At 43.1% G+C, this 144179-nt stretch overlaps 3 protein-coding genes and 1 long non-coding RNA gene across 5 annotated transcripts; 3 read left to right on the forward strand and 1 right to left on the reverse strand.

The window, feature by feature from the left end:
• The first annotated feature begins 5723 nt into the window (after positions 1-5723).
• LOC121569581 lies at positions 5724-39672 on the forward strand. Of its 2 annotated transcripts, XM_041880682.2 has the most exons (26): positions 5725-6573; positions 6770-6802; positions 6914-7086; positions 7244-7289; positions 7384-7509; positions 7629-7733; positions 7933-8151; positions 8436-8573; positions 8765-8869; positions 8999-9124; positions 9248-9454; positions 9639-9779; positions 13329-13433; positions 13573-13661; positions 13832-14543; positions 14779-15416; positions 23265-23283; positions 28968-29949; positions 31679-31761; positions 31877-31976; positions 32075-32385; positions 34713-34742; positions 34908-35102; positions 35921-36020; positions 36450-36568; positions 37668-39672. In XM_041880682.2, exons 1-26 carry the CDS (start codon positions 6007-6009, stop codon positions 39639-39641), a joined length of 7443 nt encoding a protein of 2480 aa, XP_041736616.2. In that variant the 5' UTR covers positions 5725-6006; the 3' UTR covers positions 39642-39672. The 2 variants fall into 2 exon arrangements, with proteins under 2 accessions (XP_041736609.2, XP_041736616.2); XM_041880675.2 differs by lacking the exons at positions 23265-23283; positions 28968-29949; positions 31679-31761; ... (5 more) ...; positions 36450-36568; positions 37668-39672 and adding exons at positions 16993-17077; positions 18400-19341 and having other exon boundaries at positions 5724-6573; positions 14779-16620.
• Positions 39673-54406: 14734 nt separating this feature from the next.
• Positions 54407-103712, forward strand: LOC121569578 (serine/threonine-protein phosphatase 2A 56 kDa regulatory subunit delta isoform). The gene is made up of 17 exons (XM_041880662.2): positions 54407-54624; positions 56496-56579; positions 70584-70761; positions 92540-92739; positions 95566-95676; positions 95784-95876; positions 99069-99199; positions 99569-99628; positions 99713-99821; positions 99927-99980; positions 100093-100263; positions 100535-100662; positions 100991-101092; positions 101274-101346; positions 102812-102850; positions 102977-103093; positions 103535-103712. The coding sequence occupies exons 1-17, from the start codon at positions 54598-54600 to the stop codon at positions 103670-103672; spliced, it is 1815 nt and encodes a 604-aa protein (XP_041736596.1). The 5' UTR covers positions 54407-54597; the 3' UTR covers positions 103673-103712.
• A 4833-nt stretch (positions 103713-108545) lies between these two features.
• Positions 108546-110842, reverse strand: LOC121569568 (male-enhanced antigen 1). The gene is made up of 4 exons (XM_041880650.1): positions 110736-110842; positions 109781-110090; positions 109531-109633; positions 108546-109342 (listed from the first exon to the last, which is right to left on the reverse strand). The coding sequence occupies exons 2-4, from the start codon at positions 110060-110062 to the stop codon at positions 109179-109181; spliced, it is 549 nt and encodes a 182-aa protein (XP_041736584.1). The 5' UTR covers positions 110063-110090; positions 110736-110842; the 3' UTR covers positions 108546-109178.
• A 28708-nt stretch (positions 110843-139550) lies between these two features.
• On the forward strand, positions 139551-141514 carry LOC121582808. Its single transcript, XR_006003406.1, has 3 exons — positions 139551-139826; positions 140227-140337; positions 140578-141514. It is a non-coding gene; the product is annotated as an uncharacterized LOC121582808 (long non-coding RNA).
• Positions 141515-144179: the final 2665 nt, after the last annotated feature.

Raw genomic sequence — 144179 nt, forward strand, 5'->3', positions numbered from 1 at the left:
CATGCGCAACCATTGGGCAATACAGATGAGGTTAACTTCGATTGTTAACATGTATCAATATTTCGTCTGCAATATTGATTGAAAACGTAAATTTGCACAATGACCACTTCTCTTAAATACATCGTTGCAGTTGTTGGTTAGCTAGCTAGCAAATTTGAGCCATATTAGCATTGACATGAAATCAGTCAAAACACATAAGACATGGTAGCAATAAGATGAAACAAACTGAAATGAGCCATTTAGGATTCCCCACATGGCAGTTTCTTGTCATTCTTGCAAGCAATCTGGCCATCCAGAATCAAAACAGGCTAACTTCTGCCCCATGGAAGCGCACACATCGTTTTTGTGACGTTGACAGACAACCCCATCTATAGAAATGCATTTATTGTCTACATTCGTTTTTGCTACATGTATTCTATTAAAGACAACTTAAATCATAATTTTACATTATATTATGTGAGCTAAATATAAAAATGAAATATAAAAATATTTTCCTTAAAGTATAATTTTTGAGATGACTAATGTTACTGTCCTCACTACAACAAAATACTCAAATACATGTAATTTTGTCCTTGAAACATTTAATTGAAAAATGTAGAATTCCATTCATTCCTATGGAGGACCGCGCCAACTGGGCAGTGCCAATATCGCCGAATGGTGGCTTGAAAGCCTCTCAATAGCCCGGCACATTGGACGCGTAATAATACCCATGCAACCTAGCGGTAAAACCCGGTAGTGGTTCCAATCGTTTTTTCCCCATTCATTTTTGCGTCTGGGATTTTAGAACTACTTCATATAAGGTCTGTGTTTCGTGTAGCCTGATGTGACGTTTTGATAGCCATGTAATTCTCTCTCGGACAAAGAGAGTTTTCTCAATATATGTGCAATAACTCAATTCGCCTTTGCACTCCTAAACAACGCTATTTTTAAAAACTTGGTCAAAGGTTAAAGTCTAATTAACTTAGTCCACTCTGCTCGTAACAGATTCTAGTTTTGAGAACAGAAAACTGTATTGAGATCAAATGTTTAATCGATGAGTAAATTAGCAGAATATCGGCCAAAATCCATCTCATTCCATCTTCTCCCACTGCGGCACTTGGCTTCCTCTCGCTACCATATTTGGTAGTGAGTGGAAACCCCAACCAGATGCTTCACATGTATAAATCTGGTGAAATATCTGTCTCATTGTTCTATCTGTGCTACAGCGGTAGCTGACTACAAATTCCTGCAGGAAACTCCTAAATTTAATCTCTAACCGATACTGTCAGATATCGTTCACCAGCGCGATCAGAGACCTTTGTGCCCAATCCATGAATTTATTATAATAAATTTACATCCCCTTTCTCTGTTTTAGCTAGCCACTGACAACACTTTAGCTTGGTAGTTAGCAGTGCAATATATATATATATATATATATATATATATATTGTAATGGAGCAGGTCTCGAACCCTCAACCTTCTAGCCCGAAGTCCAGCGTGCCAAAAGCATGCTCGCGTGCCAGAGTCGATATCCGCGATTATAAACCCAGGGTCGTTACACAACTCCCTCCTTTCAAAGTGCGCGTCCTCGCGCTAACCTACAACTCAACGTTTTACAGGAACGCGCTCACCGGCCAAGCACACATACGTTCGTGGATGCAAGGTCCGATCACGTCTGACACCAATGTAATGGCAGGGAGCAGGTCTTGAACCCTCAACCTTCTAGCCCGAAGTCCAGCGAGCCATCGACTGTGCCCCAAATGCATGCTCGCGTGGCAGTCGATATCCTCGTTTAGGACTCTGCCACGCGAGCATGCATTTGTGGCACATAAAATAATTTTGTTTTGCCTAGATAATTGTTTGTACAGTATGTCGAATTTGGTGTCTATTTCAGACCTTATGGCGTTTTTCAAGGATGAGCATCAGAGCATAAAAAGGGGAGAAGACCACTAGAAGTCTGGCCATGTGGTGCAGCTATAGTGAGGGGCAATTTACCGGTTTGGTCAGGGCCAGCATGAGGGATAAAGTTTATCCTGTGTCAGTGAGTGTAGCTATTAAGTTGTTTTAACATCTAACAATACAATGTGTTCTATACAGCTGTCAACATTCTACAAGGAAAGAGCCACTTAATCAATGATATCATAATTAACCGGGTTTGGCTGGGTGTAGGCTGTCATTGTAAATAAGAATTTGTTCTTAACTGACTTGCCTAGTTAAATAAAGTATACCCTGGATACCAGACTTCTATGAGTGATAACTCAGTTCTAGAATGTTGTCATTGATGCAAATGAATCAAAAAATCTATTGACATTCAGAATTTACTTTTAGGCTTCCAGCCTGTACAGTATCTTAAATAATCCTCCTCCTCACCAAAACAACCTGAACCAGCACTTACACTTGCAGTGGTGGAGATCAAGTGTCCCTATGGTGCAAGGGACCTTACCATTGAAGAGGCAGTGAAGTCGAAAGGATTTCTATATCAAGGAGGGAGGGTCTTACAGCCTCCGTGAGGTCCAAGGGCAGCTCCACATCACTGGAAGGGACAGCTGCTTCTTTGTTGTGTGGACCACCAAAGCCTCCATCACCATCCCCATTCAGGGTGAAGACCTCTGGCAGACTCATATTGCTCCTCCTGTCAGTGCCTGTTTTCAGGGAAGCCAATGGTCCAACAATATTCCACATAGTTCATACACACACACTAGGCTTCCATAATAGGTTATATTACATTCAAGTTTTGCTCAAAGCAGACAACTAAAGTAATGTAGTTAACTTAATCATGGGCACATTGGGAATTTATATCTGTTTCAAATAATTTCTTACGCCCTGTACCTTACTTGCTGAAGGCCCCAGTCATCCCTGCCTGTACCTACAGTGCATTCGGAAAGTATTCAGACCCCTTCCCATTTTCCACATTTTAAATTGATTGGACATGATTCGGAAAGGCACACAACTGTCTACAGTCGTGGTCAAAAGTTTTGAGAATGACACAAATATTAATTTTCACAAAGTCTGCTGCCTCAGTTTTTATGATGGCAATTTGCATATACTCCAGAATGTTATGAAGAGTGATCAGATGAATTGCAATTAATTGCAAAGTCCCTCTTTGCCATGAAAATGAACTTAATCCCCCCCAAAACATTTCCACTGCATTTCAGCCCTGCCACAAAAGGACCAGCTGACATCATGTCAGTGATTCTCTCGTTAACACAGGTGAGAGTGTTGACGAGGACAAGGCTGGAGATCACTCTGTCATGCTGCTTGAGTTAGAATAACAGACTGGAAGTTTTAAAAGGAGGGTGGCGCTTGAAATCATTGTTCTTCCTCTGTTAATCATGGTTACCTGCACGGAAACACGTGCCGTCATCATTGCTTTGCACAAAAAGGGCTTCACAGGCAAGGATATGCGATAGTAAGATTGCACCTAAATCAACCATTTATCGGATCATCAAGAACTTCAAGGAGAGAGGTTCAATTGTTGTGAAGAAGGATTCAGGGCGCCCAAGAAAGTCCAGCAAGCGCCAGGACCGTCTCCTAAAGTTGATTCAGCTGCGGGATCGGGGCACCACCAGTGCAGAGCTTGCTCAGGAATGGCAGCAGGCAGGTGTGAGTGCATCTGCACGCACAGTGAGGCGAAGACTTTTGGAGGATGGCCTGGTGTCAAGAAGGGCAGCTAGGAAGCCACTTCTCTCCAGGAAAAACATCAGGGACAGACTGATATTCTGCAAAAGGTACAGGGATTGGACTGCTGAGGACTCGGGTAAAGTCATTTTCTCTGATGAATCCCCTTTCCGATTGTTTGGGGCATCTGGAAAAAAGCTTGTCCGGAGAAGACAAGGTGAGCGCTACCAACAGTAAAGCATCCTGAGTAAAGCACCAGTAAAGTACATGCCAACAGTAAAGCATCCTGAGACCATTCATGTGTGGGGTTGCTTCTCAGCCAAGGGAGTGGGCTAACTCACAATTTGGCCTAAGAACACTTTCATGAATAAAGAATGGTACCAACATATCCTCCGAGAGCAAATTCTCCCAACCATCCAAGAACAGTTTGGTGACGAACAATGCCTTTTCCAGCATGATGGAGCCCCTTGCCATAAGGCAAAAGTGATAACTAAATGGCTCGGGGAACAAAACATCAACATTTTGGGTCCATGGCCAGGAAACTCCCCAGACCTTAATCCCATTGAGAATTTGTGGTCAATCTTCAAGAGGCGGGTGGACAAACAAAACCCCACAAATTCTGACAAACTCCAACCATTGATTATGCAAGAATGGGCTGCCATCAGTCAGGATGTGGCCCAGAAGTTAATTGACAGCATGCCAGGGCGGATTGCAGAGTTCTTGAAAAAGAAAGGTCAACACTGCAAATATTGACTCTTTGCATAAATTTAATGTAATTGTCAATAAAAGCCTTTGACACTTATGGAATGCTTGTAATTATACTTCAGTATACCATAGTAACATCTGACAAAAATATCTAAAAACACTGAAGCAGCAAACTTTGTGAAGACCAATACTTGTGTCATTCTCAAAACTTTTGATCACGACTGTATATAAAGGTCTCACAGTTGACAGTGCATGTCAGAGCAAAACCAAGCTATGAGGTTGACGGAATTGTCCGTAGAGCTTCGAGACAGGATTGTGTCAAGGCACAGATCTAGGGAAAGGTACCAAAAAATGTCTGCAGTGTTTAAGGTCCCCAAGAACACAGTGGCCTCTATCATTCTTAAATGCAAGAAGTTTGGAGCCACCAAGACTCTTCCTAGAGCTGGCCGCCCGGCCAAACTGAGCAATCGGGGGAGAAGGGCTTTGGTCAGGGAGGTGACCAAGAACCCGATTGTCACTCTGACAGAGCTCCAGAGTTCCTCTGTGGATTGGGAGAACCTTCCAGAAGGACAACCATCTCTGCAGCACTCCACCAATCAGGCCTTTATGGTAGAGTGGCCAGACGGAAGCCACTCCTCAGTAAAAGGCACATGACAGCCCGCTTGGAGTTTGCCAAAAGGCACCTAAAAGACTCTCATACCATGAGAAACAAGATTCTCTGGTCTGATGAAACCAAGATTGAACTCTTTGGCCTGAATGCCAAGCGTCACGTCTGGAGGAAACCTGGCACCATCCCTATGGTGAAGCATGGTGGTGGCAGCATCATGCTGTGGGGATGTTTTTCAGCAGCAGGGACTGGAAGACTAGTCAGGATATAGGGAAAGATGAACGGAGCAAAATACAGAGAGATCCTTGATGAAAACCTGCTCCAGAGTGCTCAGGACCTCAGACTGTAATTTCACCACCTGTGCTGTTGGTGGCGGTATTCGACCTTTCTGAGCTCGAGTGTCAGCGTCTGTGTCCTGAAAAGGTATCTGCTATATGAGCTATTATTAAGGTCGTAATTTCAGCATAGACTGCTATAGAATAGTTCTGTGCAGTTGCAGTGAGGGGGGGAAATATTTGTTTGGTCAGGGCATGGGCGTTGTGACTAGTTACCGCAAACACAAAGTCAAAATTGGCTATATTGTAAACATTTATGAAAACAAACATTTGCTTTTTGGTCTTAATTTTAAGGTTAATGTTTGGCATAAGGTTAGCAGTGTGGTTAACGTTAGGGGTAATCGGGTGTTTAAGTAGATACATTGTATAAATAGGCGGGGTTTATGACTTTGTGGTTGTGGTAACTAGTGATTCATCTGATTTGGTCAATTTATTTTACACTATATGGATTTGGCGCTATCTACACCGGAAATACGTCATGTCTCCACAGCCACAATATCCGCAACAAGTTCGCTAGTGTGAGGTTATGTAGCTAGCTATATAGCTATCCCGCTACCGTGAGTTTCGATATAACGTTAACCGAAGAGTTACCTATTAAACCACAAACTTGCAAAAGTGAATACGTGCACCTCCATATATAGTATATCAGCGATATGTACCTAGCTAGTATGGTAATCTAGCCAGAATTTCGCGTCCCCTTTGAAGAGTTCTTGCTGCTTACGTTAGCTTGCGAGCTAGCTAGCTTTAATAAAAATTTTCGAGATGGGACGAGGAGGTGGTCGGAAGCGTGGAAAAGGCAATGGACCTCCTCCATTTGACATGGGACCAAGGCGGCCTCATCCATTTGACATGGGCCCAGGACCAGGTTGGTGTGGGCCGTCTGGACCTTTTGGTCCTTTTCACGGTGGCCCCGGTCCACATCCTAACTTTATGGGAGATCCAATGATGCAAGGCCCCATGCCACCTGATTATCACGGATATGGGCCAGGCTACGGGCCAATGGGTCCAGGTGGCCCCATGGATGGATACGGACCAATGGGGCCAGGTGGCCCCATGGATGGATACGGGCCAATGGGTCCAGGTGGCCCTATGGATGGATGTTTCGATGGGCCGCCGATGGATGGACCAGGATTCGGGTATGGTCCAGGTATGCCTGGACCATATGATCCGATGATGGGCAATGTACCAGGACCAATGCCCCCAGTTATGCCGCCCCCAGTTATGCCCCCCCCAGTTATGCCCCCCCCTGGTATTCCTCCCCCAGGTATGCCGCCCATGGTGCCGCCTCTGGTGGACAACCCTGGCTTTCCTCCACCCTGGCAAAGCGAGGTAATGTTAGCTAGACAACTTGTAGTGCTTTCTGCATATTGCAAATTCTCAATGTTAAACTTGTAAATAAAACTATCTTGGTGTTATAATAACATGACATGGTTTGAATGGGCAATCAAGAACAATTAGTTTGTTCTTCATGAATAACATCTTTTAAATAAAAAATAATCCCTAACATCAAGTCTGCCTCCTTCAGGCAAACCCTTATGCTGTCCCTCCTCCGTCGTGGGTAAGTGCTACTGTGTCTGTTCTGTCCTGTCATCTCTATGATACAATTTCAATGAAATTGTGCTGCTGACCCTCAACATTTCACTGGCTCCTTTTCTCTTCCTGACAACAGCCCGTCCCGACAACAGCCCCCGTTCCGACTGAGACGACTGTAGTGCCTGATGTGTGGGGACTCTGCCGGGGCTCCGAGGTCCCTCAGCCTGATCCCCCCCAGACTGATGAACAGAAGACCAAAGTGTCCAAGAAGGAAAAAAAATCGTCAGGGAAGAAGAGCTACAATGACAAGTAATGGTCATTATGTCAACAAATTAGGTGTCATCATCACTGTGCGATTAGTGTTTGATTGCATACAGTAGTTGGATCTTCCATACGTTAGATTAGTTGTTCAGGAAGTTCTGCTTATACGCGTATACTTTTTCCTCTCAACACTTATAACTCATAGGCCTCCTCCACCTGGAAGATCCAAGGGGGTCATCTCATTCATCGGGGTAAGTCCAAATGCTGAGAATCCTGCTTGAATGGATGGTTCTTCATCTCCGCTAGTAAACATTGCATTCTCAAATTGTGCTCTCCCCTCCACAGCCAACTTATGGCTACATCGAAAGAGATGATCTCAAAAAATATTCCTTCACTTTTGATGCTTTTCTGGGAGTCCCCAAGAACATGATACCTGGGGTCAGGGTGCATTTTACAGCCTACAAGGAGAAGGTGGGTCACTTTAGAAACATTTTGCTAGATATTGTTTAAAGGACAACATTTGGAGGAGTTTGAGCCATTGGTTTTCATTGTATTTGTATTTTTTATACTTCCTTGTATTGTAAACCCAGGCAGGGGAATGTGCGACCGATGTATCTGTACCTCCAGGGGGGACTGAGGAGATTGACTCCACCATTATCGAAGGTTTTGTCTGCAATGCTATCCCGGAGCAGCAGGTGAGGGAACTCTGTAGCACACAGAAAAAATGTATTAATTCATGAGTTTATGAACATTTCCATCACTGCCTCAACAAGATGTTTGTTGTTTATTGTAAGTTTATTTGATTCTATGCTTGGCTTGTTATGACTAATACATGGCATCTCATTTAAAAATGTCCCAGTTAGGTATTAACTGAATGTATGTGCCCCCACACAGCCTGGTGCAAAGCAGAAACCTGGCCAAATTGAGGCTAACATCGATGGCAAGACAAGAGCGCTGCTTTACTCAGAGAAGGACTGCACCATCACCCTGTTGCAAGGGGACCATGTGACGTTCAACTTGTTAACCGACATAGTTTCCCAAAACATTAGAGCCACTAATATTCGGCCAAAGACACCACAGACTTTTAAGATTACTGGAGAGAAGAGGGAGGTGGTAAGTCTGAGTGGCTATTTCTTACATTTTCATATTGGTAAAACATGTGTACATAAACTCTGGTCCTGGAGAGCTGCACGCCTTTTATCCAGCCTAGTATGACTGCACCCGGGTCAAATAATAATCTATTCAAGATCTTCAATTGAGACCACAATTATTTAAATCAAGTGTGTTGGAGCTGGGCTGGAACAAACTACTGCACACATAGTGGCCCAGTGGGACCAGAGTTGGCCATCCCTACTGTAGCTAGCTGTTGATATCTTTTTTTGTGTGCTCTTAACCAGGGTGTGATAATGAGCGTAAAGGGTGGCACTGGCACCATCATGGCAGCGAACCAGAACAACCTGCCCTTTGAGACCACAGAGAACATGAGTCTAACTGAGTTCACTGTTATGGATGAGGTGGACTTTACAGTCGTCACAGTGAGTATACTGTGTCTTTCCCATCCACATAATTGTTGTTTGTTGACACTGAATTATGATCAGTTTGTACCTTGGTGTGATGTTAGGACCCTCTACATGTGCAGGTTTTGATCCTAAGTATAGCAATGTTTAAATTATTTGTCGATTGACTGATACATTTTACATTAACATGATGTCATTGTTTTCATTAGATCAAAGCGAAGGAGAAGGCCATCAGAGTAAGGAAGCTGAAGTGCTTGGTGACACTGGAAGATACCATGGAGAAGAAGATTGAAGACACTGCAGGAAAAGACAAGGTGGGGCACAGTTCAGTGCAAAATCTGATAGGTGCCAGGTGGTGGAAAATCTCTTAACTGTCATTCACAGAGTTGAGTACTCTCATCTGCGACATACCCAATCATGTCCTTATTACTGTCTCTCTCCAGTGGAAGCCAGTGGCCCCAGTGGAGGAGGTGCTGCCCCAGAGGACTGTGGTGTTTGAGGACGTTAGCACTGCGCAACATGCAGGAACGGTCATTAAGGCTGTCCTCAAGGTCTCCGACAAGAAGCAGGTAAGGGGTATTACTAAAAGATTGAAAGTACAGATCAGACAGTATTATTATGTGTTCTTGTTGGAAAGCGTTTGGGTTGTCAAATCATGGATTTTAGAATGTGTTATCTCCTTTTCCTTCCAGGAGCAGGGCCTTTTGGAGGCGTCGGTGGGTGGCACACAGAAGCAGTTATCGTTTGAAGCAGCTGACATTCTGACTGAAGCCACCATGTTTGACGGAGACAAGGTTCACTTTAACATCTCCACCAACCGTGAGACCAAGGAGGAGCGTGCCATCAACGTGGAGATTCTCTCTGAGACGTTTGAGGAGTCAACAGAGCAACGCAGAACTGTAAGATCACTTTTAGCATGTGGTACATGATGCCTTTAAGTCTGAGGCTGGCTAGGTTTTTCCACTTGAAGGTTTTTCCACACTTGAGAAGGATGGGATGTTTTATGTAATGGTCTTTTTTTAAATAAAAAAATGCCTTAATGGATTTGCACAGTGTGTCTAAGTGAAGTGTTTTCCCTTCTAGGGTGTGGTGGTGCAAGCTGGGGAGCTGTCTGGGACCATTAAGTGCCATCAGAGCCCCCAGCTGCTCTTCTTCCGTCTGACTGAGGTCATGGAGGAGAAGAAACTGGACATCTCAGAGAAGGTGGAGTTCAGTGTCATTCCGGTAAGTTTCCCAGGAGCTGTGATCCGATTTACACGGGGAAATTAATATCTATTGGTATACTGTACATGCAACTACCTATTTTAGAGAAACCTAATTATTTTGACCAGTTCTTTCCAACTTGAGGAACACGCAGTTACATTTCCATATAACCCACCCTGATGCTCTCATATGGATCGATTTAACTACTGTCCTCCACTGAGTCTGATTCACATGATTATTTTGGGAAGAAAGACAAAGAAGTTAAAGTCCCAGTGCAGTCAATTATGTTTTCTTGTGTTTTGTATCATACTTGTACAACAGCTGATGAAACTAGCACTGTAAAAGTATGAAAAAATGTGATCCGATACTTTCTGGTTGAAAATACAATCACCACAGGACCTTCTAATCATCAGGTTTTGCAATGGTGGCAATATGTTAATAGACCAATAACAAAGAGAGTTCAAACCCTCTCTGCAAATAATGGTTCGTTTTCAGGTTACATATCCCTCCCTTTAGGCCTCTCTACTCTGGTGGATTGATCCCCGCGCCACAATCAAATCAAATTTTATTGGTCACATGCGCCGAATACAACAGGTGCAGACATTACAGTGAAATGCTTACTTACAGCCCTTAACCAACAGTGCATTTATTTTTAACAAAAAAAGTCAAAATAAAACAACAACAAAAAAAGTGTTGAGAAAAAAAGAGCAGAAATAAAATAACAGTAGGGAGGCTATATATACAGGGGGGTACCGGTGCAGAGTCAATGTGGGGGGTCACCGGCTAGTTGAGATAGTTGAAGTAATATGTACACGTGGGTAAAGTTAAAGTGACTATGCATAAATAATTAACAGAGTAGCAGCAGCGTAAAAAGGATGGGGTGGGGGGGCAGTGCAAATAGTCTGGGTAGCCATGATTAGCTGTTCAGGAGTCTTATGGCTTGGGGGTAGAAGCTGTTGAGAAGTCTTTTGGACCTAGACTTGGCACTCCGGTACCGCTTGCCGTGCGGTAGCAGGGAGAACAGTCTATGACTAGGGTGGCTGGAGTCTTTGACAATTTTGAGGGCCTTCCTCTGACACTGCCTGGTATAGAGGTCCTGGATGGCAGGAAGCTTGGCCCCAGTGATGTACTGGGCCGTACGCACTACCCTCTGTAGTGCCTTGCGGTCGGAGGCCAAGCAGTTGCCATACCAGGCGGTGATGCAACCAGTCAGGATGCTCTCGATGGTGCAGCTGTAGAATTTTTTGAGGATCTGAGGACCCATGCCAAATCTTTTCAGTCTCCTGAGGGGGAATAGGCTTTGTCGTGCCCTCTTCACGACTGTCTTGGTGTTTTTGGACCATGATAGTTCGTTGGTGATGTGGACACCAAGGAACTTGAAGCTTTCAACCTGTTCCACTACAGCCCCGTCGATGAGAATGGGGGCGTGCTCAGTCCTCTTTTTTTTCCTGTAGTTCACAATCATCTCCTTTGTCTTGGTCACGTTGAGGGAGAGGTTGTTGTCCTGGCACCACACGGCCAGGTCTCTGACCTCCTCCCTATAGGCTGTCTCATCGTTGTCGGTGATCAGGCCTACCACTGTTGTGTCGTCGGCAAACTTAATGATGGTGTTGGAGTCGTGCCTGGCCATGCAGTCATGGGTGAACAGAGAGTACAGGAGGGGGACTGAGCACGCACCCCTGAGGGGGCCCCCGTGTTGAGGATCAGTGTGGCAGATGTGTTGTTACCTACCCTTACCACCTGGGGGCGGCCCGTCAGGAAGTCCAGGATCCAGTTGCAGAGGGAGGTGTTTAGTCCCAGGATCCTTAGCTTAGTGATGAGCTTAGAGGGCACTATGGTGTTGAATGCTGAGCTGTAGTCAATGAATAGCATTCTCACGTAGGTGTTCCTCTTGTCCAGGTGGGAAAGGGCAGTGTGGAGTGCAATAGAGATTGCATCATCTGTGGATCTGTTGGGGTGGTATGCAAATTGGAGTGGGTCTAGGGTTTCTGGGATAATGCTGTTGATGTGAGCCATGACCAGCCTTTCAAAGCACTTCATGGCTACAGACGTCAGTGCTACGGGTCGGTAGTCATTTAGGCAGGTTATCTTAGAGTCCTTGGGCACGGGGACTATGGTGGTCTGCTTGAAACATGTTGGTATTACAGACTCAGTCAGGGACATGTTGAAAATGTCAGTGAAGACACTTGCCAGTTGGTCAGCACATGCTCGGAGTACACGTCCTGGTAATCCGTCTGGCCCTGCGGCCTTGTGAATGTTGACCTGCTTAAAAGTCTTACTCACATCGGCTACGGAGAGCGTGATCACATAGTCATCCGGAACAGCTGGTGCTCTCATGCATGCTTCAGTGTTGCTTGCCTCGAAGCGAGCATAGAAGTGGTTTAGCTGGTAGGCTTGTGTCACTGGGCAGCTCGCGGCTGTGCTTCCCTTTGTAGTCTGTAATAGTTTTCAAGCCCTGCCACATCCGACGAGCGTCAGAGCCAGTGTAGTACGATTCAATCTTAGCCCTGTATTGACTCTTTGCCTGTTTGATGGTTCGTCGGAGGGCATAGCGGGATTTCTTATAAGCGTCCGGGTTAGAGTCCCGTTCCTTGAAAGCAGCAGCTCTACCCTTTAGCTCAGTGCGGATGTTTCCTGTAATCCATGGCTTCTGGTTGGGGTATGTACGTACGGTCACTGTGGGGACGACATCATCGATGCACTTATTGATGAAGCCAGTGACTGATGTGGTGTACTCCTCAATGCTGTCTGAAGAATCCCGGAACATGTTCCAGTCTGTGCTAGCAAAACAGTCCTGTAGCTTAGCATCTGAGTCATCTGACCACTTTTTTATTAACCGAGTCACTGGTGCTTCCTGCTTTAGTTTTTGCTTATAAGCAGGAATCAGGAGGATAGAGTTATGGTCAGATTTGCCAAATGGAGGGCGAGGGGAGCTTTGTATGCGTCTCTGTGTGTGGAGTAAAGGTGGTCTAGAGTTTTTTTTTCCTCTGGTTGCACATTTAACATGCTGGTAGAAATTAGGTAGAACGGATTTAAGTTTCCCTGCATTAAAGTCCCCGGCCACTAGGAGCGCTGCATCTGGATGAGTGTTTTCCTGTTGATTTATGGCCTTGTACAACTCATTCAGTGCAATCTTAATGCCAGCATTGGTTTGTGGTGGTTAATAGACAGCTATGAAAAATATAGATGAAAACTCTCTTGGTAAATAGTGTGGTCTACAGCTTATCATAAGATACTCTACCTCAGGCGAGCAAAACCTTGAGACGTCCTTAGTATTTGATTTTGTGCACCAGCTGTTGTTTACAAATATACACAGACCGCCACCCCTTGTCTTACTGTGGTTAATGCAGCGCTTTGGTGCCCTTACCCACTCCCCTCAGACCAGACAGTCTTTGCAAAGATCTTGCTTGAGAATTAGTTTTTTTGCTAAAAAGCTATTTTTGTTGCGTTTTGACAATTTTAACGGAAAACTGTTACAATAAGTTTCTTAGCTAATTGTTACCCAGAATTGATTTTGAGATAAAAAAAAAAAAAAACAGCTGCACTGGGCATTTAACCATTTTCTCTTAGCTTGAAACAGCTGAAGGAGGCAACCAAGCGATCAGGATCAAACGCTTTATCGACAGTGTCTTCACCCGTGTGCCCAAGCTAGGGGGCGTGGCAGCAAAAGAAAAGGTTGGTTTATGATGGAACAAAGGCCTGTGACTTTGGTCAATGATGTTAGTCCTTGGGGATGTCATATTGACATAGGGGATATACATATGTTGCTGTCTATGTTGTATTACATTGTCTATTCCCTATTATTGTCTTTCAGAAGAAGATGACCATCAAACTGATGAGAGACCCAAAAGTGCTCATCAAGGGCGCAGGTGTCAAAGTAGAGCACAGAGATGCTGATCCTACGTGAGTTTGATTGTGATTAGTAGTAGTCTTGGTTCCATCATGAAGTCAAGGTAAAGTATCATTGTGTGATGATTTTGGATATCATTTGTTAGCACAGCCACAAGTACCCTGAAATCTAAACATTTAACAGATGTGCTCGAAGTCATTTCCCTCATTCTTTTGTGCCCCAGCAACGACAAACCTGCCTCGGAGGAGTCGGACAAGATGAAAGCAGTCGTAAAAACTCTGCGGTCAAAAACTGCTGGCTCTGGATCTGGTGGCAAGGACTCCGACAGCAGCCGGCGGAGATATGGGCGCAGTGGCAGAAGCCGAAGCAGGAGCCCCAGCCTAGACCAGTTTGGCCGGGTGAAGAAAAGGCTGAGCACGAGCAGGGAGCGCAGAGAGCGGGGTGGTAGCAGCAGGTACAGGAGCAGTCGCAGCAGGAGTCGGAGCAGGGAGAGGAGCAGCCGTGGGAGCAGGAGACGAAGCCACAGTCTGGAGAGAAAAGATTCCAAACACAGGAGCAGCAGCAAAGAGAGGACATCTTCGAAAAGGAGCCACAGCAAGGAGCGAGATGGAAGCAGTCAGAGGAGCTCCAAGAACGGTTCAAGCTCAGGAAGTAAACCTCCAGATAGAATGAACGATGAGCTAGAAAGAAAGAAGAGGGAACTAGAGGAGCTCAATGAGTTGATATACCGCAAGAGAGCCATGGTCGCCATGGAGCAACATGGTGGAGTTCCCCATTTCCTGCCAGAAGGGAAGCCTATGGAGAAGACCTGCTTTGACTACAATCATGGAATGCCAGAGCTTCCTCCACAACCTAAACCACCCACTGACATCAAACCCAAGTCCATTCTGAAGAAGCGCCCGGACCATGTCACAGGGCCACTTTTCCCAATTCAGGTCAGTTGTCATTTTTAAACTTCTCTTTCATTTAGAGAATCATTTGTTCTCCCAGGAATTTTAAGAGCTGGTTATATTCCATGGGGTGCTGGTGCTTTATATCGTTTTCATATATCAGTATAAGAAACATATTACAGTCAAATCATTTTGTCAGTATTATTGTGATCAGTACAACATGAGATACATTTTTCGTTTGTATGAAATGGTGGGCAATTATTTTGTTTCTTCTCTGCAGACTGAACCCCCTAAAGCTCAACCTCTTGATCAAAGGCTTGTGGAACAATACGGTTATGACGTTGAGACGGCCTATAAACCACACTCTGCCCAACCACCCTTCACCCAAACATCCGGTCAGAAGTCCTATTATGAAGGTTCAGCTGGGCATCCTGCTCCTGACCTATCTGCCAAGTATGATCCATATGAGCAGACTTCTAGAGAGCACCCATCACAACCTTCTCCAGTTCGCCAAACACCTCTTGACCCTCATTCTTCAAATCGACCTCCTCCCAGCCGAGAGTCTCAGGAAAAGAACCCTAACTTGAACACCCAGCTCGCCCGTTTCCTCAACATCCTCAACAAAGGTGTGGATGCCGGTCTGCTCTCCACTGTGGTCAAGGAGTCTCGAGAGGAGATTGCTGGTATTCAGGAGGATAGTTCCATACCTCAAAAGTGTTATCGTGGGTCGCGTGACCGTGGGGATGAAGATCAGTACAGAGGAAGAGAGGAGGAGCCAGAGCGCTCAAACAGGGGCTTCGCCAGGGAGCGAGTGAAGACCTCAGACACTAAAGATGACCCCAGAAACGAAGACCGGCTGCTACCTCACGAGAGAGCAATCCAGGACGGTAGTGGCTTTTCCGGAATTCTAGGAATGACGTCCCACACCCAGTTCCTGAGAGAACCTGAACGTGTGGAAGAAGAGGATGACTTCCTCTATGGGGGTAAAGCAGCAGCAGCAGTTGAGGAGGAGCGCTATGAAAAACCTGGGCGGTCAGACAGATCCAGGGATGACGGGAGGTCCAGCCCAGCCAGAGCCCCAGTGGAGGAGACCAGGAAGCAGGAGAGTCAGGACAAGACACAGCACTTCGACAAGATCAAGAGCCTGCTCCAGGCCATCGGCCTGAACCTGGACACCTCAGAGGTCACCAAGCTGGCAGACAGGACCCAGGAGCGCCTCTACGGGACAAAGTCATCCAAACACTCATCAGATTCCTCTGAGAGAGAGACAAAGCACTCATCTAGGCGGGGAGATCGGCATCGGCGCCGCAACACCGACTCATCTGATTCCGAACGCCTCCGGTCAGCCTCGCCCTCCAGGTCTTCCCAGCGGGAGGTGTACCTCAGCCCCCAAGACACCTCAGAATATGGAGGGTTCCTTGACCCGGAAGAGGAGGCTGCCTTGGAGAAGGCAAGGCAGATGCAGAGCCTCACCAAGAAAGTGAGCGTCTCGCCCCCCACCACCCCCTCCTCACATCCTGGCACCTCCTATTCCACCACACAGTGGAACTGCCCTGAGAAGACACAGCCCATCACTCCTAAGGGTTGGCCTAGCAAGGGGTCTAGTACCAACTATCTCTCATCACTGCCGCCCGGTCCCATAGGTCTCCCCCCACAGATTTCCCCTGTCCCATCCTTGACAAACACACCTCAGATTCCAGCTGGTCAACAAGCAGCCGGGGTGTATACTTATACTTCGCCTGTGGGACAATCCCCTGGCCTACCCACGGCCTTGCCCTCCACTTATTATGGGCAGCCTGGTGCCCCTATGATACCGTTTGCAAAGACTCAGCTCACACAACAAGTGAATATATTGAATCAGGTGACTGTATCGAATCCCACAATGGATGTCTTGAGTCAAATCCTCCAAGTCACCAGCCAGTCCAGATGCCTCAAGGTGATTGAAACAGTCAGAATTGGGTCCAGTGCACAGCAGGATTCGCCAAGACAAAATATCACCATACCTCTCCAGATCAACACACAAAGCCCTGATGCTGCACAGCTCTCTCCTCCCCCTCAATCACCAGAGACTCCGGGTCCACCAGTGACAGAAGACGATATCAAGGCCAAACAGAAGAAAAGGGTATGTTTTATGTTTTTGTTCATTCCATGTGTAGAAATTAGCAAAAGTTTTACCTGTCATACAGTTTGTGTATGATCTACAAGCCAGCAACCCGCCTTCAGTCCTTGGTGTTGTTTACATTTGAATTGCCGTATAGGCCATTTTAGCGCTTTTTGGGTAGTTGTGTGAAATTGTACATTCCTGATAGTGCACTTGGGAAAAGTGCAGTGTGTGTACACCAATTTTTGTAGTCCCAATTATATTCTATTAAATTGCTTCTGATAACTTAATGTTCTGGATTTAGTGCATACTGGCAAGTCAGTCCCAAGCTGCTGCATTTAGGAGTAGACTGTATTTACAGTGTGTGTGTGTCATTTTTTCACTGTTTTGTAGCTGGAGCAGTTTAACCTGCGGATGAGACAGAAGAATCAGCAGAGAATGAACGATACTCGTGACAGTAGGAAGAAGAACGCAACAGGTAACCCTTAGTGAGGTTGAAGTGTAGAGTGATGTCCAGCCACACATTGTAGCCTAGGTTAAGATTAGGTGAGACCAGAACTAGTCAAGAGCTATAGCCAACTTCATTGATACTGGGCACTAAACACAAATGAAAGTACAGGATGAGATGATACCATAGGTGTCAAGAGCCAGCTATGGAGGGAACACGGATAGGTTCGAGGCTTCACTTAGACAGGTTTAGTGTAGGTTTTACTTGCTCTTATTCCAGCCATAGTTAATCAGTTTTCAGTGATATCTTCGATAGCTTTAGCTATTATATTTCCTAGATGTAGCTATTCCGTTTTTTATTCTTGTGTTAGGGCTAGGTTTTTAGTGTTCCTATATATTTGCTATGAAAGGCCTGCCCTTGTAACAATTTATCAGCTTGGCACTTTTCTTGAATTGTGTAATGCAAGTACGTCCTAGTATGAAAATGAGTGCCCATGCTTGGTTTATGCTCATAAAGAAGCATTTAAAAATATATGTTTATTTGTTGTCCAAGATTCATAAGTGCTTTTGCTCAGATAAACTAATACTAACAGAAATAATAGACAGGCATATACTCCCATGTTCCTTCACTCTGGACAGGAGTTGCTCTAAAGACAGATATTAATGTTAGCTAGCATTAACATGTAATGTTTTCTCCAACAGCTAAAGGTAAGTATTTTAGCAGAGTTTGCATCAATAGGTCTTAAGCTGTTGAATAGCGTTATTGTTTGTGTAGTACAGAAATGGGGATCGGGTAAGCTGTAGGAAGTCCGTATTAGTATTAGGACTTTTTGGCAATGTTAGAATTACTATACGTTTCTTGATTAGGGGAGTGGGTATTCCAATCTCTACTGCTAGGGAGAAACTTTTACTTCAATGGGGGACTTGTTTTCACTCCAAAGCAGGGATAAATAATGTGACTGCTGTCAATCTTACTACTAGCTAGGGCCTGCATAATGAGGGTGTGGTCTGGTAGTACTATGTGAAGAAGAGTAAGCTAGGTCAGACTGCAGGTGGTTTCATTTGCTATTGCTTTAGTGTATAAAGTATATTTTAGTGTCAAATATTTTATATTTCTCATACCTCAGTTCATTAGGATAATTTTGTTATAGTACTAGACTACGTCAACTAACTGCAGGAGGACATAGACTTGAGTGTCCGCTCCATCAGTTCAGAGCCAAAGGTGGAAGATAAACAGCCAACCAGCAGCCTGCAGAGTCCCCAGAGCTGGAGCGCGTCAGTTACGTCAACCTAGCAGAGCCCCTGTGATGCTAACCCACACATGTACCCTGTGTTATTGTTGCGTTTTTACAGGAAAAGTTCCCAAAGTTACCTTTGCAAACACAGAGCCTAGGAACGTGTGGATCTGTGGCCACTCGCTTATATTTTGGGCAGAGATGAGGGCCAAGTCGCCCGAGATTGGCATGCAGCTGGGCATGGACCCCAGCAGTGTGCGGGTGTGGTGGAAGGGCACACAGGGCATGACGTGGGCCCAGCTGCTGCCCCAGCTAGACCAGCTGAAGATCAAGTGGCCCAGCCCAGATGTGGTCATCCTGCACCTGGGTGGGAATGATCTGGGCACCCACAACCCTGAGGCCCTTCTGGCATCTGTGAAGAAGGACCTGACCTCCATGAGGAGCATTTTCCCACAATGCCTGTTGGTCTGGTCTGACATCTTGCCCCGGATTTTCTGGAGGCACACAGAGGACAGCGACGCAGTGGACAATGTTAGGGCTGCCATCAACAGAAGAGTTCACACCATCATCGCTGAGCTAGGTGGCACTGCTCTGACCCATGACAACATCATGTGTGACTCAGACTCAGGCCTGTACAGGCCAGATGGTGTTCATCTGTCTGGTAAAGGTATTGATACTTTCAACTTGAACTTGCAGGACTTTTTGGAGAAGTGGGAGACCGAGGCAAGCAATGGTCCTGAGATGAGTTAAGAAATGCCCAATGAATTTGTTTTTTATTGGGGGTGATTTTATTTTCATTTCTCTGTTGTAATAGTTACCTTACTGTGCTGGAGCGCTGGATACCAACCTACGGGTTGATTTAGATGTAATGTTACTTCATTGCAAATAATACATTCTGTTATGGTAGTATCCACTTTGATTCAATGCTGTATGTAATCTTTTCTTTTTAAGTTTTAGCAAACTGATGATTAGCATGTTCTGTTTATCCATAAAATGCTAGGCTTTTACTTGTATTAATTTTGTTGGACAGAAACAAATAAACTAGATAATTGGAAAATATCATCATGTGCTTGGCATTTCATTCTGCTCTGAATCCTCTGAGATATGAACATCCTGATTGAATGCCTCTTCTAACTGGGTTGTGCCTGTAAATTATGGCGGTAAAAGTGTGCAAAAAGGATACCAGGGAAGGTCTTTAGTTAAGTGGAAATTCTAACATTGTCTCTTTCTTGTCAGAACATACAGTGCCTTCGGAAAGTATTCAGACCCCTTGACATTTTCCATATTTTGTTACGTTACAGCCTTATTCTAAAATTGATTAAATTAAAAAAATCCTCAGCAATCTACACACAATAACCCAAAATGATATAGCGTGAACAGGTTTTTAGAAATGTTTGCAAATGTATTTATAAAAAAAAAAATGGTTTATTTACATAAGTATTCAGACCCTTTGCTATGAGACTCGAAATTGAGCTCAGGTGCATCCTGTTTCCATTGATCATCCTTGAGATGTTTCTACAACTTGATTGGAGTCCACCTGTGGTATATTCAATTGATTGGACATGATTTGGAAATGCACACACCTGTCTATATAAGGTCCCACAGTTGACAGTGTATGTCAGAGCTAACACCAAGCCATGAGGTCGAAGGAATTGTCCGTAGAGCTCCGAGACAGGATTGTGTCGAGGCACAGATCTGGGGAAGGGTACCAAAACATTTCTGCAGCATTGAAGGTCCCCAAGAACACAGTGGCCTCCATTATTCTTAAATGGAAGAAGATTGGAGCCACCAAGACTCTTCCTAGAGCTGGCCAACCGGCTATACTGAGCAATTGGGGGAGAAGGGCCTTGGTCAGGGAGGTGACCAAGAACCAGATGGTCTCCAGAGTTCCTCTGTGGAGATGGGAGAACCTTCCAGAAGGACAACCATCTCTGCAGCACTCCACCAATCAGGCCTTAATGGTAGAGTGGCCAGACGGAAGCCACTCCTCAGTAAAAGGCACATGACAGCCCGCTTGGAGTTTGCCAAAAGGCACCTAAAGACTCAGACCATGAGAAAAAATATTCTCTGGTCTGATGAAACCAAGATTGAACTCTTTGGCCTGAATGCCAAGCGTCATGTCTGGAGGAAACCTGGAACCATCCCTACGGTGAAGCATGGTGGTGGCAGCATCATGCTGTGGGGATGTCTTTCAGCGGCAGGGACTGGGAGACTAGTCAGGATCGAGGGAAAGATGAACGGAGCAAAGTACAGTGATAATTGATGAAAACCTGCTCCAGTGCGCTCAGGACCTCAGACCGGGGCGAAGGTTCACCTTCCAACAGGACTACGACCCTAAGCACACAGCCAAGACAACGCAGGAGTGGCTTCGGGACAAGTCTCTGAATGTCCTTGAGTGGCCCAGCCAGAGCCCGGACTTGAACCCGATCAAACATCTCTGGAGAGACCTGAAAATAGCTGTGCAGCAACGCTCCCCATCCAACCTGACAGAGCTTGAGAGGATCTGCAGAGAAGAATGGGAGAAACTCCCCAAATACAGGCGTGCCAAGCTTGTAGCATCATACCCAAGAAGACTCAAGGCTGTAATCGCTGCCAAAGGTGCTTTAACAAAGTCCTGAGTAAAGGGTCTGAATACTTATGTTAATGTGATATTTCTGTTTTTTATTTTTAATAAATTAACAAACATTTCTAAAATCCTGTTTTTCCTTTGTCATTAAGGGGTAGTGTGTGTGTGTGTAGATGAGTAAAACAATTTTTGAATATGTTTTACAATAAGGCTGTGACCTAACAAAATGAGGAAAAAGTCAAGGGGTCTGAATACTTTCCAAAGTTAATTGCAGAAGAAGAAGAAGAAGATGACTTTATTGTCCAAAGTACACAAACATCCAACGGAAATTCTACAGGTATACAAGAGGTAACTTTTGTTTGTACACTGTTGCTAGAGCTTTTCTAGTGTAGTAGTTAGCTAGCAAATTGGCCACTCCGGGGTTCTCTTATGTATTAGTATAACTTTTTTTTTCTGTAACTTCATGTTGTCCTTTTTTTTTTACTGTATCCAAGCTGTAAGGTTGCCTGTGGCTGACCAGCGCCAAGCTTTTTCCCTCCTAGGAGTCTCTTTACCTTTACCCTTTTTCAAGGATGATCTCAGGACTAGGTTTTGAACATCCAACATCGCAAAGGTGACAAGTTCAGCTGAATTAGATTTTAAAAAGAGCACATTTTATTTGTTTCACCTTTTGGAAATGATACAGCATTCAATAACAAAGATCTGTGCAATCAAGTGTTAATGTACAGTGTAGTACCCTATTCCAGATGTACTTTTCTGTAATGTGTTTTTGTATTATTTGGATCAAAATAATACACCGTGAGGTGTGCATGTTGTGACATCTGTTGACATTGTGTGATTGTTGTTGAGATAAACATGTAGTGCGCAGCGCGTCAAGATTGATGAAAATGCATCCTAAAGATTATTTTCAAAGCTGTAAAAATAAATCTGGGTAAGTTTTTTTGGTGGATAGTCTGAAAGAATGTTTCTTAAAAATAAATGTACACCTCTGTCATAAGGCTTGTTACTAGACTTACTGCTATTCTCATCATTTCACTCCTGAAAGATAATCTTTCTATGGTGTGACAATAAACACCAGACTATTATGAAGATACGACTTGTGTCTTTAATTTTACATTAGATTGACAGGCTACTCGAACCTATACCATATTGGTACTACTTCGACCCAAACATACAGTACATTTTCAGTGTAGCCTGGCTAATACATGGAAAGTCTACACCCCCTTCAATATTTAAAAACATTTTGCTGCCTTAAAATTCAATCAAAAAAGGGATTCAATTTGATTATTTCCCCCCTACAGATCTACACAATCTACAAATGTAAGAAAATATTTGTAAAAATACTGATATCATAATTGGATAGGTCTCCACCCACCTTAGTTAATACTTGGCTGCCAAAGGTGCTTCCACCATTACAGCTGTGAATCATTTGGAATAAGATTCTACCAACATTGCACAACTCTTAGGGCAACGTACAGTATAGCCATTGTTTTTTTGTCAAACTCACAAATTTAGTTGGGAATCATTGATGGACAGCGATATTCAAAAAAGCTATTTTGTGGGGAAAAACTATTTCTGATTGGCTGGGCCTGGCTCTCCAGTGGTGCACCCATCCATGGCTGCACCCCTGCCCAGTCATGTGAAATCCATAGATTAGGGCCTAATTAATTTATTTCAATTAACTGATTTCCTTATATGAACTGTAACTCAGTAAAATCTTTGAAATTGTTGCATGTTGCGTTTATATATTTGCTCAGTACATATATACATATAGACTACCAGTCTATAGTTTGGACACACCTACTCATTTTTCTTTATTTTTACTATTTTCTATATTGTAGAATAATAGTGAAGACATCAAAACTATGAAATAACACATGGAATCATGTAGTAACCAAAAAAGTGTTAAACAAATCCAAAAATATTTGAGATTTTTCAAATTGCCACCCTTTGCCTTGATGACAGCTTTGCACACACTTGGCATTCTCTCAACCAGCTTTATGAGGTAGTCACCTGGAATGCATTTCAATTAACAGGTGTGCCTTCTTAAAAGTTAATTAGTGGAATTTCTTTCCTTCTTAATGCGTTTGAGCCAATCAGTGCTGTGACAAGGTAGTGGGGGTATACAGAAGATAGCCCTATTTGGTAAAATACCAAGTCCATATTATGGCAAGAACAGCTCAAATAAGCAAAGAGAAATGACAGTCCATCATTACTTTAAGACATGAAGGTCAGTCAATACGGAACATTCAGCAGTCGCAAAAACCATCAAGCACTATGATGAAACTGTCTCTCATGAGGACCGCCACAGGAATGGAAGACCCAGAGTTACCTCTGCTGCAGAGGATAAGTTCATTAGAGTTACCAACCTCAGAAATTGCAGCTCAAATAAATGCTTCACAGAGTTCAAATAACAGACACATCTCAACATCAACTGTTCAGAGGCGACTGTGTGAATCAGGCTTTCATGGTCGAATTGCTGCAAAGAAACCACTACTAAAGGACACCAATAAGAAGAAGAGACCTGCTTGGGCCAAGAAACTTGTCCTTTGGTCTAGAGTCCAAATTTGAGATTTTTGGTTCCAACTGCTGTGTATTTGTGAGACGCGGTGTGGGTGAACGGATGATCTCCACGTGTGTATTTCCCACCGTAAAGTATGGAGGAGGAGGTGTTATGTTGTGGGGGTGCTTTGCTGGTGACACTGTGATTTATTTAGAATTCAAGGCACACTTAACCAGCATGGCTACCACAGCATTCTGCAGCGATACGCCATCCCATCTGGTTTGGGCTTAGTGGGACTATCATTTGTTTTTCAACAGGACAATGACCCAACACACCTCCAGGCTGTGTAAGGGCTATTTGACCAAGAAGGAGAATGATGGAGTGCTGCATCAGATGACCTGGCCTCCACAATCCCCCGACCTCAACCAAATTGAGGTTTGGGATGAGTTGGACTGCAGAGTGAAGGAAAAGCAGCCAACAAGAGCTCAGCATATGTGGGAACTCCTTCAAGACTGTTGTAAAAGCATTCCAGGTGACGCTGGTTGAGAGAATACCAAGAGTGTGCAAAGCTGTCATCAAGGCAAAGGGTGGCTATTTGAAGAATCTCAAATATAAAATATATTTTGATTTGTTTAACACTTTTTTGTTTACTACATGATTCCATATGTGTTGTTTCATAGTGTTGATGTCTTCACTATTATTCTACAATGTAGAAAATAGTAAAAATTAAGAAAAACCCTTGAATGCGTTGGTGTGTCCAAACTTTTGACTGGTAGTGTATATATCTTAATTTGGAAAATGTTCTATAACTTTCTTTAACTTAAAAAATGTGGAGTAGGTTGTGTAGATAGATCTGTAGGAAAAATAAATCTAATCAATTTTTAGATTTAATTGTTAGGCAGCAAAAATGTTTTTTAAAAAGTTCAAGGGGGTGTAGACTTTCTATAGGCGCTGTACTCAAATTAATTACCATTTAAATGAACATGACTAAAGCTGCTCGTCTGAATTCAACTATTAGACAAAAGTAAATGGTTTTGATGATTACACAAATAGAAGACATCTCAAACCCAGTGCTTTCACATTAAACAGAAATATTACCCCTTTTCAGACAAAAACAGAAACCTCTTGCTTGCGCTTGTATCAATTGGTCAGGGTTTACATCAGACGCGTATTATTCAGACCAATGCAATGAAGTGTAGAGATATTGAGATGGATTTGGGGGCGGGCCTGTTATTTTAAGGGCTATGGTTGGAATAAGTATGGATATTTTTATTTTCTTAGTTGTACGGGATTAGGTAGGAGGGGCAGGCGTGAGGCTGTCTAGAGGAAGTGAGCAGTACAAGAGCTAGATGTTGATCTGAACTCTTTGCGAAAGTCAGAAGATTGGTAAGCTTGCTGATGGGCGTGAAGGGGGAGAGCCTCGTAAATGGCGTCCCTTGAGAAAGCAAGAAACAGATGTATGTCAGGAGAAGTGCAGTATTATCATAAGGAAACGTATACTTGGATGACGGAGGAGGAATGGAGGGAAAAAGAGAGGCAGAGGAGGTCTAAGAGAGAGAGGGAGGAAGATTGTGAGCTTGAGTCTGTAAAAAATGGCGGGAAAAAGGGAGAAGGTTTGTTAAAGAAGAATGGTAGGAAATGTAAGCAAAGTGAGCTGAAGACAGGAGGAGAAATGGAAGTGATTGAGGGTGAAGTATCGGAGGTAGTAGGTGTGGTGAAGTACTCGGAGCCCGAGGCTTGCACAGAGGGTCAGGATAAAGATGAGTCTGTCTGTGACAGTAGGAGTGAAGTTTTTGGAAAAAGTGGACCCTTGCCTTTTGGCTGATCCATTTGTGGTTTCAGGATGGGTGAAAAAAGCGCTGGGTATAGTGGAATCGGTGAGGGTAACCAGAAGTGGTCTAGTGATAATTGTTTGTGTTTCTGTTGGTCAGAGGGAGAAGGCGCTCAGAGTTAAACAAATGGGGGAAAGAATTGTGAATTGTTTAGCTCTCAAGAAAAGGGCGCCATTGAAAGGAGTGATTACTGGGGTAGCAGTAAATGTAAAAGTTGACCAACTGAAGGGGAAGGTTCCCGGTGTTTGTGATGCTCGTCGTTTGGTGCGACGCAAACAGGGTGGCGAGAGTGGGGAAACAGAAGAGTCATTGTCTGTTCTTTTGAGTTTTGAAGTTGTCTTTGCCTGATAAAGTGAAGTTAGGATATATAAGTTATCCTGTACGAGCTTATGTGCCAAATACCTTACGATGTTACAGGTGTCAAACTTATGGGCATGTGGCAGCAGTGTGTAGGAGGGAGGTTCCAAGGTGTGAGAAGTGTATGAGACAAAGGAATGTGTATCATTGGGGATAGTAGTGGTATGTGCTAATTGTAGGGGTGCCCATGGGGCTGGGGATCAGAAATGTCCCATACGAGAGAGGCAGGTTGAGGTTTCCAGGGTAAGAGTAGTGAAAAAGTTGTCATATGCTGAGGCAGTAGAGGAAGATGGGTCAAGGGGGAGGAGTGGTGAGAGTAGTAGATATATACCAGTACAGAGGGATTTATTATTTTACCTTTATTTAACTAGGCAAATCAGTTAAGAACAGATTCTTATTTATAATGACGGCCTACAACGGCCAAACTCGGACGACGCTGGGCCAATTGTGCGCCGCCCTATGGGACTCCCAATAACGGCCGGTTGTGATACAGCCTGGAATCGAACCAGGGGGTCTGTAGTGACGCCTCAAGCATTGAGATGCAGTGCCTTAGACCGCTGTGCCACTCGGGAGCCCATAGGCCAACAAGTGATATATGTTACTAATAATAATATGCCATTTAGCAGACGCTTTTATCCAAAGCGACTTACAGTCATGCGTGCATAAATGTTTTGTGTATGGGTGGTCCCGGGGATCGAACCCACTACCTTGGCGTTACAAGCGCCGTGCTCTACCAGCTGAGCTACAGAGGACCACACATGTTAAAGTTAGATTGGATTTTTAGCATTTATAGCAATGGTTATTAATTGTACTGCAGGGATGGAACGTAAGTCGAAGAAAATTGAGGTTGTGGTGGCAGCTGCAGAGAGGTATTTGGGTGTGCGAGACTTGACATCAGAAGAGTTACAGGGAGTGTTAAGTGGTGATGTCCCATCATTTCAGGTTGAGGGCATGAAGTAGGAATGAATATATTTAAAGAGTGGAGTAGGGTGGTGGTAATTATTAATAATATTAATAATTTGTGAGTGTAGTGTTAGAGTATTTCTTTATTTTATATTTCTTTATTTTATATTTCAAGCAAAATACAAGGGAGTTGTACTCCAGTCTAGTAGGTGGCGGTAATGCAACAAATTTGATGCCAACCGCCGTTAAACCTCATCGAAGAAGAAGGATTTGGTAGGATGATTTATAGTATGTAAACCTTGATCGACCACACACTTCAGCACAGTAGGTGGCGGCATGCATCTTTCACGTTTGTTTGCGGACCGCCAGTATACCAAAGAAGAAGGTCCAAGCAGGCCGGAAATCACAACACCGTGAGCGCAGAGTTGGTCAAATGCAAATAGCTACATGGTAGCTTGAATTTGTTATCACCAACTGCAGACAGTAGTAAGTAATAGAAAAAGTAAATGTGCATAAAATCAGTGCGGTAGTAAGTGGCTGTAATTGATAGGAGAAAGGCCAATTTAACAGTAAAATATGTATCGTGGTGGGCCTCTTTCACCTCGAGGAGGGTACCCGCAGCCGTGCGAGGGCCGTGGTCCTACGCCTGGCCGGCCTTATCCTGGGCCACCGTTTAGAGAAGAAAGAGGCAGGCCCAGACCTCCGTTTCAGGGTTACCATGACGGGCCTCCTCCAGACCCGTACAGGCGTTCTCCACCTCTCAGGAGGTATCCTTCTCCCGGTTCAGTAAGTCACAGAGGTTCAGGCGGTGAATACTGGGGCAGCGGCCCTCTCCCAAGAGAAGTAAGTGCAATAATTATGTGCAGGATACTATCTACCTGACTGGTCTGCCACTTGTTAATTACATTGGTAAATGTACCTATCAAAAACAATTCGTGCATGTTATGTTGTCTTTTTGAATAGCGCATTGGTTAGCTTGCTAACTAGGCTAGTTATCATAACTATTTGTCACTGTTTATTGTTAACCAGCTACAATTGCAGGTGCAATTATTGTTTACAGCGTTACTGGAAGTTACTCCCCTCCCTTGCACTGGCTCGTATTTCCTTTTTACTAGAGCAATGCATTAATTGCACAAAATGCTGTGTCAAATAACTTAAAAGTCCTGTCAAAAACAATTTAGTGGGATGAAACTGATTACATTGACATTTTAGTCATTTAGCAGACGCTCTTGTCCAGAGCGACTTACAGTTAGTGAGTGCATACATTTTCATACTTTTTTCATACTGCCCCCAGTTAAGGAATTTGACTACAAATCTGATTCTGTCAATAGAGATCTCAATCTCCCCGTGGTGGCATCCCCACAGACCATAGTCTGGTAATCACTGTGGGCAATGAATTGACTGGACCACCTGGGGCAGGGCTACCCTCAAGAGACTACCCTCCTTACCCGCCAAAGAGGTCCAGTTATGATGGCCCTGACGACTGTGGCCCCAGGAGGCAGAGTCCCAGCAGAGGGAGATGCCGTCCTCGTAGTCGCAGCCCGGGAATCAGGGGGCGGCGCAAGAGCCGTCCTCGTAGTCGCAGCCCTGAAATGGGGGGAGGGTGCAAAAGCCGTGCCCGGAGTCGCAGCCCTGCAATGGGGGGACGGAGTAAAAGCCGTGCCCGAAGTCGCAGCCCTGCAATGGGGGGACAGAGTAAAAGCTGTGCTCGAAGCCGCAGCCCTGAAATGGGGGGACAGAGTAAAAGCCGGGCCCGAAGCCCTGAAATGGGGGGACGGAGTAAAAGCCGGGCCCGAAGCCGTAGCACTGAAATGGGGGGACGGAGCAAGAGCCGTCCGCCAAGCAGGTCCCGAAGCAGGAGCGGGAGTCGTGGCCAAAGCTATGGACGGGCCCGCAGTATGAGCAGAGCAAAGCGTGTTGGTCCACACAAGAGCAGGAGCCGCAGTGTCAGTACTAGCAGCACCAGCAGTAGCAGTAGCAGGAGCAGCAGGGGAGGCAGTAATAAGATAAAGAAGATGAGCAGGTTCAAGGCGCTTGAGTTGGCCCGTCGCCACAAAGAGATGGAAGACATGAACATGCCCACAAAGTCCATCCTGAAGAGGCACATGGACTCGGAGACTGACTCCCCCTCATTTGTGCAGGTAGGGGACATATGCCATTTTATTACTGTGTTAAATTAATTATGTAGCTTATAGCTGTGTAGGGTATTACCCATCTTCATACTCACTCTAACCCTGACATCCCACAATGACCTTTTTTCTTTTATCCAAATGATTGTCATTATTAATTTGTTCATCATATATTATTATTTGGTTTTTGTTTTGCAGAACAGTGATTCTCCAAGAGTTATCCCTGCTGGTGAGGCTGAGGCAGAGCGACTCCTCTCAGCTATGAAAGGCATGGACCCTAACATGTTGGCCACCATGCTGGGAGAACTGAGAGATGACCCACACATGGCCCAGGGCAGGCTTGACCCCAGTGGGATTGCAGGGATCCTTGGCTTGTTGGGAGGTGCATCTACACAGCAGGAGAAGAAAAGGAAGAAGGTACCAGACATTGACGATGAGGAAAAATTCCTTTATGGTGATGAAGATGATCTAGAGAGGGGCAGGGCTCCGGCTCCAGAAGAAGCTCCCTGTCAGCACAGTCTGTCAGAGCTCTATGGTGATATTATGAGTGAGCCGGCACGCTATGGCGCCTCACCGCACCTAGAGGGCCATCCTGGTATTGTCGATCAGAGAAACTCTTGTCAGCAACAGGTGGACATGAGGTATCAGCGTCAAAGCAGGTCCTCTGCCACCCCTGACTATAATATCAAGGTTGAAGAGCCTAATGAATTCCCACTAGGAACAGGACCAGTGGAAGGGAAGGAGAAGCAAGACGTGGAGGAGTACGAGAAGATCCAGGACCTCCTCAAAACCATTGGGCTGGATCTGGGGGTGATGGAGATCAGCAAGATGGCTGCCAGGACTCAGGAGCGTCTGCATGGAAAGAGGCCCCCTCCGAAAACCCCCTCACCTTGTCCTGGGAGGAGGCGGGGTCACCGTGACTCTTCAGGAAGCTCAGACAGGAGCAGGGGTAAGAGCGACAGTGGGAGTAGCTCCAGTAATGGGAGCAGTTGTAGCAGGAGCCTGAGCAGCAGCCTTGAAAACAGCAGGAGACGGAAGAAGTCACCCCCATCTGACAGGCGCAGCACCCATGGGACGTCTCGAGGCGGCAGAGAGGTGAAGACTGAAACTACTCCAGTGACACCCACCCACCCTTCTATCTCGATGCCTGCCTACGCCCAAGCCCAGGGACATGGTCCGGTACCTCCCAACTATCCACCTCCTGGCTATGGGCAGTATGGGAACTGGCCTTACATGCCCCAACAGTGGCCGGTGTACCCACCTCCATCTATGGGCATGCCGCCTCAATCTCCCATTGAAGATTTTCCGAAAGCCCCGTTTGACAGACCATACCTTAAAGTCATCCAGCCAGAGTTGCACCAGGGGGGTGGAAGAAAGGGTGAGAACAAACTGATGGCATTGTGAATAAGTGGATGTTTAATTACTTGTTAATTCCTCTTCAATAAATACTTTTTGTTAGTGATTAATGAAACTGCAGCACATACAGTGATTTCGGAAAGTATTCAGACCCCTTCCCTTTTCCCACATTTTGTTACGTTACAGCCTTATTCTAAAATATCCTCATCATTCTACACACAATACACCATAATGACAAAGCGAAAACAGGTGTTTAGAAATTTTTGCAAATTTATATATATATAAAAAAAAAAAATGATACCTTATTTACGTAAGTATTCAGAACCTTTGCTATGAGACTCGAAATTGAGCTCCGGTGCATCCTGTTTCCATTGATCATCCTTGAGATGTTTCTACAACTTCATTGGAGACCACCTGTGGTAAATTCAATTGATTGGACATGATTTGGAAAGGCGCACACCTGTCTATATAAGGTCCCACAGTTGACAGTGCATGTCAGAGCAAACACCAAGCCATGAGGTTGAAGTAATTGTCCGTAGAGCTCCAAGACAGGATTGTGTCGAGGCACAGATCTGGGGAAGGGTACCAAAACATTTATGCAGCATTGAAGGTCCCCAAGAACACAGAGGCCTCCATCATTCTTAAATGGAAGAAGTTTGGAACCACCAAGACATCCTAGAGCTGGCCGCCCGGCCAAACTGGGCAATCGAGGGAGAAGGGCCTTGGTCAGGGAGGTGACCAAGAACCTGATGGTCACTCTGACAGAGCTCCAGAGTTCCTCTGTGGAGATGGGAGAACCTTCCAGAAGGACAACCATCTCCGCAGCATTCCACCAATCAGGACTTTATGGTAGAGTGGCCAGACGGAAGCCACTCCTCAGTAAAAGGCACATGAGAGCCCGCTTGGAGTTTGCCAAAAGACACTTAAAGGACCCTCAGACCATGAGAAACAAGATTCTCTGGTCTGATGAAACCAAGATTGAACTCTTTGGCCTGAATATCAAGCGTCACGTCTGGAGGAAACCTGGCACCATCCCTACGGTAAAGCATGGTGGCGGCAGCATCATGCTGTGGGGATGTTTTTCAGCGGCAGGGACTAGTAAGGATTGAGGGAAAGATGAACGTAGCAAAGTACAGAGAGATCCTTGATGAAAACCTGCTCCAGAGCGCTCAGGACCTCAGACTGTGGCAACGACCCTAAGCACACAGCCAAGACAACACAGGAGTGGCTTCGGGACAAGTCTCTGAATGTCCTTGAGTGGCCCAGCCAGAGCCCAGACTTGAACCTGATCGAACATCTCTGGAGAGACCTGAAAATAGCTATGCAGCGACGCTCCCCATCTAACCTGAAAGCGCTTGAGAGGATCTGCAGAGAATAATGGGAGAAACTCCCCAAATACAGGTGTGCCAAGCTTGTAGCGTCATACCCAAGAAGACTCGAGGCTGTAATCGCTGCCAAAGGTGCTTCAAAGTACTGAGTAAAGGGTCTGAATACTTATGTAAATGTGATATTTCAGTTTTAAAATGTTTATACATTTTCAAAATTCTAAAACCCTGTTTTTGCTTTGTCATTATGGGGTATTTTGTGTCGATTTGATGAGGGGGAAAAAAGCTATTTAATCAATTTCAGAATAAGGCTGTAACGTAACAATATTGAACAAGTCAAGGGGTCTGAATACTTTCCAAATGCACTGTATGCATTAGTTTTAATGATGTAACTCCTGTCTAATTTTGTACATTGTTCCTTTATAGCATCGTCAAAGATGGCCCCTCAGGATAATGGCAAGGACAGGAGGGTTTTAGAAGAGAGAAATAATGAAAGCCAAAAACAAAAGGTGGCATATTCAGCTATCCACTTAAATTCGATTGAAGCCTATTGTCATTTGATGCTGTTTTGGCTTGTGTTCTTTCCATACACTAGTTCTCTAATGATTCTCCTGCATTATGTAGGTCCTTGAAGAACGTGAAAAACTGAGAAGAGACCGAGAGATCCGCATGAAGAAGAAAGATTATCTCATGAAGGAACTGGAGAGATTGCGAAAACAGCAAGGTACTTCAATCATCTCATTGCTTTCGCTATATATTTTTTATTTTTTATTTTGTCAATTTTCAACAGTTGGATAAAAAAATGTATTGTTGTCGTTGTAGGGGAGCTGCTGCGCAAAAAGCGGCGTGAAAAAGATGGCCATAAGGACCCATTACTGTCAGACATCAGTCGGCTCCAGGAAGAAGTCATGTCTCAGATTGCTGTGCTCCGCAACGAGCACGAGGTAGCAGAGAAGAAACGATCCGAGCTTGACAAAGTGGCTCTAATTCTCGGTCTACAACCAACTGACAAGCCCCGGCGAGAGGGTAGGGCTTCTGGGGACCTTGAGCAACCACCACCTCCAGACAAGGAGAAGAATCAGGAGCGCGCTCGCAGCCGAGAGAAATCACCTGGGGTCCAGGCCTCTGCTAAGGTAGAATTCCATAAGCTGCTCCAGGCACAAGCCAGAGAGCTGAAGTACTAGTAAAACCTTGAACCTTACAAAAACGTGTACATTATTGCTGCAGAAACGTAATTATTCTGCAGAAATTGACGGTTAAACTTTGCTTTATTTTAGGGTATGAGTCTAAATGACTTCCTGAATAACTATTCAAAAGGTCTGGTTTTGCTTTAAATGTCTACTTGCCCTTGTCTGATCCATTAAATACCAGTAAGCAGTAATTACACTACATGACCAAAAGTATGTGGACACCACTCTCGTCGAACATCTTATTCCAAAATCATTGGCATTAATATAGGGTTGGTCCCCCTTTTGCTGCTATAACAGCCTCCACTCTTCTGGGATGGCTTTCCACTAGATGTTGGAACATTGCTGCGGGGACTTGCTTCCATTCAGCCACAAGAGCATTAGTGAGGTCGAGCACTGATGTTGGTGGATTAGGCCTGGCTCGCAGTCGGCATTCCAATTCATCCCAAATGTGTTCGATGGGGTTGAGGTCAGGGCTCTGTGCAGGCCAGTTAAGTTCTTCCACACCGATCTCGACAAACCATTTCTGTATGGACCTCGCTTTGTGCACGGGGCCGTTGTCATGCTGAAACAGATGGTGAAGCATGATTCATCACTCCAGAGAACGAGTTTCCACTGCTCTAGAGTCCAATTGCGTCGAGCTTTACCCCACTCCAGCCGACGCTTGGCATTGCGCATGGTGATCTTAGGCTTGTGTGCGGCTGCTCGGCCATGGAAACCCATTTCATGAAGCTCCTGACGAACAGTTATTGTGCTGACGTTGCTTCCAGAGGCAGTTTGGAACTCGGTAGTGAGTGTTGCAAACGAGGACAGATGATTTTTACGCGGTTCAGCACTCGGCGGTCCAGTTCTGTGAGCTTGTGTGGCCTACCACTTCGCGGGTGAGCCGTTGTTGCTCCTAGACGTTTCCACTTCACAATAGCAGCACTTACGGTTGACCGTGGCAGCTCTAGCAGGGCAGAAATTTGATGAACTGACTTGTTAGAAAGGTGGCATCCTATGATGGTGCCACGTTGAATGTCACTGAGCTCTTCAGTAAGGCCATTCTACTGTCAATGTTTGTCTATGGAGATTGCATGGCGGTGTGCTCGATTTTATACACCTGTCAGCAATGGGTGTGGCTAAAATAGCCGAATCCACTAATTTGAAGGGGTGTCCACATACTTTTGTGTGTATATATAGTGTGCTTTGAGTACCTGGCATTCAGCCTTCTGCTTATACATAATATATGGGGTTAAACAATGTGTGGTGCACAAACTGCTCCGGCTTACCTGGACGAACCGTGTGCTATGTCATCTGTTGGTGTTGTCCAAGAGGCATAGTTTGACTCCTCGATTTAAAAGTTCCCTCTTTGTATGCCAATGTCTGACCCAACTAATCTCATAACTGGTCTACAAATGCATGCATGTTTACAAATGAATGTGTTTTATACCTGCAACCTATGTGGAAACCTGTTCAGTTACATATGGCAAAAAGCTTAGGGGTACATCTTTTATGTCTCATCCTACAATTTACAATATTTTTCAGAGCGCACAGTATTTGTTGTTTATGAAAGAACACAACCATGTCAAGCTTTTTCTCTGAATGAGTTTCTGGAGATTCCAAACTCAGGTAAGATGTTTGTGTTAGAAGCTTGGATTTAGGGTGTTTACATTCATAAATTGAAAGATGAACATCTTTTTCCCCAGTTGTTTGTAATTTAACTGTCATTTCATGAGAACATTTTCACCATCAATATGTAGGCTAGCTAGGAGATCAGCGATTAGTTGGGATGAATACTTTGCATACATAGAGGGATCCCAATTATGTGGACTATTTTAATCATTTCCACTGGCTCAAATTCTTTCAAATTTTTGTTTAAAAAAAAGAAAATGTTAATAGGGTGATGGTTTCTCTAATTTGTTTTTTAAAACTTAAATATGGGTATTCAATTAAAATAATTGAAGTTATTGAATATGGAAAATATGTACCATTTGAAGACGACAATACACAAAAGTCAAATGGATCTCATTGGAAACTCAACTCTGAATTGTAGCTGTTTTGTTGCGAGAAGTAAATCTCCTGAAATATCATAATTTATGTTTACACTCCACTCATGGTCTGTGAACAGCACTCATTTCTCACAACTTTTTTGCTCTACTCACAGATCAGTATTTAAAATGTAATTTTGACCATTAATTGGTGGAGATAAGCATACAGGAATATGACAATACGAGTCAAATATTAGCCTTAAAAACAGGATTCTCTGATATAATCCAAGTAACTCCCTCAAGGCTGGAACACAGATCGCCTATGTCGTCAAGGTAAGAGTTTTTGAAACTTCAATGTTTGGGGATCATCGTAAAATTGTCTCTTCTTTATCGAACATCGATTTTGTCTTTTAATACCGTCTTTCAGTATTTTTCGCCTGCTTTCTCTAGGCTTATTTAGCTATTTTGCTGACTTGTGCAACTTCTGTTCTTCATTAGGCAGCAGCATTGTCCTTAAGAGCCTCTCCTATAAAACCGAAGAAGAAAGCCCCCGCCAGTGCCCAGCCTCCCGAGACTTCAGCAGACCTGTTTGAATACTATGACGCTGGGAACCACTGGTGCAAAAGCTGCAATGCCACTTGTGGTTCCATGTTCGATTTTTTCACACACTTGCACAGCAAATCGCATCGAAAGGTTTGTGTACCATTTGTAGAATGTTCCAATAAGACTCCAGCTGCAGCAATTCCGCACTCCGGAGTCCTGCTGTGGAACCAGTCACATACCGTACAGACTACATAGAACAACCAAACCATCCTTGCTAGGCTACGCAATAAACAAACTTGTTAGCTAGACAGTGTTGCTTAATGTAGAAGTCTTAATAATACATTTTGCGATTGAGTGGTCAGGTAGCTGTGCTGTTCATGCCGTTACCAGCACAACTGGAGCTCAAGATAATCAATCAGATTGCATGGCCGGAGCTAATGTTTTATAATGCATTATTAGCTAGCATTGTGTCATTTGGTTTGGGAAAGGAATGATCATCCAATTCAACACTTGAGTTGATCCTGTCTAGCTAGCCAGATAGTTGAGTTTACATTTAACTTGATAATTAAATTGCTATCTATTAAACACTTGGATGGACTCATCTCTTTACAGGCCCTGTTAGCTATGAAGTCCGCTAGCTAGATAGTTAGCTACCTTGAAAGGGAATGCAGCAGACTCCTGAATGTGATGTGGAAAGCCTATTGGCTGTTCTCTGCAAGGATCTCTTGAGCATTGTGCTGAGGACTTATTGGCTGCAGCTGGACCCTTCTTGGATATTCAGTCATACTCAGTGAATTGAAGAGCTTTTGTTTATTATCATGAAAATGCGTTCTCCTGTTCTTGGTCTTTGTCCCCCATCACTGGTCAAATGTCCTTTACCTTTCCAACGTGGCATTTCTTCATTTGAACTGTCCCTTGTATTTTTACAGCAAATGGTTATGCATTCTTTTTTCATTGGCACTGTGCAGACTCAGGATCCTTACAATCGACCGTGGGCTTCAAGTTCCTCCAACAATGAGATGAATAAGATGTACTCATCAGGAGAGAAAATGACTAAACCTGCTAAAGGTACAAACTTAGATTTCTGTTTTATATATTTCCCTTTTTTTAAATATTTGTAATGTGCTGTTAAACGTTGTTAGCAATCTTTTACTTTTAGGCTCTTTGTGCTGGATCACTGCCACAGTTTGCAGTCACTGAATACAAAACTATGCATAAGAAGTAAGAAATAAAAATTGATTTCTATATGCAATGTAAAGGGAGTCATATTTTGGGCAACTGTTAGTCAATTACCAATGTCTATATACCAAAGTTGATGTTATATGTCTATGTTTACTGAATGTACTTCTTATACTCTCCAAGGAATGGAACTACATTTTATAACAATCTACTTTGATAACAGGTTCTTCCATGGAGAGCACAGTAAAGGTAATAATCAATGATTGTTCCCTGTGACCATCAGGTATTTTAATAAACTTCTATCTTTTTCTCTCATAGGATCTGAGTTTTTGGTACCTGTGAGGGGATATTATTGCCAGCTGTGCGAGGAGTTTTACGGGGATGCAATTTGTGCTGAAGATCATGCCACGAGTCATACTCACAATGAGAAATACAAGGTAGGCCATTACTAGTTAGGAGTAGGGCATTATTTCACTAGGACTACATTAAGGATGTTTTCACATTTGAAATGTCTAAACCTAGTTCGGTTTCCTGGCGCGTTTGTGAATTCTACAAATGTTTTACTTTCACAGGACTTGAAAATAACTGTTTCAGGGTGAGATACATTCAACATGACGTTAGTACTAAGATAGCTTGTTTACAACGGGCAAAAAGTTCCACGTGACTCGTGCTGCTGTGTCACAATACCTGGTACTGTTGTCCGGGATCTTGGACCTGCTACTCACGCAGGTCCATGATTTGTTTCAGCCAGGGTTTGTTTGTGTTTCACACATGCTTTATAGCAAGGATCAGGGTACCAAACGCTCTAGGATCCTGATCATACAAGGGATATGTGAAAGCGACCTAAAGCTTTGTTTGGGAAATGCTGTCATGCAATTTCCTCAAGTTATGTCGTTAGCACTACTACTGAATTTGTTATAGCTTTGTGCACACAGTAGTCTTTGTCTACTTTGCAGACCTATGATCAAATAGTATCTGAAATATTTCAAATGTGCTTGATTGAGCTTGCCTGGTGCAATGGAAACCATAAAATAGTCCCACAAATCTTGTTCATTTGGCACTCCAGGCAGGCTCAAGCAAACACCCAATGTATTTCTAATTCTATTTGAACCCTGGTCTGCTACTTTGGGTAGCTTAAAGACATAGTTCACCTAAATTATTAAATGTTATGTTTTCCTCAAGTAGAGGCTGTAATACAAGTTTTAAGTATGTTCACCTAGCCATTGTCACCATCCTAAAGTCTCAAGTTCAATGACTTGTTTTGAATTTATTAGATGATTTGGGCATGAAATTTAAAACATGCTGATATTGATTTACGTTGGGTTTTGGTTAGAAAATGTTAATGTTAGTGTTTGGTATCGGTGGTTAGGTAAACACTCATTGTGGATTGCACTCTGTCCTTGTGATAAACTGCCTACCAGGTAAGAACACTTGTTTTTGTAATTTGGATGTACTGTCCCTTTAAGTCTAATTTTAGGGGCAGTTTTTTTAAATGTCACTTTAATGACTTACATATGTGTTTGGTCCTTCTGCCAGAAACAAATGTATGAGTATCCACTCTACGAACAGAGAAGGAACCTGGATCGTCAGGCTGGACTCACGTTGGAAGTTGGTGACAAAAAGCACTCTGAGCTCAAACGCAAACACGAAGAGGAAGAATCCAAAAAGAGCAAAGAGAAGGAGGAAGGGAAACATAAACGCAGCAAAAAGGACAAGGAAAAGGACAAGGAGAAGTTCAAACACAAAGAGGACGAGGGGAAGGCTAAGCACAGCAAAAAGGAGGAGAAGTACAAATATAACAAGAGGGAGGAGGAGGAGGTGGAGAGGGCCAAGTACAGCAAAAAGGAGGAAGATGAGAGATCTTTGTACAACAAGAGAGAGGAGGAGGAGAGATATAAACATAGCAAGGAGGGGGGAGATTGGCCCAAGTACAATAAGAAGGATGAAGAGAGATACAAGCATAGCAAGGAGGAGGAGAGGTTAAAAAATCGCAGGGAGGAGGAAGAGAGGCCAAGGTCGATCAGGGTAGAGGAGAGACCCAAGTTTAGTTGGAGGGATAATGAGGAGGAGGAAGACCGGTCCAGATATGGTAAGGGGAAAGAGCCCAACCCCAAATATAGCAAGGAAGAGGAGGAGAGGTGTAGATCAGAGAGGGAGGAAGGGAAACCTAAGAATGAAAAGGAGGAAAGACAATCAAGAAAAGACAAGGGTGAGCGTCAAAGGGAAGAGGAGAAGTCAGGATATAGAAAGCAGTCTGAGCCTGAGAAACCCAGTGAGCCTCCCAAAGTGTTCTGTGGGCCTAATCCAGCATTGAGAGCAAAGCTGCGCAAGAAAAGTGAGGAAACAGCCAAAGTGGAGCCAAAGGCTCCATCTGCTTTTGGGAAGTTCAGCTGGAAGAAAAAACTAGAAAATGACCTTGCAAAGGAGGCAGAGAGAGTGGCTGCTGAGTTCCTGAAGGAAGATGAGGCAGATGCTGAAGAGGATGATGACCCGGATGCGTTTTCAAAGTCTGTGGCCGCAGCCAAGAGCATTGCTATCAAGCTGTCAGGGAAGACAGTCATCCCCCCAGCTAACACATGGGTACCCTTCAACTCTGGAAAAATATGCCCAAACCTTCCTGCTCCCTCCATAGTCTTGAGAAAGTCCTCCGGACTTGGGCCCTGGGTCTATGCTAAACCGGCCCCTCTCAACACCTTAGTCTCTATCAGACCTGCCAGTGGAGTGACACCTCTGCCTGTCATACAGAACCAGCCTACAAAGGACCTTGTACTGGAAGCAGACATAATTTCCAAGGCGTTCTGTGGTGAGGAAGTGGATTTTAAAGCAGATGGCACCGGGAATCCAGATCCCAATTTTACACCAGACAAAAACAAAGCTTCCACAATGGAGTTGGTTAGTCAAGCCCCCACATCCACTCCTTCAGCAGTGATGCCCGAGTTCAAGACTCCCCTGCCTCCACCGCCTGTCCTGACCATGATGACCATGGAGTCTGATGTATCTGCACCAGGAGTTCCTGAGAGTGAGCAGAATGTCCCTGTGATGGTCACACCCCCTCCTTTCATGCAGAGACCCCCAAGTGAGGTGATGAAGAAATCCGAGAAACCGAAGTCTAGCCTAGCTGCCGCAAAAGCCCAAGATTTATTTGACATATTTTATAGCAGCAGTAGCACAGCCAGTACCACATCCACCACCAGCACTGCCATGTCCACTAAAGCAGTCGTAGAGTCCAAAGCTGCACAGAATGACTCAAAGAACAGCGAAGCCTTGGAGGCTACGGCCCCACAAACAGAGCAAACCCAACCTGAGCTCCCAGCTCTTGACAACAGTAACACCATTGAAACTGACACAAAGGAGTCAATAGAGACTTATACTGGGTCTGACCCACAGCCCAAGGAAGATGCACCTGAGAATGCCCACATACAATTGGATAACCCATCAGATACCCTGGGTATCTCAACAGAGACCCTGGATCTCCCAACAGAAGTGCTGGGCCTAGATCTGTTTGATTAAAATTTTGATTAACAGATCCAACTAGACACCCGGGGGGTTTAAGGTAGTTGATGGGATTAGGGTGTACATTAGAGGGGAACAAGTAGTAACCAACACATCCCTCTGATTAGGAAACTAAGCCCTGTTGCCTTGGGCAGGTTGATGTTTATTGTCATGAATCTTGCCCTGGAGGCAGAACTGAGTGATTTCTGCTAGATGGGCCAACTGCAAAGTCATAATTGGCTATATCGTAAAAATGTATGAAAACAAAAATGTAAGGTTAGGGTTAGCAGTGTGGTTAAGGTTAAGGTTAGGTTTAGATTTTATGACTTTGTGGCTGTGCCACTTAGTGACCACTGCAGATTTGCCTCCAGTACATGAATCATCCCAATAAATGCCAACCTGCTTAACTTAGTGGCCTTGGCAGGCAGCTCGAATTTGAATGGATAAGGGAGTGAAACTTCCACTGAAAGAATTGAGACTTTCTTAAGTGATGAATCTTCAGACATTTTGAAGCTTGTGCTGCAGTTCTGCAAGCCTTTTGTGTTGAATTATATCTTCATTCATCAAAACTTTTCTTTACTTAAGGTAATGTACAGTACCATGCTTATTGATTACTATGGTTTGTTGTACATCCATGTTCAGACTCTTAAGCAATTTGTTATTTTCTCTTTAAATGATTGAAAGGTATTTTAATACAGGTACAAGGGAAACAGTTAGAAGAAAACAGAATTTGGTAAGGTAGAGCAGCATGGACCAAAATATCTGAACAATATTTTATTTGTCAACTGCGCCATGTAATATCTGTCACTCTTTACAGCACCCTCCAGAAAAGAAGATGTGGATATAGATACTCATGAACATAACCTTGGAATTGTTGCTCCTTTTTTACTTTCAATTGGTTCACTGACTGTACTATGTGCAATGCTATTCTGTGTTAGTGAATATATAATCAAACTGGTTGTCCTTTAACTGTTGTTGCTAAAGTAGAATTCTAATAAATGTCAGTGACCACAACATTTTCTCTTATTTCTCAGACCTTGTAGTCGGACCTTGTAACCATAAAGCATCACTATGGTATGCCCCTTGCAGTCAAAAGGAATTCTGAAGAAAAAGCTCACTATGAGTGGCTGCAACGGGCAACTCTGAAATGAGCAGGACAATGTGCCTTCGGAAAGTATTTGGACCCCTTGACTTTTTCCACATTTTGTTACGTTAGTCTTAGTTTAAAATGGATAAAAATCCTCATCAATCTACACACAATACCCCATAATGACAAAGCAAAAACAGGTTATTAGAAAAATACAAGTAATGGAATACCACATTTACATAAGTATTCAGACCCTTTACTCAGTACTTTGTTGAAGCACCTTTGGCAGCGATTACAGCATTGAGTCTTCTTGGGTATGACGCTACAAGCTTGGCACACCTGTATTTGGGGAGTTTCTTCCATTCTTCTCTGCAGATCCTCTCAAGCTCTGTCAGGTTGGATGGGGAGCGTTGCTGCACAGCTATTTTCAGGTCCCTCCAGAGATGTTCGATCGGGTTCAAGTCAGGGTTCTGGCTGGGCCACTCAAGGACATTCAGAGACTTGTCCCGAAGCCACTCCTGCGTTGTCTTGACTGTGTGCTTAGGGTCGTCGTCCTGTTGGAAGATGAACCTCTGGAGCAGGTTTTCATCAACAATCTCTCTGTACTTTGCTCCGTTCATCTTTCCCTCGATCCTGACTTGTCTCCCAGTCCCTGCTACTGAAAAACATCCCCACAGCATGATGCTACCACCACCATGCTTCACCATAGGGATGGTGCCAGGTTTCCTCCAGATGTGATGCTTGGCATTCAGGCCAAAGAGTTCAGTCTTGGTTTCATCAGACCAGAGAATCTTGTTTCTCATGGTCTGAGAGTCTTTAGGTGCCTTTGGGCAAACTCCAAGCGGGCTGTCTTGTGCCTTTTACATTTACATTTTAGTCATTTAGCAGACGCTCTTATCCAGAGCGACTTACAGTTAGTGAATATATATATTTTTTTTTATACTGGCCCCCCGTGGGAATCGAACCCACAACCCTGGCGTCGCAAACGCCATGCTCTATCAACTGGGCTACATCCCTGCCGGCCATTCCCTCCCCTACCCTGGACGACGCTGGGCCAATTGTGCGCCGCCCATGAGTCTCCCGGTCGCGGCCGGCTGCGACAGAGCCTGGATTCGAACCAGTTAGCACTGTGATGCAGTGCCTTAGACCACTGCGCCACTCAGGAGACTTTACTGAGGAGTGGCTTCAGTCTGGCCATTCTACCATAAAGGCCTGATTGGTGGAGTGCTGCGGAGATGGTTGTCCTTCTGGAAGGTTCTCCCATCTTCACAGAGGAACTCTGGAGCTCTGTCAGAGTGACCATCGGGTTCTTGGTCACCTCCCTGACCAAGGCCCTTCTCCCCCGATTGCTCAGTTTGGCCGGGCAGCCAGCTCTAGGAATAGTCTTGGTTGTTCCAAACTAATTCCATTTAAGAATGATGGAGGTCACTGTGTTCTTGGGAACCTTCAATGCTGCAGACATTTTTTGGTACCCTTCCCGAGATCTGTGCCTCGACAATCCTGTCTCAGAGCTCTACGGACAATTCCTTCGACCTCATGGCAAACATTTCAAAAAACCTGTTTTCGCTCTGTCATTATGGGTTATTGTGTGTAGATTGCTGAGGAAATTGTTTTATTGAATCAATTTAAGAATAAGGCTGTAACGTAACAAAATGTGGAAAAATTCAAGGGGTCTGAATACTTCGCGATGGCACTGTAAATTAATGACGCACGTCATTGTGTGTCCAATTAGGCTGACCTGACAGTGATTTTTATTTTAAGTTTATTTTAAGTTTTTTTCATTCTTTTTTTTCTGCATAACCTAATATAAGTAGTATAACAAAGGTGAGGGCAGCATAGTTATGCTATATGCTACTATAAGAATTATATAATTCTGAGAGCAAGTGACTGGACTTGAGATCAAATGTCTGGCAAAAACCATCTCTGAAGTTTCTACTTAATGTAATTTTCAACAAAGCCTGCTGGGACATCAGTCTTCACTTCAGAAAAGGTAAGGCCACTTGCATCAAAACAATGAAGATTTTCCTGTAAATGTGCTGTGGAAGGTGGATAGAATTTAAGGCAATACAATCTATACATAAGGTGAATTGATGTACTTGCTATGCTAATCCAGGGACAGAATATCATATGATATTGTTCTGTCTCAATACAGTCTACAATGTCACTGAATAATTATTCAGCTGTACTGAAATGCCCATTTCTATTCATTTATTACACTGACTGGTTAATACTCTATCGCCAATGATACCATATGTGAATTCTTGCTCATTGTCCAATCTTCGGAGCATGGTCTCAAATGTTTGGTTTATTTACGTGTATGTATTGTTTTAAACCTTGCACAAACCAATGTAATTTACTTTGCCAAATAAAATATTTTGAAGGTAAACCCATTGTCATATTGATTATGTCACTGATCAATGCCAATAACATGCTTACCATCTTTTTACAAATTAGGCACATTTTGACATCCTTTCCCATGTACATAGATGTGATTCCTCTTCAGTCCTGAAGGAAGTATGGAACATGTCCAGTAGGTGGTGTTGGTCAGGTGCATTGACACAACAGAACCTGAGACCACACAGCCTTTTACCAGTAGATTGTCTAACAAGTAAAAGTACATTGTAAGTGGTTACATAAATTGTGGCTATAGTTTTGTAGGCTGTACAGTACTGTAAACCTTGTTTGAGAGCCTTATTTCCAGTAGTGTGCTGCACAGATATGCACAAATTGCCAACATGCATGCCAAACATTTCTCATATACAGTATGGGATTACTTTGGTAAACCCAAAATCTTCCTATAGACCCAATATTGTTTAGAATAAAGGTATTGGATAATCATATCTTTAATTCTCCATTTCAGAACAACATAATATTCTAGAGATTATGAACTGAAGCTAGTATGGATCATTTTCCGTTGCAGAGCTGCCTGCATACAGTATATATACTCAGAATCCATGATAGTTTATTGAAGATTGTTAATGTTTCTTATGACACCCTAATGCACATTATTTCTAAAACATTTGGTGAATTTGTTAATGGCTGACTAAATAGTTGAAATATGTCTAATTTGACTATAGTTGTATGATGTGTTTCACATTGTCAGTAAGTAAAGTGTGTTGTGTTCAATAGAACACTTTAAAGCATCCAGCTTTTCTCAGTAGGGCTATTTTGATTCAGAATATGACATTCAAACTATTTTATTTTACAGAATAACAGATTTGTCTTGGATGAAGTGCTTTTATCATGACAGACTTGAGGGTGGCTAAATTCCCCTTGAATACATTGGAGTATCTCAGCTCAAATGGCGTCCAATGCTTCACAAAGTCTGAGTATTTGTATGTCATGAACAACAAATCTTCAATAAATTGTCATGATGGATGTTGCATTTTCCAAGTACAGTGCCTTCTGAAAGTATTCATACCGTTTGACTCATTCCACATTTTGTTGTGTTACAGCCTGAATTCAAAATGGATTAAATAGATGATTTTCTCATCCATTTACACACAATACCCCATAATGACAAAGTGATATTTTTTTGTTGAAATGTTTGCACATTTATTTGAAGTGAAATACAGAAATAACCATTTAAATAAGTATTCATACCCCCAAGTCAATACTTTGTAGAAGCACCTTTGGCAGCGATTACAGCTGTGAGTCTTTCTGGGTAAGTCTCTAAGAGCTTTCCACACCTGGATTGTGCAGCATTTGTTCATTATTCTTTTCAAAATTCTTCAAGCTCTGCCATATTGGTTGTTGATCATTGTTAGACAACCATTTTCAGGTCTTACCATAGATTTTCAAGTAGATTTAAGTCAAAACTGTAACTTGGCCACTCAGGAACATTCACTTTCTTCTTGGTAAGCAACTCCAGTGTATATTTGGCCTTGTGTCAGTGGCGACCAGTCATTATTATTTTTTGTTGTTGCCTGTTTTGCATATTATTTTGGCAATAATACGTGTCACATATCAGTTTGCAAACAATGTAATTTTCTTTATAATCATTGAGTTTATAAAGCCGCATTCAAACATGGTCTCTTTTTTGCTTTCTTGAGTAAGGCAGCTCCAAAATGAAGGTGTTTCAGCCTAGCTCAGTGCTTTCTGTGGTGGTGGGCCAGTCAGCGGAAAATACAGAGCGTAGGGGTTGGTAATGTTCTCTAGTTGCTCCGTGATTGGCTCAGTGTTCGGTCACTCATGGGGACACTATGTCACCGCAAAATCTAAGAGGAGAGCTCGAATATTCAAGCCCCTTGGGTGCTGCCATAGAGTTACATTAGAAGTGCCCATCCAAGAAGGCTCAAGGTCATTGGCCACAGATAAAATGACGTGTTATATCTACTGTAGCTTTGATTGGACAGATCATGTCAACATCATACTTTCAAAATCTTAGCTAGCAGTCATCATCATGAATCAAGTCGGCAATCTACTGGCAAATCCTTTTCAATCCTTGTCATATGAAGAGAAATTATGAAGAGAAATTATAGATAAAACGTATCGGTGCTCATCGGCCATTGGACATAAACATTACACAACAAGTTGGAAATCGCAAATTCAACAATGAGTGGTTTGAAGGGGATCAGTGGCTAAGCATTGCAAAGCAGTGGAGTGGCTGTGTGGTCCAAGTCTGGGTTTAAGGGACTCTTTTCCAAGCTTAGAAGGATAAACATTCAACATTGGCCATGCTGTCAATCCAGCATGACTTCTTACGCGTTCAAAACAACTGGAATCTCGGAACTGGGATATCTCAGACTTCAGTGAGTTCAAAACAACTGGGAACTTGGAAAAAAAACGAGCTCCGACTGGGAAAATAAGTTTTGAACGGTCATCCAACTCAGAATTCCAAGTCGGGAACTCTGGCCGCTTTCTTGAGCTCCGACCTGAAGACCACTGACGTCATGATTCAACCTTGTTTTTTTCAGAGGTCCCAGTTGTCTTGATAGCACCATAAATCCAGAGAATGCCAGACTTTGATGACAAAGTTTGATGACAAAATTTGCCCACGAAGGACCGCCGCGCCACCTTCCTGTTCAAGTGAGCACAACAAGGTGAGTCCAAAAATGTATTGTATGCTGCTGCATAAATGATGTAATATGCCAGGGAGATATGTATACTGTAGCTAAGAAAGTAATACTAAGTGTTAGTTATGTAGTAAGCTGTCAGTAGCCAATGTGCCTCACCCTAATAATTTGGTCCCTTTTCCCCTTAAAACTTAGCCTAACTGTTCTGACTTGGTAGTGCACATGTAGCCTATAGCCTGTTTTGGAGAAATGTAATCATCAAATATTGTGAGATTTCATTGTCTGCTTATACAGTACCAGTCAAAAGTTTGGACACACCTACTCATTCAAGGGCTTTTCTTTATTTTTTACTATTTTCTACATTGTAGAATAATAGTGAAGACATCAAAACTATGAAATAACACATATGGAAAATGATGCCCCCACCGACCATTGTTCTCTTTATCCACCACAGTCCTGTATGTTTGCTCCCAAGTTGTGCTAAATTGCTCAGCAAATCTGATAACATACAGTCGAGGGCTCACAAAGACAAATAGGGGTTGGCTGTCAGTGTCAACCCGCTGCCCTCTCCAAACTTGATCATGACATTGCAGTGAGAGGGCATGTCACTCTCTGCAGTGACACGTGCGTGGAAAACCAGGCTGTAAAATGGTGTCCTAGAATTTTGTGTTTATACTGTACTTCCTCCTCCTAACAATATTTCCCTTTTCTCTCAAATTTTCCAGGGTTTCGGACCGAGCGAGCTTGTGAGAAAGAAGATTTGAGTTTTTTTTTGTGTGCCATCGTACCCATCCTCCCTCACCCCCTCCTCTCTCCCTGCCCCGTACATATTCACCCGTATCTCCACTCCCCCAACGGGGGAAACCTACTCGGCACCTCTTCGCCCTGTGCTGAACCAGGAAGGGACTAGGCCCACCCTCAGAGCCCACAGAGGTGACCAACAAGCTCCCACAGAGAGCAGTCCAGCCCAGTCAAGTCTCTAAAGGTCACTGTGCCAGGATGACAGTGTTGCCCTCTTACATCGCTGCGGTGGGAGTCTGCATCCTACTGGTGATCAGAGATGAAGGTATTCAAAGTAAGACTAGCTCCTCTGTTATTGTAGTCCTCTGTTGTTGTCCCACTGCACCCACCTCACACAACTCTCTGTCTGTACCTCCCACTTTCGTAGTTGGATAGACACTCTAATACAGGGCTATTCAACTATATTCTTAAAGGGGCCAGATGTAAAAATAATAAATAATAAATAATTCTTAAAGGGGCCAATAATAAAAATAAAAAAATAATTTTAATTGCTGGGGGCCAGACATTTTCCACATACAGTGGGGGAAAAAGTATTTAGTCAGCCACCAATTGTGCAAGTTCTCCCACTTAAAAAGATGAGAGAGGCCTGTAATTTTCATCATAGGTACACGTCAACTATGACAGACAAAATGAGAAAAAAAATTCCAGAAAATCACATTGTAGGATTTTTAATGAATTTATTTGCAAATTATGGTGGAAAATAAGTATTTGGTCAATAACAAAAGTTTCTCAATACTTTATTATATACCCTTTGTTGGCAATGACACAGGTCAAACGTTTACTGTAAGTCTTCACAAGGTTTTCACACACTGTTGCTGGTATTTTGGCCCATTCCTCCATGCAGATCTCCTCTAGAGCAGTGATGTTTTGGGGCTGTCGCTGGGCAACACAGACTTTCAACTCCCTCCAAAGATTTTCTATGGGGTTGAGATCTGGAGACTGGCTAGGCCACTCCAGGACCTTGAAATGCTTCTTACGAAGCCACTCCTTCGTTGCCCGGGCGGTGTGTTTGGGATCATTGTCATGCTGAAAGACCCAGCCATGTTTCATCTTCAATGCCCTTGCTGATGGAAGGAGGTTTTCACTCAAAATCTCACGATACATGGCCCCATTCATTCTTTCCTTTACACGGATCAGTCGTCCTGGTCCCTTTGCAGAAAAACAGCCCCAAAGCATGATGTTTCCACCCCCATGATTCACAGTAGGTATGGTGTTCTTTGGATGCAACTCAGCATTCTTTGTCCTCCAAACACGACGAGTTGAGTTTTTACCAAAAAGTTCTATTTTGGTTTCATCTGACCATATGACATTCTCCCAATCCTCTTCTGGATCATCCAAATGCACTCTAGCAAACTTCAGACGGGCCTGGACATGTACTGGCTTGAGCAGGGGGACATGTCTGGCACTGCAGGATTTGAGTCCCTGGCGGCGTAGTGTGTTACTGATGGTAGGCTTTGTTACTTTGGTCCCAGCTCTCTGCAGGTCATTCACTAGGTCCCCCCGTGTGGTTCTGGGATTTTTGCTCACCGTTCTTGTGATCATTTTGACCCCACAGGGTGAGATCTTGCGTGGAGCCCCAGATCGAGGGAGATTATCAGTGGTCTTGTATGTCTTCCATTTCCTAATAATTGCTCCCACAGTTGATTTCTTCAAACCAAGCTGCTTACCTATTGCAGATTCAGTCTTCCCAGCCTGGTGCAGGTCTACAATTTTGTTTCTGGTGTCCTTTGACAGCTCTTTGGTCTTGGCCATAGTGGAGTTTGGAGTGTGACTGTTTGAGGTTGTAGACAGGTGTCTTTTATACTGATAACAATTTCAAACAGGTGCCATTAATACGGGTAACGAGTGGAGGACAGAGGAGCCTCTTAAAGAAGAAGTTACAGGTCTGTGAGAGCCAGAAATCTTGCTTGTTTGTAGGTGACCAAATAATTATTTTCCACCATAATTTGCAAATAAATTCATTAAAAATCCTACAATGTGATTTTCTGGATTTTTTTTCTCTCAATTTGTCTGTCATAGTTGACGTGTACCTATGATGAAAATTACAGGCCTCTCTCATCTTTTTAAGTGGGAGAACTTGCACGATTGGTGGCTGACTAAATACTTTTTTTCCCCACTGTACGATTATTCATCAGAAGAACTGTATGAAAAAAGATACGCACACACACACACACCCACCCGTAAAGCCCTTTTCTTAAAATGAAATGTTGCTAAAAGTAATTATGAAAGAAGTGGAGGGCACTCAACCAACGTGAGTCGAGGTGCAACCAAAAAATGTGAAACTATTAAATTCAAAACAACAGCTTCTTAAAAGTAATTGGGTCATTTTAAAATCATCTGAAAACTAAGCATCTCAATAAATAATGCAAAGATACAGCACCAGTCAAAAGTTTGGACACACCTACTCATTCAAGGGTTTTTCTATATTTTTACTATTTTTTACCTTGTAGAATAATAGTGAAGACATCAAAACTATGGAATTATTTAGTAACCAAAAAAGTGTTAAACAAATCAAAATATATTTGAAATTTGAGATTCTTCAAATAGCCACCCTTTGCCTTGATGACAGCTTTGCACACTCTTGGCATTCTCTCAACCAGCTTCACCTGGAATGCTTTTCCCACAGTCTTGAAGGAGTTCCCACATATGCTGAGCACTTGTTGGCTGATTTTCCTACACTCCCAAACCACCTAAATTGGGTTGAGGTTGGGGGATTGTGGAGGCCAGGTCATCTGATGCAGCACTCCATCACTCTCCTTCTTGGTAAAATAGCCCTTACATAGCCTGGAGGTGTGTTGGGTCATTGTCCTGTTGAAAAACAAATGATAGTCCCACTAAGCCCAAACCAGATGGGATGGCGTACCGCTGCAGAATGCTGTGATAGCCACGCTGGTTAAGTGTGCCTTGAATTCTAAATCAATCACAGACAGTGTCACCAGCAAAGCACCCCCACACCATCACATCGCCTCCTCCATGCTTTACGTTGGTAAATACACATGCGGAGATCATCCGTTCACCCACACTGCTTCTCACAAAGACACAGTGGTTGGAACCAAAAATCTCCAATTTGGACCCATACCAAAGGACAGATTTCCACCGGTCTAATGTCCATTGCTTGTGTTTCTTGGCCCAAGCAAGTCTCTTCTTCTTATTGGTGTCCTTCAATAGTGGTTTCTTTGCAGCAATTCAACCATGAAGGCCTGATTCACACAGTCTATTCTGAACAGTTGATGTTGAGATGTGTCTGTTACTTGAACTCTGTGAAGCATTTATTTGGGCTGCAATTTCTGAGGTTGGTAACTCTAATGAACTTATCCTCTGCAGCAGAGGTAACTCTGGGTCTTCCATTCCTGTGGCTGTCCTCATGAGAGACAGTTTCATCATAGCGCTTGATGGTTTTTGCGACTGCGCTTGAAGAAACTTTCAAAGTTCTTGAAATGTTCCGTATTGACTGACCTTCATGTCTTTAAGTAATGATGGACTGTCATTTCTCTTTGCTTATTTGAGCTGTTCTTGCCATAATATGGACTTGGTCTTTTACCAAATAGGGCTATCTTCTGTATACCCCCCCCCCTACCTTGTCACAACACATCTAATTGGCTCAAACGCATTAAGAAGGAAAGAAATTCCACAAATTAACTTTTAAGAATGCACACCTGTTAATTGAAATGCATTCCAGGTGACTACCTCATGAAGCTGGTTGAGAGAATGCCAAAAGTAAGCACACTGCTAATCAGAGGATGCTAATCTCTGAAACCTCTCAAAAAGCCAGACCAAAATAATACAGTTTGCTAGGGTAGCTACAAGTCAAGTAGTACTTGAAGTAGGCTACCCACCCCTCACCCATAGACACAAACAAACATTATCAAGAACGCCTAGCTTCAACATCTAAGTTAGCTAGCTAGTTAACTAGCAAGCTAGATTGTTGGTTTATTAAAGCCAAAGAAAGCTAAAATTGTTCATGCATTTAAATTAATAGACAATTAGACGGCTAATGTAGCCATCTAGAGAGGCTAATGTTACTAAGTAGCTAACCATGAGCAAGCAAGCTAGATAACATGTATTGTGTGAATTTAAAACTTGCCCACAGAATTGTCCATTTAAACAAATTTAGCCTATTTATTCAATACTTAATTTAGCCAACATTAGATAGTTAATCAAGAGATTCTTATCTTTGCCTTAACTCGGCAGTCTTGTCCAGATCTACATGACCCTGGTGAGTGACGTGACGCTTGAGACAGGCATATGTAGTTCTGTATGATAGCCACATTAGCAGCTAATTAGCATTTCATTTTGGACGGGTTAAATACAGGCGACTATATTGATAGAAGTCACCTTGTCCGAAAGAAATTTACACGGTTATCTGAACATCACGCCAGGGTAAATCTCCATAAAACACAGCCCTTATTTGAAGTGTTTCTAAAATCCCCTATGGGAAAAATGAATGGAGGAAAAATGATTGGAACCATTTCCGTGTTTGACCTCTAGGTTTTATGGGTATTATGACTCATACTGTGGTACCACTGAGGTATAATAAGAACGAAGTTTACGTATGTAACCACGGTTATGTGAGCTATTGGATCATTCCAATATTGTATCCTTCCACTCGGCAGTAAACATTCTGAGTAAGAATTTAAGAGGTAGCGCCTCGGCTGACCCCCTCAAATAGCTGCCACCGCACTACTCCCACCTTGTGTCCTTTTCGAGGCGCCGTAGATCACTGACCAGAGGATTGGAGTGATCCAATAGCTCACATAACCGTGGTTACATACGTAACCTTCATTGTGTAGCACTATTTTGGATCACTCCAATATGGTATCACAATACCAGATTAATCTGTGAACTAGGCATGGCCAGACAAGAGCAAAATCCTGTAGCTCAGGGCAGTCATGGTTGCTGTGTCCCTCCATCCCCCTCCAGGGAAGTGGAGGCAATACCCAACACGGCCGTCCCAATCTGGTTGGCGTCAGCAACATTGACTTGATAGTACCTAGCAAAAGTGCTAGACAACGCCCAACTGGCCGAGGTGCAAATGTTATCAAGGGGAACTCCTCAGAGCAGGGCCCACGATGTAGCCACTCCTCTAGTAGAATGCGCCACTACAGCAGACGGCAGAGGCCGGCCGGCCGGCCAGCTGATATGCTGCAGTAATAGTGTCCACAATGCAATGTGAGAGTCTCTGTTCGATAGGCTCTTCCCCAGAACACTCTGACCATAATACATGAACAGCTGATCCGACTGTCGTATTGTCGTGTAACGTAAGTGTCCAGTGCCCTCACCGGGCATAGCACACTTGGGGGAAAACCTAGATCACTCGCAGCCGTGGGAGGTGCGGATGCGGACAAATGTAAGGGCCGGTTCACATGCCTGTCAGACAGGACCTTCGGCAAGAAAGAGCGTTTAGGCCGGAGGGTAACACTCCCCTTGTCTACACCCATTCGGAAACATTCAGCGCTCACTGAAAGAGCATGAAGTTCACTAACTCTTAGTGGAGGTAATGGCCAACAGGAATGCCACCTTTATGGATAGGTGCTTCAAAGATGCTAACCCCAGGGGCTTGAAGGGAGGCCTAGCAAGTGCTGACAGCACCACGTCAAGGTCCCAGTTTGGCACCGAACGGGCCTGCTCTGGATGCAGACGTCTAACTCCCTTCATAAACTTGGAGAGCAATGGGTGGCCATCATCATGGCACGCCTGAAATTGCGGCCAAATACACTCTCAAAGTAGATGCCGCTCTGCCCGCATCAAGTGATGATTGTAAAAAGTGTAAAACCGTTTGTACATCACACGACTCGGGGGCAACATTATGACCCCCACACCAAGTACAGAATATGCCCCACCGCATTTGATATGACGCATTGGTGGAGGAAGCCCTGGCGTTCTGTAACGTGTTTCACCACATTGTCCTGAATGCCAAGACTTGCCCATTAACGCCTCTCAGGGGCCAAGCCCAAAGCTGGAGGCGGCGTGGATCCGGATGCCACGTGGATATCAGCCTGACGCCAAATATCAGCCTGACAAGAAACACAGTTGCAGACAGGATTTCCGATCTTTCAGTGGATTTGGACAGCCAGTTGAAGCAAAAAGTAAAGTCATTTATTGCGTTTTCGGTTGCAATTGATGAAAGCACGGACATTACAGATGTTGCACAACTGGCCATTTTCATCCGCGGAGTTGATGACACATTGACCGTCACCGAGGAGTTCGTGGAGTTGGTGCCGATGACAGATACAACGACAGCAGCTGATATTTTTACCGCACTCGTCGGGCGCGCTGGACAGGGTCGGAGTGGACTGGTCCCGCGCTGTCAGCCTGGCTACAGATGGTGCGCCCTCAATGATCGGGGAAAAAAGCAGGCGTTGTGACAAAGTTCCGAGAGAAAGTGCAATCTGCAAATGGAGGACGTGATTTTTTGACTTTTCACTGTATTTTGCACCAGGAGGCTTTGTGTTGCAAGTCATTAAAGATGGATAACGTCATGAAGGTGGTCATCCAAACTGTTAATTTCATCCGATCCAGAAGCCTGAATCACCGTCAGTTTGACAGCCTTCTCAGAGAGAAAGACCACATCTATGGCCTGCCATACCACACTGAGGTAAGATGGTTAAGCCGAGGTGCTGTGCTGAGGCGTTTCTTTGATTTACGAGAAGAAATTGAACAGTTCATGGAAGAAAAGGGCAAACCAGTGTTAGAATTTCATTCCGCAGAATGGATGCAGGACCTTGCATTTATGGTGGATGTTACAGAGCACCTGAATAACTTGAACAAACAGCTGCAAGGGCGCAACAAAGTTGTCACGTAGTATTATGACAGCATACGTTCTTTCAAGTTGAAGCTGTCATTGTGGGAGACGCAACTTGCCGGTGGTGATGCAGCTCACTTCCCCTGTCTGAAAAATGTGTGCGCGACCCAACATGTGGCAGACATGAAGCGGTTCAAAGATAAAATAACGGGACTGTTACGGGAGTTTGAGCAACGTTTTCAGATTTATGTTTATGTTTTTATGTTGATGTGCTATTGTTTTTAATTGATTTTATTTGTATATTTAACCTATTCTTGACTCTGTGGTTCTTGCACTTGTTTGGGGAACAGGATTTCATTATTTTTATCTACATTTCTGCCTGAGAAATGACACCCTGATATAGTTCTGTGATCTGTGAAACAGTTCTGTTAATCACTGAGGCATTGTGTGTTTGTGTGTTCTTTTTCTTTAGAATTTTCAAATAAACTTGACGTGTTTTATGATTAATAGTGATGTTGTGCTTGTACTATTTTGGACACACTGTCCTCAGGCTCCAGCTTTATGTTGTATGTTGATCGTATTAAAACAAAGAAAACAATCTGAAGTTGTTGTTTTTAAGTTATATATACCATGATTTTTCCGGTCCGGCCCACTTGGGAATAGATTTTCCTCCATGTGGCCCCTGAGCTAAAATGAGTTTGACACCCCTGCCCTAGCGAGTATACTTCTGCGCTTATACACCCTAACAAGAGCTCTTACCAAACGAATCCTCTCTGAAATGTGCCGAGACGAGGTGGGAGTAGTGCGGCGGCAGCTATTTAAGGGGGTCAGCCGCAGCACTACACAGGTACACGGGACTAATCTGAAATTCTTACTCGAAATGTATCCTGCCGAGTGGAAGGATAACATATTGGAATTATCCAATATAGTGCTACATAACGTGTGGTACTAGGCATTAATTCAATTTTCCCTTTTTTGTATCACCAAGTATAATGGATTGTACAGCAGGTGGCGGCATGCACCTCTTACTTTTGTTTGCGGTCTGCCATAATACTGAAGAAGAAGAGATTCATTCATGAATTGTTGCTAGGGGAAAGGTGCATCATTTCAGCACCTCCACCGTAGACGAGGCGTGCAATCCGCCCATCCTGTAACCACCCAATGAAATAATTACAGTGGCCCGTCACTAGGCAGTATAACGTGTGGCTGGCCAATGATGTTTTTGTTGGCCTAGAAGGGCGCAGGGAGCTGAAGGTAACCGAGTGGCAGCGATCGAGTCCGGGGGAAATCTGTCACGGAGTCACCGTGAAAAACACTAACAGCCACAAAATGCCGAATAAAACTAAAAAGGAAAAGGTAACGTACTGATCGCAACATAATGGTAACAATCCAAATATTGTTGCCAAATATTCAGAGGAAGCAGACCGTATCTCGTGATTGTATTCTAATACGCCAATGTTGTATTATTATCGTAAGGCCTAGCAGAGCAGATGCATTTCCAGACTATGCAAAGGCATCAGCAGCCAACAACATAAATATGTGATCTTATCATTGTTTACATTACCCTGTATATTACATTCTTAGAAAATTGATTTAATGGATTTGATAACGATAGACTAGCCCATTTAAATATACGGTAAATGTTATTAAACGTTAACGTTATACCGTCTTCACGAAGCTGTCTGCCGCCTGAGGGGATTTTGCCGATGCTGCCCATATGCTCTGTCTAAACGCAAATGCGCGATACAGTTAAAATACAAAAGAGACACAGTTTTTAGAAAAGTTGCACCCAACTGTATTTTGAGAAGCACAGGAAATGTGGAATGTCCCAATGGAATTGTGAGCGCAAGGTGAGAGGATGTCATAGCTGAGGCGGTGTGAAAAAAAACAGCTGCAACTTTGCTAAACTCCACACAATATATGTATCTTTTGTATTTTAAAGATTCGTTCTCGCTTATATGAATGTTAAATTCCAAAGGTTTCCCTAACCGTATCGGAAGTGAGGTGTAATTTAAATTTAGACAAAGTGTTGGGATTGTAGTTCACAGATTGTAAAACAGATATGTGATAACTATGTTAGGTTAGTTTATAGAAAACGCCGCAATAGATGTTTCAACTAACCTGCTCTTGGCGATACTGTATTGGTTCTCGATTCGGGGGGAAATGTATGTTATAAATGTCTGTGTCCAGTTGCAGGTGGTTCTGCAAAAACCAGACACAACTCAAAGATATGAAATCCATGTTTTGTACGGCGCGAGGAGGTTCCTTGCCATTTTAGCTACCGCACATTTAGGATTTTCCAGCATCTTTGCAGGAACTAGTCTTTCTATGAGAAGCGGCCACATGTAGATGACAGTGCATCACACAGTGTGACCAAAACAAAGATCTACAAGAGGCATTACTCACTCGATACAAAACATGGATTTAATACCTTTGAGGTTTGTCTGGTTTTTGTAGAACCACCTGCAACTGGACACTGACATTTTATAAGATACCTTTTTCCCGAATCGAGAACGAAGACTATCGCCAAGAGCATGTACATTGAAACATCTATGGCAGCTTTGTGTATAAACTAACCTGTAACGACCAGTAATGCAAACATAGTTATCACATATCTGGCATACAATATGTAGCTATTCATGAGGGAGCCAGCTGTGATCAGTAGCCTACCATCAGCTGACAACCCAAGGAGGGCCGGCTGTAAACTGGGTATACCCCACTTGGATTCTCGAGAGCTACCGATATACTAGCCAATACAGCAACAATTCGTTTAAACTTTTAAATTATTTATATTCTCAAATCTGTTTCTGTCGTAAAATAATGTTTATTTTTAGTGATGAATGTGTTGTCAGACTCTTGTCACAATATGTCAAATAGCTTGCTACAATGTTTTAATATCGGCTTGTGCTTAATCGTTGCCTGACCAGACTGTAATTGCTGTGTTTTTCCACTAAGGGGGCATTCAAGTCTAGTTCCTTACAGTCTGTCTTACATATGCGACAGTCATGGCCACAAGAATGCATTCTAACAGTTTTGTTTTAAGGTAGCGCAATTACGGTAATTGTAGCCACCCTACCAACGGGGCCTGTTTAACCACGGAAATTAAATCTCTGTGCTGTGTACAATAACTCCATAGAACAGAGGATGTGAGTTGTGTATGGTCCCACATCAATTGTGTTCTTCTTTGTAAATACAGTAAGATAACTATGGCTTGTTGTCATTCACAGGAACCAACCAAATCTGCCAAAAGCAGCGCAAAAAACAGTAATGCCACTAGTGGGAAAGACACAGGAACTGAAAATGCAGATGAGGTAAGATATTATTTGATTAACATCCAAATGGTTCTTTGACAGTATTTATTTTTTCATTTGTAGCCTGCAGTTTATTTGTTAAGATGAATTTATCAAAGATTTGTTTATCTGTCAACTTATAATTAGGGTTTATTTTGAGGTATTATAAACGGTCTATTGCATCAGGGGCCTATGCATGCACCCAAGGTAATTTTATTTGACACGCTATTTCCTGTTTCTTAATCTTGTTTCTTGTCTTCAATGCTACATAGATAATATTGCATCAGTGTCAATATTTTTCCTTGGTCTTGGTTAGGCCAACATAACGGAGAGGAGCTAAACATAATGTTAGGCCTTTGCATAATGGCACATGGCCGATGTCTGTTCTGCCATATATAGCTGCTAGTTGAGTTCACAGTTGAGTTCCTTGGGATTATTGTTAAGGGGGACCATTTTATTATGGTGCTTCTGTTGGATCCAGACTCCAGCTCTTTTATCAGGAAGGGAGCGACTGTCCTCTGTGTACAGACATCGCTGTATGCAGCTGAGCTCTTTGCATAGACCGCCATAGAGGCAGTAACTTCTCCCTCGTTTACGGCCAAATAAAGTGTCCTTCTATCAAAGTAGAATTAGAACTGCATATTTAAAATAGTGTTTTTTGACAAATCTAAATAAATCTTATTTTGTTGTGGTTAGCCAACACGTTCTGAGATGGAAAAACTGTGCAGAAGAGGCCGTGCAAGTTCAGGTATCTCAGAATATAATTGATCTGACTGTTTATATCTGATTTGGTATAGCCATATCAATAAGATCATTAATCTTTGTAGATGAGAAACACTGACCGGTTTGCCTCTGATAAGTGTTTCAAATGGCCTTGCACTCAGTGTGCAACCGATTGCTGTTGTGACAGCAGGTTTCTAGGATATAGTGCTCACAGATAACTCCTAGATAAAAATGTAGGCACATACCTTATGGCCACCTGGCTCCCAACAGAAACAAATGTAGCTGTTATAGTTTCAACTAGATACAGTGGCTTCGGAAAGTATTCAGACCCCTTTACTTTTTCCACATTTTGTTACATTACAGCCTTTTTCTAAAATTGATTACATTTTTTTTTACCTTCATCAATCTACACTCAATACCCATAATGACAAAGCAAAAACAGGTTTTTAGAAATGTTTGCAAATAATACCGGAAATATCACATTTACATAAGTATTCAGACCCTTGACTGAGTACTTTGTTGAAGCACCTTTGGCAGCGATTACGGCCTCCAGTCTTCTTGGGTATGACGCTACAAGCTTGGCACACCTGTATTTGGGGAGTTTCTCCCATTCTTCTCTGCAGATCCCCTCAAGCTCTGTCAGGTTGGATGGGGAGCTTTGCTGCACAGCTATTCTCAGTTCTCTCCAGAGATGTTCGATCGAGTTCAAGTCCGGGCTCTGGCTGGGCCACTCAAGGACATTCAGAGACTTGTCCCGAAGCCACTCCTGCGTTGTCTTGGCTGTGTGCTTATGGTTGTTGTCCTGTTGGAAGGTGAACCTTCGCCCCAGTCTGAGGTCCTGAGCGCTCTGGAGCAGGTTTTCATCAAGGATCTCTCTGTACTTTGCTCTGTTCATCTTTCCCTCGATCCTGACTAGTCTCCCAGTCCCTGCCGCTGAAAAACATCCCCACAACATGATGCTGCTGCCACCACCATGCTTCACCGTAGGGATGGTGCCAGGTTTCCACCAGATGTGACGCTTGGCATTCAGGCCAAAGAGTTCAATCTTGGTTTCATCAGACCAGAGAATCTTGTTTCTCATGGTCTGAGAGTCTTTATGTACCTTTTGGCAAACTCCAAGCGGGCTGTCGTGTGCCTTTTACTGAGGAATGGCTTCCGTCTGGCCACTCTACCATAAAGGCCTGATTGGTGGAGTGCTGCAGAGATGGTTGTCCTTCTTGACATTTCTCCCATCTCCACAGAGGAACTCTGGAGCTCTGTCAGAGTGACCATCGGGTTCTTGGTCACCTCCCTGACCAAGGCCCTTCTCCACCGATTGTTCAGTTGGGCTGGGCGGCCAGCTCTAGGAAGAGGCCACTGTGTTCTTGGGGACCTTCAATGCTGCAGACATTTTTTGGTACCCTTCCCCAGATCTGTGACTCGACACAATCCTGTCTCTGAGCTTTTCTTCGACCTCATTGCTTGTTATATAGACAGGTGTGTGCCTTTCCAAATCATGTCCAATCAATTGAATTTACCACAGGTGTACTCAAATCTAGTTGAAGAAGCCTCTCAAGGATGATCAATTTAAACAGGATGCACCTGAGCTCAATTTCAAGTCTCATAGCAAAGGGTCTGAATACTAATGTAAATAAGGTATTTCTGTTTTTATTTTTAATACATTTGCTAACATTTTTTTAACTGTTTTCGCTTTGTCATTATGGGGTATTGTGTGTAGATTGCTGAGGATTTTTATTTATTTAATCCATTTTAGAATAAGGCTGTAACATAACAAAATGTGGGAAAAGTCAAGGGGTCTGAATAATTTCTGAAGGCACTGTATATTCCTTTGATCTTGCAGTGTTTTAAAAAATCATTCTTTCTCAGTGCAGCACTAACACACCATATAATTTCAATCACTTTCTGACCGCACCTCTTTTGATCTGAATTAAAACTTCTGTACATGTTTGCCCGTGGTAGAACTGGTCAGAAAGTGACCTGAATGACAAAACATTCAGGACATAGAGGTGCTCAAATTTGACCCATTTTGCATACCGCACCCTACCATGAGATCAGGGTTTCCGTTATGAAAATGTGGCACAGGACATTTGACTGGCAGCATTTTAATTTACCGGACATTTGAAAAATGTACCGGACCCATATGCATTGGGTGCGTAACCTGATTAGGCCGTCCACCCACGCCGCTCAGAATGACAGAAATCACATTTAGATTATTGTAATTAATCTTAACAGAACATGCAAATTGAGAATGCAATGACGTGTGTCCTTACCATGCACTTTGAAGATGTTAGAATAACTGTCCACATTACATTTTCCTCAGCCAACAAGACGAGTAACGAACAGCATAATCACTAACCTATGCGTAGGCGACGCGTGAGTTTCAAGTTTGGGGAAGCAAATATTCACCATAAAAATGCACCTTTATAATAAAACATTCCATGCATCATCGGATTTGCAGACTTATTTAAGTTAGCCTACTATTCCTAATGTGATGAGTAGATTGGATAGTCATCATTTAGGCTAATAATATAACTCAATCGCCAAAAAGACTGTTCATGGCTGAGCGCGTATAGCGAAGAGGCCTGGGCTGTTGGCTATATCCGATACGTTTCTTCTTTCTTTGCACAGGAAAAACATATTTCATGCAATTCTACTACACTATTTGACTGGAGACATTAGCATAATCTTTTTTAATAAGACAAATTACAGGGTAGCCTACTCTGCTGACACTGACAACAGATCAATAAAAACAATGCTGTCCATATAATAGGCCTACGAGTAGGGGAGACACAAATAGAATATGACGTCCATCTAAACTGGAGGAAGAGATTATTGTCCAAAAACAAACTTTTAAATGACACTGACCCAACAATGATAAAGAGTGAATATGCACACTGCGCACTCACCGGGGATATGGCCGATACTCTCCGCTGGTGCCAGTAAGATAGGTTATAGGCCCAATTTAAGTTGAGAACTTTGATAACTAAAAGACAGCTTAGTATTTTCATTGTCTTCTCTTTACAACAACAGCCATTTGCTTTCCAAACTATGTTTTCCTGCGATTTAATTGAGAAATATTGCGATATGCCTGACTGGGCCTAGCCCATGGGCCTATATGTTTTGATAAGGTTTGTATCACAACTAAAGTTGCCAAATAACTTCTTAAAATGAAGCACATTAATCCGCTTTACAACAGGTGTAGAGCCTAACTGGCATTCATACGCAGCGCGTGAGTTTCAAGTTTGGGGAACATAATTTTCACCATAAAAATGCACCTTTTTATAATAAAAGCATTACATGCATAATCGCATTAGCGGTCACTTTTGAGAATGATTTTTTCCTGCTAATGGAACATTCGCGCTTATACAGTGGCTTGCGAAAGTATTCACCCACCTTGGCATTTTTCCTATTTTGTTGCCTTACAACCTGGAATTAAAATTGATTTTTTTGGGGGTTTGTATCATTTGATTTACACAACATGCCTACCACTTTGAAGATGCAAAATATCTTTCTCCCCTCTCTCTCCAGATGACATCCTGCGACTAGTGAGGTCTGGCCGACACGACAACCTGCCTGCTCGACCCCATCCCCTCCTCCCTTCTCCAGATCATCTCTGGAGACCTTCTCCCATTCCCCACTTCCCTCAGCTGCATCCCCTCTGACTTCAAAATGGCCAGTGTTGCTTCCCTCCTCAAGAAACCAACATTCGACTCATCTGACTTCAAAAACTATAGATCTGTTTTTCTTTTCTTTCCAAAACACTTGAGCGTGCTGTCTCTGATCAACTTTCTCATTATCTCTCTCAGAACGAACTTCATGACCCTAACCAGTCAGGCTTCAAGACGGGTCACTCAACCAAGATTGCTCTTCTGTATGTCACGGAGACTCTCCGCACTGCCAAAGCTGACTCTCTCTCCTCTGTTCTCATCCTCCTAGATCTATCAGCTGCCTTCGACACCGTGAACCATCAGATCCTCCTCTCCACCCTCTCAGGGCTGGGCATCTCAGGCTCTGCACACTCTTGGATTGCATCCTACCTGGCAGGCCGCTCCTACCAGGTGACGTGGAGAGGATATATGTCTGCTCCAAGTACTCTCACTGCAGGTGTCCTCCAGGGCTCGCTTCTAGGCCCTCTCCACTTCTCTCTATACACCAAGTCACTCGGCTCGTCATTTCCTCACATGGTCTCTCCTATCATTGCTATGCGGATGACACTCAACTACTTTTCTCCTTCCCCTCTTCTGACACCCAGGTGGCGACACGCATCTCTGCGTGCCTGGCAGATATCTCAACTTGGATGTTGGCCCACCACCTCAAGCTCAACCTCGACAATATGGAACTGCTCTTCCTCCCGGGGAAGGCCTGCCCGCTCAAAGACCTCTCCATCACGGTTGACAACTCCACAGTGTCGCCCTGCCAGAGTGAAAATAACCTTGGCGTGACCCTGGACAAACAGGGGCGTTCTCTGCAAACATCAAAGCAGTGACCCGCTCCTGCAGGTTCATGCTCTACCCATTCAGCGTTGTTCACACCCTCTTAAGCCCCACCCATCTCTTTGAGGATTCACAGTGTAGTAAACAACCAAAGATTTCAAGACTAAAAGTGGTGAAAGTAGTAGTAAAAATACACTTTATATAGTCCTTGGCCTATATCCTAATCTGACTTTGGTGCAGGTCATGTTGTTCTTCACATTACTGTCTCTGGTAAACACACACTATATCAAATAAAATCTAAGTTTATTTGTCACATGCACAGGATACAGAAGGTGTAAACGGTACAGTGAAATATTTACTTGCATAGTGGAGTCTTTTGTTTAAACATGTAGCTAACTAACAATGAACCCTAATCCCAACTCTAATGCCGTGTTCAAAACAACTGGGAACTCGGAAAAGAAACTAGCTCCAACTGGGAAAAATCACTTTGAACTGTCATCCAACCTCGTATTTTTCAGAGTTTTTCAGTTCTTCATGATATCTATTTTTAAAAGCCGCGATAGACAGGATTATCCACACATACTGAGCAGCTCACGTTATAGACAGAAGCATGCTACAATGCAGACCTATCTGAAATTCATCTGTCAGCATGTCCAGCCCATCCATTATCTCAGCCAATCATGGCTAGCGGGAAGGTTCCTGTATTTTCCGTGGCTAAACCAACTAGGCTCGTAATTTTAACAATTGTATTCGTAATTACAGATGGCATACACGTTTGTTATTAAGGCACATGAAAGTTCACATGTTCCAGAAGGCATTTCTGCCAAAAAACGCATTTTGATAAATAAATAAAATGTTCAAATGCCTCTCCTGTGAAACGGCTCACATATATACTTCCATTAATTCTTTCAACTGGTACTGGGGGACGTTCAGATGAGTGTTCGTGAGTGTCTCACCTTTACACGGGGGCCCCGTGTAGCTCAGTTGGTAGAGCATGGCGCTTGCAACGCCAGGGTTGTGGGTTCGTTTCCCACGGGGGGCCAGTATGAAAATGTATGCACTCACTAACTGTAAGTCGCTCTGGATAAGAGCGTCTGCTAAATGACTAAAATGTAAATGTACACAGAGGGGTCATATTAGTGTGTAGCCCAAACTGTTCAGATGCTACAGACAGAAGTTGGCAGATCGGCTGTACCGACTTCAGACGAGTCACAAGACGCTTGTGGGAAAAACGGAGAACACCATCGTGTTCGTGAGAGTCTCGTCTTTCCATAGAGGGGTCATAATCGCTACAAAATCCTTTGTGAGAAGACTGATTTTCGGGATGTCTCATGATCTGACAAACACTGCTCTAGCTCTGTCACCTTTCACCGCAGATGCGGAAGTGTTTCATAGGCGCATGCGGTGGATTGAGACGCATCCAATGCAAAAAAACATATCTCTAGCTTAAATTGACAGATTTTTATGGGGATTTTTGTAATGCTAATTAGATTTCCGTGGGGGTGCGGACATCGATCTTAGGGGGTTAAGGCAAGGGGAAGCTAATGATCCTCTGTGGCCAAATCATGCTTTGGTAGCCTATTTTGAATGATTTAATTTATGTATCGACAGTAGTAGGCTAATTAGCTTAGCTACCCCTAACCTTATGGACACGCCGCCTATATCAATCTACTAATATGTAGAAACTTTCAGGTTTCAAACAATGAAGTAGCTAGGCCTATATGTTTTCAAAATGCATACTGCCTCCAGCTCATTGCAAAGTGGTGTGTAACGCGCTGATGATGCCTGCCTTCCGTTGCCTATGCATTTGAATGGTGAATGGGAAGCGCACTTCAATTACCAGTTGAGAAATAAAAATAGTAGCTCTTTTTAATTGTGGCCCAAAAACTATTTTTAACACACGATTGCATTTAGAATTGTTGTGCAATGATTGGGCTTAGAAAAGCTCTGTCTGACAGATTTTCTGCTCAAATGCTCTGTATCTGTATAATGTGCACGTGTGATAAATAAGATGCATAACGAATATGCACACGCTCCAATTTAATTCCACTAAATTATGCAAATTACCCATGGACCGAAAAGCATGGCCGGTCAAATGTATTTACATCAACTGGTATTTCCATCAATGAATAGACTAAAAAGCATTATACTGAACAAAAATATAAACGCATCATGCAACAATTTGAAAGATTTTACTGAGTTACAGTTCATATAAGGAAATCAGTCAATTGAAATAAATTCATTTGGCCCTAATCTATGGATTTCACATGACTGTGCAGGGGCGCAGCCATGGGTTGGCCTGGTGGGCCTGGGAGGGTATAGGCCCACCCACTTGGGAACCAGGCCCAGCCAATCAGAATGAGTTTTTCCCCACAAAAGGGCTCTATTACAGATTCTCTAAAATGACGTTGGAGGCGGCTTATTGTAGAGAAATGTAACATTAAATTTTCTGGAAACAGCGCTGGTGCAGTCAGCATGCCAATTGCATGCTCCCTCAACTTCAACATCTGTGGCATTGTGTTGCATGACAAAACTGCACATTTTAGTGGCCTTTTGTCCCCAGCACAAGGTGCACCTGTGTAATGATCATGCTGTTTAATCAGCTTCTTGAGATGCCACACCTGTCAGGTGGATGGATTATCTTGGCAAAGGAGAAATGCTCACTAACAGGGATGTAAACAAATTTGTGCACAACATTTGAGAGAATTTAACTTTTTGTGCATATGGAACATTTCTGGGATCTTTTATTTCAGCTCATGAAACATTGGAGCAGCACTTTACATGTTGCGTTTTATATTTTTGTTCAGTGTGTTTTGCAATGGGATATTTTTTTCTTCTCCCAGACGATTGTCCAGTACCAATTTTATTATGGCCAAAAGCTGGCTATTACCGGCTAAATGAAACACTGCATGAGACGTCCATGTCATCATTACTGAAAAATATAAAACGGTTGAGTTTGATATAATTTAACGCTTACAAACAGCGTTGTCAAACTATTTGATAATCTATTAAAACATTTATTTTTAAGTTAATTGCCTTTATCTTAACACGCGTAAACTCTGTTTTTTTTCATGTTCATATGTTGTATCTTAGACCCCATTTTACATCTGAGGTGTTTGTTTGTGTTGTGCTTGCCATCGGTTGAGACAGCATACTCTTGAATACAGGGTGGGTCTCATGTTTTGGCTGATCAATGTACTAAAATGTGAATACACTTGAAATTTCAACTTTCAAATGGTACCACAAAGATGGTTGGAGGTCCACACATCAGAGAATGTTGATTTGAGTGGGAATATACGTGCATTCGGAAAGTATTCAGACCCCTTGACTTTTTCCACGTTTTGTTACGTTACAGCCTTATTCTAAAATGGGTTAAATAAATACAAATCCTCATCAATCTACACACAATACCCCATAATGACAAAGCCAAAACAGGTTTTTAGAAATTGTAGCAAATTTATAACAAAGAAAAAACTGAAATACCTTATTACATAAGTATTCAGACCCTTTGCTTGGAGACTTGAAATTGAGCTCAGTTGCATCCTGTTTCCATTGATCATCCTTGAGATGTTTCTACAAATTGATTGGAGACCACCTGTGGTTAATTCAATTGATTGGACATGATTTGGAAAGGCACACACCTGTCTATATAAGGTCCCACAGTTGACAGTGCATGTCAGAGTAAAAACCAAACCATGAGGTCGACGGAAATGTCTGAAGAACTCCGAGATAGGATTGTGTCGAGGCACAGATCTGGGGAAGGGTACCAAAAAATGTCTGCAGCATTGAAAGTCCCCAAGAACACAGTGGCCTCCATCATTCTTAAATGGAAGAAGTTTAGAGCCACCAAGACTCTCGAGGGAGAAGGGCCTTGGCCAGGGAGGTGAACAAGAACCCAATGGTCACTCTGACAGAGCTCCAGAGTTCCTCTGTGGAGATGGGAGGACCTTCCAGAAGAACAACCATCTCTGCAGCACTCCACCAATCAGGCCTTTATGGTAGTGGCCAGACGGAAGCCACTCCTCAGTAAAAGGCACATGACAGCCCGCTTTGAGTTTGCCAAAGGGCACCTAAAGGACTTTGAACATGAGAAACAAGATTATCTGGTCTGATGAAACCAAGATTGAACTCTTTGGCCTGAATGCCAAGCTTCACGTCTGGAGGAAACCTGGCACCATTGTTACGGTGAAGCATGGTGGTGGCAGCATCATGCTGTGGGGATGTTTTTCAGAGTCAGGGACTGGGAGACTAGTCAGGATCGAGGGAAATATGAATGGAGCAAAGTACAGAAAGATCCTTGACGAAAACCTGCTCCAGAACGCTCAGGACCTCAGACGGGGGCGAAGGTTCACCTTCCAACAGGACAACGGCCCTAAGCACACAGCCAAAACAACGCAGGAGTGGCTTCGGGACAAGTCTCTGTATGTCCTTGAGTGGCCCAGCCAGAGCCTGGACTTGAACCCAATCGTACATCTCTGGAGAGACCTGAAAATAGCTGTGCAGCGATGCTCCCCAAAGAACCTGACAGAGCTTTAGAGGATCTGCAGAGAAGAATGGGAGAAACTCCCCAAACGCAGGTGTGCCAAGCTTGTAGCGTCATACCCAAGAAGACTCAATGCTGTAATCGCTTTCAAAGGTGCTTCAACAAAATACTGAGTAAAGGGTCTGAATACTTATGTAAATGTGATATTTCAGTGTTTTATTTTTAGTAAATGTGCAAAGATTTCTAAAAACCTGTTTTTGCTTTGTCATTATGGGGTATTGTGTGTAGATTGATGAGGAAAAAAAGTATTTAATCCATTTTAGAATAAGGCTGTAACGTAACAAAGTGTAAAAAGTAAAAAGGTCTGAATACTTTCCGAATAAACTGTACATTTCTATAAATTAAATTGTCAATCTTCCGTAGGAAACCTATTAAAATCATAGAAATATAGATAATAGAATATACATTCCCATTCAAGTTGACATTTGGCAGTATTTGGAAGTTAAAGATCCCATTTAAATGTAAATGGTGTACTAGTTAAATTGCATGGGCCTGAAGGGATAGGTCCATTGAATTCTATTTGTTTGATTGAAATGACACCCACCCTGTATTCAAGAGTACGCTGTGACTCAACCGATGACGGGCACAACACAAACACTACAGATTATGTAAAATAGGATCTAAGCTACAACATTTGTGAAAATGTGGACGTGTTTTTAGATAGTTGATGTTAAAGCTTAAAAAATGGCATTGTTTAATTTAAAGAATGTTTTCAAGAAATCATAGAATAGTTTGATAAACCTGTTTTGTAAGCTTTCAAATTATATCAAACTCAACCATTTTATCTTTTTCAGTGATGAAGACATGGGTGTCTCATGGTGGGGTGGGGTATGCAAAATGGGTCAACTTTGAGCACTTCTTATCTCCTGAATGTTATGTCATTGAGTTCCTCAGTCACTTTCTGACCACTTCCCATGGGCAAACATGTATGAAAGGTTTTGTTCCAATCAAAAGGGGTGCAGTCAGAAAGTGATTGCAATCATATGGAACGACCCACACCTGATTGAACTAATCAACTGCCTGATTCAACTAATCCAGGGCTTAGTGATTAGTTGATAAGTTGTCATGTGTTAGTGCTCGGTTAGAAGAAAAATGTGAGCACAAACTTGGGTCCGCAGGAAAAGGTTGAAAAACACGGATGTATAGTGTAAGCAAGGACTGTATGTGTTGTATCACCATGTCCTGCAACTCTACACCTCATTAACATTGGCTAGACACGATACCCTCCATTAGTTGCTGTGGTTTGTTAACCTCTCGCATAAGCATTAGCGTGCGTACCTTAACAAACGATAGCGTTTGCGCTCTCAAAACATCCCTCAGTCCAGAGAGCGGTATTGATGACAGAAAACACAGGGCGCTTAGGGTTTGACGTTGCCTGGTGTGAAAGGCTATTGATTGGGTCTATTTTGAGACCGGCTCAGTCATGCAAACCCGCCTATTCAGGCCATCTCTCCCATGCCTTGGGCAAGTGCCAACCTGTGTCTGATTGGTATGGTCCATAACAAACACCATCACTACCCAGATTTTCAAAAACATGCCCATGCACTGCATCCAGACTTTGCATTCTCAAACATATACTGTATGCAATGATAAAGGCTGGGACTACAGTTTAGAAAGCAACCTTTTTCCATTTCCTTTCCGTATGGATCATTGATCTTGATAGGTGAATGCCATAGTGAAAACGTATCCAGTAGCTCCACCTGTCAAAAGGTAATGCGAGTAAGGAGCTGAGGAAAGGATGCCATGTTGGAGTATTGGAAGACAGACCCAGTGCTTATACCATTATCGTTGTATTTGCTATTTAGAATTTCTCTCTACATATCTATCTGGTCATGATAGCGATAAATCAATGATGGCAAGATAAAATCAATAGATGTAGGCCTAAATGAAACACAGTTGTAATTGAAAATGATAAATCAGGCTTAATTGCCATACTTTATGATCTTTGCAGGCCAATATATAACAGGTATTGCTCAGTTGGATAGGTATTTTACACTGTCTGAGGATGAATATGAAGAACTCCCCTTCGAGGGTGGTGTTATTATTCACTTCTGGATTGATCCGTTCCCATGGTCTCGTAAGAAGGGGGAAGCCGTTTCAGAAGCTAATCAATCGTACAGATCCTGTTACTTTACTTCAATGAGAGTATTGCAGTTGCTTGAGTAACGTTACCTGCACCTTTTTACAGTACTTTAACTTTTTTATTTATACCCAGACCTTTCGAATGGAGTGCCATTTGACAAAACTTTGAGACCCCTTTTACCTTCAACTTGCTGATGTTACTCCTGAATGGTGGCCAGTGTTACTCATGCATAATCAAGTACAAATAAAGTACAAAGATGTGGCTGTCTACTTGATTCTGGACCTTAGTCAGTCAGCATGGACCACATGAGAGCAGTAAACCTATTTACAAGAGCACCTGCATATCCAATGACAAGCTTATTCAAGAACAATGATATGCAAATAGAGAATTTGAGGTTAGCATAGAAATTCCCAAGACACATTATCAGGGCCTAAAATCAATTCCCAAGACGCATTATCAGGGCCTAAAATTAACACCTGCCACCAGCCAGATGCGGGTTGATTTTGGTATTGTCGGGTAAGATGTCTATTTCACCAGCCACGTTGGCGGGTGGTCAGGGCTCCACAGTGTGAGTATATCACAAGCATTTGTTAATAAAAACAGTCAAGTATGATCACATTTTATAGTAAAATAAATGCTGCAGTAGCTGTTTTCAAAGTATTTCTGCCATTTAGTTTCATAACTGGTAAATTAATCGCACAAAGTCATTGAACAAAAATCCTATATAGCCTATTCCACCTCCAAGTGCAACACTCCCTGGCTGCGTGCTGTGCGCACGTGAAGAGCTGAGTGAAAGATAAATTTTTAGAAGTGCTGCGCAGAGGCATAAAAATGGGTCTAATTTACTTTAAACGAAAGTACTGAAGTGAGACTTTGTCCTTGTGTTTCTTGGCATTGTTTTGTTCACAAGCTAGGTTGTTTTTCTATGTTTGAGTTTCAACTGCTAGGGAAGAGAAGACAATGCTTCTACTAGTCAGACTCAAACATGTCTCGAGTGTGATGTTTTGGTTAAAAGACTCAGGTCACAAAAAATGAAATTAAACAATATACCACGTTACTTCTTACTAGTAATACATTTATTGTTTTAGAAACATTACAAAGCATGCTCATACTTTTTTTCTGTGTGATTTGTTTGTGTAATTTCAGCGGGAAACAAAGATTTGGGCTGGTAAATGTTTGTATCTACCTGCCACAGTGGCTGGTAGACCAAAAAGTAAATGTTATGCCCTGGGCATTATAGAGGGGAAAATAATAGTGATGTAAAAATAAAATAAAACGAATCCTTTCTTCTGGCCTGTGATTCCACACATGTACAGTTGAGGGATCTTAATTTGATCACTCTGTTGTCGCTGAGAAATTTCCAGGAATTGCACAAATTCACTGAACCTGCACTAAGACACAGTATTGCACTGTTTATGAAGCCTAATTTTGGCCAACTAATAGCCTAACCACAGATAAAGCATCATTTCATTGTCGGAAGTCTGAATGGACTAAACGTTCTGTTGCTGCAGGATTATTTTATTGTGACAATAATGGTCAAATTAAGATCCTACATCTGTAAGTTCAAGACAATCCTCGAGGAGGACCACAGTTATGTCAGGGGAGTTCCTGCAGTGCCCTTGAGGTTTGTGATGAACTTCTATTCATTGAATCATGGACATGAAGAAAGCATTACAAATTTGATTTCACAAAATCTGGACATCATTGACTATAATGTATTCCCTCTAATCTGTAATGTCCCAGAGGAAAGCTGTTGAGAAAAGGTTTACCTCTTGGACATGGAATTGTAGCGTTTGACAGAATAAAAGCCCTCCCATGAGTCTTATTTGACACTAGTTAATCACTCTCTCATTCCCAACAGCATGACCAGTTGTAATAAGTTTGAGTCGTCTCTGTGTGCTCGCTTTAGAACTCCAGGATAATGGCATCATTAGACAAAGCCAGTCAGTCTCTGTGGAGTCATTTACTGTTCTCTGCATGGTGACTGTAATATGGGCAAGCAGCTAGTGAGAAACACTACCAGATTGAATGGGTTTTTATCTACTAGATTGAGCTTCTGTGATAGTAAATGTCACTCCCAAGAAATGGCAGTGATGTTTACTCAAGGTTTCAGGAGGACAATATTATGCATTTAGTTAGCATAAACCTCCATCTTGCATTTCATTTTCAGTTGTTTAAACTTTTCCAAGCCTCACCATACTTCATCAAGCTCATTGTGATTTTTGTGTGTGTCTTGTCCACAGGCGGCGCAGCAGCAGACTGCCAGCAAGCGTCCCAGCAACAGCACCCCACCACCCACTCAGCTCAACAAGATCAAGTACTCTAGCGGTCCCCAGATCGTCAAGAAGGAGCGTCGCCAGAGTTCGTCACGATTCAACCTTGCCAAGAACCGCGAGCTGCAGAAGCTTCCTGCCCTCAAAGGTATCACCAACTAACCCTCTAGCTTCTCTGGCTGCATCCTGATTTTCCGCCATTCTCCTCAGTTGTGCTGTTCCCTTTACAGATTTAAAAGCATTGGCTTGCTCTAAACATTGGATGGAAGAGGTTTCCACCATTTTTAAATTCATGATGGGTACTAGTGCAAGCTTGGGGAGAAGGGTGGAGAATTTGGACGCAATCACTGTGTCCTATTCATAGACACCCACATACAGTGAGGGAAAAAAGTTTTTGATCCCCTGCTGATTTTGTACGTTTGCCCACTGACAAAGAAATTATCAGTCTATAATTTTAATGGTAGGTTTATTTGAACAGTGAGAGACACAATAACAACAAAAAAATCCAGAAAAACACATGTCAAAAATGTTATAAATTGATTTGCATTTTAAATAAGTATTTGACCCCCTCTCAATCAGAAAGATTTCTGGCTCCCAGGTGTCTTTTTATACAGGTAACGAGCTGAGATTAGGAGCACACTCTTAAAGGGAGTGCTCCTAATCTCAGCTTGTTACCTGTATAAAAGACACCTGTCCACAGAATCAATCAATCAATCAGATTCCAAACTCTCCACCATGGCCAAGACCTCTCCAAGGATGTCAGGGACAAGATTGTAGACCTACACGAGGCTGGAATGGGCTACAAGACCATCGCCAAGCAGCTTGGTGAGAAGGTGACAACAGTTGGTGCGATTATTCGCAAATGGAAGAAACACAAAATAACTGTCAATCTCCCTCGGCCTGGGTCTCCATGCAAGATCTCACATCGTGGAGTTGCAATGATCATGAGAACGGTGAGGAATCAGCCCAGAACTACACGGGAGGATCTTGTCAATGATCTCAAGGCAGCTGGGACCATAGTCACCAAGAAAACAATTGGTAACACACTACGCCGTGAAGGACTGAAATCCTGCAGCGCCCGCAAGGTCCCCCTGCTCAAGAAAGCACATATACAGGCCCGTCTGAAGTTTGCCAATGAACATCTGAATGATTCAGAGGAGAACTGGGTGAAAGTGTTGTGGTCAGATGAGACCAAAATGGAGCTCTTTGGCATCAACTCAACTCGCTGTGTTTGGAGGAGGAGGAACGCTGCCTATGACCCCAAGAACACCATCCCCACCGTCAAACATGGAGGTGGAAACATTATGCTTTGGGGGTGTTTTTCTGCTAAGGGGACAGGACAACTTCACCGCATCAAAGGGACGATGGACGGGGCCATGTACCGTCAAATCTTGTGTGAGAACCTCCTTCCCTCAGCCAGGGCATTAAAAATGGGTCGTGGATGGGTATTCCAGCATGTAAATGACCCAAAACACACGGCCAAGGCAACAAAGAAGTGGCTCAAGAAGAAGCACATTAAGGTCCTGGAGTGGCCTAGCCAGTCTCCAGACCTTAATCCCATAGAAAATCTGTGGAGGGAGCTGAAGGTTTGAGTTGCCAAACGTCAGCCTCGAAACCTTAATGACTTGGAGAAGATCTGCAAAGAGGAGTGGGACATTTACATTTACGTCATTTAGCAGACGCTCTTATCCAGAGCGACTTACAAATAGGTGCATTCACCTTATAGCCAGTGGGATAACCACTTTACAATGTTATATATATATATATATTTTTTTTTATTGGGGGGGGTTGGAGTAAAGGGGGGGGTAGAAGGATTACTTTATCCTATCCCAGGTATTCCTTAAAGAGGTGGGGTTTCAAATGTCTCCGGAAGGTGGTGAGTGACTCCGCTGTCCTGGCGTCGTGAGGGAGCTTGTTCCACCATTGGGGTGCCAGAGCAGCGAACAGTTTTGACTGGGCTGAGCGGGAACTATGCTTCCGCAGGGTTAGGGGAGCCAGCAGGCCAGAGGTGGATGAACGCAGTGCCCTCGTTTGGGTGTAGGGACTGATCAGAGCCTGATTCAGCAGGGAGGAGAATGTGGCAAAGAGCTTCCTAGGGTTAGAGGCGGATGCTTGGAATTTAGAGTGGTAGAAGGTGGCCTTAGCAGCAGAAACAGATGAAGAAAATGTAGAGAGGAGGGAGTGAAAAGATGCCAGGTCCGCAGGGAGTCTAGTTTTCTTCCATTTCCGCTCAGCTGCCCGGAGCTCTGTTCTGTGAGCTCGCAATGAGTCATCAAGCCACGGAGCTGGAGGGGAGGACCGAGCCGGCCGGGAGGATAGGGGACATAGAGAGTCAAAGGATGCAGAAAGGGAGGAGAGGAGGGTTGAGAAAGCAGAATCAGGAGATTGGAGGGAGAAGGATTGAGCAGAGGGAAGAGATGATAGGATGGAAGAGGAGAGAGTAGCGGGAGAGAGAGAGCGAAGGTTGCGACGGCGCATTACCATCTGTGTAGGGGCAGAGTGAGTAGTGTTGGAGGAGAGGGAGAGAGAAAAGGATACAAAGTAGTGGTCGGAGACTTGGAGGGGAGTTGCAGTGAGATTAGTAGAAGAACAGCATCTAGTAAAGATGAGGTCAAGCGTATTGCCTGCCTTGTGAGTAGGGGGGACGGTGAGAGGGTGAGGTCAAAAGAGGAGAGGAGTGGAAAGAAGGAGGCAGAGAGAAATGAGTCAAATGTAGACGTAGGGAGGTTGAAATCCCCCAGAACTGTGAGGGGTGAGCCATCCTCAGGAAAGGAACTTATCAAGGCGTCAAGCTCATTGATGAACTCTCCAAGGGGACCTGGAGGGCGATAGATGACAAGGATATTAAGCTTAAATGGGCTAGTGACTGTGACGGCATGGAATTCAAATGAGGAGATAGACAGATGGGTCAGGGGAAAAATTTAGAATGTCCACTTGGGAGAGATGAGGATTCCTGTGCCACCACCCCGCTGACCAGATGCTCTCGGGGTATGCGAGAACACATGGTCAGACGAGGAGAGAGCAGCAGGAGTAGCAGTGTTTTCAGTGGTAATCCATGTTTCCGTCAGCGCCAAGAAGTCGAGGGACTGGAGGGTAGCATAGGCTGAGATGAACTCTGCCTTGTTGGCAGCAGAACGGCAGTTCCAGAGGCTGCCTGAGACCTGGAACTCCACGTGGGTCGTGCGTGCAGGGACCACCAGGTTAGAGAGGCAGCAGCCACGCGGTGTGAGGCGTTTGTGTAGCCTGTGCGGAGAGGAGAGAACAGGGATAGGCAGAGGCATAGTTGACAGGCTGCAGCAGATGGCTACTATAATGCAGAGGAGATCGGAATAAAATTAACTAAACATCTGGGAAAGGAGAGAGCGGGGCCTCCCTCACCACAGCTCCCAAATATAACTCTCCCAACTTCCACCTCAGAAACTATAATTGTTGTAAACTACAGCGGTTCAATGTTTTCTACGAATAGACTAACTTAGTTTATTCAGCTAGCTAACTAGGTGCAGTATTATTCCATGAAAAACGTCCGGGCACCTCGTCATAAGACACCACAGCCAGCTAGCATGCCGGTCTCCAACAACACGGTTTAGCGCCAATACTCAGCCACAACAACCACCAGTGTATCAACACGCAAGCAGATCGTTCGTGTCCGTGTCTAACGTTGTGGGTTAGTCCCGACAGCTTGAGCGAGTCCGTCGTCAACTTATTCAGCCAGTTAGTTAGCTAGAATAGTTAGCAAACTAGCTAGCCATTGCTTTCAGACAAAGAAGAACCCCTCCTTTCACGGCACGAACACACAGAGAGAGCCAAACTAACGTTAACTAGTCACCCATGTCCCGAATTCCTTGAGCGACTCGGGCTATCAATATGTAAAAAAAAAAAAAAAAACACAAGTGTAGGTTATGACTTACCCCTAGCAGCTACTGTTAGCTAGCCAAGTGCAAAGCTAGCCACTGAATTGACTCAGCCAGTTCGCGTCTGTTCACACGGTCGTTCCAGCTATTGTTTACTAGTAGCTATCCAGGTAGCAACAAGCTAGCTAAATTTCAAGCACAGTAGCCACTTGCTACCTAACGTTAACGGTTCAGACAATGAGGTTAGAAAACAGCTGAATGGTAGGCAATTATTGTATGTAATTATTGTAGGCAGCCAGCTGGCGTAATTACAGGCACTCTCAGGCGTGAAACAACTATACCGTTGCTAATAGCTACTCGCCAGCTAGTCCAGGTGGTGAGTTAGCTAGCTAGCTAGCTAGCTTCGTGCTACACCCGGCACCGCCGAATACAATACTAACCTACAATAATTACATACAATAATTACATACAACAACCCACGATACCTACCTACAATACCTAACTACAATCTAAATACATAGTTTAAGCCTTACTCGACAAAGCCCAAGCTATGTATAAAGCCAAACTTACCCGACGCCAAGCTTTTTCCCAAGCATTACTTGAGATTATTATCAAGTTATTGTAGGTAGTTATAGCCAACTTTACCAGCTAGCAATGACCTTTATGAATTATGAAGCCTTTAATGTAAATTTATTTGATTACATAAATGCATCAAAATGCAAAAAAAGTGATGTTAGCTGATGAAGATTACCTTATAGAACAAAACGTGTAAGATCTCCTAAGCCTGTATTTACCACATAACTTATTTTTCAGATTTTATCCAAAACCCCTAAAAAACAGCACTCATTTTCCCATAGGCTTTGTTCAACGAACCATGGCGAGATGTGTGCAAACCTGGTGGCCAACTACAAGAAACGTCTGACCTCTGTGATTGCCAACAAGGGTTTTGCCACCAAGTACTACATCATGTTTTGCAGAGGGGTCAAATACTTATTTCCCTCATTAAAATGCAAATCAATTTATAAAATTTTTGACATGCGCTTTTCTGGATTTTTTTGTTGTTATTCTGTCTCTCACTGTTCAAATAAACCTACCATTAAAATTATAGACTGATAATTTCTTTGTCAGTGGGCAAACGTACAAAATCAGCAGGGGATCAAATACTTACTCCATCCAAACCTTAGTGTTCCACCTATGGTGGCTTTGATGATCAGGGAGGTACACATAAGCAATGTGATCATTTAGCATCTCTATTAATACACTGCTCAAAAAAATAAAGGGAACACTTAAACAACACATCCTAGATCTGAATGAATTAAATCATCTTATTAAATACTTTTTTCTTTACATAGTTGAATGTGCTGACAACAAAATCACACACAAATTATCAATGGAAATCAAATGTATCAACCCATGGAGGTCTGGATTTGGAGTCACCCTCAAAATTAAAGTGGAAAACCACACTACAGGCTGATCCAACTTTGATGTAATGTCCTTAAAACAAGTCAAAATGAGGCTCAGTAGTGTGTGTGGCCTCCACGTGCCTGTATGACCTCCCTACAATGCCTGGGCATGCTCCTGATGAGGTGGCGGATGGTCTCCTGAGGGATCTCCTCCCAGACCTGGACTAAAGCATCCGCCAACTCCTGGACAGTCTGTGGTGCAACGTGGCTTTGGTGGATGGAGCGAGACATGATGTCCCAGATGTGCTCAATTGGATTCAGGTCTGGGGAACGGGCGGGCCAGTCCATAGCATCAATGCCTTCCTCTTGCAGGAACTGCTGACACACTCCAGCCACATGAGGTCTAGCATTGTCTTGCATTAGGAGGAACCCAGGGCCAACCGCACCAGCATATGGTCTCACAAGGGGTCTGAGGATCTCATCTCGGTAGCTAATGGCAGTCAGGCTACCTCTGGCGAGCACATGGAGGGCTGTGCGGCCCCCCAAAGAAATGCCACCCCACACCATGACTGACCCACCGTCAAACCGGTCATGCTGGAGGATGTTGCAGGCAGCAGAACGTTCTCCACGGCGTCTCCAGACTCTGTCACGTCTGTCACGTGCTCAGTGTGAACCTGCTTTCATCTGTGAAGAGCACAGGGCGCCAGTGGCGAATTTGCCAATCTTGCTGTTCTCTGGCAAATGCCAAACGTCCTGCACGGTGTTGGGCTGTAAGCACAACCCCCACCTGTGGACGTCGGGCCCTCATACCACCCTCATGGAGTCTTTTTCTGACCGTTTGAGCAGACACATGCACATTTGTGGCCTGCTGGAGGTCATTTTGCAGGGCTCTGGCAGTGCTCCTCCTGCTCCTCCTTGCACAAAGGCGGAGGTAGCGGTCCTGCTGCTGTGTTGATGCCCTCCTACGGCCTCCTCCACGTCTCCTGATGTACTGGCCTGTCTCCTGGTAGCGCCTCCATGCTCTGGACACTACGCTGACAGACACAGCAAACCTTCTTGCCACAGCTCGCATTGATGTGCCATCCTGGATGAGCTGCACTACCTGAGCCACTTGTGTGGGTTGTAGACTCCGTCTCATGCTACCACTAGAGTGAAAGCACCGCCAGCATTCAAAAGTGACCAAAACATCAGCCAGGAAGCATAGGAACTGAGAAGTGGTCTGTGGTCACCACCTGCAGAACCACTTCTTTATTGGGGGTGTCTTGCTAATTGCCTATAATTTCCACCTGTTGTCTATTCCATTTGCACAACAGCATGTGAAATGTATTGTCAATCAGTGTTGCTTCCTAAGTGGACAGTTTGATTTCACAGAAGTGTGATTGACTTGGAGTTACATTGTGTTGTTTAAGTGTTCCCTTTATTTTTTTGAGCAGTGTACTTACTGGCAATAGCTTTTATCTGCATATTTTCGTCAGATCCCTAGCACTTGCATCAGTCATGGAGTATGATGATGTACATGGATGTAGGCCCTTTCATCCCAGTACCTCAGAAGGCAGGACTGCATGTCTTGTCTTCCCTCGAATTAATCACACGGATAGTGCCTTCAGAAAGTATTAAAATACCTTACCTTTGTCCACATTTTGTTGTGTGTCACTGGCTTACACACAATACCCCACAATACCCCATAATGTAATTATCTTTTTAGACATTTTTACAAATTAATAAAAAATATAAAGCTGAAATGTCTTGAGTCAATAAGTATTCAACCCCTTTTTTATGGCAAGCCTAAATAAGTTAAGGAGTAAAAATGTGCTTAACAAGTCACATAATAAGTTGCATGGACTCACTCTGTGTGCAATATAGTTTTTAACATGAATTTTGAATGACTACCTCATCTCTGTACCCCACACATACAATTATCTGTAAGGTTTCTCAGTCGAGCAGATTCAACCACAAAGACCAGGGAGGTTTTCCAATGCCTCTCAAATAAGGGCACCTATTGGTAGATGGGTCAAAAAAATAATTCTGACATTGAATATCCCTTTGAGCATGGTGAAGTTATTAATTACACTTTGGGTGGTGTGTCAATGTACCAAGTCACTACAAAGATACAAGCGTCCTTCCTAACTCAGTTGCCGGAGAGGAAGGAAACCGCTCAGGGATTTCACCATGAGGACAATGGTGACTTTAAAACAGTTAGAGTTTAATGGCCGTGATAGGAGAGAACTGAGGATGGATCAACAACATTGTAGTTACTCAACAATACTAACCTAATTAACAGAGGGAAAAGAAGGAATCCTGTGCATCCTGTTTGCAATAAGGCACTAAAGTAAAACTGCAAATAAATTGACAAAGAAATTAACTTTATGTCCTGAAGCGTTATGTTTGGGGAAAACACAACACATCACTGTGTACCACTCTTCATATTTTCAAGCATGTTGGTGGTTGCATCATGTTATGGTTCTGCTTGTCATTGGCAAGGACTAGGGAGGTTTTAGGATAAAAATGAACTGATTAGAGCTAAGCACTAGAGGAAAACCTGGCTCAGTCTGCTTTCCAACAGATGCTGAGAGACAAATTCACCTTTCAGTAGGACAATAACCTAAAACACAAGAGCAAATATACACTGGAGTTGCTTACCAAGATAACATTGAATGTTCCTGAGTGGCCTAGTTACAGATTTAAATTAAATCTGCTTGAAAAAATCTATGTCAAGACTTGAAAATGGCTGTCTAGCCATTCAAGCTGAAAGAGCTTGAAGAATCTTAAAAAGAAGAATGTGCAAATATTGTACAATCCATGTGTGCAAAGCTCTTAGAGACTTACCCAGAAAGACTCACAGCTGTAATCACTGCCAATTGTAATTCTAACATGTATTGACTCAGGGGTGTGAAGACATATGTAAATTAGATATTTATATATTTCATTTTCAATCAATTTACAAATATTTCTAAAAACATGTTTTCACTTGTCATTATGGGGTATTGTGTGTAGATGGGTGAGTTTTTGTTGTTGTTGTTGATTTCATCCATTTTGAATTCTGACTAACACAACAAAATGTGGATTAAGTCAAGGGGTATGAATACTTTCTGAAGCCTATTTTCACCAGAATGTTCATGAAATGCTAGGTTCTTGTGCAAGAAGTTGGTTATTATTGGAAAACAATGGGATTCGAGGCTCAGAAATGCCTTTTCACTCGTATGACTCATCAGGTATGATATTGATGAAATTAAAATGGATGCCTTATTGCCTTTATGTTAAGCGTGGTTACTTATTACAGGCCAAGTCCAAGGAGCTGGCACATAAGCTACTGTAATACCCAGGTTCTCAATGACCACATCCCTTTCCTTCTGTCATTCTTGTGTTTTTTGCTCAGTCTCTTTCGCTCTGCCTCTCCCTCCTCTTGTGGCTCTGGGCTCTCCTCTCATTGAGTCTCCCCTCGTCTGGCCAGACAGAGAGGCAGAGCAGCTGGATCACATGACAGATTGCAGGCATTCATTGGATAGGACCGGGACGATGCCAGTATCGCGATACTCGTTAGTATCGTGGCAAGGAAACAAAACACAAAGCAGATTTAACTTCTTTAGGAAAACAGCCCTGATGTTGGAAACAAACATCATTATGCAGCCATCCAGGGTCACATTTATTTATTTTCCAAGATATAGCACACACTTTGTTTTACATACAGCAGGTTTTTAAAGGACCAAAGAGTTTGGTCTGCCTCGTGTTCTCATTTTTGCCATCGAAAAAACATTGCGAGACTGGTATCGTCACAGCCCTATAATTGGATCAGCAGTGAAAGTGTCTGTCTGCACTAAGTGGGACAGTGAAACCTCGCCATAACACACCATGCAGACTAGGGTTGAGTATTTTCCCAGTATTTTACAGATGTTCCATCCTGAGAATAAATCACTTTTCTCCCGGGTAACCCGGTATTTCTCGCCAAAAGCAGAAGTGTCATTCAAAAGCATTATAAACCAGATAAATATGTCTGGATTTGATTAGAGCTTTGATCAACATGAAAATTCTAACCTGATGCTACTTGAGCCTGATGAGCCATATATTATATATATATATTTATGAGCTCTACAATAACAACATTTAATGAGCCCAAGCCCAAAAAAGCCTAAATGATTGTGCCATTATCCAAAACATATACAGTATGATATAGGCTACTGCACATTACGCACGACAGAAAAACATAAAAGCCCATAGATGTAGCTAGCTATACGCTCTCTTGGGTATATAAATTAAACTAGCTCCAGTAGGCTAATCTTTTTGAGTGTGAACTTTATTACTGTACTGTATTGTATTATACTGTATTATATGGACTGGAATTACGCACATCGTTCAAACCATGATAAAGCAGAACAGAACATGCGATTCTGGTGCAGCACATGCAGCCTACTAAATTACAAGTATAGGCTAGCGAATTAGATTTTAATTTTGAAATATAATAGGGCCTATTTGTATAATTAGTAGGTTGACGCATATAAATCTTTCATAATATTTCCCCTTATGGTATTAGCCTACCTCCTCTTTCTCTCTATTGTTGTTTCATTCCTTCCTCGCTTTCAACAGTTAAATGAATTTTAAGGAGTGGCCAGCGGAGGACAGGTGCTTGCATATTGCGCAAGAGACAGAGGCTATAAGTTAGAAGCTTTATTATGCATAACCCATAATTAATTAGCTAAATATAAGGCTAATACTGCATTAAATGTATTACCCGAAAGAGGTAGGCTAGGATATATACATATATATTAGGGCTATATATCAATCTAGAACAGGATTATCTATTTTGGATGCAATTGGAATGGAGTTGATGGAGAGAGAGAAGGACTGCGATAGAGTGCTCGCACGTGCACAGATTTAAAGCAACGATATTCGATTGATAGGCTGTTTTAAAACTCTGTAGCTGCAATAAAAAAATTCATCTTTACAATAAAAAGATAAGGTGACCCCCGAAAGCCAGATGGAGATGGGTAAATTAGACACGCATTCGGTCTTTATGTTACTGTAGCATAGGCTATGTTGCAGCAAATGTAGGTCTACCTGTCACGAAAAACGTGATGAGATGATCGGTCTACATGCATTGTGAACTGCGTTCCGTACTGAGACTGTCTGTCCCAACCCTGAGTGTAGATTCATCATACAGAGGCCATAGAGAAGCCAGATTTGGACATCGCATATCATTTAACAATTCCATTTCACACAATGCTATTCATATAAATAATTTATTATAATTTACCGGTTTCTCGCAGTTATTTATCCCGGGAAAAGGGAGTGGTTTTGGGCGGTAAATCTCTGTAACTGGGTTTCCCGCCATTCAACCCTAATGCAGGCAGACTAGGCAGGGCCTCCTCCTCACGCTCACATTCACTCTCACGCTTCAACTCAGGCTTTTTGACAAATACCTGAGGGTTTACATATTTTGGTGAATTATGATTTTAGTTCAAGATAAATGCCACAGCAATTGAATTTGATATGAAAATGATTTGTTAACCAGCATATAGAATAAGTGCATAGGCTATAGAAAAAACCCACGGTTTCTCGCTGTGTCTCTTTTTAGAAAACAAAAACATACTAAAATGCAAAATTGTGGTATGTAGAAGATCAGGGATGGGCAACTTTAATGGGATTTGGGGGCCAAAAAACATCTGAACTCATCATGAGGGGCCGCATTTCCACTAATTCGACCTTGATTACTACAAGTTTAGATAGCTGGCTTCTATGAAAAATGTATGCACTCACTAACTGTAAGTCGCTCTGGATAAGAGCGTCTGCTAAATGACTAAAATGTAAATGTGAATGCTAGACTAATTTACCAATCTAAAATAATTTAGCTGACATAGGCCAATGGAGTGACTATCAGTGATTGCAAAACCACATTTAGAAATTGCACCTTGTGTGTTTTTTTTATTTTTATGTATTATTATGATTTAATTTTTTATCCCTGTAGTAGATGCTTGTTTCTCAGTCTAAGATTTGTTGTTCGGATGTGGCTGCAGCCCTTTCCCTGTTCCATACACACTCTGCAGTCAACATCCGTCACACGCTTCTGCCGCCGGGCCTGTGATGAATTCACTTATAGCTGTAGTCAAAGAAATGGTGATAATGCATGTACAGTAGATACTTTATTGCTGTAGTATTAGTATGTGCTGCTTTAGCCCTTCATAAGCTCTATTGATTTTCTTTATTGATCACAAACATCTGCTTTACACTGCAATGTTATGACAGTAATCTCACAGAGAAAGGTCAGTGTTTGTCTGCTGTTCCTCGCCAGGGCGATTCAGCCATGGGTTTTGTGTTGGGACTATTTTTCCCAACAGACAGACAGTGATATTGTCCAGTGGCTCTGCGCTGCTGTATGTGTCAGTCTAGTGCCTGAGGCTGTGTTAAACACGTCCCTACAGACACTCCCTCTCTCTATCCCCCTCTGCTCGGCGGCAGGTAGCTTAGTGGTTAAGAGCGTTGTGCCAGTAACCGGAAGGTCGCTGGTTCTAATCCCCGAGCCGACTAGGTGAAAAATCTGTCGATGTGCTCTTGAGCAAGGCACTTAACCCTAATTGCTCCTGTAATTCGCTCTGGATAAGAGCGTCTGCTAAATGACTTAAATGTAAATGTAATGCTCGTGATCAGCACATTCTGTTGAGCGTCTTGGGTATGTGACCCATCGACCTCAGCAGCAGCTCGCTTTTTCTGGGAATGTTAAAATTGGAATATCCTGGGAAGTGATATAGGATAAGACGGATTATAATTGCTAATATTTTATATGTTTAAGGGAAGAGTAGATCGCTGCTTCCCATGGCATGGATATTCAAGTCTACAGTTGTATTTCAAAGATCAAAGAGGATTTGAAGCTTGGACGCAAATGCCTGCAGAGAATAAATGATACGGTCCTATTGGTTGTTTTAGCTAGCCACTTAGAGTGAATCATACGTTTGAGAGCATTCTGTGAAAGAATAGGGATTGAACTAGGATAACTTATGATAGAGTAACTGATCCATACTGCTGATCTCTCAGAGCACCTGAGATCTCAGCCCATATAGATCAGAGGTCACATCGGTGTGTTACGCTACATTCCTCCCCAGAGCTTGTGTGTGTATGTGTGTGTGTAGCAGAGGTGGGACAAAGTCATTGTTATGCAAGTCACAAGTAAGTCTCAAGTCTTTGCCCTCGAGTCCCGAGTCAAGTCGAGTCAAAGATGAGGCAAGTCCCAAGTCGAGTCAAAAGTCAAAGCCATCAAGTCTCAAGTCGAGTCCAAAGTCCTACATTTTAGTTTCGAGTCATTTCAAGTCCTCTTAGCAAGCCTTTGCAAGTCATTACAAGTCCTCGTAGCAAGTCTTCTCGAGTCATAAGGCGCAAGTCCAAGTCAAGTCACGAGTCATTGATGTTAAAGTCCAAGTCGAGTTGCAAGTCTTTGTACATTTTGTCGAGTCGAGTCTGAAGTCATCAAATTCATGACTCGAGTCTGACTCGAGTCCAAGTCACATGACTCGAGTCCACACCTCTGGTGTGTAGTACTTTGTGTTAGAGCTGAGCGATATGGGCAAAAAGTCATTTGTGATACATTTAACTATTTTGTTGGATAACAATAAATACAACGCAAAAAAAGTATGCTATTTCATCTAACATATCCAGGGAATGCATGATTGATATTTTGATGTGCAACCTGTCAAAATAGGATCCAGAATGATCATATTTATTTTTGGCTCTTCAGAGAATTTGCTGACATCTTTGTGCATATTGGCCTATAGGCTATATTATTCACCACCTGAGGAAATGGGAACTATCATCTACAGGGTAAAAATGTAATTTATGTGATGTGTATATAGGGCAATAGAGTATAATATTAGTTTTTCTAATTCAAGAATTATTGACAATAAATATTTGTAATCATATGAAATGTTATTGTATGTGTTCATTACCTGAATGTATTTTATAGCCTATAGCACAGTTCCCCCCCAAGTTTTCTGAGGCCAAAAAAATTAATGTATTTAAAATTGTTGGACATAAAAAAACTGGAAAAACACCAGGAAATCAGCTCCAAGTGATTTTAATTGAAGAAATCTGTTAAAGTATTCCCACGCATAATAGAGAGACACTTGTGATCGTATACAAATGTAAGCAAGGTTTGAAATGATTACGTTTTAGTCAAACATTATATCTGTTTGGGCTTCTTGTTGTCAATTTGAAGTCTACAAATTATTTATAATTATGTTCCGGCCCCCCGACCATCCTCTCAAGAAAGAATCGTCCTGCGGCTGAATCTAGTTGATTATCACTGGCCTATAGGCTATAACAAAATATTCATACAAATATAAATAGGCCTATCATAGACTAGGCCTTTACTTTGAAGAAAGAGGGAAAATCATTCAAGTTAGGCCTGTCAAATGAATGAAAAAAGTAAATTTCAATCTGGCCATAGATTATAGCCTATCGTATAATCTACAGAATATAATCTACAGAATATAATCTACAGAATAAAAATGTTATTTAAAATGCGCAATTAGTAGTATCAAGACATTATAGAGCAAGCTTAACGAAATTCAAGGCCAGTAGGCCTATACAGTCAATTCACTCACTGCATCCTCCTTCGATTGCCTCATCCGGCTGCCTGGAAAAGCCCCAACCTTGGAGTCAATTGACCACATCATTGTGGAGGTCCTGATCTGCACGAAGTGTGTGCGTGCCACTGGCAATGCATTTTGCAGGATATGCGGGCTGTTCTTGGTAGCGCATGATAACTTCAAACACATTCCGTCTTGGTGTTGTCTGTTGGCTTACTTCAGGCAGTAGGCTTCCGGTCAAATATAAGTTATGAATCGCAAATCACCATACAGCTGACACAGTTCAATGTCATCACTCATTTTGACTTCAATTTGGTTGTCCAAAATATGCTGAACAAAAATATAATCACAACATGCAACAATTTCAACGATTTTACTGAGTTACGTGGATAAGAAAACCAGTCAGTATCTTGTGTGACCACCATTTGCCTTTTGCAGAGCGACACATCTCCTTAGCATAGAGTTGATCAGGCTGTTGATTGTGGCCTGTGGAATGTTGTCCCACTCCTCTTCAATGGCTGTTGTCCCACTCCTCTTCAATGGCTGTGCAAAGTTGCTGGATATTGGCGGGAACTGGAGCACATTGTCGTACACGTCGATCCAGAGCAAACATGCTCAATGGGTGACATGTCTGGTGAGTATGCAGGCCATGGAAGAACTGGGACATGTTAAGCTTCCAGGAATTCTGAACAGATCCTTGCGACATGGGGCCGTGCATTATCATGCTGAAACATGAGGTGATGGCGGTGGAAGAAAGGCACGACAATGGGCCTCAGGATCTCGTCACGGTATCTCTGTGCATTCAAATTGCCATTGATAAAATGCAATTGTGTTCATTGTCCGTTGCTTATGCCTGCCCATACCATAACCCCACCGCTACCATGGGGAACTCTGTTCACAATGTTGACATCAGCAAACCGCTCGCCCACACGACGCCATACACATATAGGTGCATTTGGAAAGTATTCCGACCCCTTTACTGTTTCCACATATTGTTACGTTACAGCCTTATTCTAAAATTGATTAAATTGTTTTTCCCCCCTCATTGATCTACACACAATACTCCATAATGACAAAGCATGAAACAGGTTTTGTTACTTTGTTCAGTACTTTGTTGAAGCATCTTTGGCAGCGATTACAGCCTTAAGTCTTCTTGGGTATGACATTACAAGCTTGGCACACCTGTATTTGGGGAGTTCTCCCATTCTTCTCTGCAGATCCTCTCAAGCTCTATCAGGTGGACGGGGAGCGTCGCTGCACAGCTATTTTCAGGTCTCTCCAGAGAAGTTCGATCGGGTTCAAGTCCAGGCTCTGGCTGGGCCACTCAAGGACATTCAGAGACTTGTTCCGAAGCAACTCCTGCGTTGTCTTGGCTGTGTGCTTAGGGTTGTTTTCCTGTTGGAAGGTGAACCTTCGCCCCAGACTGAGGTCCTGAGTGCTCTGGAGCAGGTTTTCATCAAGGATCTCTCTGTACTTTGCTCCTTTCATCTTTCCCTCGATCCTGACTAGTCTCCCAGTCCCTGCCGCTAATGAACATCCCCACAAATGCATGATGCTGCCACCACCATGCTTCACCGTAGGGATGGTGCCAGGTTTCCTCCAGACGTGACGCTTGGAATTCAGGCCAAAGAGTTCAATCTTGGTTACATCAGACCAGGTAATCTTGTTTCTCATGGTCTGAGAGTCCTTTAGGAGCCTTTTGGCAAACTCCAAGCGGGCTGTCATGTGCCTTTTACTGAGGAGTGGCTTCCGTCTGGCCACTCTACCATAAAGTCCTGATTGGTGGAGTGCTGCAGAGATTGTTGCCCTTCTGGAAGGTTCTCCCATCTCCACAGAGGAACTCTGGAGCTCTTGCAGAGTGACCATCAGGTTCTTGGTCACCTCCCTGACCAAGGCCCTTCTCCCCCGATTGCTCAGTTTGGCCTGGCGGCCAGCTCTAGGAAGAGTCTCTGTGTTCCAAACTTCTTCCATTTAAGAATGATGGAGGCCACTGTGTTCTTCGGGACCTTCAATGCTGCAGAAATTATTTGGTACCCTTCCCCAGATCTATGCCTCGACACAATCCTGTCTTGGCGCTCTATGGACAATGCCTTCGACCTCATGGCTTGGTTTTTGCTCTGACATGGACTGTCAACTGTGGGACCTTATATAGACAATGTAAATGTAAATGTAAATGTGTGTGCCTTTCCAAATCATGTCCAATCAATTGAATTTACCACAGGTGGACTCCAATCAAGTTGTAGAAACATTTTAAGGATGATCAGTGGAAACAGGATGCACCTGAGCTCAATTGCGTCTCATAGCAAAGGGTCTGAATACTTTTGTAAATAAGGTATTTGTTTTTTTAATACTTTTGCAAACATTTCGAAAAACCTGTTTTCGCTTTGTCATGATGGGGTATTGTGTGTGTAGATTGATGAGGGGGAAAAAAGAATACTTTCCGAATGCACTGTCTCACAGGAGAAAGCATCGGAGTGAGCGAAACAGCGAAGGGTCCTGGCGCACCAAAAAAAAGTGTCAAGTGAAGCAAGCTTGGATTTGGCATCACTCCTATCAAATCCCATTGAGAGCATACGTCATTGACAGGAAAACTTGAATTGTTGCATCTCGTTGTGTTGTCGTCAGGTAGCTAAAATTGGTCCTTTCCTAAATTAGCCATGGATGGAGATAGGGATTTGGACTTGTGGTTTTACTTAATTCTCTGTAATTCTCTGTACTGGTCAATGATTATAACGGCAATTCTGATCCAACCATTAATTCATACATTGTTGTGCCCCTGGCCTGAGAGGATGGAAGTTCCATATGTAACTAGATAAAGTTTCCCATGAATGGAAGTTAGGCTAGCGAGCAAGCATTTTAGCCAGGTAGCCTAGGACAACAAAAAATAACAGCGATAGATCGTTTCATCAACATTAAAGAGAGGAGGGTGGCATTGGCATTTCTCTACAAGTAGGCTGAGTCAACATGTTTTTTTACTTGTCAAATAATTGTATTTGTCACATGCGCCGAACACAACCGGTGTAGACCTTACCGTGAAATGCTTACTTACAAGCCCTTAACTCTATTTCTTGAACTGCATTGTTGGTTAAGAAAATATTTACTTAAAAAACTAAAGTAAAAAATAAAAGTAACACAATAAAATAACAATAATGTGGCTATATACAGGGGGTACCGATACCGAGTCAATGTGCGGGGGTAAAGGTTAGTCGAGGTAATTTGTACATGTAGGTAGGTGTAAAGTGACTATGAATAGATAATAAACAGTGAGTAGCAGCAGTGTAGCGGGGGGTCAATGAAAATAGTCTGGGTGGCCATTTGATTAATTGTTCAGCAGTATTATGGCTTGGGAGTAGAAGCTGTTAAGGAGCCTTTTGGACCTAGACTTAGCGCTCCGGTACTGCTTTCCGTGCGCTAGCAGAGAGAACAGTCTATGACTTGGGTGACTGGAGTCTTTGACAATTTTTTGGGCCTTCCTCTGACACCACCTAGTATATACTGTAGGTCCTGGATGGCAGGAAGCTTGGCCCAGTGATGTACTACCCTCTGTAGCGCCTTGTGGTCGGATGCTGAGCAGTTGCCATACCAGGCGGTGATGCAACTGGTCAGTATGCTCTCGATGGTGCAGCTGTATAACTTTTTGATGATCTGGGGACCCATGCCACATCTTTTCAGTCTCCTGAGGGGGTGTCTTGGTGTATTTGGACCATGATAGTTTGTTGGTGATGTGGACACCATGGACGTTGTCAGTAGTTGTGGTCTAACCTATTGCAACCTCTACAACCACTGTGATTATTATTTGACCCTGCTGGTCGTCTATGAATGATTGAACATCTTGGAGAAAAATCTGGCCTTGATGGCCATGTACTGTTATAATCTCCACCCGGCACAGCCGGAAGGGGACTGGCCACCCCTCAGAGCCTGGTTCCTCTCTAGGTTTATTCCTAGGTTTCTGCCTTCCTAGGGAGTTTTTCCTAGCCACCGTGCTTCTACATCTGCATTGCTTGCTGTTTGAGGTTTTAGGCTGGGTTTCTGTATAGCACTTTGACATCTGCTGTTGTAAAAAGGGCTTTAGAAATCAAATTTGATTGATTGATTGATTGATTGAAGGAACTTGAAACTCTGGACCCGCTCCACTACAGCCCCGTCGATGTGAATCGGTGTGTGTTCGGCCCTCCTTTTCCTGTAGTCCACGATCAGCTCCTTTGTCTTGCTCACGTTGAGGGAGTTGTTGTTTTCCTGGCCCCACACTGCCAGGTCTCTGACCTCCTCCCTATAGGCTGTCTCATCGTTGTCGGTGATCAGGCCTACCACTGTTGTGTCGTCGGCAAACTTAATGATGGTGTTGGAGTCGTGCTTGGCCACGCAGTAGTGGGTGAACAGAGAGTACAGGAGGGGACTGAGTACGCACTCCTGTTGAGGATCAGCGTGGCAGATGTGTTGTTGCCTACCCTTACCACCTGGGGGCGGCCCGTCAGGAAGTCCAGGGTTCAGGATCCAGTTGCAGAGGGAGGTGTTTAGTCCCAGGGTCCTTAGCTTAGTGATGAGCTTTGTGGGCACTATGGTGTTGAACGCTGAGCTGTAGTCAATGAATAGCATTCTCACATAGGTGTTCCTTTTGTCCAGGTGGGAAAGGGCAGTGTGAAGTGCGATTGAGATTGCGTCATCTGTGGATCTGTTTGGGCAAATTAGGGTGGGTCTAGGGTTTCCGGGATGATGGTGTTGATGTGAGTCATGACCAGCCTTTCAAAGCACTTCATTACTACCGACATGAGTGCTACGGGGCGGTAGTCATTTAGGCAGGTTACCTTCGCGTTCTTGGGCACAGGGACTATGGTGGTCTGCTTGAAACATGTAGGTATTGCAGACTCGGTCAGGGAGAGGTTGAACATGTCAGTGAAGACACTTGCCAGTTGGTCAGCGCATGCTCTGAGTACACGTCCTGGTAATCCGTCTGGCTCCGCGGCCTTGTGAATGTTGGCCTGTTTAAAGGTCTTGCTCACATCGGCTATGGAGAGCGTGATCCCACAGTCGTCCGGAACAGCTGGTGCTCTCATGCATGCTTCAGTGTTGCTTGCATCGAAGCGAGCATAAAAGGCATTTATCTCATCTGGTAGGCTCTTGTCACTGGGCAGCTCGCGGCTGGGTTTCCCTTTGTACTCCATAATAGCTTGCAAGCCCTGCCACATCCGACGAGCTTCAGAGCGGTGTAGTAGGATTCAATCTTAGTCCTGTATTGACGCTTTGCCTGTTTGATGGTTCGTCTGAGGGCATAGCGGGATTTCTTATAAGCGTCCGGATTAGTGTCCCGCTCCTTGAAAGCAGCAGCTCCAGCCTTTAGCTCGGTGCAGATGTTGCATGTAATCCATGGCTTGTGGTTGGGATATGCACGTACTTCCATGAACGCGCACACAGAAATCAGAACCATGGACAGCCACGTCATATTTAGCTTACGTTGATTGGACTAAATAGTTTTTGGTATCTTTTAGTTGTCACGGTCTTGTACTAAGCAGAGGTGATTTGATGATGTTGAAGTTGAAATGGTGCTGGAATAGTGGAGGCAGCTCCTGTTTTCTTAGCGTCTTGCGGTAACTCTCTGGTTCTAAATCAATAGTTGTTTAGTGGTCCGAAAATGTCTGAAACATTAACTTGCTTGACCATGCTGTAGGTCATGTAACTGTCTGTTACTGTACATGCAATATGCTTTGTGGACTTCACTGGACAATGGTTGCTATCCGGTTTTGAGATAAAACAAAGGTATGGTTGAATTTATTCTGCCACTTTGTCTTCTTATTGTCTCAGCCTTTAGGCCTATATATCACGGTCGCAAGGCATATGAATTAACAGGTCATAGAGCAAACAACGGAATTATCACAAGACACAGGTTGTAATATGGGATTTGTTTGGGGGGGGCTTGGCTTCCCCAGTGATTTTTACCCATGCACTGTTACTGCCTTCGATATGAAGTGTTTTTTGATGAAAATGAAAACGTGTCAGTTTGTCACTTCCACGAGGTTGGAGTAATAACATATTCAACTACTTAAGACATTGGCTCGAATCTAGGTTGTGCGATTAGATTTCGAGAAAATGAACAACTAACTTCTTTCATTGACTTCTCAAACCCCAAACCCCGGCCTGGCCTACTTAGTCTGCTTCGCAAGTGTTACCGGAAGTCTCACGATGTTGTGTCTCTGGGTTTAGAAACTCTGTGGTCAGAACCCAAATCTCTCACACAGACACAGGTGACAGGACTCGAGTGGCCCCAGTTACCACATTTTGTCTCTGATATTTTGATTAAAAGACTCAGGTCACAAAAAATTAAATGAAATTGAGAAATATACCACATTACTTCTTTCTAATACATTTCTTGTTTTAGAAACATTACAAAGCATGGTCATAAAAATGTAATTATGGCAAATAAATATTTTGGCTGGTAAAGAATCTAAGTGGCTGGTAGATTTTTGAGTCTACCTGCCACAGTGGCTGGTGGACCAAAATGTTTATTTTAGGCCCTGCAGGTGACCACACATGGGGTCGCGATCCCTAGTTTGGGTAACGCTGGCCTATATGGATAGCGCTGAATTGAAATGTTTCTTACAGAATAAATACTGTATGAAATGCATAAGCATGGTAGCAATTGAAAGGGAACAGTTTGGAGATTATGGGAAAATTATTAGACCAAAGTTGAGGACACAACAGTTCACCAGACACAAGGCTGAATCCAAACGTTTCACTGTTGATTTTATGTGCATTTTACATTTACTGTACTATCATTTGTTGATAACAAAATCTTAAAATACTCTGGATACATTCAGTAACATGATAAGACTATTTCTGGAAAATGTGGGATAGGTGCAACACAAAAAATTCTAAGGGTTTGAGTGCGAGGACTAAACTGGTGTACATTGTGTCAACGTTTATGACCACTATGTTTGATGTACAGTTACAAGTACAGTTATTTCAGTGCACTGTTATGACTCAAAGAAGAGTCTAACTATAAAAGGCTTTTTTGAGCTCTCCTAGTTGTGCTGTTTAGGAACTAGAGCAAGCACACTTGTACTTGGGTCAGGTGGGCATCATTTGAAAAGTTGTTCTATTGTCAACAGGACTTAGCTAAGTTATAAAATACGATCTTACAGTGTTAGGCTTTCACAAGGCAATTCAGAGAAACAGATCATAATTTTGGTGTGCGTAGAAAGGAATCATGAGTGCATTCAGGTGCGTGTTCCGTGGCAAACTTGCTTCACAATAGCTAAACGGGCTCATTCTGTTCAGAACAACCCAGGGTATGACGCCATGTCATCTTGTAACTGTACATGTAACAAACATAAACGTTGACACAGTATATGACATGAGTTTTATGATATGGAAATGTGAAGGGCAACTTCTTGGTTCTCAAGTTCAGAATAGCTGTCAGTCAAAACCTGTGAAGCGCAGAGCCTGAGCTCTAACTTCATTAATAGCATGTTACTGTACAGCCACCACGTTCCAATTTAGGTGCTTATCAGTGCCCAAATCTGCAATTTTCAACCCGGGTACGAGTGTGAAGGGCTACCATTATGCAACAACACACTAGTCACACACTCTATGCTGTGGTTTAATGAAAGCCTAGTTGCGTAAGGGAGTCTCTGAATACTAAAGCAGTAGCTAGCTGTGTGGAATAGCAGGGTTTCACAACACAAAGAGCAACAGGAGGAGGGTACAATTGAGCCGACGTAAATAACATGGTCTATGAATGGAGGTGTATGACTCTGATACTTTATCCTCAATGTTAGCCTTGGACACAAAATTATGGGATCACAAAATGACAGACCAAGTGTATAATGTTTTCTGAAGTTATGAATCACTATCTAGCCCAGGGCTCTCCAACCCCATTCCTGGAGAGCTACCCTCCTGTAGGTTTTCGATCCAACCCCAGTTGTAACTAACCTGATTGAGCTTTTCAACCAGCTAATTATTAGAATCCGGTGCGCTAAATTAGGGTTGGAGCGAAAACCTACAGGACGGTAGCTCTCGGGGGAACAGGGTTGGAGAGCCCTGATCTAGCCTAACCCCCAGACATACACCATTGATCTCACCCTCTGCTCTCTCTCTCCCCTCCTCAGATGCACCCCTTATCGACCGGGAGGAGCTGTTTGTGCAGAAGCTGCGGCAGTGCTGTGTGCTCTTTGACTTTGTCACAGACCCCCTAAGCGACCTGAAGTACAAGGAGGTGAAGCGTGCCGGTCTGAATGAGATGGTGGAGTACATCACGCACAACCGCGATGTGGTCACAGAGTCCATCTACCCCGAGGGTGTCATCATGGTAAGAAGAGAACACACACACAAACTCAAGACAACATGCATGCAGTCACAAGTGCATTCGTAAAGTATTCAGACCCCTGGACTTTTTCCACATTTTGTTACGTTACAGCCTTATTCTAAAATGGATTAAATAGTTTTTCCCCCTCCTCAATCTACACACAATACCCCATAATGACAAAGCAAAAACAGGTTTTTAGTAATGTTTCAGATTTACATAAGTATTCAGACCCTTTACTCAGTACTTTGTTGATTACAGCCTCAAGTCTTCTTGGGTATGACGCTACAAGCTTGGCACACCTGTATTTGGGGAGTTTCTCCCATTCTTCTCTGCAGATCCTCATGCTCTGTCAGGTTGGATGGGGAGGGTCGCTGCACAGCTATTTTTAGGTCTCTCCAGAGATGTTTGATCGGGGTAAGTCTGGGCTCTGGCTGGGCCACGCAAGGACATTCAGAGACTTGTCCCGAAGCCACTCCTGCATTGTCTTAGCTTTGTGCTTAGGGTCGTTGTCCTGTTGGAAGGTGAACCTTTGCCCCAGTCTGAGGTCCTTAGCGCTCTGAAGCAGGTTTTCATCAAGGATCTCTGTACTTTTCTCTGTTCATCTTTCCTTCGATCCTGACTAGACTCCCAGTCCCTGCCGCTGAAAAACATCCCCACAGCATGATACTGCCACCACCATGCTTCACCATAGGGATAGTGCCAGGTTTCCTCCAGACGTGACGCTTGGCATTCAGGCCAAATAGTTCAATTTTGGTTTCATCAGACCAGAGAATCTTGTTTCTCATGGTGCCTTTTGGCAAACTCCAAGCGGGCTGTCATGTGCCTTTTAGTGAGGAGTGGCTTCCGTCTGGCCACTTTACCATAAAGGCCTGATTGGTGGAGTGTTGCAGAGATGGTTGTTCTTCTGGAAGGTTCTTCCATCTCCACAGAATAACTTTGGAGCTCTGTCAGAGTGACCATCGGGTTCTTGGTTACCTCCCTGACCAAGGTCCTTCTTCCCCGATTGCTCAGTTTGGCCGGGTGGCCAGCTCTAGGAAGATTCTTGGGGATCTTCAATGCTGCAGAAATGTTTTGGTACCCTTCCCCAAATCTGTGCCTCGACACAATCCAGTCTCGGAGCTCTACGGACAATTCCTTTGACCTCATGGCTTGGTATTTGCTCTGACATGCACTGTCAACTGTGGGACCTTATATAGACAGGTGTGTGCCTTTCCAAATCATGTCAAATCAATTTAATTTACCACAGGTGGACTCCAATCAAGTTGTAGAAACATCTCAAGGATGATCAATGGAAACAGGATGCACCTGAGCTCAATTTCGAGTCTCATAGCAAAGGGTCTGAATACTTATGTAAATAAGGTATTTCTGTTTTTTGTTTTTAATACATTTGTAAAAAATTCTAAAAACCAGTTTTCACTTTGTCATTATGGGGTATTGTGTGTAGATTGATGAGGAAAAAATGAATTTAATCCATTTTAGAATAAGCTTGTAACGTAACAAAATGTGGAAAAAGGGAAGAATACTTTCCGAATGGACTGTACACTCTGACACAGTGTGGAAGGGCCAACATTTAATCACATGTTGTGGGTGTAAACATGCTGTCACCTCAGCATGCCACATCCTGACTCTGTAATGACACATGCCTGGCCTCGCTCAGGATTCCACCCAGCACAGTAGGGGGAGAGAATCGGCATCAAACCCTTGAGGAGCTTCCAAAGTTCATTATTTATTTAGGTGATGAGTCAGATCGAGCCAAATCCCTCTGGAAGCCTTTAAGCCCGGCGTCTCTCCCTCTCTCCTCCCCCTGTCATACACTCTCCCTCTCCTCTGAGTTACACCTACCCTCTCTCCTCCCTCCTGGATTATTCTTTCCTACCTCCTTCCTGGGGTATTTTCTCCTACCTCCTGGGGTATTGTCCCTCCTTCTCTGAAGTACTCTTTCCCTCTCTCCTCCCTCCTTCCCCTTGTAGTTCTCTTCTCCCCCCCCCCGGGGAATTCTCTCCCTCTCTGCTTGTGACACATTTTTTGTGCTTTGCTCAACAAGTAATAAGTGTGCACTGGGGAATTATCAATTATCCATCACAAATCATGGCCCATACACCTGCTCTTCCTTTCAGCATCTCTAAATTGTTGGCAATGCCCAACAACACTGGCCTTTTGTATATCTTTCACCTTCTTCCTCTCTTTCTTTGTCCTACATTCTCTCTCTCGCCATTGTACTGTACATCTTCTGCTTTTCCGTCGTCCATCACTTTCCCTCTTTCACACCAACCACCTCCTGCTCCCTTTCATCTTGCTGCTGTCGTCTCTCCCAGTGTGAGTGTTCTGGAATGATGCTGAGGTGCAGCTCTGGAGCTGTGGAGCCAGGCAGGCTATTTCCAGCCTCTCTCTTTCCTCAGTGCCAGAGGGGCTCTGTGCGGCGGCAGCCTCAGGCCCAGACAGGAAGTAGGTGCTGGGGAAGCGTTGCTTTATGTCAGCTGCAAGGATGCTGGCAGAAGGATGCTGCTCAGCTGCAGCTCTCCCAGTGGCAGTGTTAGCGGGGCTAACCTAAACAGCCTTTAAACAGAGTTAGCAGGGTTACCTCAAAACAGCCCTTACCAGGGCCTTTCTCAGTGGTAGGCAGAGGCCAGGGCACACTTGGGTCCTCTCTCAACACCACCTGTTTGTCAAATGATTTGTGCTCTGATCTAATGAATGTCATTCCTTTTGTGTGGTATCAGATTATCAGATGGATTGTGCTGTGTTTTCCTAAAATGTACAATCGGATGGTAGCTTTAGCATTGTTGATTGTTGCCATGTTGTCTGACACCTCTCATCTGCCCTGTTCAGTTTTCAATCAACCTGTTTAGGACCCTACCACCATCCTCCAACCCCACGGGGGCTGAGTTTGACCCAGAAGAGGACGAGCCCACACTGGAGGCTGCTTGGCCACACCTACAGGTAACGTGTTTTTTTTCTTACATTTGGAATTTAGACTAGAAAAAGTTATTTCCATGCAGTATTGACACCCTCATATCACATCAACCTTTTTTTCTTCTTCTCTCCAGCTGGTGTATGAATTCTTCTTACGATTCCTGGAGTCCCCTGATTTCCAGCCAAATGTCGCAAAAAAATACATTGACCAAAAGTTTGTACTGTCTGTAAGTATCCCTCTGGGTACAACACAAACTGTGTTCCCTGTAACTGCTGAGCTGTTGAAATATCTAACCCTTTACACTCGTGGGACTTGACCTATGTGGATAGGGCTAAATTGAAATTCTTACAAAAGAAATATGAAATGCATAAACATTGGTAGCAATTGAAAGGGAACAGTTTGGAGATTATGGGACAATTATTAGACCAAAGTTGAGGACACAACAGGGAATCCAAAAATTACACTGATTTCATGTGCATTTTACATTTACTGCACTTTTTGCCGCATTTGTTGATAACAAAATCTGAAAATTCTCTGGATACATTCAGTAACATGATAAGAATATTCCTAGAAATAATGACAAGGCTTTGAGTGAGAGGACTAACTGGGGTCTCCAAGTGGCCACGCACCTCTCCAATGTGTGCACAATTCCTAAGCAATTTCAATGCACTTTTATGACTCAAAGAAGAGTCTTCAACTATAAGGTGCTTTTTTGAGATCTCCTAGCTGTGCCGTTGAGGAACTAGAGCAAACACACTTGTAGTTGTTTTGTTTGGAACACATCCCTGCGTCCCGCCATCATATAATTACTGTTGTTGCTTACGCAGTCCAAAAACGGCAATTGTATTTCTCACATGCGCCGAATACCTTACAGTGAAATGCTTACTTACAAGACCTAACCAACAATGCAGTTTTAAGAGAAATAAGTGTTAAGTAAAAAATAGATAAGTAAAAAATAAAAGCAGTAAAATAACAGTAGCGAGGCTATATACAGGGGGTACCGGTACAGAGTCAATGTGTGGGGGCACCGGTTAGTCGAGGTAATTGCGGTAATATGTACATGTAGGTATAGTTAAAGTGACTATGCATAGATAGTAAACAGAGTAGCAGCAGCGTAAAAGAGGGGGTGGGGGGGGACAAAATGCAAATAGTCCGGGTAGCCATTTGATTAGCTGTTCAGGAGTCTTATGGCTTGGGGGTAGAAGCTATTAAGAAGCCTTTTGGACCTAGACATGGCGCTCCGGTACCGCTTGGCGTGCGGTAGCAGTGAGAACAGTCTATGACTAGGGTGGCAGGAGTCTTTGACAATTTTTAGGGCCTTCCTCTGACACCGCCTGGTATAGAGGTCCTGGATGGCAGGAAGCTTGGCCCCAGTGATGTACTGGGCCGTACCCACTACCCTCTGTAGTGCCTTGCGGTTGGAGGCCGAGCAGTTGCCATACCAGGCAGTGATGCAACCAGTCAGGATGCTCTCGATGGTGCAGCTGTAGAACTTTCTGAGGATCTGCCAAATCTTTTCAGTCTCCTGAGGGGTAATAGGCTTTGTCGTGCCCTCTTCACGACTGTCTTGGTGTGTTTGGACCATTATAGTTTGTTGGTGATGTGGACACCAAGGAACTTGAAACTATCAACCTGCTCCACTACAGCCCCGTCGATGAGAATGGAGGCGTGCTAGGTCCTCTTCTTTTACCTGTAGTCCACAATCATCTCCTTTGTCTTGATTACGTTGAGGGAGAGGTTGTTATCCTGGCACCACACGGCCAGGTCTCTGACCTCCTCCCTATAGGCTGTCTCATCGTTGTCGGTGATCAGGCCTACCACTGTTGTGTCGTCGGCAAACTTAATGATGGTGTTGGCGTCGTGCCTAGCCATGCTTGTTCTATTGTCAACATGACTAGATCTTACAGTGGTAGGCTTTCAAAATGCAATTCAGAGAAACAGATTGTAATTTTGGTGCGCATAGAAAAAAATCATGAGTGCATTCAGGTGTGTGTTCTGCAGCATATTTTCTTCACAATAGACAAACAGGCTCATTCTGTTCAGAACAACTCAGGGTATGACGCCATGTCATCTTGTAACTGTACATCAAGCATAGTCATCAAAAACATTATGACATGAGTTTTATGATATGGAAATGTGAAGTGCACATTTGGCTTGCTTGTATGACATCAAAGCGGTATTTATTATAATCCTCAACGTCTCATCTTTCAAAATACATCGAGTCATCTTAATTTAGAGCATTTCCCTCACTCAGACAACCATTTTTTTGGTAAAAGTTGTCCAATTAGCGGGAGGGATGGGAACTTCTTGTCGCGTGCGGCGCTCATGTTCAGAACGGCTGTCAGTCAAAACGAATACAGCGAGAGCCTGAGCTCTGACGTCATTTATAGCATGTTACTGTACAGCCACTGCGTTCAAATTTAGGCGCTAATCAGTGCCTAAATCTGCCATTTTCAACCCGTATACGGGTACAAGTGTAAAGGGCTACGTGGCAATATGTGTAATATCCAGGTGCTCAGGCAGTCAGGAATGATGCTGTTTAAGTGTGCGTATCAAATCAAATCAAATCAAATTTCATTGGTCATATACACATATTTAGCAGATGTTATTGCGGTGTAGGGAAATGCTTGTGCAGAAGTATCTATAATTCACAACAATACACACATCTAAAAGTAAAAGAACGGAATTAAGAAATATATAAATATTAGGATGAGCAATGTCGGAGTGGCATTGACTAAAATACAGTAGAATAGAATACAGTATATACATAAGAAATGAGTAAAGCAGTATGTAAACATTATTAAAGTGACTAGTGTTCATTATTAAAGTGACCAGTGATTCCATGTCTGTATATAGGGCAGCAGCCTCTAAGGTGCAGGGTTGAGTAATCAGGTGGTAGCCGTCTAGTGATGTGGGTGTACTCAAACCTTGGCCAGCTTCTGTCTCCTTCCCACACAGTAGAGAGTCATGAGAGCTGAGAGTGAATTAGCAGGGACCACTCTTCTCCATCTGACCACATGATGCTTCCCATCCACCGCTGCTGGGAATGAATATTAATAAGGACTTGAGTCAGCCTACTCACTTTCTGAGTACTGTCCTGGGCTCCAAACACACATTGCTTTGCATTATGTTATGGGGAAACCCAGCCGCTATGAAATCACATAGCAATCAAATTTTGTTTTCACCACACCACTTGATACTGTGTGCTACATTGCCTTGAACACTTCAGTGTGTTGGTCAATAAAAGCTTTGTGTTTGTCTGATGATGAGTATTTTCTACCTTTGCCTGATTGAAGTATTTTAGCTTCTACAATTGCAAGTGTCGCATTGTATCTTTTGTATTGAATACAGTGCTAGTTTCTTGAATACCTATGCATTGATGTTTGACATGATCATGCCACCCCCTTCCTCCTCACAGCTCCTGGAGCTGTTTGACAGTGAAGACCCCAGGGAGCGGGACTTCCTGAAGACCATCCTCCACAGGATCTACGGCAAGTTCCTTGGCCTCCGGGCCTACATCCGCAGACAGATCAACAACATATTCTACAGGTGAGATATGGATTTTACACCTCCTTGTACACCAGGTATGTCAGTCCGTAGAAATAGAATTACAGGTACACTCAATGTGGCTGGCGGTCCACCTAACACAGGACACTGACTTGTTTGGGGGGATGCCTGTTCTAGGTATTCTATTTCAATGTGTCTGTCTTGCAAGCAGCTGCATAGCTCGCCGTTGAAATCTATTCAGAGTTTGATGGAGAGAGTCTATCAGTTCTTGGGAGAATAGATATGTAACTGCAAGTAACTGCAAGAACTGCAAGGTTGTCAAATGTTGATGTATGTAGAAAGTAATTTGTCAGTATATCTGTTATCTGTGCCATGTAATTTAGTTGACCTTAGCCTGGTCTCATGTTGCAGGTTTATATATGAAACCGAGCATCACAATGGAATCGCCGAGCTCTTAGAAATCTTAGGAAGGTGAGTGTACTATCCCGTCAACACATAATCTCTTTTTTTTATTTTTTTTATATTAATCTAAAACAAGTCTTCCCTTATCCCCAGCATAATCAACGGCTTTGCCCTGCCATTGAAAGAGGAGCACAAAATGTTCTTGATCCGAGTGCTGCTGCCGCTTCACAAAGTGAAGTCACTCAGCGTCTACCACCCACAGGTACCATAGTGCTCTGAAAGGGCCCCCTCACACAGTGTGAGGGTCAGACATGACACTCTTATATCAGCTCCTGCTGAAATGCTCTCACTCACTCTCTCTCCACAGCTGGCGTATTGCGTCGTGCAGTTCTTGGAAAAGGACAGCAGTCTAACTGAACCAGTGAGTTTGGCGTGTCTTCAAATGGGAATTGTCAGCCAAAGGTCCTTAGCTGGGCAATATATGGTTTTATACAGAGTGAATGTTAATGTTGTGTAAATGATTTGACCCCCAGGTGATCATGGGCCTGCTGAAGTTCTGGCCTAAGACCCACAGCCCGAAAGAGGTGATGTTCCTCAACGAGCTGGAGGAGATCCTGGACGTCATCGAGCCGTCTGAGTTCGTCAAGGTCATGGAGCCACTGTTCAGACAGCTGGCCAAGTGTGTGTCCAGTCCACATTTCCAGGTACACTACACCTGCCTCATGCTCACTCACACTGCTGTGTTTACTCATTCAGCTTCACTGACCCAAACATAACAGAATATGGCATTGCCTTCAGGAAGGAAAAATAACATCACGCCAGTTTAAAGTAATTTGTCTTAGAATCAAGTGCGATATTTTGTCATGAACAGAGTGAACAAGCACTGGAACTATACAGTACCCACAATGGAAGATGACTGCCTTGGTAGATTACAAGCGTATTGTCTCTGATGGCTTCCTGTGTTGTGTGCTCAAGGTGGCAGAGAGGGCGCTGTACTACTGGAACAATGAGTACATCATGAGTCTGATCAGTGACAACGCAGCCAAGATCCTCCCCATCATGTTCCCTGCTCTCTACAAGAACTCCAAGAGCCACTGGAACAAGTATGACCCCTGCATCCAAGTCAATTAAAAGATCAATGCTCCTGCTAAACTGATGTGCCTCCAAAACAAGCCTGGCGATTATAACCCTGGTTGCCATAGCTGGGTTCGCATTTGAGAGAAGAAATCAATTAATTGTTGTAATGGAAGAACAGACAATGCACTTTGTGCAGAAATATTTTTCTCCTCCTAAAAATGGGATACTGGATCCTTTTGAATATAATCCATAAAAAAATGGATGTACAGCACTCTCTGAAAGATGCATTTCAATGATTAATTGTATGTTAACCTGCACATATTGCATTGTGTTAAATGCCCTTCCTATGTCTAGGACAATCCATGGGCTGATCTACAACGCCCTGAAGCTTTTCATGGAGATGAACCAGAAGCTGTTTGATGACTGCACCCAGCAGTACAAGGCTGAGAAACAGAAGTGAGTCCACTGGGCATGCTCAGAGAGGACATCTGCATGGTCCTCTATTAAATCAGCATCTTCCCTTTATTCCCTTGTTGAACTATTGATCCTCTCCCTCAAAGCACAGTAAAATGCCAAGCTAGATAATTTCCTGGTTGGCTCCAACTCAAAGTTGTTTTTGTTGCTGATGTGTTTTCAGAGAGAAGTACAAGCTGAAGGAGCGTGAGGAGGTCTGGCACAAGATTGAGGAGCTGGCTAAGCATAACCCTCAGGTGATCCTCACTGCAGGTTGCCAAAAACACCAGAACCCCATCCCCATGCATTATGGAACATTCACATCACGCTGTTCCAGGGAGTAGGCTCAGGAAATTAGACTATGCTATTTATTTCCACATTAGACATTTGTAGATGGACACTGCATAATTGGATTTGACTTGCTTTTTAAAAAGTGTATTGTATGTAATATCAAATGAATGGTCCCTAGCAACACACTTCCTGTCTATTATCCTGATTCTGCAAATACATCCCATAATATCATTGTCGCCAGGAGCAACGGAAAGGGAGAGAAAATAATTATGTTGCTATGGTTGTGTGTGATTGTCTGTAGAGCAAGAGGTGGAGGTGGGGATTTTGGGGTTTTAAACAGGGTCATGCTTTAATTAATTAGACTTTATAAAGTCCTTTTTGTTCCAGATACATCTAATTATCATCATTGATCATCTCTTGTGACTGATTCCCATCTCCAAGGGCTCAGGCACAAAGAGCTGAAGTTTTAATTAAGAGGAATTGTGCTTCCATGAATGTAGCCAAGATATGGGTGTGTGTCGGTAGCTATGTTTCCATTAACTTGTCCAGTGATTATTTATTTTGGTCGACATTTTAGAAAGTTTGCATAGAAAATAGATGCGACAATTGCCTGCTACGGTGCGTTTCCATGTAACTGTCTTGTGTCAATTAAAAACAGCTGGATGTAATGACGTCACACCCAAAAAAGAAAATCAGCAAAAACCCAGATTTTCTAATACCAAATTGTAGTTGAAATGTTTCCATTATCCATTTAGGCAAATTGCGCATTAATAAATTGGCGACAGCCCTCCCACCAATCTGTTTCATGTCAGGTAGCCTGCAAAAGCCAGCATGGATATAATGCAAGAATGTACTAATATTTGCCATATTCTAATAATTCTCATGTGCCAATGTATCGCCACGGTCCGTGCCATGGTGAGACTTGCATTCCTGTAGATCTGAAATAATTAAATGGTGAAACTTGCATCCAGCCAACCAGAAAAGCAAGGCGAAGCAATTCGGCCATTCTTGAAAGTCAAGGCAATCGTTGTCCGGCAAAGAAACATCATTTTTATAGTTGAAGTATAGATTTAGTAAGAAGTAGGCATTTAGAAAATAAATGTGGAGTGGAGCTTTATAGTCACGTGCTGACATGCCCTGTGAACTTTCAACATTATTCAGCAATCATCATTTATTTGAATAACACTGTTTCCATCATTTGTCGCAATAAAGAACATTTGACTAAAATAAAATCCACCCCTTTCGAACAGATTAAAAACAACAACTGATAGAACATTTCTCCGATAGCTGCTGTTTGCATTACACGTCGCAGTGTTTTTGTTGTTGTTGCGACATTGTGTTTGTCAAATGAACCTGGGTCAATGGAAACCTGCCTAATGTCTGACTGTGAGAGAGGAAATATCTGTCTTTTAACCTATGCTTTATCTGCAGGTTACCAAACTCCGACCTGGTCTCCACCCACAAGAAGAGGTTTGCTTCTTTTCTTACTGAATTCAATGGGCTATCTGACATTGATCTTGGTACATTCGTGGGTGTGTTTCACAGTCGGTATCCAGACCAGATCCAACTAATTTGTTTCTATCTGTAATTTTCCAGTACATGATGTACAATGAGAGTCCGGGAGGGGGGCCCTTGTACTCCATGGAGACGGAGACGCCCACTGCTGAGGACATTCAACTGTTGAAGAAGACTGTCGAGACAGAGGCCACACAGGTACAACTACCAGCACACTTAGAGGTACACCACGCTGTCTACATACGTCCACCTGCAGGCTGTTTTTCCAGCCTAGTAACTTCCTAACACACCTACTTACTAATCAATGAATCGTCAAGGCCTTCATTTGTTGAATCACAGATATGTACTCACACCCCCCGTAACACATACAGTACGCCCTGCAGGCTGTTGTTCCAGCCTAGTATTAATACACCTACCAACCAATCAATGAATCAAGAAAAAACAACACTGTTTTGTTTATTTCTTTTTCTTTTTGTCTTTCTACGTTTTTAAAGTTGTAAACGAATGCTTCATCCAACTCGTGTCAGTTTCAGAATTCACCAGACCCTGTCTGTCCATTTGAGAAGTTTCATTGCTGTATTGGATATGTATTGGATATGGATATAATATGAACTTCGTTCTACGTATATTCTTCCATAGGGGATGAAGGACATCAAGAAAGACAAGGTGTTGATGCGGCGGAAGTCGGAGCTGCCGCAGGACGTGTACACTATAAAAGCCCTGGAGCAGCACAAGCGAGCAGAGGAGTACCTGACGGCAAACGAGGAGGCCCTCTGACAAGGGAACAGTGGCACCCTCCATGCCTAACTCCCCCCAACCCCCCTGTATGTCTCTCATCCAAACAATCGCCTGCTGTACATCTGACAGCCCCCTCTTCGCCTCCGCTCCTCAACCCCCACCACCCCTCCATCTCTGCCGGAGAGCCCCATCTGCAGAAAACCAGGGCCATCACAGAGTTAGACAAGAACACACACACTCCTATACGCACACATAGAAACATACAGATATGCACACAGACCTACAATTGTTCCAACTTCCAAATACTCACACATACTTGACTACAGTGGGCCGATCGTTAGGTTGCACGAGGACAACCATAATACAACAGTAGTATTAAGTGTAAGCATCCGTGAAGCATGTTTCTTTGTTATTGTTTCTGTTTCCTTTCGGATTGGTTTTGGTTGTCCTCATGTTCCTCCCTCCCACTGTGATCTGCTGTGCTAAAAGAGAACGACCAAGCATTACCTATAGAGGGCAGTAGAGTGAGTGGTCGTCCCGCTAGCTTGTCTGTAGTGAGGGTTATCTGATTGGTTTGGTGGATGATAGGGCCATGCTCTAGTCCAGCTGGACGTCTAGTGGAAGTAGTGGTTCTGCTCGGTAAAAAAAAACCTAGCTGTCAGTTCATGTGCAGGGAACATAGTACATTTTGGGGAAGCCAAGTCTGGGACACAAAGCTTACAAGGCAAAGCAATTAAATGAAATGAGAGCACTAGGAATCAAGATGGCTGCCTTTATCTTAATTTAATGATTTACTGTATGTCAGTCTCTTCCATTAAACTGTTTTTCTCACTCTTTAGTACTGTAGTTGTAGCTTCATAAAGTCACCTCTTTGCATCCTTAAATCATGGCCTTACAGCATCTGTTGAATTACATTCTCCCTGTTGGTTAGTCGTATGCTAATAGCATGGTTGTAAGCCTAGGTAATTTGTGTATGCAGGGCATTCAGTCTGGGTCTCAACTTACTGTTGAGCGTTAGAATAGTAGAATACACAAGGTGCAATTTAGATATTTGGTTGTGCATCAGCAGTTTCTCTTGTTATGTCAGTCACTGACATTCACTCAATTAGCCCATGTCACCTAACATTTTTTAGATTGGTAAGTTAGTCTACCCAGCTATCTAAACTTATAGTAATCATGGCCGAATTACCGACCAGGCACGAAGGCCCTGACCTCCAGGGGGCCCCCATTGATTTTGTTAGTCACTCTAACTCAGATATCGTATTATCATGGCATAAGTCATGGCAAAATGTTTAGAATTGCAGGACATTAGCTGTAAAACTGCACATTTCTCTCTGCCCCATGGCAAAATGAGTAGAAATTAGTTATAAAATTGCTAAATCTTCTCTCCACCCCATTCGAAAATGTGTAGAATTGCAGGAAATTGGCCTCCCGAGTGGCGCAGCGGTCTAAGGCACTGCATCGCAACACTTGAGGCGTCACTACAGACCTGGGTTCGATCCCAGGCTGTGTCACAGCCGGCCGTGACCGGGAGACCCATGAGGCGGCACACAATTGGCACAGCGTTGTCTGGGTTAGGGGAGGGGTTGGCCGTCTGGGATTTCCTTGTCCCATCGCGCTCTAGCGACTCCTTGTGGTGGGCCGGGCACCTGCAAGCTGACATCGGTCGCCAGCTGGACGAGACTGTAACTACCAATTGGATATCACGAAATTAGGGAGAAAAAGGGGTAAAAAAAGTCATACATAAATAAGATTTGCAGGAAATTAACTTTAAAACGTAAACATTTTCTCTCAGCTGTCAAGAGGGGGGGCCACTAAATGCCCCCCAACCAAATTCTCTCCTAGGGCCCCCTCAGAATCAATGAGAAAACAATCACAATCATCTGCTTGCACTAAGAAGTGTAGGAGTTGTTTTTTGTTTTGGTCTGTTTTTGAGACTTGTGGCTTTATGACTGATATGGCTTTTCATATGTTAATTCCTAGCCGGACTGTCCACTATAAAGCACTTAAAGATACAAAACAATGATATATTAGCTATTGTCCATACAAGAAAATAAGTTTTGAACAAATGTCTAAACTTGTAATAGAGCTCCCATTGAAAAATGTTTATTGTATTTTCATAACTAGAGGTGTAGCTCAAAAGCAAATAATGTCACTGTGTCAAAAAGAAACCTCAGAAAATAATTCAGTTCGATAGGATGTCAGGGTAATATTGTCTTCAAGATGTTGGTCTTTAGGAAAGGCAACCATAAGCTGCTGCAGTGTCCGTCCATCCTTTTCTGTTTTCTTAAAGATAACCTTCTCACTTTGCTCTGTCCAGACTCTGAATGTCATGATTGTTATCCATTCCTATCCATAATTATTTTGTGTTTATTAATGTTTCTGTCCCAATAGCTAACATCCCCTCTGCCTCTTTAGTTATTCTTCTGTAGCCATCTTCTGGCCTTTCTTTCTTATGTGTTGTTTGTGGATTTATGTTTGTCATTGATGAAAATGCACCTCTGTTGAGGTGGCCTCATTGTGGAAAGAAAAGGGTTATTTCAGTTCAGGGAATCTCTACAAAATATCCTATTCACTTTTCTCCTCCTCTAAACCGGCTTGATTCAATAGGTGTCTTTCCTAGATTGTGCTCTACAGTTTCTTTCAAGCGCCTAAGCAATATTTTTAGAGTTGAAGAAACAAACTCATGCACTTAATGGTGTATGGAAGTGCGCAAAACAATCCTCCTCATAGGACTATCTACAGATGATTATACTTGCTTTACTAGCACATTTTGGAAAAAGGAAAGCGTGCGGTTACTGGTGCAAATATGTGTACTGTATATTGTAATGTATATTGCTTAGGGTTGCACCCCCTGCCACCCCCTTGTCCTGTAGGTTTATCTCACTTATCGCTTTACCACTCGCCCCTCTTGTTTTCTTCCACTTGCTGCACGAGGTCATCATTTCTTTGTCGTATGGTCTCGTCTATTGAGTTTTCTGTCAATCACTCCCAACAGTGGGGAATAACTCACTCCTCTAAGGCTGCTGGACAAAGTGACTCATCATCTCACACATGCTTAGAGGCTGGCTGCCAAATAGTTCCCTCCCTCAACATGACCTTACAGTAATAATGTTCGAGCGGTCTAAATCCAAGCTATTTGGAGCTGCTTATTATATAATTGGAGTTGGATTCCTAACATAAAGATTCAAATTTTTAGCAAGTACTGTGCTCAGTAATCACAGTAGCGATAAGCTCTACAATCTCCCTCGGTAAAACAAAAATCGAATCGGCTCAAATTGGATTTGCCAAGTCTTGTCTGCACCGAAGACCTATGCTCTAAATTGTCTTCTGGTGAGGTTTGAAAATGTTACCTGTGCATGAGACATTTGAATTTATAAACCGTATATCAATAAGTCGCAATATAATTAAAAATATGAATTCTTAATATAAATAATGTATTACTGTTCTCTCACCTGACTGAGCAAGGCACATGCATTCCTATTGGCCATGCTTCCAAAAGGTAGCTGTTGAGACATGCCAGACTGCAAGAAGTAGGTAGCATTGTACCAGGGCACTACGTGCCATGGCTGGGTGTCGAGTGATGACATGAAACGGTGCTCAGTTTGTCCAGCAGCCACACACAAACTGAAGAGGACATTTTGAAACAAAGGGTCTCTCTCCATGCCACTCCCTCCTACCCTCCCTCCTGTCCAGGTCTCACACTAATCTTAAGCTGCTTTCCAGATCATGTGTACATATGTTGTACTTTAATTAGGTAGAGCATTACATAGTATGAAAGTCATATTTTGTACAGATGTTCATGTATGTACAGAACAAAATAAAGTCAAAAATAGTGGACATCTATTGAGTTTGGGAATCTGTTATCCTCACAAACAATATCCATCATTGATTAAACTAGCTAATGACCCTATGCAGAATTCATGGTGCAAGAAAGACTGGGTAATTTTCATTGTTAATTTGTTATTCCCATACACTCACTGGCCAGTTTATTAGGTACACCCATCTAGTACCGGGATGGAGCCCCGTTTCCCTCCAGAACAGCCTGAATTATTCGGGGAATGTATTCTACAAGTCGGAAATGTACCACAGGGATGTTGGTACATGCTGACGCGATAGCATCACGCAGTTTCTGCAGGTTGGACGGCGGCACACCACCGCCACCAGCCTATACCATTGACACCAGGCAGGATGGGTCCATGGACTCATGCTGCTTACGCTAAATCCTGACTTCCATCAGCATGACGCAACAGGAACCAGGTTTCGTCGGAGCAGGCAATATTTTTCCACTCACCAATTGTCCAGTGATGGTGATCGTGTGCCCACTGGAGCCACTTCTTGTTTTTAGCTGATAGGAGTGGAACCCGGTGTGGTCGTCTGCTGCAATAGCCCATCCGTGACAAGGATCGACGAGTTGTGCGTTCCGAGATGTTTTAGCACACAGGACTGTCGCTGACTGGATGTTTTTTGTTTGTCGCAACATTCTCAGTAAACCCTAAACACTGTCGTGTGTGAAAAGCCCAGGAGGGCAGCCTTTTCTGAGATACTGGATCTACCGCGCCTGGAACTGATGATCATACCATGCTCAAAGTCGCTTAGGTCACTCGTTTTGCTCATTCTAACGTTCAATCGAACAGTAACTGAATGCCTCTATGCCTGCTTTATATAGCAAGCCACAGCCACGTGACTCACTGTCTGTAGGAACGATCCATTTTTGTGAATAATAATAATAATAATAATATGCCATTTAGCAGACTCTTTTATCCAAAGCGACTTAGTCATGCGTGCATAATTTTTTTTTGTTGTGTATGGGTGGTCCCGGGGATCGAACCCACTACCTTGGCGTTACAAGCGCCGTGCTCTACCAGCTGAGCTACAGAGGAGTGGTGTACTTAATAAACTGGCCGGTGAGTATGTGTGTATATATATATTACATTCAACAAAGACTATGATTAAATAGTATTGAAATATGGTAATCACAACCAATAGAAAGAATCACATTAAAAACATGATAAAACAAAGGCCATCTGGTGTTGGAACGGGTGGTATAACTGTACACTGGAATGTCTCAGAAAGCATGGTGGTGGGTGGTGGGTGGAGACTCCTGGTTAATATAGAGTAGTGTTTCTGTACTCAAGGCCAACTGGCTTTATCTGTCATTGGCATTGAGCTTCATAATACGTACTCCAGTACACTGATTCAAGTTCTTCCAGAGCAGAAACAGTAAGAATTTGCCTGATCTGAGAGACAAAATATACTATACTCCTCATTCATTTGACCTCCACATTAAACTCTACAAATGACCTTAAGCACCAGGTTAGGCGTAGTAGGTACCCAGAGCCTCCTATCAAAAACAAATATTCAGCAGAGGTATCTTAATCTAATAGGAATTGGACGTAGAGGGGTTTTCACAATCTCTCCTCTTGAGAATTGAGACACCTATGACCTGCTCAGAGGACCTCAGCCCAGACTCCCCTTGGGTAAGTGTGTTGGTGAAATGCAGGGCAGAGTTAAAGACAGACTGAGGGAAGGAGGCAATTCAGTCTTATTTGCGCTCTAGCATCAGGCCTTCTGAGCTTTGGCGAGTCTGAAGCGTCTGCTGGACCATGTCCTTCCACTGGTCGTCTGAGATCTCCTGAGCCCAGGCTGGGATGGCCAGAGAGGGCAGGGCCACTGCTGCCATGGTCCTCTTCACCAGCTCCACGTGGTCTGAAGGAGAGGAGTGGACATCAGTACAAGGCACTACATTAGATTGAAACTTCATGATTCTAAGTCATTCTGAGTTACACCATGTAGAATTTGTAAGAGCTACGGTCAATCCTCAGGCAGTATGAGTATCCCCCTGACCCCTGTATGTTGGGGTACTGTGGATGAACAAAGCAAGGCTGGGTCCTCACCTTCATCCATTGGGATGGAGGCTGCGCTGCGCTGGGCTCCTTCTGGGTCCTCCTCCTCATCACTGTCTGGGGGAGGGGGCTGGGGAAGATGCAAGCCCATCGACTGTGGAGAAATCAATCAAGATTGATAAATGTCTTGACAAGCAATATGACAACTGACATTTCACTGACTTGTCTTAATAGAGATGATAAACACATGACACAAATTGAAAAACTAAACCGATCATATTCAGAATATAGGGTTAGATACCTCTATTCTCTCCTGGACTTCTTGCAGTTGCTCTGCTACTGGGGGCATATCCTCAGGATGGTCCCCGGGTCCAGCATTTAGTCCATCAGGGTCCTGGTTTAGTGGCTGGTAATAGTAACCTCCATTATCCTCCTCGTCTCCCACACCGCCCTCTTCCTCTCCACTCCACTCCCCGCCCACCTCGGGCACCCCGCCGTCCGACGGCCGCTCCTGAACCAGCTCCTCCTCAGAGTTTGGTAAGATTCTCTCAGGACCCATCTCGAACGCTATCTCCACTTCCATCCACGGACGCCGGACTCAGGCACAAGCCCTGGATGTGTTGGGGTAGAGAGTGTTATTGAGGGGTGTTATTGAGGCAGTGACTCAGCACAGCAGTAATATACAGTACTTACTGTCTGCCTGCTTGTAATTTTGCAATGGATGTTTTATGGAACTAAGGGTGGCTTGTATTAAAGTTTGTGACTACTAGACTGTATACCTTAGCTAGTTATGGTTTTGCTGCTGTATGAAACGTTCGTCAAGGATCAATAAATTATGTCAACCTAAGCAAACGAAACTACTGAAGGAACAGCCGGAAAGGATCTTCAACCAGCGACCATGTTAAAGTGCAAGTGCACCTGCTTCTGTGCCATAAAAATCCAGACCTGAGCCTGAGGCTATTGACTCGAAGGGAATCATGCACGAGCATGGATACAGAGGCTAATCTAAGTTATATATTAATATATCTCCATCTACCTGCTGTTCTCGAATAGCTAAATAAGACTGATTTAGCTAGACTGCAAGCTAACGACGATAGCTTTTATACGACGTTAGCAATTTCGCTAACCGGCTAGCTAGCTTATATAGGATGACAGACCCGATGAGCCGGGACACAACCCATGCATGAGGTAAGAGTATTATAAACCCTTTTAACATATATATATCGGTGTGGGTAATAACGTTCCATTTCACTAACCTTGAAAGTTAGATAGATTTTTCTCAATGTTTTGGGCCACCAGCTAGCTACTGTTGTGGTTCCTGTTCCTGTCCGGTTGGGAAGTACGCCATCCCATGTACCCAGAGGAGACTGGCGGTACTGCAGTTTAACTGACGCCGAGCCCAGAAAGACAATTCCAATTGACGTCCCCAAAGAGAAGTCAATTTTCAAAATTCCTAAAAAGACACTTTCGTTATCACCTTTGTACCAAAAACATAAATATAATTTTCCCATGAATTGTCTTCAAGGTCGATTTTTTCCCCCAGCACTCACAGCCGAAGATAACATTTTACTTTCATGCTCTGACCTTGTGTCACATGCACTGTTAATGAGTGTCCAGTCCTTTAGCTCACGTAGCAGACAATACCTGCTTTTTGAGGTGCTACAAACCCATGGCAGGTTTAAACTGATGGGTATACAGATAAGATTTACTTGGGTCCCAGCCCATGTGGGGTGGAGGGGAACGAGGCAGTAGATGTACTGGCTAAACAAGCACTTAGTAGTGGGGATGTTGAAGTTTCAATGAGCAAGACAGAGGCAAAAAGACTGATATATATATATATATATATACAGTGATGGTGCAGAGATGTCAGGAGCAGTGGAATAGAGATAATAAGGAAAGGCATTTATTTCAAGTACAGAGGAAAGTCAGGGAGGGGAGGATGGCAGGAAGGGACAGAAGAGAGGAGGCTATTTGTACAATATTAAGGGTGGGACACAGCCAGTTGAATAAGACATTAAATGTGATAGGAAAGCATCCAACAGGAAAGTGTGATTATTGTCAGGAAACGGACACCGTGGAGCATGTATTGCTACAGTGTGGGCAGTATCAGAGGGAAAGAGAGAGGATGAGATCTAGTATGAGGGAGAAGGGGATACAGGAAATTAGTTTAGAGTATATTGAGTAGAACGTCATTAGATATAGTGTCAAATATTTTGTTATATTTTTTAAGAGATACGGGGCTGGCAGGGAGGATTTAGTTTCTCCCTGTCTCTGGCCCTCATTCAAGCAGGACATGCTCATTCAAGGTGCTGGATTCCTCACATTGGAAGATCAGACAGACTGACTGAAGTGAATGGATCCAAATAATATCATTACATTAACAGTTCAAGTAAGTTGGTGATTGAGTTGTAGTTATGATTTTGTGTAATAAATAACTAGCTAGCTCCTTCATCTTCAAAATAAAGTTGCTTTTAGCTATCTTGTCAGTTTGCCTTGTGATTTGCTATAGCTAGCTAACTTGGTTAGCCCACAATCAATGTCATTGAGGATAGCTAGCTAACTACAAAACGTTAGCTAGTAGCCTACTTCAAATTTGCATTAGGTAAATATAGTTAGCGTTCACAAGCTTGCTAGGTAAACACCATTTAATATCTAGCTAGCTCGTTAATATTAACTACAACTGGGCTGAGTGTAGTTAGTTACATTGGTCATTGTGTCTACATTGCCTGACAGCAAAGTTATTTGAGACAAATCAGATGAAAACTTGGTCACAAATGATGTGGTGGGGGGCTTTTTTTCTCTTCAATTGGGTGTAGAATAGGCCTTTTAGTATAGGTTATTTTGGTGTCAATTTAAGGACCTCTTATACTTGAAGAATGCGCACTCTTGTGTCATTATTTTGTGTTTGGACACTGCCTTCAGAAAATATTCACACCCCTTGACTTTTTCCACATTTTGTTGTGTTACAGCTAGGGCTGGACAATATGGACAAAAAATCATACAGTACCTCGAAATTGTTATTATTATTATTTTTTCTCTAAATAAGTGTTAATTAAAGGTCAAATACACTGCATTTCAACGGTCAGCAATAATCGAATGAATTCAGGGCTTGTTAAGTTATACCTAGGCTAAATATAAGCCTTCCACAACCATAAGACCGACGAATAATTTAATTATTTTATCAAAATAGTTTAACCTGCTTTTTTTGCAATAATCACTGATCTGGCTTTCAAGTCTGTCTATGAAAATCCCCTTTTTGTTACAAATGTAACTATATTGAATACAAATATTAACGCAACAATTTCAAAGACTTTACTGAGTTACAGTTCATATGAGGAAATCAGTCAGTTGAAATAAATAAATTAGGCCCTAATCTATGGATTTCACGTGACTGGGAATACAGATATGCATCTGTTGTTCATAGATACCTTAAAAGAAATGGGCCTCACAATAGGCCTCAGGATCTCGTCACGGTATTTCTGTGCATTCAAATTGCCAGGGATAAAATTGTGAGGCATTGTGTTCATTGTCCGTAGCTTATGCCTGCCCATACCATATCCCCACCGCCACCATGGGGCACTCTGTTCACAACGTTGACATCAGCAAACCGCTCGCTCACACGACGCCATACACGTGATCTGCGGTTGTGAGGCAGGTTGGACATACTGCCAAATTCTCTAAAATGATGTTGAAGGTGGCTTATGGTAGAGAAATTAACCTTAAATTCTCTGGCAACAACTCTGGTGGACATTCCTGCAGTCAGCATGCCAATTGCACGCTCCCTCAAAACATAAGACCTCTATGGCATTGTGTTTTGTGACACAACTGCACATTTTAGTGGCCTTTTATTGTCCCCAGCACAAGGTGCACCTGTGTAATGATCATGCTGTTTAATCAGCTTCTTGATATGCCACACCTGTCGGGTGGATGGATTATCTTGGCAAAGGAGAAATGATCACTAACAGGGATGTAAACAAATTTGTGCACACAATTGGAGAGAAATAAGCTTTTTGTGCGTATGGAACATTTCTGGGATCCTTTTTTATTTCAACTAATGAAACATGGGACCAACACTTTACATGTTGCATTTATATTTCTGTTCAGTGTAGAACCATGCATAATGCACATTCACTAATAATGATAACTTCTTGTAGCAGGCATTAGGGTATAGAATTAACACAGGTCTCATCAACAATCTCTCAAGCCCATGTGCTAGTGATTAGCCAGCTAATCTTTATATTTCAAGTTTAGCCAACTTGGATCTATTTGCTAGCTAACAAGGTTGAACAGTTGAATTGTTATGAACACACCCTTCTGTCTGTCTCCAACTGTTTGAAATGCTTGTTAGCCTGTTCACTTTGTTCAGATGTTGAAATCAAGTGGCGTACCTTATTTCTCAGAATGAGAACGAGTTTCCAATTCCTTTATATAATGGTTTTATGCTTATTGCACATTTATAAAACCATTGGCGACCCGTCATTCAGGGCAGGTGGGGCAGAGCATAAATAAATATATAATAATAAAAAAAAATTGTGCCTGTTTTGCATGTAATTTTGGCATTAATTTGTCACAACAGTTTGCAAACAATGTTTTTCCTTGAGTTAATAAAGCCTCAAACAAATATGTTCTCTTTCTTGAGTAAGGCAGCTCCAAAATGCCAGCGAAAATACAGAGCGTAGGCGTTGGTAATCTTCTCTAGTTGTGCCATGATTGGCTCAGTGTTCTGTCACTCATGGAGACACTATGTCACTGCCGAATCTACAGGGAGAGCTAGGCAGTTCAAGCCCACTTGGGTGCTGCCTTAGATTTACATTAGAAGTGCCCGTCCAAGAAGGCTCAAGGTCATTGGCCTTATTCGCTGTCCCAGCGTCGTCCGGGTTTGGCCGGTGTAGTCCGTCATGTAAATAAGAATTTGTTCTTAACTGACTTGCCTAGTTAAATAAAGGTTATATTTAAATAAAAAATATATCTACTGTAGCTTTGATTGGACTGATCATGTCAACATCATACTTTCACAATCTTAGCTAGCAAGCTAGAAAAGCAGTCATCATGAATCACGTTGACAATCTACTGGCAAATCCTTGTCATATGAAGAGAAATTATAGATAAAACCTATCGGTGCTCATCGGCCATTGGACATAAACATTACACAACAAGTTGGAAATCGCTAATTTAACAATGAGTGGTTTGGAAGGAATCAACCAAGCCGACTTGCGCTATAGTAGACTAATAGCTAGGTTATTTATCATCAAATATGATTACGTGGTACCTGTCTTGGTCTGCATCAAATCGGGAGAAGCTAGTTAAGATGGCTAACGCTACCTAGCTAGGCTAATTGAGGCTGCAGTGCATGTGCGTTCTCAACCTACAGTTACAAATAACAACTCCATTCAGAATATTAAGAAGCAGCCTGCCTACCTGTTTGCTCTTGGTCATTGCCTATCCTTCTCCTTTAACTTTTAATTCCGTCATTTTAATTCCATCTTCCATTGATTAGATATCTCCTAACTTTTGCCACACACGGACGAGGTTCTATGACTGTAGCCAATTGCCGCTCTCTCTCTGGATGGATGGATGGATGGATGGATACAGTTGAAGTCGGAAGTTTACATACACTTAGGTTGGAGTCATTAAAACTCGTTTTTCAACCACTCCACAAATGTCTTGTTAGCAAACTATAGTTTTGGCAAGTCGGTTAGGACATCTACTTTGTGCATGACACAAGTAATTTTTCCAACAATTGTTTACAAACAGATTATTTCACTTATAATTCACTGTATCACAATTCCAGTGGGTCACACATTTACATACACTACGTTTACTGCCTTTAAACAGCTTGGAAAATTCCAGAAAATGATGTCATGGCTTTAGAAGCTTCTGATAGGCTAATTGACATCATTTGAGTCAATTGGAGGTGTACCTGTGGATGTATTTCAAGGCCTACCTTCAAACTCAGTGCCTCTTTGCTTGACATCATGGGACAATCAAAAGAAATCAGCCAAGACCTCAGACAAAGAATTGTAGACCTCCACAAGTCTGGTTCATCCTTGGGAGCAATTTCCAAATGCCTGAAGGTACCACGTTCATCTGTACAAACAATAGTACGCAAGTATGAAGACCATGGGACCACGCAGCCGTCATACAGCTCAGGAAGGAGACGCGTCCTGTCTCCTAGAGATGAACGTACTTTGGTGCGAAAAGTGCAAATCAATCCCAGAACAACAGCAAAGGACCTTGTGAAGATGCTGGAGGAAACAGATACAAACGTATTTATATCCACAGTAAAACAAGTCCTATATCGACATAACCTGAAAGGCCGCTCAGCAAGGAAGAAGCCACTGCTCCAAAACCGCCATAAAAAAAGCCAGACTACGGTTTGCAACTGCACATTGGGACAAAGATCGTACTTTTTGGAGAAATGTCCTTTGGTCTGATGAAACAAAAATAGAACTGTTTGGCAATAATGACCATCGTTATGTTTGGAGGAAAAAGGGGGTTGCTTGCAAGCCAAAGAACACCATCCCAACCGTGAAGCATGGGGATGGCAGCATCATGCTATGGGAGTGCTTTGCTGCAGGAGGGACTGGTGCACTTCACAAAATAGATGGCATCATGAGGAAGGAAAATGATGTGGATGTATAGAAGCAACATCCCAAGACATCAGTCAGAAAGTTAAAGCTTGGTCGCAAATGGGTCTTCCAAATGGACAATGACCCCAAGCATACTTCCAAAGTTGTGGCAAAATGGCTTAAGGACAACAAAGTCAAGGTATTGGAGTGGCCATAACAAAGCCCTGATCTAAATCCTATAGAATATTTGTGGGCAGAACTGAAAAAGCGTGTGCGAGCAAGGAGGCGTACAAACCTGACTCAGTTACACCAGCTCTGTCAGGAGGAATGGGCCAAAATTCACCCAACTTATTGTGGGAAGCTTGTGGAAGGCTACCCGAAACGTTTGACCCAAGTTAAACAATTTAAAGGCAATGCTACCAAATACTAATTGAGTGTATGTAAACTTCTGACCCACTGGGAATGTGATGAAAGAAATAAAAGCTGAAATCATTCTCTACTATTATTGTGACATTTCACATTCTTAAAATAAAGTGGTGATCCTAACTGATCTAAGACAGGGAATTTTTACTAGGATTAAATGTCAGGAATTGTGAAAAACTGAGTTTAAATGTATTTGGCTAAGGTGTATGTAAACTTCCGACTTCAACTGTAGATAATCTATATATACACACACTGCAGCAGTCGCGTTCAGATCTGTCAATTAAAATTACACATACCCATGACTGTCACTACTCATCCCTGCACCTTAGAGGCTGCTGCCCTATGTACATAGACATGGGACACTGGTCACTTGAATCATGTTTACATACTGTTTTACCCATTTCATATGTATATATTGTATTCTAGTCAAGGCCATCCTATTCAACTATTGATGTACATATATTTACATTTTAGTCATTTTGCAGACACTCTTATCCAGAGCGACTTACAGTTAGTGAGTGCATACATTTTTCATACTGGTCCCCCGTGGGAATCGAACCCACAACCCTGGCGTTGCAAGCGCCATGCTCTACCAACTGAGCTACACGGGACTACATATACTATTATATCCACGTATTCTTCAGATATACTACATATTGTATCCAAATACTGTCCATAATGTCTACACATCCCATTATTTATGTATGTACAGTGGGGGAAAAAAGTATTTAGTCAGCCACCAATTGTGCAAGTTCTCCCACTTAAAAAGATGAGAGAGGCCTGTAATTTTCATCATAGGTACACGTAAACTATGACAGACAAATTGAGAAAAAAAATCCAGAAAATCACATTGTAGGATTTTTTATGAATTGATTTGCAAATTATGGTGGAAAATAAGTATTTGGTCACCTACAAACAAGCAAGATTTCTGGCTCTCACAGACCTGTAACTTCTTCTTTAAGAGGCTCCTCTGTCCTCCACTCATTACCTGTATTAATGGCACCTGTTTGAACTTGTTATCAGTATAAAAGACACCTGTCCACAACCTCAAACAGTCACACTCCAAACTCCACTATGGCCAAGACCAAAGAGCTGTCAAAGGACACCAGAAACAAAATTGTAGACCTGCACCAGGCTGGGAAGACTGAATCTGCAATAGGTAAGCAGCTTGGTTTGAAGAAATCAACTGTGGGAGCAATTATTAGGAAATGGAAGACATACAAGACCACTGATAATCTCCCTCGATCTGGGGCTCCACGCAAGATCTCACCCCGTGGGGTCAAAATGATCACAAGAACGGTGAGCAAAAATCCCAGAACCACACGGGGGACCTAGTGAATGACCTGCAGAGAGCTGGGACCAAAGTAACAAAGCCTACCATCAGTAACACACTACTCTGCCAGGGACTCAAATCCTGCATTGCCAGACGTGTCCCCCTGCTTAAGCCAGTACATGTCCAGGCCCGTCTGAAGTTTGCTAGAGTGCATTTGGATGATCCAGAAGAGGATTGGGAGAATGTCATATGGTCAGATGAAACCAAAATAGAACTTTTTGGTAAAAATTCAACTCAGTCGTGTTTGGAGGACAAAGAATGCTGAGTTGCATCCAAAGAACACCATACCTACTGTGAAGCATGGGGGTGGAAACATCATGCTTTGGGGCTGTTTTTCTGCAAAGGGACCAGGACGACTGATCCGTGTAAAGGAAACAATGAATGGGGCCATGTATCGTGAGATTTTGAGTGAAAACCTCCTTCCATCAGCAAGGGCATTGAAGATGAAACGTGGCTGGGTCTTTCAGCATGACAATGATCCCAAACACACCGCCCGGGCAACGAAGGAGTGGCTTCGTAAGAAGCATTTCAAGGTCCTGGAGTGGCCTAGCCAGTCTCCAGATCTCAACCCCATAGAAAATCTTTGGAGGGAATTGAAAGTCCGTGTTGCCCAGCGACAGCCCCAAAACATCACTGCTCTAGAGGAGATCTGCATGGAGGAATGGGCCAAAATACCAGCAACAGTGTGTGAAAACCTTGTGAAGACTTACAGAAAACGTTTGACCTGTGTCATTGCCAACAAAGGGTATATAACAAAGTATTGAGAAACTTTTGTTATTGACCAAATACTTATTTTCCACCATAATTTGCAAATAAATTCATTAAAAATCCTACAATGTGATTTTCTGGATTTTTTTTTCTCATTTTGTCTGTCATAGTTGAAGTGTACTTATGATGAAAATTACAGGCCTCTCTCATCTTTTTAAGTAGGAGAACTTGCACAATTGGTGGCTGACTAAATACTTTTTTCCCCCACTGTACGATTATTCATCAGAAGAACTGTATGAAAAAAGATACGCACACACACACGCACCCACCCGTAAAGCCCTTTTCTTAAAATGAAATGTTGCTAAAAGTAATTATGAAAGAAGTGGAGGGCACTCAACCAACGTGAGTCGAGGTGCAACCAAAACATTTTTTCTTAAAGAAAAACTAACAAGTCTGTGAGAGCCGGAATTCTTACTGGTTGGTAGGTGATCAAATACTTCTGTCATGCAATAAAATGCAAATTAATTACTTAAAAATCATACAATTTGATTTTCTGGATTTTTGTTTTAGATTCCGTCTCTCACAGTTGAAGTGTACCTATGATAAAGATTACAGACCTCTACATGCTTTGTAAGAAGGAAAACCTGCGAAATCGGCAGTGTATCAAATACTTGTTCTCCCCACTGTATATATCACACACACCAGTCAAAAGTTTGGACATGCGTACTCATTCAAGGGTTTTTCTTTATTTTAAAAATGTTTTACATTGTAGAATAATAGTGAAGACATCAAAACTATGAAATAACACATATGGAATCATGTAGTAACCAAAAAAGTGTTAAACAAATCCAAATATATTTTATATTTGAAATTCTTCAAATAGCCACCCTTTGCCTTGATGACAGCTTTGCACACTCTTGGCAATCTCTCAACCAGCTTCATGAGGTAGTCACCTGGAATGCATTTCAATTAACAGGTGTGCCTTCTTAAAAGTTAATTTGTGGACTTTCTTTCCTTCTTAATGCGTTTGAGCCAATCAGTTGTGTTGTCACAAGGTGAGGGGGTATACTGAAGATAGCCCTATTTGGTAAAAGAGGATAAGTTCATTTGGAGTTACCAGCCTCAGAAATTGCAGCCCAAATAAATGCTTCAGATTTCAAGTCACAGACACATCTCAACATCAACTGTGTGAAGCCTTACATAATTTATATATAGAGAGAAGCACATCATAGACTGTTTTATGTGAGGATGCAGGATGTTTGAATTTTCTTTCCATTTAATTGAATTACATTTCTTACATACAGTGGGGAAAAAAAGTATTTAGTCAACCACCAATTGTGCAAGTTCTTCCACTTAAAAAGATGAGAGAGGCCTGTCATTTTCATCATAGGTACACGTCAACTATGACAGACAAATTGAGATTTTTTTTTCCAGAAAATCACATTGTAGGATTTTTAATGAATTTATTTGCAAATTATGGTGGAAAATAAGTATTTGGTCACCTACAAACAAGCAAGATTTCTGGCTCTCACAGACCTGTAACTTCTTCTTTAAGAGGCTCCTCTGTCCTCCACTCGTTACCTGTATTAATGGCACCTGTTTGAACTTGTTATCAGTATAAAAGACACCTGTCCACAACCTCAAACAGTCACACTCCAAACTCCACTATGGTCAAGACCAAAGAGCTGTCAAAGGACACCAGAAACAAAATTGTAGACCTGCACCAGGCTGGGAAGACTGAATCTGCAATAGGTAAGCAGCTTGGTTTGAAGAAATCAACTGTGGGAGCAATTATTAGGAAATGGAAGACATACAAGACCACTGATAATCTCCCTCGATCTGGGGCTCCACGCAAGATCTCACCCCGTGGGGTCAAAATGATCACAAGAACGGTGAGCAAAAATCCCAGAACCACACGGGGGGACCTAGTGAATGACCTGCAGAGAGCTGGGACCAAAGTAACAAAGCCTACCATCAGTAACACACTACTCTGCCAGGGACTCAAATCCTGCATTGCCAGACGTGTCCCCCTGCTTAAGCCAGTACATGTCCAGGCCCGTCTGAAGTTTGCTAGAGTGCATTTGGATGATCCAGAAGAGGATTGGGAGAATGTCATATGGTCAGATGAAACCAAAATATAACTTTTTGGTAAAAACTCAACTCATCGTGTTTGGAGGACAAAGAATGCTGAGTTGCATCCAAAGAACACCATACCTACTGTGAAGCATGGGGGTGGAAACTTCATGCTTTGGGGCTGTTTTTCTGCAAAGGGACCAGGACGACTGATCCGTGTAAAGGAAAGAATGAATGGGGCCATGTATCGTGAGATTTTGAGTGAAAACCTCCTTCCATCAGCAAGGGCATTGAAGATGAAACGTGGCTGGGTTCTTTTAGCATGACAATGATCCCAAACACACCTCCCGGGCAATGAAGGAGTGGCTTCGTAAGAAGCATTTCAAGGTCCTGGAGTGGCCTAGCCAGTCTCCAGATCTCAACCCCATAGAAAATCTTTGGAGGGAGTTGAAAGTCCTTGTTGCCCAGCGACAGCCCCAAAACATCACTGCTTTAGAGGAGATCTGCATGGAGGAATGGGCCAAAATACCAGCAACAGTGTGTGAAAACCTTGTGAAGACTTACAGAAAACGTTTGACCTGTGTCATTGCCAACAAGGGGTATATAACAAAGTATTGAGAAACTTTTGTTATTGACCAAATACTTATTTTCCACCATAATTTGCAAATAAATTCATAAAAAATCCTACAATGTGATTTTCTGGATTTTTTTTTCTCATTTTGTCTGTCATAGTTGACATGTACCTATGATGAAAATTACAGGCCTCTCTCATCTTTTTAAGTGGGAGAACTTGCACAATTGGTGGCTGACTAAATACTTTTTTCCCCACTGTAGTTATTCTTAGTTAAAATATTCCTTTTTACATATATTATTTTAACCATTCTTACTCTGATTAAGCAATTGTTGACTCTTTTGGAATAGCAGGACATACCTCATGCTGTACTCATATCAGTGGCAGTCGGTGCCGTTTAAATGAACATAACATTATTTCTATAACAGCATATTGGATGACTGTCATTAATATTCCATTCACCCAGATCAATGGAACATCGATAGGTTTAGGATACTACATGATACTTGAATTTTCCCTGTACCCATCATGAGGTTGCTACAACCTAGCCTTTGAATGAAAGTTTACAACCGGTTGAGAGAATTGAGTAATCAAGGTGACAGATAGTGACACATTCTATACCGCCTTACACACTCTTGCCTGCATGTAGCTGATCTAGGGTGTAATCATCAGTCCAACTGTTGCAAATTATAATTTCCATTGGACAAATTCAGGTATGTTTATCCCCGTTCCGTTTGCTTCATACCAGACACATACAAACAGCTCGTTGTATATACATTTATAATTCCTTCTCGCATCTTTCTACGCGCTCTCCTCCTCTCACCTTTTCTATTTGCTTATGGACTTCAGCGCACAACACATCAGCTGTCTGTGACCAGGCGAAAAAACCTTTCCAAGCCAAACCTTCATATCATGACCGCTAACCGCTACACACAGCCTACATCGTTGTCACGTTATAGTCATCATAGCTATTAGAACTAAGGCGTTAGTAAACCCGCTACAATCATGCAGTACAGTGTAGTCCGCAGCAATCAGTTTAGCAGTTACACCGGCGGGCTCTGGTGGCAATACATTTATAAAACCAGAAACGTACCTTACATTTTATGCATTGCAGTGCAAGCTAGCTGTAGCTTATGCTTTCAGTACTAGATTCATTCTCTGATCTTTTGATTGAGTGGACAACATATCAGTTCATGCTGTAAGAGCTCTGATAGGTTGGAGGACATCCTCCGGAAGTTGTCATAATTACTGTGTAAGTCTATGGAAGTGGGTGAGAACCATGAGCCTCCTAGGTTTTGTATTGAAGTCAATGTACCCAGAGTATGACAGAAGCTAGCTGTCCTCAGGCTACACAATGGTGCTACCCTAAAGAGTGCTGCTGAGGCTACTGTAGACCATTGCAAAACAGTGTGTTTTAATAAATTATTTTGAGACATTAATATATTTATACTGGACAAAAATATAAACGCATGTCAAATGTAAAATGTTGGTCCCATGTTTCATGAGCTGAAATAAAAGATCCCAGAAATGTTCAGTACGCACAAAAAGGGTATTTCTCTCATTTTGTTCACAAATTTGTTTACATCCCTGTTAGTGAGCATTTCTCCGTTGGAGAGATAATCCATCCATCTGACAGGTGTGGCATACCAAGAAGCTGATTAAACAGCATGATCATTATACATGCACCTTGTGCTGGGGATAATAAAAGGCCACTCTAAAATGTGCAGTTTTGTCACAACACAATGCCACAGATGTCTCATGTTTTGAGGGAGTGTGCAATTGGCATGCTGACTGCAGGAATGTCCACCAGAGCTGTTGCCAGAAAATTGAATGTTTATTTCTCTACCATAAACCGCCTTCAACATTGTTGTAGAGAATTTGGCAGTACGTCCAACCGGCCTCACAACCGCAGACCACGTGTAAACACGCCAGCCCAGGACCTCCACAACCGACTTCTTCACCTGTGGGATCATCTGAGACCAGCCACCCGGACAGCTGATGAAACTGGGGTTTTGCACTACCAAAGAATATCTGCACAAACCTTCAGAAACCGTCTCAGGGAAGCTCATCTGCATGCTCGTCGTCCTCACCAGGGTCTTGACCTGACTGCAGTTCGGTGTCGTAACCGACTTTAGTGGGCAAATGCTCACCTTCAATGGCAAATGGCACACTGGAGAAGTGTTCTCTTCATGGATGAATCCTGGTTTCAACTGTACCGGGCAGATGGCAGACAGCGTGTATGGCGTCGTGTGGGCGAGCGGTTTGCTTATGTCAACATTGTGAACAGAGTTCCCCATGGTGGCAGTTGGGTTATGGTATGGGCAGGCATAAGCTATGAACAACGAACACAATTGCATTTTATCGATGGCAATTTGAATGCACAGAGATACCGTGACGAGATCCTCAGGCCCATTGTCGTGCCATTCATCCGCCGCCATCGACGTGTACGTCAGCGTGTTCCAGTTCCCGACAATATCCAGCAACTTTGCACAGCCTTTGAAGAGGAGTGGGACAACATTCCACAGGCCACAATCAACAGCTGAACAACTCTATGCGAAGGAGATGTCACGCTGCATGAGGCAAATGGTGGTCACACCAGATTCTGACTGGTTTTCTGATCCACGCCCCTACCTTGAGCGGCCTTACAGGTTATGTTGATATAGGACTCGTTTTACTGTGGATATAGATACTATTGTACCTGTTTCCTCCAGCATCTTCACAAGGTCCTTTGCTGTTGTTCTGGGATTGATTTGCACTTTTCGCACCAAAGTACGTTCATCTCTAGGAGACAGAATGCGTCTCCTTCCTGAGCGGTATGACGGCTGCGTGGTCCCATGGTGTTTATACTTGCGTATTATTGTTTGTACAGATGAACGTGGTACCTTCAGGCATTTGGAAATTGCTCCCAAGGATGAACCAGACTTGGAGGTCTACAAGAACAATGTCTGAGGTTTTAGCTGATTTCTTTTGATTTTCCCATGATGTCAAGCAAAGAGGCACTGAGTTTGAAGGTAGGCCTTGAAATACATCCACAGGTACACCTCCAATTAACTCAAATGATGTCAATTAGCCTATCAGAAGCTTCTAAAGCCATGACATAATTTTCTGGAATTTTCCAAGCTGTTTAAAGGCACAGTCAACTTAGTGAATGTAAACTTCTGACCCAAAACTATAGTTTGTTAACAAGAAATGTGTGGAGTGGTTGAAAAACTGGTTTTAATGACTCCAACTTAAGTGTATGTAAACGTCCGACTTCAACTGTATATCAGACATCACTCCTAATATTGATTTGACATCACTCACAATGTCTGTCTATACATAATGTTGTTGTGAGCATCTTATAGAATCTTGGTGGAGTTGATAAACCAATAGTACAAAAAGATTTGATCAAATACTGTATACTGTATATTTCTATATTTTTGCAAATGTTGTTATACAAGGTGACTGATCTGATTGCTAGACTGATTAATTGGGACACTGCTTGAATTATAAGCTTGGTTGTTTTTTTTTTGTTTTTTTTGGGGGGGATGGATCAGCTTAATATTGCAGATAGATTGTATCTTCTATCAATGTAATTGTCTGCATCACTTCCAATCCCCCATGTTTTTTTTATTTTTATTTTTTATATTCCCCTTTATTACTTTTCAACCCCACCATCCTTTCCCTACTTGGAGTAAATTAGTGAACAACAACGCCCAGGCCTCTACTTCCGGTCTATACTTACTATCTACACCTTATGGACAGAGTTAATTTTACAATAATTCTATATCTATATATATATATATATATATATATATATATATATTTATTTATTTTTTTGCTCCTGAACTTCTTCTACTCTCAACCTCTCCGATCATTTTCATGATGTCCATCCGGTTTGCTTCTAAATGCCATATCTTTCTAACTGTGCTCTTTCCCAAAAGCTCCCAACATACAACCTATATACTTATTATGGACACAGTATGCTTACATTATTAGCTATCTTTGTTATTATTTGTTGTTATTTGTTATTAGTCCCATCCTTCAACTCTATTCAATACCTCCCATCTATCTCTTAACACCATCCATATAGGATTTCTATTTGCCATATATATTTCAACCGTACTGTGATGTTTTACAAAAGTTCTGAACCTTTCTATTCTCATTGCTTCTACAGATTGTGAATTAAAAATAAACATTTTTGCTAAAAGTATTATTATATTATTGATTGATTGACTATGACTTTTCAGATCACCCAGTAATGCTATCTGCAAGGTTAGTTCCAGGTAAATATTGCAATCCTTTAGCCATTCCTGGACCTGTGTCCAAAAACAAGCTACAAATGGACAGAACCAAAACAAATGATCTAATGATTCTATCTCTTCACAGCAAAATCTGCAGAGCTGGGAAGATTGTATCCCCCATATAAATAACATTCTATTGGTAGCAATAATTTTATATAATAATTTAAATTGAAAGATTCTAATTTTTGAATCCGGTGTCGTTTTGCGTGTCAGTTCATAAACACTATGCCATGGGATCGGTACGTCAAAGATCTCTTCCCAACTATTTTGCAATCTTTATGGGACGGCTGTCAATCCTTTGGTCCTTAAGTGAAACTGATATACTTTTTTATTTATCACAGTTTTCCTTAACCAATTATGTTCTTTAATGCAAGGCCGACAGACAAGTTCCTTACTTTCTCCCCCTTCAACTTTCCTCTTCCACTTTTGCGGTAAGGCTGCAATTATTTGGTTGTAATTCTGGGTAGAGCAGACATTTCCATATGTTTTTGTTAGCTGCATGTGCGACATAACTCCACCAGTCCTACCGATGATATCATTTACGAAGATTATACCTTTTTTAAACATTCTGTCAAAAAATAAAGGTTTTTTGTCAATTAGTATATTTGAATTTAACCACAATATTTGTTGCATTATTTGTTCTGTCGTTTCTGGAGGATTAAATTGAAATTGCAACCAACTTTCTATGGCTTGTTTTAGAAATAGTGACATTTGGGAGATTATTTCCTTTTCAAATAACTGAAAGTGAGAGGTTGTAATCTGAATAAAGGGAAAAAGGCCTTTCTTGAACAGTGGGTGAGACAATCTTACTAATTTGCTTGAGAACCAGTTCGGATTTAAGTATAACTTTTGGATGACTGAAGATTTTAGTGATAGGTCTAATGCTTTAATATTTAATAATTTCTGTCCTCCGAATTCATATTCATTATATAAATATGCTCTTTTAATTTTGTCTGGCTTGCCGTTCCAAATAAAATAGAATATTTTTTTCTCATATAATTTAAAAAACTGTTTGCTAGGCGTAGGCAAGACCATAAGCAAATAGGTAAACTGGGATAATACTAAAGAGTTAATCAGGGTGATTTTTCCACAAATTGACAGGTATTTTCCTTTCCATGGTAGTAAGATCTTATCTATTTTTGCTAACTTTCTATTAAAATTTATTGAAGTGAGATCATTTATTTCCTTTGGGATATGTATTCCGAGTATATCTACATCACCATCAGACCATTTTATTGGTAAACTACATGGTAATGTAAAAATTGTATTTTTAGTGATCCAATACGTAATATAGTACATTTGTCATAATTTGGTTTTAATCCAGAGAGGTTCGAAAATGTATCTAGATCCTCTATGAGGCTGTGGAGGGATTCTAGTTGTGGATCTAAAAGAAAACATGAATCATCTGCGTACAATGACACCTTTGTTTTTAAGCCCTGTATTTCTAATCCTCTGATATTATTATTGGATCTGATTTTAATAGCTAACATCTCGATGGCCACAATAAATAGATATGCCGATAGTGGACAACCTTGTTTCACTCCTCTTGACAGTTTAAAACTTTCTGAGAAATAGCCATTATTTACTATTTTACACCTAGGGTTACTATACATGATTTTGACCCATTTTATAAGAGATTCTCCGAAATTGAAATGCTCCAGGCATTTATATATAAATTCCAGTCGAACTTTATCAAATGCCTTTTCGAAGTCTGCTATGAATAGCAGGCCTGGTTTCCCATATTTTTCATAGTGTTCTATTGTTTCCAATACTTGCCTTATATTATCTCCAATGTATCTTCCATGTAAAAAACCTGTCTGATTAGAATGAATAATATCCGACAATACCTTTTTAATTCTATGCGCTATACATTTTGCTAGGATTTTTGCATCACAACACTGAAGTGTAAGTGGCCTCCAATTTTGTAAATGGACTGGATCTTTATATTTTCCACTTGTATCCTGTTTCAGTAATAATGAGATCTATAATAATAAGCTTGGTTGTTTGTTAATAGCTATCAATTGCATACGTATTTAGTAATGTTTTCAATAACAAGTCATGATTGCGTTGTATGATATTTTCTGTTTAACAACTGTCTCCTGCAGGTGCACATATAGAGCAAGCCACGGGTATGGCCAAAAATGTCTTGTTACTGTTCTAATTACATTGGTAACCAGTTTGTAATAACAATAAGGTACCGCAGGGTTTGTGGTATATGGCCAATGTAACATAGCTAATGGCTTTATCCAGGCACTCCCCGTTGTGTCGTACATAAGAACAGCCCTTAGCCGTGGTATATTGGCCATATAACACACCCCCTTGTGCCTTATTGCTTAATGATACCTCCGTGTTTGGCACCAGTATCACAGAGGAAGGGGTAGAGAGAGGCCCAACTCGGCGGAAAATCTGTCTCCCTCCAGCAGGTGTTGTTGTTTCGCCACCAAGCAAGGAGTTTTTGTGTGGAAGTCATTGAGAGAGTGTCGAATTTGGTCCAAAAAGAAATGAATGGCTTATTTGCTACGTGAAGTTTATTTGATCTAATAGAAGTTTCGTAATGCTTAAGTTGTTACGAGTTTACTGATAGAAGTAGGACACAGGACATCCCGGCAACTTTGAGAAAAAAAACATATCGGAGCTTCAAGTTCCTTGGCGTCCACATCACTAAGGACTTAACATGGTCCACACACACCCGCACAGTCGTGAAAAGGGCACGGCAGCGCCTCTTCCCCCTCAGTAGGCTGAAAAGATTTGGCATGGGCCCTCAGATCCTCAAAAAGTTATATAGCTGCACCATCGAGAACATTTTGACTGACTGCATCACTGCTTGGTATGGCAATTGCACCGCCCTTGAACGCAACGTGCTACAAAGGGTGGTGCGGACAGCCCAGTACATCACTGGGGCCGAGCTCCCTGCCATCCAGGGCCTCTATATCAGGCGGTGTCAGAGGAAGGGCCAAAAAAATTCCAAAGACTCCAGCCACCCAAGCCATAGACTGTTCACTCTGCTATCGTCCGACAAACGGTACTTGAGCATCGGCTCTCAGACAACAGGCTCCGAGAGACCGCTTTTACCCCCAAGCCATAAGACTGATGAATAGCCAGACTGCTAATAGTCCCAAAGCCACTCCTGTGTTGTCTTGACTGTGTGCTTAGGGTCGTTGTCCTGTTGGAAAGTGAACCTTTGCCCCAGTCTGTGGTCCTGAGCACTCTGGAGCAGGTTTTCATCAAGGATCTCTCCTGTACTTTGCTCCGTTCATCTTTCCCTCCATCCACCCAGTCCCTGCCACTGAAAAACAACCCCACAGCATGATGCTGCCACCACCATGCTTCACCATAGGGATGCTATTGATCATGACGCTTGGCTATCAGGCCAAAGAGTTCAATCTTGGTTTCATCAGACCAGAGAATCTTGTTTCTCATGGTCTGAGAGTCCTTTAGGTGCCTTTTGGCAAACTCCAAGTGGGCTGTCATGTGCCTTTTACTGAGGAGTGGCTTCCGTCTGGCCACTCTATCATAAAGGCCTGATTTGGTGGAGTGCTGTAGAGATGGTTGTCCTTCTGGAAGCTTCTCCCATCTCCACAGAGGAACTCTGGAGCTCTGTCAGAGTAGCCATCGGGTTCTTGGTCACCTCTCTGACCAAGGCACTTCTCCCCTGATTGCTCAGTTTGGCCGGGCGGCCAGCTATAGGAAGAGTCTTGGTGGTTCCAAACTTCTTCCATTTAAGAATGATGGAGGCCAATGTGTTCTTGGGGACCTTCAATGCTGCAGAAATGTTTTGGTACCCTTCCCCAGATCTGTGCCTCGGCGCAATCCTGTCTCGGAGCTCTACAGACAATTCCTTCGACCTCATGGCTTGGTTCTTGCTCTGACATGCACTGTCAACTGTGAGACCTTTATATAGACAGGTGTGCATTTCCAAATCATGTCCAATCAATTGAATTTACCACAAGTGGCCTCCAATCAAGTTGTAGAAACATCTCAAGGATGATCAATGGAAACAGGATGCACCTGAGCTCAATTTCGAGTCTCATAGTAAAGGGTCTGAATACTTATGTAAATATAGTATTTCTGTTTTTTATTTGTTAGAAATGTTAGAAATTTGCTAAGATTTCTAAAAACCTGTTTTCGCTTTGTCATTATAGGGTAATGTCTTGAAAAAAATTGTGGTAATCAATTTTAGAATAAAAGTAACGTAACAAAATGTGGAAAAAGTGAAGGGGTCTGAATTCTTTCCGAATGTATACCATATACACACTCACTCACACAGACTACACTGTCACTCCCACACAAAACCCTCACACATTCACAAACACACATACATACGCACATTCACTCTCTCACACACACACTTTTACACACATAATTTGCTGCTGCTACTCTGTTCTTTATTTACTCGTATTATTTATGATCTAAAAGTGGTCTTTGGGCCCGTTCGACCTTGCAGCCGACTTTAAAGGCGAAACTGACTAATCTACAAATCATCTTGCACCATAAATAACTACATAATATTAGTTGTAGATTAGTCAGTCGGTCACTATTTACCCATGATGCATCACGGTTTTGACGCACTCGAGTGCATGCATTTTCCAAAGATGTAGAGGTCCTTGCTGTCTCAATTGCATAGCTGAATATTAATTGCATACTCCTCACTACTCGCTCCTCACCTCATTCTCGAAATCCATTGGAAGAGAGGGTCAGCGGGGCGGGACCTCTGGCATTCTCATCCAATGGGTTTTGAAAAGGAGACGAGGACACAAGGAGCTACAATTGAGATTATCCCACTGCAGCAACTCACACACTTCAACTTGATTATTGAGGCATCATTTTCACTCGCCTTAATCAAAATATTTTCAGACATCTATTAGCTAGCTAGCTAAAGGAAAGCTATGCATATTTACCTCTATGGCAATCTTCATGGAGGTAGACAAGATGGGGCTGGAAATTGTGCAGAAATGACAGAAAAAGTTCTGACGAAGCACGTGAGTCATTGTGATGATTAAAAAATATATATATATTTGTGGCCACTGCTCATGCTCTCAAAATGTCAGTGCCCAGAGAAGACATGTTTCCGGACTAATCTCAACGGTGAGCTTGAGCGGTGAGGGAAAGATGCCGGAAGTGGATGCTGAGTTCGAATCAAGCAGCGCATCGAGCAAAGTTGGTGAAGACGAATGTTCTGAATGGACAACAGTAGTATCAAAAACTGCAACAAAAAGGAATTGTCTAAAATTGGAGTGGAGGATATGTGTATGAATGATAATGAATCGCTTCTTGTTGGGATGCTTTTGTTGAGTAAAGATGTTTATGTGGGAGACCCGTTTTGAGGTGTCAAATGTTGAAGTATGTGCTGGGAAAAGTGGAGTCTCTCAGAGTTACCAGGAGTGGTCTTATTTTGATTAATTGTATTTCTGAAGAACAGAGGAAGATTACAGTGAGCCTCAAAAGAATCCGAACAAAATAAGTTTTGTTTTGAACTTCGGAGTAGAGCACCCGTCAAAGGAGTCATCTCAGGGGTGACGTCAGATGGTGAGGATGAATACCTCCTAGAGAGTTCCTGGTGTGGTTGGTACCCGGCGTTTTGACATGCTGGGCAAATGGAGACAAAGAAGAAAGTCTGTCGGTCGTGGGTTTTTTTAAATAAAGAGCAAATACCTACGCATGTGAAGCTTGGTTATGTAAGATATGCTGTAAGAGCTTTCATGCTCAAACCATTGCGGTGTAAGAATTGTAAAGGATTTGGCTATATTTCAAGTGTGTGCAGACGGACAGAGTATACTGAAGAACGGTGTGTAGGACGACTGTGTTGCAATTGTGGTGGGGATCATGATCCCGAGTTCCTGGAGTGCCCTGTAATGGTGAAGGAGATTGAGGTGGCAAAAGTTAGTGGTCAATCGAATCTCCTATGCGGAGGCGATTTAAAATAATTGAGAGAACTAGTGAAGATATGGTAGTGGACAGACCACAGCCTGTACTAAATGTTTGCTGCCAGTCAAAAGATACCCTGTGTGTTAAAAAGGTGGATTTTGTGGTTATCTTTGCCACAGTTATAAACTGTACGGCACAATTCTCAAAGTCTAAGAAACTGGACATTATTGTGGCTGCGGCAGAAAAGTTTTTGGGACTTAAGGATTTTACATCTGAAGACTTGCAAGGGGTACTGTCACCGGAAGACCCGCCCTCCCAGGTTCAGATCTGTAAAAAAATTATTTATTTATTTGTTTATTGGTACTTTATTTTTTTGTAGTTTGTTCCGTTGTTGGGAATCCTGTTTCCATCCCGCACGGTAGGTGGAGGGATGCACATTAAATTGTGCGATTAAGCAATAAGTCCCGAGGGGGTGTGGTATATTGGCCATATACCACAAACCCCCGAGTTGCCTTATTGCTATTATAATCTGGTTACCAACGTAATTAGAGCATTAAAAATACATGTTTTGTCATACCCGTGGTATACTTTAGTGATAATGCCCGAGAAGCCGGTGTTTGTTGGATATATTGGCACAGGTGTTAGGCCCGAGACGAAGGCCGACAACCCAAAGAAGATTGGTGTCAAGGGCAAACAGAATGAGCAATGCGCCAGACCGAGTTCTGGAGGGGAAATGGAAGTGAATGAGGGTGAGTTAAGTGAGGTGGAAGGTGTGAAATGAAACGTAAATCACAGAAAATAATGCTGTGGTGGCAGCTGCAAATAAGTATTTGGGTATACGAGATTTGACTTAAGAAGAGTTATAGGGTGTGTTGAGTGGTGGTGTCCTGTCCTCCCAAGCCGTTGGCATGGTGCAGGAGCAGATAGAGTAAAGGTAGTGGAATAGGGTAGTGGGTTCTTAATGAGTGTATGTGTAGCCGGCGCGATCTGTTCGTTGCCGACTACTGCGTTGTGTTCCGGTGCACTGAAGACAAGACACTGGCGTACTTGAAGGCACTTTATTGTGTACAACTCTCTCAATCTGTTCAACATCAAAGAGAGAAAATGTTCAAAACTCTACCCTCGACCAGAATCCGCCTCTCTCAGTCGAGTACAATGCAGACTGAGAAAAGCATGACACCCCTCCGTTTATAACCAAACCAACACTCTAGAGGGCGCACTTACACAACTAACTCTCCCAATATCTGTAGACTACACGAAATGCTGAACAATACAATATTTTGGTGAAATCAACTCACAAAATAAAATAAAAAATAGAAAATGAACGGTTGCAAAAATCTGTAATTCTTTGACCTGTTACATTCACCCCTCTTTAATTTCACCAAAATCCTTCACACTTCGAGGGTGGAAAATAACCAAAAACATATAGAATAAAACTCTTGTCCACTTGGTCCAAGATAGCCCTGGGACTCCATTTCCCATATACAGCGTATAAAGCTACTTACAAAGTAAGTTAAAAGAAAACAGCAGTTGATCAGGCTACTGCCCCTTCTAGTGAATATGATGCCTTATACATCATATGAAATCTTGGAACACTTTCCCTCCAATATGAACATCTCATGACTCAGGTCATACTACTGGTAATAAAGAAAAATATCTTAATCTCAAAAATGTATCTAAAATAAAGAACGGAAAGACAGTGACCTTCTGACTCCTGTAACAAAACCCTTGGTGAGTGGTTTTGCACCATGTTCTCTATCAAGCGATCGACTGCCTTAACAACCCTGCCAGTACGTGTTCTGACAACCTGACTTTCAAACCCTTGTACTTGGGAGGGTATCTGACTATCAATCAGTGTAACAGGTGAATTGACGTCCGAAGACCCTGTCTCATCTAAGTCAGGAACATCAATTGGGGCAACAGAGTCAGTGTCAGTCATGTGCAAATCAGGGGGGTCACTGGAATCCGACAAGTCTCTCACAGGTGAGTATTCATTTTCCCCTTGGCCTATGACCTCTTTAGACTGGGCTCTCGTGGGTGTCAGTTGAACAGACTTCCTGGACAGAGAGTGGGGCGTCTCATTCTCCATCTCAGACTCATCATCTTCTCCAATAGACTCAGAGTCAGAGGATGCGTTTAACCACGAACATGTACGGTCCTCAGAAGCATCTACTGCTAGGCCACTCAAAGCATCAACAGAAGGAGGCTGAAACTCACTGGCCACATCCGAGGCAGCTCCATTCGTCTCTTCATCGCTTAGTTCTGGCATGGGCAAGAAGCTCACGTCCAACATCAAATTCCGATGAACAACTTTTGTTTTCCCACTTTCGTCTCTGACTTTGTAAACGTGAGTCTGAGGGTTCCGGTCTATGATGGTATACATAGTGGCTTCCCACTTATCCGCTAACTTCCTCTTCCCTCTCTCTGCTTTATTAGCTAACAAAACTCGGTCGCCAATGTTCAAGTGGGTTCCACGAACTCTCTTGTTGTAGCCATCAGCTTGATGTTGCTGTCCTTTCCTCGCATGCTGCTGAGCTATGTCGGCAGCCACATGGAGGTTCGCCATCAGTTTCTCTGCATAGGTCTTATAATTCACCACGACTGAATCCCTCAAGACTTGTTTGAAGACCATGTCTACTGGGAGTCTGGGGACTCGACCATACATCAAATAGAATGGAGGATATCCAGTTGTTTCATGAGTGGTGGCATTATACGCAAAAGTCAAAGTCTGTATCTGTTGGGCCCAGTGTTGCTTAGCTGTCAGGGGTAGGGCACGCAACATACTGCCAAGTGTCCTATTGAACCTTTCGGTTTGCCCATTTCCCATGGGATGGTATGCTGTTGTGTGTGTTTTCATAATCCCTGTGAGGCTGAGGAGTTCAGCTATGAGTTTGCTTTCAAAATTGGCCCCTTGATCAGAATGTATTCGCTCTGGGAAACCGTAGATGCAGAATACGTTATCCCATAACTTCTTTGCTATTTGCTTTGCAGTTTGGTTTACGCAGGGAAAGGCATGAGCCAATTTTGTAAAGTGGTCTGTTATGAATAACACATCGACAGATCTTTGCTTACAGTCCTTAGCACTCCAAAAATCAATGCACACCAGCTCCATGGGTGCCGAAGTGCGAATGCTCTCCAAGGGAGCTCGGGCAGCTGGTTCAGGGGTCTTTGCAAGGATACAGCGTTGGCAGCATTTCACATATTCCTTGATGTCTCTTCCCATTTGCGGCCAGAAGAAATGCTGTCGGGCGAGGTGTGCTGTTCTAGCCTGCCCTTGATGCCCAGCGAAATCATGCACACCAGCGAGAGCTTTGGCCTTCAAGCTAGCAGGCAGCACAAACTGATACCTCTTCTCTCTGCTTAATGGGTCTTTGGTTACCCCTATATAGGACTCCGTCCTGGACTTTTAGATGATGCCACTGCTTGCACAGTGTCTGGGTCATAAGAGCTAACCTCCTCCTCCCTCGCCTAGGTGGTGGCTCACCCCTCTGAATGAGTGGCAGGACTTCCCTGATAACTGGATCTATTTCCTGGCTGTGCCTCAGCTCGCCGATGGAGAGGGCTGGAAGTGTGTCTTGTTCTGAGGGCACCGCCTGGGGAAGAACATTGAGAAACTGTGTTGCTCTTATCTCTGCTCCCCTTTCCCACTCTACATGAGCTTCACAAGCAGATTTCACATGAGAGGGTTCTTGACTGCCGGCCAGCCTGTCTTGAGTGGGGTCCATAGTTACACAGCACCCTGCATCAAGTGCCTGGAGACACTGGGTCTTACTCCGGAAGAGATCTTGGACTTTCTCCTCTTTGGTTCCCTCCGCCTCGGCCAAAAGACTTCCATAGGGCTCACTGATCAACCTTTGGCTCACTGATTTAGCAAACGGATCTCTACTCAGGGCATCTGCCACAATGTTCTTTACCCCAGGAATGTGTTTGATACTGAAGGTGTAGGGGGAAAGCTTTGCCACCCACCTCTGTTCGCAAGCATCAAGTTTTGGTTTGGTCATTATATAGGTCAAAGGATTATTGTCGGTCCACACTGTAAAAGTGTGGCCTTTCAACCAGTGGCTGAATTTTTCACAAACACTCCATTTGAGCGCCAAGAACTCCAGTCGGTGAGCAGGATACCTCTTTTGTGAGCCAGTGAGGGTCTTGCTGGCAAAGGCGATCGGGCGTGCCTTCGTTTCTCCTTCTGGTATCTGGGACAGAACCGCCCCAAGGCCATCAAGAGACGCATCAATGGACAGAACCAAGGGCTTAGTAAAGTCTGGATGGCTAAGGACCACACAATTCAGGAGCTTCTCCTTAAGGCCGGCGAAAGCGGAATCGCAGTCAAGGGTCCAATCCGCAGGTTTGAGCTTTCTGTAGACTCCCGCATTCTGACTGTACTTCCCGGCCTTTCCTCTCCGTTTCTGGCCAGCTGTGAGAGCAAACAGGGGTTTTGCGATGGAGGAGCAATTTGGTATGTAGTGTTGGTAATAAAATACCATCCCCAGGATCGACTTCACTCTGCGAACTGAAGGAGTGCAGCCATCATCTTCCATCAAGTCCCTCTTTGACATTTTGGTGATGACCTCGACCTTCTCTGGGTCAACAGCAACACCGTCACTGTCAACGATGTGTCCGAGAAACTTCACAGATCTCCGCAACAGATGGCATTTTTTTGGACTCAACTTTAGATTGTGCTCCCGTAGCCTCTGGAAAACAACCTCTAATCTGCTGAGGGCCTGCTGTTCATTGGGGGCAAATATCAAGAGATCATCTAGGTAGCACAAGAGACTGCTGAAGTTAAGATCGCCAAAGATACTCAGCATCATCCTCATGAAGGACGCTGGACTGTTGCAAAGCCCCTGTGGCATTCTGTTATACTCGTGCAGGCCTAATGGTGTTGTGAAGGCGGTATACTTTTTGTCCTCCTCATGCATGGGCAAGTTATAAAATCCAGACGTGAGGTCCATGGTGCTGAAGACAACATTACCGCCAAGGGCAGCCAAGCAGTCCGATTGATGGGGCAAAGGATGAGCATCCTTGATAGTTCTTGCATTCAGCCATCGAAAGTCTGTGCATATCCGGAGGTCGCCATTTTTCTTCCAAACCATCACGAGTGGAGAAGCATATTCACTCATTGATTTCCGTATGATTTCCTGTTCCTCCATCTCGGTGAGAACTTGGCGCAGCTTTTGATAGTGGGCTGGCGGCACTCTGCGATATGGAAGACGGAAGGGACGGTGCGTCAGTGAGGCGGATCCTATGGGCAAAGCCCTTGGCTTCTCCACAGTCAAGATTATGCTTTGAAAATATATCCTGATATTTCTCCAGCAATGTCACAAGTTGGAGCTTGGTGGAGGGGCTCGCTTCACAATGATCAATGTCGACATTTCCTAGACCAGACTTCTGCAGTCTGTCTTTCAGGTCACCGTTGTCGTCCTGTTTCACATGAGTCACTCCAACAGAGCCAGCATCACTCTGACAGGAACCCTGGAACAGTGTGAGATCTTCAGCTGCAACACAAGTAGAGACGTCCGCAAGCTTGCTGTTCCTTTTCAGTGTGAGTGGTTTGTCTGAGATATTAGTGATTTTCATGGGAGTCCAGCCATCTCCCCATAGCGGTGTTACCACTCTCCCCACCATAATGCCCCGAGGCACACACCTGGAGGTTGTAGGCTCCACCATAACTGTACTCCCAGGTGACTTGGGTATATTACTTGGCAGTCTTCCCCACAGCAGGTACTCTTGTTTGGGAAGGAGAGTCACCGCCTGAGTTAGCTTCACTGTCCCTACTTTTCCTGGAACATCTTCACCCCTCCATCTTGTGAGACTGGTCATCATTTCTAGAAACTGTTCGCCATCTGGAGACCCTTTTGTGTTGCTCGAGATAAGTGTCCAATAACTGTTCTCGTTTTTCAGCTGATGCAGTACACGTTTCAACATGTTGGTGCCTACTATTATGTCGTCTTTCTGACCAGTGATCACCAGAACTGGGACCATGCACTTCACCCCATACAGACTTAGTTCCATGTCATACATGCACTTGGGGCGCACTTGTACTCCTCCACAGCCAACAAGGATGATATGCTGTGAGAGTTCTTGATGTGGGGTCAAGACGCTATCCGATAGTAGTCTCTGCTCTGCCTCTTCACTTATCGTGCAGGCCATTGAGCCTGTATCGAGGAGCCCTTGCAACTGAGCACAGCCATTAACTGTCACCGGTGCGTGAAATAACTCACTGAACGTCTCAACTCTGTGAATATTCTGAACAATTACCGTGCAATTATCAGACATTGCTTTACAGACATTGACATACATCTCCTTCAATTCTTCACTTTCTTCAAGGGTTGAATCTTCAACGCTCACACATCCCCCTTTCCGTATGTGAGCTATCTAGTTTAAACTGGCTCCACCTTGCTCAGAGTTAGGTGATGTGTGCGTTAACTGTGGCTGAGCGTTAATTCTTGGCCGGCGTTGTTGGCATTCTCTCTTCCAGTGGCCGGGCTTGTAACAGCCCATACAGAGGTTCGCCTGTCTACAGTGTGCCGTAGTTGAATGTTCGGCAGACTGACAGACTTTACATCTACTCTGAACAATGGCTGCTGGCCCCCTGCTTGGTGGCACGACTGCTGTTGTGTGTGCCGTCTGCTCTAGCACACGGTCCAGCAAGCCAATGAGAGACTGCATGCAGATGCTCTCTGTCTGAGGAGAGGATGGAAGCCCCATTGCCTTTGGGTAACCAGTAAGGTCTGTTGGGTTTTCAGCAGCGACTGTCTCTGTGGTTAATGCCTGAGCATGTGCACCAATGTTCTTTGGCCGATAAGATTTGGCTTGACACATTGTTCTAGCCTCTCTCTGATGTTCAACGAGGTGTTCATGAATCTCATTTGCTGTCCACTTTTCAGCTGTTTTGCACTTTAGGACACTTGCAAGAGCGGGGTCGGGACAGTGTTTCACCAGCATCATTGTGACTTCGTGAGAGGGGTCCTCAATGTTTCGCCCCTGCCTTCTCAGACACTCATCTGCGACATCCACAGCCTTGTTCAAGCGTATCCAATAGTCCATGGGACTTTCTCCGGCCAGAGAAATTGTGTTATAGAAATCTGCTAAAGGCATAGAGGAGTAGGTTAACTCACTGAAATGTTGTTTCAGAATATCAAAGACGAGCTTGGAGTTCTCAGCTGGCTGCAGCGATGGCATACTGCGCAGGGTAACTTTAACAATGTCTCTAGCCTTTCCCATTAGTCTTGACATTATCTCCTGGGAGTGCTCTTGCGGGTGTACACCCCTCTTATTCAGGTAAACGCTCATAATCTCTTCCCACTCATGCACTGTGTGTTTGTCTGTTCCATCACCCCCTGAAGTACGGCGGCTCTTTGACATCTGTCTTCATGACTAACTTTACTCCTGTCATGTTCAAATCAGACTGTCCATATCCTAAGTTCAGGCTAGGCGTAGGAGTGGTTTGGTTATCTGCACTACCAACAGATCTCTGTAATTGGCTAGCAATGTTCTCTCCTATTTCATGAGCTAACTGTGTGATGAGACTCCCTAGGTCTGCAGAACTCACATGTGAACTAGACACTGGCTGACGTGGAGAATGTTCATCTGTTTGGGTGTGAGTGTATGAAAATGCAGGACAGCCCACTGAACTAACGCTGCTTGCAATGTCTGGAGCATCTCCTAAGCTACGCATGTGTGGTGCGGGGGAATATTCATCAGTGCGTAAGCGTGTGGACGAGAGTACAGGTCTGCCTAGTATACCAGCACCCCTAACCGGCGTGCTCTCCACCCTACTCATAAACCTGCCCCTCCCCAGGCTTACCCCTGCAGCATCTCCGACACTAAATGGTGTCTGCGCATCCTTACCATCAGTCATTTTTAAAAAAAAAATAGAAAGTTGTAATAGACTATGGTAATGATATGTGAATCACCAGAACATGTGAATATGAAAAAAAAATTGTAAAATGATAGGAGTAGCTGAGGTAAGCAATTAAGAGCTACAATTTACACATTAATGTTTGCCCTTATACTTGTCAACGTTCCGAAGAGGTTCCTACTCGTCACAGCAACCACCGGCGATCACCCTGGCGATGATCTGAAGCGAAGATATCCGGGTCACGGCACCAATGTAGCCGGCGCGATCTGTTCGTTGCCGACAGATCGCGTCCAGTTGGGGGCGGTAATGCAACATATTGGATGCCAACTGCCGTTAAAGAAGTAGAAGAGTCAGCGATCTGTCGGAAGTAGGTGAGCCACACACATTCTTTAGCACAGTGTCTGACAGATCTGTGTTCTTTATTTTCCTGTAAGAATTCGTATAGTTTGCTACCAGCCTGAGCTCAACTTGCTTGTTGTTTGCTGGACAGTTAAGTATTTTTGGACTAATTTATTGCATTGTGACTAGACTGTGTACTGTGGTGGTTATGAACTTGTCAACATTTGCTTGAACCTTGCGCCTAGACTGTCCTAGTTGAGGATGCTGTGCAGGACGGAGAGAAGTTTATCCACGACCGCGATATGGAGTGGCATGTCAGGTGGTGAGGACAAGTTTGCCTAAAATGAAAATATTTCGATGTCTGTGGTCATTTTTATTGAATGTGCATGTATTAGTAATCTACTCTGTCAGTATTAATTTAAAGAGATTTATTTCAGAATAGCAAAGTTTGGCTCTATCATTGTTTCAAGTAGGGTAATGTAATAGCACAACTATACAACTGAATGATGGAGCCAAACTTGGAGCTATTCTGAAATAAATCCGTTTTTAAATTAATACTGACAGAGTAGAGATTACTAATGCATGCACAAACATTTTTTGCTCTTGCTAAAAATGTTATCCATTGCTGTTACCCATATACCCATTTTGTAAGATAAGTGCATAGTGTTTGCTACTACACAATGGTTCAAGGCAAGCAGAACTTCACTCTTCTCTGATGTCAGTGATAATAGCTGAAGTGACACAGCCCTCTCTTGGAGTTGGGTACGAGCTGGGAAGGGCACTGGACATGCACAAGAAGATCCTCTGTCTGCCCGACCCTCCTTCTGAAAAATGTAAGATTACAGTTTGACTTTGAGATAAAATACCTAGTAACCAGTGACAATTAGTATTTGGTGCATCATTGATTTAAAATTAGCATGTCTAATTTAATTCCATAATAGATATCACGGCAAGCTGTAAACATTTAAACAATCACACATTTGAAACCGTCAAAACTTTATGTTGATTTTATTATATTCTAGTCTTTTTAACCTACTGACCTTATATGATATTTCTTCTATCCCTATGTCCAGCGTCATGCTCAGAGGGGCCGATGACGGGTCCCTGTTCCAGGTGCGAGACTACAATGAGGAGGAGGTGGAGGGCGTCCTGGAAGAGTACTTAAACAGACTCATCAAAGTATAAGAAGAGATATAGTTATGATTCCCACTTTGCTGTCTGTCAATGGTTTCTCAAAAATAGTTATGAATCAAGATTTTTGAATCGAGATTCTATAGATATGATGTATTATGAATATATTTTGTACATACTGTAAGTAAATGTAGTCTTTTTACAGATTTCATATGACTTTGTTGAAGGCTTGTAAATCTAAATCATAAAGCTCACATCCATGGTGCATGGGCTATTTTGCGCATTGTGGTTTGCTTCATGTGGTAATCAGTAGATGCAGGTACCTCTTTGTCCACTGGGTGTCACTTGCTCCCTAAACCAAGCAGGGCTCTTTTCACATAAAAATGAATGATATCCTAAAATTGACAGATGGTTGACATATTGAGCTTGTGAGCTATTTCTCACTGACACAACAAGAAAATGTGCTTAGTACCAGAGTAGGTGAATGATTTACCTCTCTTTAAGGCAATCATAACACTTTCTCTCATTCAGTATTTCAATCTTGGGTTCTATTTAGACTACTACCTTAGAGCTCTGTATGCCTATAAGGATAGATGGAATAGTGGAGTGGTGCCAGCTTGACTTGAATGTTAACAGGCAGCGGAGCTGTGGAAGGATGGCAGAGGCCTTTCTACACAGGGGAATACATTTCTGCCATGTGTCCCTAAAGAGGCAGCTGCCATTGTGGCACAAGCGTTCTTGCCCACACAGGCCCAGTTGTCGGCACTCTGCACTTCCATCACCTCTGAAACTGTATCATAATCCTCTCCATGTCTTTGTTTCATTCCTAAACTGTGACAGGTGACCAAGGAAACAGCCAGCTTTAGAGAAAGAATAAATCGTTTTTGGTTCACACTAGGCCCGTCTCTGGCAGTCTTGAGTATCATAACTGTCTGTGTTCATTACAAAGTTAAGGCATTCATTTTCATTGCTGCCAATAACAGGCCTTAGAGGAGTAATATCAGCCAAGGAGGGATGTTGCACCTCTCTCCTAAAACAACTTGATTGGTCTTCTCAGGTTCACGAGCTCATATTTTATGGGATCTGAATGCATGACTGTTTATGGACCATCATACATCAGTAAACAGTTCCCATTTGTTTCACATCAGTACCAGTTGACAGAGCACAGTGATGATGAAGCTGTACCCAGTTGGAGGCACACCATTAGGCTCCCGTAGCAAACCATCTGCTTCAGGGATAAATCCTCATCAGTGGTGATTAGGCAGAATAACTGGCCTTAGGTCAGTGAAAACCTCAATGAGAGCAAGGACAACTCCACTACCTTGTGCGGCTGCTAGTTTAGGGATTCTCATGTTATTCAATTTTTTTTAAATATAATTTTTGCATGGTCTGATCCCTGACTTTTCAATTGGTAAAATGATATTAATTTTGGTGTGTTGCAACAATACTATTTTATGGTAACTTGTGTTGTGATGACATGCATGTTACAGATTAGCTCGATCACTCTCTTGTGTGGTGAACCTGAGGGGGGAAACTGTCTAGAGCTCTTTCCCACAGGAAGTGCGGACTCAAGTTTCAGGTTATTCTTGGGATCTCCATAACTTCCTCTGCTGGTCAGGTAACATTTCACCTTCGCCAGGCATGATTTGGCAAATTCAGGGGTTTAGGAGCTGAGGAAATATTGATGGTGGGATAAGAGCCCTGAGATTCAGGAAAGCTACACGGTTAAGTGTTGAATTATGTAAAAACAATGTCTTGCTAAAAACTACTTCAGGTCACCTATTACAGTAGTGGCATGAAGAGCTGAGTCTGAACCATTGGTGGTTTTCTCCTGGAAAATAGAGTTTCAGAATGCTTTTTTAGATTTGACACTTTGTAGCAAAGGGACAGTAGCTAAATTTACATCCAATTGGCGACAGATTTTCATGTGAATATTCTAAAATCCACTAAAACAGTATGCGCATTTTCCTACCAGAAATGTTTCCATCTTGTGTATAAAAGACTGCGTTAATATTGTAGTTCACATAAAATAACTTTTGCGGTTAACTTCCCATGTACCGAATAAAAAATCGAAGTTAAATGGGTTTCCATCGCAGTTTAAACTCTACTGGTGGTTTTGTCGCGTTATATAGTGAATGTGCCCACTCTGGTCTTGGCACGTGTGCTTTAGCAAACAGCGTGCAGATACAGTGCGGGTATAGCCAACATGATGAGATCATTCATTATGGACAAAAAGAGCGAGATTATTTTTATTTGTCAAACGGCAGCAAAGCATCGATCATCATGTCACCAGAATAAGACCCTCGCCATTTATTGGAAAGGAGCATCAAGCTCACCACTGTGCACTTTCATCACCCTGTGAAGTTAATCATAATTTATTTCATTTCTAACCTAATAAAACTGCTTGCTTTCCTGAGTCGTAAGGACCACACAGCATATCATCGCGTGACTCCCAAGTTTACTTCGATATAATGGTTTTTATATCAATATTTGGACATAAAGGCGTTTCCGCCGGCATTTCTCGCATAATTAATTTTACAGACAAAAAGATCCCACCTTGTCTAGCGTATTTAGTTTTGTCGAAATTTGTTAAGTTTACTGACATCAGGCCTGTCGACATGTACAGTCGTGGTCAAAAGTTGAGAATGACACAAGTATTGGTCTTCACAAAGTTTGCTGCTTCAGTGTTTTTAGATATTTTTGTCAGATGTTACTATGGTATACTGAAGTATAATTACAAGCATTCCATAAGTGTCAAAGGCTTTTATTGACAATTACATTAAGTTTATGCAAAGTCAATATTTGCAACCCCACACATGAATGGTCTCAGGATGCTTTACTGTTGGCATGACACAGGACTGATGGTAGCGCTCACCTTGTCTTCTCCGGACAAGCTTTTTTCCGGATGCCCCAAACAATCGGAAAGGGGATTCATCAGAGAAAATGACTTTACCCCAGTCCTCAGCAGTCCAATCCCTGTACCTTTTGCAGAATATCAGTCTGTCCCTGATGTTTTTCCTGGCGAGAAGTTGCTTCCTAGCTGCCCTTCTTGACACCAAGCCATCCTCCAAAAGTCTTCGCCTCACTGTGTGTGCAGATGCACTCACACCTGCCTGCTGCCATTCCTGAGCAAGCTCTGCACTGGTGGTGCCCCGATCCCGCAGCTGAATCAACTTTAGGAGATGGTCCTGGTGTTTGCTGGACTTTCTTGGGCGCCCTGATGCCTTCTTCACAACAATTGAACCTCTCTCCTTGAAGTTCTTGATGATCTGATAAATGGTTGATTAAGGTGCAATCTTACTTGCAGCAATATCCTTGCTTGTGAAGCCCTTTTTGTGCAAAGCAATGATGACGGCATGTGTTTCCTTGCAGGTAACCATGGTTAACAGAGGAAGAACAATGATTTCAAGCACCACCCTCCTTTTAAAGCTTCCAGTCTGTTATTCTAACTAAATCAGCATGACAGAGTGATCTCCAGCCTTGTCCTCGTCAACACTCTCACCTGTGTTAACGACAGAATCACTGACACGATGTCAGCTGGTCC

This window comes from Coregonus clupeaformis, chromosome 1 (assembly GCF_020615455.1).
Source record: "Coregonus clupeaformis isolate EN_2021a chromosome 1, ASM2061545v1, whole genome shotgun sequence".
Taxonomy (NCBI): domain Eukaryota; kingdom Metazoa; phylum Chordata; class Actinopteri; order Salmoniformes; family Salmonidae; genus Coregonus; species Coregonus clupeaformis.

Coding starts and splice junctions, on each gene's coding strand:
- LOC121569581 (XM_041880682.2), top strand. CDS start 6,007: ATGGGACGAGGAGGTGGTCGGAAGCGTGGAAAAGGCAATGGACCTCCT. Junction 13,662..13,831: donor CACAGAGATGCTGATCCTAC/GTGAGTTTGATT, acceptor TTTGTGCCCCAG/CAACGACAAACCTGCCTCGG. Junction 36,569..37,667: donor CTCACAATGAGAAATACAAG/GTAGGCCATTAC, acceptor TCCTTCTGCCAG/AAACAAATGTATGAGTATCC.
- LOC121569578 (XM_041880662.2), top strand. CDS start 54,598: ATGCCGAATAAAACTAAAAAGGAAAAG. Junction 95,677..95,783: donor CTGCTTGGCCACACCTACAG/GTAACGTGTTTT, acceptor TCTTCTCTCCAG/CTGGTGTATGAATTCTTCTT. Junction 99,629..99,712: donor CTCTTAGAAATCTTAGGAAG/GTGAGTGTACTA, acceptor CCTTATCCCCAG/CATAATCAACGGCTTTGCCC.
- LOC121569568 (XM_041880650.1), bottom strand. CDS start 110,062: ATGGAAGTGGAGATAGCGTTCGAGATGGGTCCTGAGAGAATCTTACCA. Junction 109,634..109,780: donor AAGTCCAGGAGAGAATAGAG/GTATCTAACCCT, acceptor ATTTCTCCACAG/TCGATGGGCTTGCATCTTCC. Junction 109,343..109,530: donor CTCCATCCCAATGGATGAAG/GTGAGGACCCAG, acceptor CCTCTCCTTCAG/ACCACGTGGAGCTGGTGAAG.